The sequence below is a fragment of the Vipera berus genome (assembly GCF_964194415.1).
Source record: "Vipera berus genome assembly, chromosome: 7".
Lineage (NCBI taxonomy): Eukaryota > Metazoa > Chordata > Lepidosauria > Squamata > Viperidae > Vipera > Vipera berus.
In genome coordinates this window covers 52,389,769-52,491,823 of record NC_138209.1, presented here as the reverse complement: position 1 = coordinate 52,491,823, position 102,055 = coordinate 52,389,769, and the positions used below count along the sequence as shown (strand labels likewise).

The following is a 102,055-nucleotide window of genomic DNA, read 5'->3' as shown; positions in this document are numbered from 1 at the left end:
TTATCCAAAGCGCCCAAGGGCAGGACAAGAAAAAAAGGTTGGAAACTGATCAAAGAGAGAAGCAACCTGGAATTAAGAAGAAACTTTCTAACAGTAAGGACAATTAACCAGTGGAACAGCTTGCCTTCAGAAATCATGGGCGCTCCGTCACTGGAGGTTTTTAAGAAGAGACTAGACAGTCACTTGTCTGAGATGGTATATGTTCTCCTGCTTGAGCGGGGGGGCTGGACTAGAAAACCTCCAAGGTCCTTTCCAATTCTATCCTATCCTATCCTATCCTATTCATTAAGTGTGAGCATGTAACCCAATACTTTTCAAATGAATCAGATGAAAGAAGGTTATCAGGAAATGGAGCAACTTGCAGGCTGGCCCTGAGGCTGGCCCTGAGTCACAACACAACTAACCAGAAGAATTCAGCTTGTGGACAGTAGTTATTACCCGTGTCTCCAGTGTTTTGTAACTCAAAAGTGATAATCTGTTGCTTGAACAATATAGAAACTGAAGCTATTAAAGCTACTCTTATATAAAATACTTCACTGTACCAGTTGTGGCTTATCTGAAGGCAGTGATGTTATAAGGCAATAATCTTTTAATTTTGTTGGCCTTAATCTGATCAGTAAAGCTAAACTTGAAAAGTAAGTGCAAAGGATATGGTTCCTCATCACATTTGCGAGTTGAGTTAGAAGAATTTCAGCGCAGATATCATTGAGTTAGTATCGGAAATCAGAGAATAATAATAAACTATTGTCTTAATACAGCCCACCCAAGTTCATATCCTTAACGGATGTTGAGATTATCACTCCCTAAATTTATGGCTAAAAATTATGAAAATTGCTTTACTAACACATTTTAAAAGAATGAGATTGGATAAGACTACAATAATATTATTAGGTACCACTCTTCCATACTGTATATGCTGTTTATTATTCCTATATATCGTCCTTTGTTGATGACACTATGAAAGACTGATATAGTAGTATAGTATAGTATAGTATAGTATAGTATAGTATAGTATAGTATAGTATAGTATAGTATAGTATAGTATAGTAGTATAGTATAGTATAGTATAGTATAGTATAGTATAGTATAGTATAGTATAGTATAGTATAAATACTGTATACAGTATATGCATAGAAAAAATTTTGGGGGAGGAGGAAATAATTGTTTTTTATTTGTGTGAACTAACTGTAATTGAAATTGTCCAAATGTCAGTTCTGTGCAGATGTGATCAAAATATTATATAATTGAACTATCTCCTTTGCATGTGATTCCAGCTATTAATAGTCATAGTGCTATTTATTTTTATTATGATTTAATTTAAATTTAGAAGAAATGTTTAAGCTCTTCATTTTAATATTGATTCCACCTCAGCTCAACTCCCTAACATGCATTTTATAGTTTTTAAAAATTTTCTTACTAATACCAATTTTTCTTTCCCCCCCCCCTATGTAATATTGTTGTTGTCCCAGTAATTGCAACAAGAAATTGATTGCGTGAATGAGTAATATCTATGCACAAGAGGCATATATCATTGGAGTCGTGGAAACTTCTCAATCAGAAGAGGTATAAAATTATTTGGGGATAATCTTTTTAAGAGGGAAGAGTAAATAGGTCAGTGAAAATGGATAAATTGAGTCAATATGGAATTCTGCGATGGCATAAAAATATGACCATTAATAGAATGGTCCAATGCTGTGATGTGTCTATGTCTACAAAGATCAGAATTTTGCAAGCCACAGTATTTCCTCTATGGAAATGAAAGTTGGACTTTAAAAATGCAGGATAGAAGAGTATTGGCACCTTTGAACTTTTGTATTGGATGAAGACACCTAAGAATACCATGGACAGCCAAGAAAAACTGGATGGATGGATCATTAAACAAATAAACCAAAGTTCTCACTTGAGATACAAATGACCAGGTTCAGATTGTCCTACTTCAGACACATTATGCAAACTCCCAACTCTCTGAAAAAGCCTCTAATGCTGGAAAAGTGGAAGGAAAGAGAAAAGGAAACATGGTTAAGAGTGCATTTTTGGGAGACTTGAAAGAATAGGTCGTGGTCTACTTACGTAGTTGGTAGAAGTTGGAAATGACTTGATGGTACATAACCAATAGAATGGTCAGTAGAATGGTTCTACTGTTTGAGCAGCAACTCGTGTTACAACATTTTTGTGACATGTTTGCTTTAATGTAATAAAAAACACACTGGTGACTCCACATACTAAATCTCCCGCTAGGTGGCAGTGAAGTAACGTTCACAACCGCTAAAAGAATTAGGCTCTGAAGGACAAGATCAAGTGAAACCAAAATTCATTTAAATACAAAGCTCTTGTTTAATTTATACCTTGGCAGTTAAAGCTGAACTTTTTTTATGTGCTTAGCAAATTCAATAGTTTGAGTAGCCCCTAAGATGAAACTGGAATAAATGAGATACAATGACAAAGTGGAAAGGAACTTCATTTCAGGAATAAATCTTGTTAGAGAAGCCAGGAAAGCAAGATGAACCTGGCATTCTTGCTAATACAAAATCACCTGCGCTGTAGCTCCAGAAGAAATACTGCAGATTTTTTTTTTTCTGGAGCATCATCTGAGATGATTAACACTTTAGCTCCATATCCTCCATAGCAGGGTAGGAGACAGAACTACGTAAAAAATTGTGGATTGTAGTGCAGGATTTCAAGGATTCCAAGTTAATCCAGTGGCATTTAGCTTTAAGCAAGAGCGAATTTTTAAGAATAGACAGTATCTGTCACAGGTAATACCTTTCCTAACAATTTGCCATAATTTACATGGGAAATTTTTATTTGCATAATTTTTGTACATTGATATTTACCTATAGTTCAGTGTTACATTTCTTTACATGAATAAATAATGCTGGCATAATCAGGAACAGTTTGCTGAAATATGGAGAACTTTTGCAAGTAGCATAGATAGACCTGAGCAACATTTACCCATGTTTGATATAAGAAAGCTGCTAATATTAAAAGCAGAAAGACAAGTTCAGTTAACAGAAGAAAACATTACTTATATAATCTTTAAGAGACCCAGTTTAGTGTAATGGTTAAGGCATCAGGCTAGAAACTGGGAGTCCATGAGTTCTAGTCCCCTTCTTAGGCAAAAAGCCAGGTGGGTGATCTTGGGCTACTCACTTTCTCTCAGCCCTGGGAAGGAGGCAATGGAAAAGCACTTCTGAAAAACCTGCCAAAAAAACTGCCAGGACTTGTCCAGACAGTCTCTGACAAATGGACACGATTGAACAAGAAAAATAAAAATCTAGAGTGGCCTGGCTTTTTGTTAGATGTGTGAGAGGTAGATCCAGAGTGTTATATTATTTTATTCAGCAAAACAGATTGTGCAAACTTTAGTCCAATATACCATGCAAGTCTTGCATTTTATCTACCCCACTTTAAGAAAAAGACAAAAATATTTTACTGAATGAGTGCAGTTGTGAATTTTATGCATATTTGCTGGTGAAATTAATTATAATACTGTAGTTATTAAATATAAAGTTAAAAAGGTAAAAAATGGAATCAAGCATGTCAGACTGTAGGGTGAGTTGTTAAAAAAGTTTTTAAAAGCACATTTGTGAAACTCAGTGAGTCAGTGAAACCCAGCTTTGTATCCTATGATAAGCCAGTAGCAATAAAACTTTTATAGCTCCCACACTGGCACATTTTCAACTGTGAGCAACAGTCATACCTAATCAATATACTGTGTTTTGATACTTCTTTAAAAGTATCATTGGTACATATTATATGATGTGACTCATATTGTAAGAGTTTTAATTGGTTCTAATGGAATAACTGCCTGTCAGAGGAAAGGCACAGATAGTTACTTTAAAAATGTATGCCTTAATTAAGTATGATAAAGAGGTGGCAAAAGATTTACTCATGCCCAAACTTATCTTGAGAAATATTTCAAAATCTTGAGAAAGTGTGATTTCAGCTAGCTGTAGATCTCCTTTTGGAAAAGTATGTTACTCAAATCACAGTGCAGTCATGCATACATCTTTAAAAACTCCAGGAGGAGGATGGAATATTAGGCATGTTTGCTGCCTTGAATTATTTATAAAAGTAATAAAGGTGGCATAAAAATATCTAATAAATAAAATCAATCGGACAATACACGTATGTTCATTAATTCTGTTTCCTTTCTTGCTTAAAGAAGGCTATGCACTCCCACTATAGACACTGATTATTGGTTTACTGGATTACTTCTTGCCATAAGAATAAAAATAAAGCAGTAAAATAAAAAATAAAATGAACAGACCAACTTGCAATACACACAAAATCTGTGCTAGAACATTATGTTCCTGTTTGCTTGCCCTTATTTAATTAGGATATTCATATACAGCTACTTCCCGCAATACCACTTTATAGTAGAGGTTATCATCTAGCCAATTCAATTCATTTCTTGTGAAATAGTTTATTATTATTTTTTGTAAGTACTAATTGGACAAGGACAATGATTTGGCATCTTTCATAGTCTGTGACTGGGAATCAGCTGGCCACAAAGGACAGGGTATCTCTGCTTGGTCGTTAACAGGATGTAGCAGGAATCATGTTTAGAGAAGGAAAGAGGCATTAGCATTAAAGACTGGTATATGTTTGCTGAAGTTTTCTTTTCATGCAAGGGTAAACTGTGTGTTATTTACTTTAACAGTGCACATTTTGATATTTTGGTCTTAATATTTGCTATAGTGAATCTGCTAAAGTTTGCTCTTACGTAGGAAGAGCAGTTGGAAGTCAATCAATAGACTTCAATTGATGCAGTTCAGTTGATGGGTTTAGTTCCAACTACATAGGCCTAATGTCTTTAAATGGCACGAGACTTAAAGTTTGTTGCAACTCATTGAAATAACTATCCCTCTGGAATTCATTTAATCTGTACGTCCAGCTGACATTTACACCCAAATACTCAGGAGATTCGATTAAGATAACTAAGTTTCCTGTTTGTGAAATACAAGTTACTTCATTTTCCTGAGTGATTTTAAAGAGAGAGAAAAGCCGTCTCCCTTCAGTATTCTGTGCTTGGAAGATAAACACAGAGCAGGAAAGAACAAAGTTCAGTTCTTTGTAACAGGCAGTGGCCAGTATGTGATTTCGTCTTATATATTAAACTGTTGGTGAATAGATTTAACAGAAAGCTAAACCAGTAGGAAATGTGGGCAAAGATCCAATGAATTCAGAAGCAGATCCATGACGCCAAGCTAGTTTAACCCTTGATCTTTCTCAAACAAACAAAACAAACAAAACAGAAACAAAAACAAAATTACCAAGTTTATGTTGCATGGTAATTTTTTAAAAAAAGATATTTTAATCTGAATTGCAAAGTGAGCAGTTACAATTGTCAAAATATACGTGCAAAAAGGCAGTTTGGGAAATGCACAAGAGATTTTAAAAAATCAAATTTTGTAGACTAGAATAAGGCTGTGTGTGAGCTCATGTTGCTTATTTCAGCTTTGTAGAAAGTGAAGCAAAATGTACTGCTGATTGTTGCATAAGCAATAATGTTTTTAGGCTTAGTAGATATGGGCACACAAACTGAAGTTTGCTGAATTTCTGGCAAAGGTTAAATTGATCTTAGGCAGACTTCCATGGTACTACTAAACTTACATTGTACTTCTAAGTTATGAATGGCAGCTGGGAAAAGATGCTTGGCTCTCTCCCATCAGACTGAGATTATAATTGATTCTTAAAATACTCAAATAGCTCTTAGAATGTCATGTGACTTTCTGGACTCATTCAACATAAGATTCAAATTCAACACTTGTGTAAGATTACTTTTTCCCCCACATAAAAATGCTTGCTTTGGAAACAATTTTCCACTAAGCCACTCTCCACTGTAGCACTGTACTACAAAATTAAAATGAAAACAATGACTTAAATATTTGACTGGAAAATTGTGAGTCTTTTGCAGTTTGGCCAAGCTGTCTACATCAGGTGGTTCATAAATCTGAAAAAAGCTTCAGGTTTCTGCTAAGTTTTTAATTTACTAAAGATTAATACATTGTATGCAGAAAGCTACTGTTGCACACAATAAAGGACTTGTAAATATACTTTCCATATGCATACTAGGTAATGACATTATTTGGTAGCAGAAAGACACTCTAAGCTTGCTTTGCAAACATAGAGCAGCCTCTTGTCTGAGTAATTCATGACCTGTTGAAGTAATTCAATGATGGTACAAATATCAATTAAATGGATAAAAATGATAGGTGTGATTGAAAAGAAAACTATGGAGATTCTCAGTCATCCAAGTCATGGTTATCCCAAAGATGCTTTTTCACAAGGCAACTGGACTTTCTTGTTTTTCTTTGAAGATGTTTCACTTCTCTTCCAAGAAGCTTCTTCAGCTCTGACTGGACTGTGGGGAATGGAAGGATTTATATTCCTTGCAGATTTGTTCATTTGCATTCTTTTAGTGAGTAGTTAAAGATACCTGGAGGCTTATCTGTGTCTTCAAGGTCACCTGAGTAATGCAAATGGGTGTGGAGCCTTCTTGGAACTGCTGAAAGGACTGTGTTGTAGACTGGAGATAGATGATATTGTGTTCCTCCCCCTCTTAAAGTTGTCAAAGTTGAGAAACACTGTCTTAGAGTGTGACAAGTGATGGAGGAGTGGATGAATTTGACTTGGGCATGCTAAATTTCCATAAAACTGATAATGCTAATTGCAACCTTTTTAAAAAAAGGAAAAGTAATAGAGTGTACATGGAAGAAACGGGAGAAATCCAAATATTAGTGACTGATCATTAACATAACTATTAATGATCATGTTATTTTTATTATTTTAGAAATAGACATTCTTCTCCATAACAAAATTCCATAACTAACATGTCTGATTATTTGAATGATAGTGGTGACACTGGAGAAATATAAAGCCATTGTCCAACTACAAAATTATCTACCTGCAGTGTAGTTAGTGGAATATTAGTTTTCTTTTAAGAATTGTGAATTGATACCATCCCTTTGTCATTGTTGTCTTTTGCTTTTGTCTGTAATTATCTCCCTTTTTTGTTGTTTTCAAAGAATGTAGCTAAATACTCTATATTGTATCTCGACAGAGTATTTTGGCTTTAGTGTTTCAGGCAGCATTTGAATTTTAGGGAAAGGTCAAGGCTTCATTGTGTGATATGTTAAATATATACTTAATTTGAGATACTATCAGATTGTTGTGTAAGTGACAACGCAAACTCAGTTTCTTTTCACTTTGTTAATTGGATGCACGCCAGCCTATTTAGTTTGCAGAATTTAGGAATCCCAGAAGGCATTTCTTTTTGTTATTGTTAAGGAATGAATTGTTAAGGAATTGGTAACTCATTCTATTTACAGAAGGCTACAAGGATTTAAAACTCATTCCAGATCTTTGATATACAGTAACATCCTATAGACATTACGAGTACATAATAATGCTGCTAATTAAATTATTTTCCCATTTTGGGGTGAGTTGTAAAGAAAGCCCTTATGATTATAGTTTACTCTGTGACACCTATCTGTATATACAAATATAATGAGACAGAGAAAACCAACATAAGAGACAGAAAGGAAAGGAAAGGAAAGCAGCTCACAAATTATTCAGGATAGTTTCTGTTAGTAAGGCATTTGAGCAAGAATTCTGACCATTCAGATACTGTTAGAAGGGCATCATTCAGTTTGCCTGTTAGGTAAGTATTGGGAGTAGATGCAATTATCACTAATTGTTTGAATCATTCTGGTGTTTCAATATTTCATTCCAGGACGGAACTACACTGGTGTCTCCTATACCTTATAAAGTGCTTTTGTTTTATGTGACACAGTGTGTTACTTACCATATCTAATCCCAGTAGTGATATAATCATTAGCAATTTTCTTTCCATGAGATCAACACAAATATGCATATAGAGAGAAGCAGTGTTTTTTTTGTAAAAGAAAAAGGAGCCGGAACTCACACATGTCATACAACCTGCCTTGCCTACCCTACAAGGTTACATCCCAAAAAGGTGCCGGAACTCTGTTCTGAGCGTTCTATGAGAAAAAAAGCCCTGGAGAGAAGTAACTTTCATGTATGTCCTCTAATTTTACTAATTTTAGGTTAAGTTTTTTCAATCTTTGCCTGATCTGTGATAAAGCTGATTTAAAGTTTCTCAGGGTGGGCAAATAAATAAATAACAGGTTTGTTCATTTTCTCTAGTATTTGGCTTTTACTTTATCTCCCACATCTTTATCTATTCTAGTACAAATTTCCACCATGGGAAGGGCAGAGCTGGTCCCTCCCTAGAGATGAGATATAATTAGATATTTGTGTAGTATGCTACAGGATCACCTGATTTCCCTTTAGGAGCCATGGTAAGTAGTCAAAGAATATGATGCCTAAAATTGAAAAGGTAATTACATTATAGGACATTATTAATTTATAATGCAGAAGACAGTACATCATAAACATGTTTTAAATAGTGGTAAATATGAATTGTATGAGAGTGGCTTAGATTGTTTCAGGAGTTTTTCAAAAAACAAGAGTTGTTCAAATAAAGTGCTGCTGTCTAATAGATCTGTTCCTAATCATTTATTGGTTGGAAACTGATAAAGAGAGAACCAACTTAGAATTAAGGAGAAACTTCCTGAGGAAAATCAACCAGTGGAACAGCTTGCCTCCAGAAATTGTGGGCACTCCATCACTGGAGGTTTTTAAGAAGAGACTGGACTAGAAGACCTCCAAAGTCTCTTCCAGCTCTATTCTATTCTATTCTGTTCTATTCTAAAATGAACTGATCCAGTGATCAGGTGACATTGTAGCTGAAGGCTTGCAATTATCATACATTCCAAACTTTATTTGATCTTTTTGACAGATGGAAAAAAATGATTTCAGTGGAGAGGTTGCTGCTTTTTGAATCAAGAACATAGCATTTTCTTGCCTCCCATTATCAGCTTTTGGCTTGGTAAAGGAATACAAATGTAAGAATCTCACCTTACCAATAATTTTAAGAAACCAGAGGCTTTCTCCTAGCCAATTGACTAAAAGAAACAGCACACTGATGGCAGAAAGAGAAAGACAATGGAATATGTCTGTCTTCATCACAGTGTAAACATCTTGTTTTAACCCTGGATTGGATTCAGAAAGATTGGATGATGGAAAGCACTAAGCCCACTTCTTATATCTCTAAATTTATGCATAATTATCTCAATACAACTATGTAATATACAATAACACTCATTTCTTAAGATAAATTGATAATTGATATAAACAACAGTTGCAGAAACAAAGTAAAATCAATAACAATAATAGAATTGATTCCAGAGTATAGGAGCCAAATGGGAAAAAGCTTTAAAACTTGAGAGGCAAATTAATATGAGGGGAAAAACTAATTAACCATGATTGTATTATTGAATCAAGGATACAAAATATAATTAAGGTTTTTAAATAACTCAAATGAACATCTGAGATTTAAACTGATAATATTTATGAAAACCAAACCAATGTGATGATGAAATTATATATTCAATTATATATGATTCTAGGCAATTCTATAGACCAGTTCCCTCCACAATTTTCAATCTAGTATAGCTTCTTTCAGTTGTTTTATGCTCTGACACCTTTGCTGTTGTCTAGCCACTGTGGTTTTTAGCAGCCTCGTTTCCTTTTGCTCTGCCGACCATTCCAAACATAAGTGTCTTTTCCAGTTAATCTGATCACATGACATGGCTCAAATAAGTAAGGTAGAATTTTGTGATTTTGTCCTCCAATGATATGTCTGGTTTTACACACTCCAGTACTTTCTTGTCATCTTTGCTTTCCAGGGAATGCACAGGACCTCTAACACCACAACTTGAATGAATCAATTTTCCTTTCATCTAGTTTTTTCTTGGTCCAACTTTTGCAGCTGAGGGTATCTACGAGAAACATGATAATGCAGAATGTAGGAATTTATAAAAGAAGAATGGGGATATATTAAAAACAACTTAACACTACACAAGCTATACTACTTTGGACATAAACCTAATAACAAAATGTACAAAATAATCATGGACTTAAATCTGAATTAAAAGAATGCTCACAGATAACTGGAAGGACTGAGAGCAGACATCTTCTCGTTAGCAAAAAATGTAAAACCTGACAAAAGACATGGCGCCTAATGAACCTGGATAAGATAAAGGGGTGTCAAATACCACAAATCAGAAGCTCTAATATAAATGATTGGGATTTGTTTTAGCCAGCATCAAATCATTGGCCACAGCCAATTAAGTAAAATGACCCGCATGAAAATCTGATGGACATAGATTAATAAAATCTTGTTTGTGACCCTTTTGGAAAAAATATATTTTAAGTGCACCATCTTTTGTTTTTGTATGAGAATGCAATATTGTTTTTGAATATTTAAGCTATACACTGGCTAAAAGGCAAATATTACCTCAGGAGTTACCTTGAGGTAAGATAGGCAGCCTATACATTTTATAAATAAATAGTAAACTAATTTCCATTTCAAAATAGCCACCCAAAATGTTTTCTTCTTTGTTTGAATCAGTGCTTAAATATTGTATATAGTAAGTAATACTAATATGCACACCAGCCTGCTTTCTCTTATTGATCATGATATATATTGTTGAAAATAATTGTTCCAGGCACCTAATCTCTATTATTAGGGGGGAAATAATTATCTATTAGTCTTAACTATTTATAATACCTTTTCCAGACAGAGAGCTGAAAACACAGTGGAAGTTAATCTGTAGATTCTATAATCATAAACATTAGAGAAGGGGTCCAGTTTTCATCAATTAAACTTAATCATATCTTAGAGTAATTCACTATGATCTATTTGTTTTTCAAAAAGCGCTATTCTCTTGGATAAGTCATCTACACTTCCCAGTATCCTATTAATGGATTTTTGAACGCAGCTCTATTGTGTAAATAAAGATACAGCTATTGCTGGGGTACTTCGTACTGTTTACATGCTTTTTTATGAGATACAATTTAAAGTTATAGTCCACACAAGAAAAACATACATATTCACTGAAAGTTTAGTAGGGATAAAGTTGTTAATTTAATCCTGTTACTGTGTGCCACCTACTAGGGGAATATTCCTTTAATTAAATTCCATTGTGTATGTATTAGTCAGCATTACCAGTATCAGTCTTGCAAACTTGTATTTTCCTAATCTTGTTACAACACAGTAAGTAGAGAGTAGTTCTGATATATCTTCCAGGGGAACAAACAATAGCACTGGATGTTGCTTAATCTCAGTAATGGACTGAATGATAGAAAACAAGCTAAAGCTAAATCCAGGTGCAATAGAAATATTTTTTTTAGAAAGCAAATTTCTGTAATTGATATGAGCCTTCCTCTGAATGGGCTATATACTGATCCAGAAACAGTACATTACCAGTTTTGGAGTGCTCCTTGATCACTTTATACTACTGGATTTGCAAATGGCAGATGAACTAGCTGCATTTAGTAGTTATCCACAACTTGGTTTCAGCCATTTCCTGGCTATATTGTTAACTGGCCTAGTATCTGGGCTGTCATGAATATTCTGGATGTCTCTATTGTTTTTTAATTGTTTTAAAATATTTTTACTAATTTGATTGTGATGTATGTTTTTGAACTATAAGCCACCCAGTCATTGACTGAGAGGCTGGCTATGGAAATTGAATAAACAAACAAACAAAATCTACCTTAACAAATGCTTAATAAATGACAGCATGAGCCTTCTGTTGTTGAAGAGCTTCTGAAAATTGTAATCAACACAAAATATACCACAGCAGTTACAACAGTGTTTTTCAACCTCAGAAATTTTAAGATGGATGAACTTCAACTTCTAGAACTTCAACTTCCATCTACAGTAGTTCCTCTGATGCCCCCAATGAAAGATCTGTTTCCAAAGTCCTGAGAAATATAGGTAGTTCTCAACTTACAACAGTTCATTTAGTGACCATTCAAAGTCACAACGACACTGAAAAAAGTGACATGATCATTTTTCACACTTATGACTATTGCAGCATCCCCATGGTCATGTGATTTATATTCACATGCTTGACAATTGACTCACACTTATGACAGTTACAGTGTCCCAAGGTCATGCAGTCACCTTTTCCAACCTTCTCACAAGCAAAATCAATGAGGAAACGAAGAGTCACTTAACAACCCTGTAGTAATTCAGTTAACAAATGTGGCAAAAAAGTCATAAAACGGGGCAAAATTCACTTATCATCCCTGATGTTGTCAGAAGCAAAACTTTTGACTATCCAACTCAGAGCTTCTCTTAGTGAATCTATAGCTGTGGAATGTGCTCCCTTTTAATCACTCTAAACTGCTTTGACTGCTGAAAAACATATTGGAGTAGAACTCTGATAAATAAATGATGAAATAAATTTCTGAAGTATTTACAAGAAACGTGAATGTTCTGGTTGATCTCTTTTCAATGTGTAATTTGCAATTTATACAATTATTTGCTTTTGGATTATTTACCCTCCCTTAAATAATGTTTCATTTTGCATAAGCATAGATATATCTCTATTAAATATGTATTGATATGAGTTCTATAGGTCTCTGGATTAGTATCCTATTGTTTCTACCTATCATTAGAAACACATATTTATAATACACATTTTATACAAAATTGTTTTATAAATCCAGTCATAGGGATTTGCAGGAATGTATTTGATTAGAAAATAGGTCACATCAAGAGCAAAATTGGCATGTATTTCAGGTCTGTTTCCAATTATACTGTTTTCTTTATTGTAGTTCAGTTTTGGATCTCTTAGTCGTTTCTACAAACATTGGCTATTTCAAATATGCTTGAATGTACAGCATCTGTTGCTGTCAGTTTCTTTTCCTAATTTTTTGAATGTCATACACTTAGGGACTAAAACTAGATTTCTTGCCTTGCAACCATAAATTGTTTTCCTAGTGACTTTATATAGAAAATTAATCAAGGGCTTTTGTCATAGAGTTTATCACCAACATAATTAATAATAATAATAATAATAATAATAATAATAATAATAATAATAATAATAATAATAATAATAATAATAATAATAATAATGTTGGAAGGGACCTTGGAGGTCATGTAGTCCAACCCCCAGCTCAGGCAGGAAACCCTATACCATTTCAGACAAATGGCTGTTCAATCTCTTCTTAAAAACTTCCAGTGTTGGAGCATTCACCACTTCTGGAGGCAGGTTGTTCCACTGGTTAGTTGTTCTAACTGTCAGGAAGTTTCTCCTTAGTTCTAGGTTGCTTCTCTCCTTGACTAGTTTCCATCCATTGCTTCTTGTCCTGCTTTCAGGTGCTTTGGAGAATAGCTTGGCTCCCTCTTCTTTGTGGCAACCCCTGAGATATTGGAACACTGCTATCATGTCACCCCTCACCCTTCTCTTCATTAAACTACACATACCCAATTCCAGCAACCGTTCCCTTTATGTTTTAGCCTCCAGTCCCCCAATCATCTTTGTTGCTCTTCTCTGTACTCTTTCTAGAGTCTCAGCATCTTTTTTACATTGTGGTGACCAAAACTGGATGCAGTATTCCAGGTGTGGCCTTTCCAAGGCATTGTAAAATGGTATTAGTACTTCACGTGATCTTGATTCTCTCCCTCAGTTAATGCAGCCTAACACTGTGTTGGCTTTTTTGGCAGCTGCAGCACACTGCTGACTCATATTTAAGTGATTGTCCAATAGGACTCTGAGATCTCTCTACAGTTACTACTATCGAGCAAGGTACCACCTATACTATACCTGTGCATTTGATTTTTCCTGCCTAAATGTAGAACCTTACTTTTTTCACAATTGAATTTCATTTTCTTAGATAGTGCCCAGTGTTCGAGTCTGTCCAGATCCTCCTGTATCTTAAGCCTATCTTCTGGAGTATTGGCTATTCCTGCCAGCTTGGTGTCATCTGCAAATTTGATGAGTTCCCCATCTATCCCCTCATCCAAATCATTGATGAAGATGTTGAAGAGCACTGGGCCCAGAACAGAGCCCTGGGGCACCCCACTACACACTTCCTTCCATGTAGATGCAGTTCCATTGAGGACCACATGCTGAGTACGGCCTGTCAGCCATCTGGTGGTGATGCTATCTAACCCACATTTTTCTATCTTATCAAGTAGTAGGTTGTGATCTACTTTATCAAATGCCTTACTGAAGTCCAAGTAAATTATATCTACAGCATTCCTCTGGTCCACTAGTTTTGTCACTTGGTCAAAGAATGCAATAAGATTTGTCTGGCATGATCTGTTTTTGACAAACCCATGTTGGCTTTTAGTGATAACTTTGTTCGCATCAAGGTGTTCGCTGATTTGTTGTTTGATTATCTTTTCCAGAATCTTCCCATGTATTGAGGTCAGGCTGATAGGTCTGTAGTTTTCTGGATCTATTTTTTCCCTTTTTTGAAGATGGGAACTACATCAGCTCTCTTCCAGTCCTCTGGTAGTTCCCCAGTGCTCCAGGATCTTTGAAAAATATAGTTCAGTTGAAAAATATAGCCAACAAATTAAAGTCAATGTATTCCAATTAAAATGATCTGTTATTTTCATGTTATCTCCCATGGTTTTGCTCACCTGTTTTCAGATTCTATATACCTGTTTGCTAGTTTTGTCTGATCATGTTACAAATTATGATTTAGTAATCTGATCTTCACCCTTTTCTTAGAAATCTTTTCCACTTGATATTATACAAGATATTCCTCACTTCCAAATAGTGTCATATAATGAGAATTCTACTCCTAGCAGAAATCTGTAGCCAAAGCACTGATTCAACTCACATCTTTGTATAATATCTTAGTTGCCACAGGCATTCTATCTCTTCATTTTAGACTTTGATGCATTTTTCCTTTTGCTATTTCAATTCTTGAGACCACTTTGAATTCCAAGCTGGTGCTGGGAGATTTATTTTTGGCACCATGATTAAATTCACACATGTTAAGCTAGATTTTTGCTAAACTGTAGTAGTCTGGTCTGTGTATAATGCTAAAACATGAAAACTAGATTAGTACATCATACAAAGGCAAAAAGGGTGGTGCAATGGGTCAGCGGATAAGACACTGGGCTTGTCGCCTGTAAAGCCAGCAGCCCAGGTTCAAGACCTGAGTACCTCATGATGGGATGAGCTCCAGTCTTCACCCTAGTTCCTCCAACCTAGCAGTTTGAAAACATCAAATGTGAATAGATAAATATGTACACTTTGGTGGGAAGGTAACAGCACTCCATGATGCCATGCTGGCCACATGACTACAGAAATGTCTTCAGACAGTGCTGGCTCAATGGTCTTGAAACAGAAATGAGCACAGCTCTCTATAAAATTGGCAATGACTAGAGGCGTAAAATCCACAGGGATTCCTTTACCCTTTTTACAAGACAGTAACAAACAAATATTATAGAGTATAGCCCTGTGACTGTTGGCCATTGATGGTTTCATCTTATCTTTGTGTTTAATATACGTGTGAATCTGAGGAAGAGATTTGAGGATTTTTGTCAGAACTGATGATACCCAACTTTATCTCTTTTCTCCATTTCAAAACAAGAAAGCCGTCAACATTCTAATTTGGTAACTGAACCTGACAATTAGGAATGTCTGTAATGTAATTTTTAAAAAGTCAAGACAATGTCCGCAATGGTAGAATTGAAGCTCTGCCATTTTTATTTATTTATTTCTTGGTATAAGTGTGTGTGTCACATAAAATTGATGCATGCTCCAATCCATGGTTGTCCAACATTTTGGCTTACCTATGCTGCATTGAATAAGAGGAACAGTATTGGGCTGCATATAAAATATATAATATATTTAATATATATATAAATAACAAACTTTGTTCACTTTATTTTTTTATTAATTTGCGAGGCCATGATACTAGCTGTCTGGGGCCTCATGAAGCCCATGGGCCATATATGGACATTTGTGCACTAATCAATTTCTGATCAGCTAAAGAGAATAATTGGAAATCAGGGATTTATTCAAACTGGACTCATAGTTTGGGTGTATTCTTGAATTCAGACATGAATATGGATTCTGAGTTTTCCTGCTGGTTTAAGGTATATTTCCTCTCTCTTGTGTGCCAAACACTCCATTCTTGAAGATACCAGTAATTACTACATGAATAAATTACCTTCAAGGCTTAGCAGGTTAGGTGATGGTTTGGATATCAGGCACGCATTTGTATATTTATGCTGTTCAATGGAAGAAACTCCCTTAATTTAATCAGTGGAATAAATATATAAACAGTTTCTCACCCCACTACAGCCACCTGAACGTTTCTCATACTTGGCAGCCTTCCAGTTGTCTGGAAGACTTCTGGGTGTCTTTCATTGGATTCTTCAGCCAAGGTGTTAAAATAATAAACACGTAACCGCAGCACGCGTACAAGAGAGAAAGAGACAATCTGAAATTTTTTAAAAGGAATGTTTACAAACAAATGGCACCCTGTGTCTCAGTGATCTCCAACCTTTCTGGGTTTGCGGATCAGTGGTTGCAGTGGGAGGGAGGGGATGATTTCACACACATTTGCTTTATTGTATATACTGGATTCTGAAAAGTATTATTGTAATGCATATAGCAATAAAATGCCACTTCTGAATATTAGCCTGAGCTTGATTTCTTTATATATTATGAATTAATGCAAATGTGCTCTGTTAAAAATATAATTTTCAAATTATAGCCCTCTCTTATCAGAGGGGGAGGGATTCAACATCATCTACAACACATCATCACTCTACAACACAATCCTTTCAGCAGTTCCAAGAAGGCTTCACACCTATTTGCACCATTCAGGTTATCCTGAGGATACAGATAAACTTCTAAGTGGCCTCAACGACTCTCTAAAATAATGCAGTGACCAGCCAGCTTCCAGGAATGTAGATCCTTTCATTCTCCACCATCCAGTCAGAGCTGAAGAAGCTTCTTGGATGAGAAGTGAAACATCTTCAAAGAAAAATAAGAAAGTCTAGTTGCCTCTTGAAAAAGCACCTTTGGGACAACCATGACCTGGATGACTGAGAATCTCCATAAATATTTATAATTTTCAAAATATTTTCCAAACTGCTATTGGAGCTGACAACCTTGTTGCACAGTTCTTTAGATTTTGTCCATTATTAATCTGGAATTAATAATGTAAATACAACAGCCAGTTTGGCATAATGGTTAAGGCATCAGAGTAGAAACTGGGAGACCATGAATTCTAGCCCCCCTTTATGCATGAACCCAGCAGAGTAATCTAGAGCCAGTCAGTTCTCTCAGCCCTAGAAACAAAGCAGTGCCAAGACAAGTGCAGGGAATAGTCTCTAGAAAGTGGTCAGGAGTAAAAACTTACTTGAAAGTAAGTAAAAATATTTGTAATTTAACATTGTATTCAAAATGTTTAAAATTTTGTGTTGAGTCATGGTATTATATCTAAAAGTTTTGTTCTGGCAGCAGAAATAACTCACAGAAAAAACTAGTTTTGTTCATTTGTTTTTCTAGTGTAAGTATATTTTATGAGAAAGGTGAAGCAAATTATAAATTCTATTTTAATGTAAATAGTTAACCCTACATTTAGCATAATGACTGAGCAAATATTATTTGGCAGGTTCAAACTAAATAACCACAGTATATACTGTTAAATATGTACAAATGGGAAAAAAAGACTTGGCAAAATGTATTACAAAGATAAAATTATTTAATTTGAACGAAATCTTAAATGTGTAATCCTATATTATGTAAATCAGTTCCTGAAATTCTGCCATGCAGCTTGGATTAATTTATGAGTAACAGTGTATAATGTTATTACTCTTATCCTAAATCTATAAAAAATTAAATTGACTAAGCCATTACTTGCTAAACACATTTACAACTGTTTTTCAAAATTAAAATTATATAGTATATTTCTACAGCATTTGAAATATTAATTGATAACAATATAAGTAATTTATAATATCAAAAATCCTTCACATATTGACAAAAGATGTGTATTGAAATGAAGTGTTACTATTACCAAGATTTTCTTGTAACACTTTAGTATTTGTGGGTTTAGGGAAGCAAGTATTATGAACTGTTATTATGGTGTTGGACAATATTCATGAAAATTAATTCCTTGCTTTGTAATCTTCATAATTTCTCCATTTAATGAATCATCTTCAAGGATTTTTATCAGTCCTTCAGCAATTAGTGATGGGCTACAAATAAATTCATATGACAAAAATTAGACAAGGCTGACTATAAATATTAGAAATCATTTCATATTTCCTAAACTATTAAAAGAGAAAAGAAACAATTTTCTGTCTTTGTGAGATAAATATACTTGAGGAACAATCAGGTAAATAATAGTTTGATCTAATTTATTTCTATTCATTTTCCTATCATGATAACAAAGCAGATATTTTATATGACTATATAGTATTTTTAATACTAGATAAAATATTCTGATATTTGTTTCTGGGATCTTGCAAGAGTCAAAATAAAAATCAGTTATGAAGTTTATACAAACCTCATTCATTTGAAGTAATTACAGGTAGTCCTCTACTTACAACCATTGATTTAGTGACCATTCAAAGTTACAACGGCACTGAAAAATTTGACTTATGACCATTTTTCACACTTAAAATTGTTGCAGCATACCCATGATCATGTGATCAAAATTTGGATGTTTGGCAACTGGTTCATATTTATGATGACTGCATTGCCCTGGGGTCATGTGACCCCTTTTGTGACCCACTGACAAGAAAGTCAGCGGGGAAGCCAGATTCACTTAACAACTGTGTAACTAACTTAACAACTGCAGTGATTCACTTAACAACTGTGGCAACAAAAGTTGTAAAATGAGGCAAAACTGACTTAACAAATGTCTTGCTTAGCAACAGAAATTTTGGGCTCGATTTTGGTTGTAAGTCAAGTACTACCTGTATATAAAATCCTATTCAAGGTATTGTAGAGAACAGATGATATTCAATATACCAGAAAATGTGTGACTATTTTAGGCCTCCAACTTTTCCTATCTCAAAATGTATTTATTATATATAGTGAAAACAATTCACTTTAATGGTGATATGTTTTTGTGGATTACCTAACTTTATTGCTAAATAAAGTAACCTTGTGATAAGCAATCTTACATTGCTTAATATGTATTGTCTCCTTCTTGGACCATTGTGGCTATTGAAGGAAGCAAATTTAAAGGTGACTATTATATTTTTAATATATTTTTAAGGATTTGTCAAAGCCCACACATCCCAAGTATATAACCTGTTATGTGCGAGCATCTGAAGTTGCAATTACTTAATCTAATCCACAATTTAAAGATGTATTTGAAGCTTAAGTTCCATATTTCTATTAATGTCCTCGTATTCTTTTTAAAAACATAGTTTTCAAATGAAGAATTTGAAAATAAAAATGGAAAATACCATTTGAACCAAGGACATTCCAAGAAAAAGCTAGTGTAATATTTGAGTTCACACAAAATGCTAAAATAAATAAACAAACAAAATATATATGCTTGGTTCAGATCTTACGGACTATGATTTAACAACTGGCTGGTAGTTTAGTTAAGTTATGGTCTGCATTATCCCACGTGCTGGTTTAGTTGCTTTAAAAAGATCCTGCCATGCATGTAAATACTTTGAAACATCCAAGCAGAAATGTAAAATAAAGATTTCCTTTGAATTAATATAGCCAGCCTGCAACTATCAGTAGTCCTTGAGTTACGAATGTAATGGAGCCTGCCCATTCCATTCGTAACTTGAAAACTCATGGGAGTGAATCTCATACCTCAAATGAGATCACTCCCTGCTCGTTAAGATGCATGCAGCTTGTTAAGTGAACATGAGGTATCTCAGGGTGGGGAAGACCATGGAGGGCCTAGTGATGGATAGATAAGATACTTCATGCTTCCCCCTTGCTTCATGCCGCGCTGGACTCACCTTGAAAAGATCCATCTCCTCTCTGCCACGGTTCCTGCTGTGCAGGAGGTAACACATGATCATGTGAGATCATTGGTGCAAGATCTCACCCTACTGATTTTGTGTGATCTCATGCTACTTTAGGTCTCTGTTCTCTGCAACAGAAAACGGAACTGTAGCTGGAGGACACTACTGTGTGCCTCTGGAGGCTGGATCCAGGCATTGGAAGCCTTTTCCAGGCCACTGCCATCCGGATCTGAGGCCAGCTTGTGGGTGGCCGCAACCTGGAAAAGGCCTCCAATGCCCAGATCCAGCCTACAGAGGCATGCAGAAGTATCCCCTGGCCTCAGCAGCCTGGAAAAGGTCTCCAACACCCAGATCCAGCCTCCGCAGGCATGCAGAAGCATCTCCTGGCTATGGTTCCATTCTCTGTTGCAGAGAACAGAGGCCTAAAGTAGCATGAGATCATGCAAGATCAGTAGTGTGAGATCTCGCACCACTGATCTCATGTGATCTTGCGTTACCTTAGGCCTCTATTCTCTGTGAATGCACCGAAGGCCTGGAGCAGCCAAGAAAGTGAAGAATTTCAATCTTCACAAGGTGAGTATTGAAGCTCTAGTGCCTAGGGAAATCGGGCTGGGGTGGGAAGGGAAGGAATAACCAGGATGAATGTTGCAGTGCCACTGAGGTCGGTCATAAAGATGAATGACTGCCGTGGGGCAGCAACATTCATAATTTTGGGATTTGCTCATAAGCACTAGGGGGCACTTATCACGTAACTTCAAACATTCGTTAAGGGAATGCTCGCAACTCAGGAATTACCTGTATATGTCCATGTAGTTTTCTTGGCAGCACTATGGAACTATATAATTCTTACTGAACTACAGGCATTAAGTAGAACTGCATAGTTTTTACTCACTCCAAAATGCCATAGAATTCCATCTTATGTTTGATTTCTTCTTTGAATGAATAATATGAACCCATATATTCTTCCTGGAAAGCACTCTGAAGAATTGGTGTGTTGACAAAACCAGGACAGATAGCATTTATTCGTACACCATAATTTTTTGCTCTAGCAGCCAGCTGTAAAACAGGAAACTATATTATGTACTATTGTTGAGATACGGTAAGAAAACATTCTTTGTATGGAAAAAATATCAGGTTCTATCTCTGGCATCTTTAATTCAAAGGAACATTAAATGAACATATAGGAAACCATGCTGAGCACAGTAGGAAATATCAGAAGAATAAATAATTTGATATAAAATACAAAACAGTTCCTTGATTTGTATTGTCTACTGCATTTACAAATATTGTTTCATTCAACCAACAATATAATAATACTTTTTATCATTTATATTTTTGCGCTATTACTATGTAGTGTTTCAGTCACTCCTTATTCTTTTGATCCAGTGGACTTCATTTCTCTAGGAGTGTCTATCAGTAACTGTTTCTTATAAGCTCATATTTCTGTCATCAGTGATAATATATATTCACATAGACTTCTGTGGCCTTTTTCCAATTGCCTTCAATTTTTACAAACATGTGAATGTAATGCAATTTCCATTGAGCCATGGATATAAAATAGGTAAACCTTAGCTTCATTATTACAGTAAGCAGTCTAGTTTTACTTCATCAAATACTGAAGATTTGTTTTTCTTTGTGGTCCAGGGTAATCCCAAAAATTCAAAGGCATCAGCTTTTTTCTTTTCATTCTTTGTAAGGATACTTCTTTCACAGCCACATATTACAACCAGGAAACCATGGCCTTTGTTGTCAACATGATGCTCTTACACTTTAATACTTTGTTCAGTACTTTCATAGCTTTTCTTCTAACCAACACACATCTTTATTTCATAGCTACAGTAATCATACTTGTGTTTTAGCCTAGGAAAATAAAGACTGTTACTGTTTTTATCTTTTTTTACCTATTTGCAATGGACTATTAGCACTACCGTGTTTCTCCGAAAGTAAGACCTACCTTGAAAATAAGCCCTAGCTTGATTTTTGGGGTGGGCCTAGTATAAACCCTACCCCAAGAATAAGCCCTAGTTTTGGGGTGCGGTGCACACCTAAAAATCAAGCTAGGGCAGGGGGGATGGAGCTGCCCCGTGTGCCCCGCATCCACTTATCACCTGCTCACTTCTGTAGCATACCCTGGTCTGCATTTCACTGTCAGAGGCCTTCAGGAAATGCCCCTGCAGCTGAGAATGGAATTCTGGATTCCTCCCGGCCTGTATTTTGCAATCAGAGACCTTCTGGAAAGGCCTCTGCAGTCGAGAACCAAGCTATGGAAATCTATAGCTCGGTTCTTGGCTGCACAGGCCTTTCCGGAACATCTCTGATGGCAAAATGCAGGCCGGGGGGTGCCATGCGTGTCACTCTGGAGCTTCATTCTCAGCAGCAGAGATGTTTCCTTCAGCCGTGGAAGAAGTGGGCCAGTTGGGTGGGGCTGTCAGTGCCATTGTCGTGAGGTGAGACTGTGGTAAAGTCACCCCCTGAAAATAAGACCTGGTGCCTTTTTTGGAAGCAAAAAAAATTAGACCGGGTTCTATTTTCGGGGAAACATGGTAGCACTGACTGTTGACATACTGTAATCCTACTTTTGATGGTGGGATTCTACTGATCCTTCTGGTTTTGAACTCCATATTTTACCTATATGCTGTCTCACACCCAAATCTATCATTTGTTAATTATGTTCCTGCTAAAGGAGAAGCTTTTCTTAACATTGATTTTATTTTAAGGAGAACCTCAGAAAATCTTCAGTTAATCAAATCTGAAGAGTGTGTGTGTGTGAGTGAGAGAGAGAGAGAGAGAGAGAGAGAGAGAGAGAGAGAGAGAGAGAGAGAGAGAGAGAGAGAGAGAGAGAGAGAGAGAGAGAGAGAGAGAGAGAGAGAGAAATAGAACGATGGGGTTCATCAAGAAGAGAGCAAGACTTTTCCCCCCACTATTTATACTCACAGCCACTGAACGTGTAAATCCAATTACTCCATGCTTTGAAGCAGAATACACTGGTTGGTATGCAACTGGCCACAGCCCTTTAATGGTTAAAAAAAATCAGGAATTTAAAAAGAACTTTACTTGTTAAAAAATGAAAAAAAAACTGTAAAACTATATGGTTTCTTTATATTATTCCACGGATCAACACAAAAAGAGTTAAAATGGTTCATTTTTGTTAAAGCTAGTATTCTTCCATACTTTGGATTTGATCTCAATATTGTTTATAAGTACATAGGAGTATGAAGGTGACACCTGTTTGCAATATTTTAAAATGGATAGATTTTTCCCGGTCTTTTGGAGACTGAACCTAAATCTTAAGCTGTACTGACATTTTGGCTACCACTTCTTACTTGTTTTTCCTATATTATGATCACTCAAAAAGCACTTATGAAAAATGTTTCAAAACTGTATCATTCATGTGAGAAGAAGTAGAGAAGAAACGCAGCTTTAAGCGTATGATTTTACTTCTATTTCACAAGAATTATTTTTCCAAATGTCATTTATAGATACTTTAGATATACATGACAGTGTTTTCTGCAAATTATCTATAGGTATCTAACTTTAATTGATTAATTTGTAAAAAACAGTCCTAAAATGTCAATGAGTAGAAGAAGAATATTATGATATAAAAGCAATTAAATAAATCCTAACCTTGTAGGATATGAAATCACAGAAGTAGAAAGAAAAAGAATAGAAAGATAAGGTAAAGTAATGAAAAAGAAAAATATTTCCTCTCTATAGATTTTCCCCACCATAACAATTCATAAATGTAAATTCACACAGCTGGGAAGCACATTTTGCTGCCTTGATCTAGAAGTATGGACAGTTTTAAATCAGTAGCTGTTAGATAAGAGCTTCCTACTTTTCCTTGTAAAATCTGTCCTGAATTAGCTTGATCCCAACTACATCTGTACAGAATACACTTTGATCCTCCTGATATATTCCCCTCTGTCCATCATTAAATAGAAAATCATTGTTTCATTGGAAATAAAATGAAAACTTTCAAATTACAATAAGGCAAACTTTTCATTAATTAAACAAAATTAGAGCAAACTTTTTATTTCTAATGACTGGCTATAATGAGGCATATTGTCATTTTTCTCTCTCACATCTGCCTCTTTGATACATGCAATATAGAAGAGAGATATCACTTTATGACTTTTTCTAATTGTATCTTGCTCTGCAGCACATGGTACAATATGGAATACAATACTCTGAACATTATCTCAAAGGGACTTTGGTCTTAATGGGAAAAATGCTCAAGCTAAATTTGCTGCACTGTGCTATGCTGTGCCGTGCCGTGCCGTGCCGTGCCATGCCATGCTAAATTCTATGCTACCTTTACTATTGTCCATCTTCTCACAATGGCAAAATCAAAAAGGTTTACATAAACAAAAATGCAAGAGTCTGAGGAATTTCAGGACTCAGGTTAAGTTTGCTCATAGTTCATTGTCAATATAATTAAAACCTGTTGAGTTCAAGGAAATATTATATTAAGCAACAGAGAGAACCTAGACTCTTCATAAAACAAAAGAAAAGTGACAGGCTGTTCTGGAAACTGATGTCATAGTAATCCAGTATGTTTATTCCAAATGTTCAACTTTCAGTAGAATCCTAGTTCTGATGCTTCTTAATAATCTCATTAATCTGTAATGTCTCTCAAGGTTGTCTAGACCAGTGTTTTTCAACCTTTTTTGGGCAAAGGCACACTTGTTTCATGAAAAAAATCACGAGGCACTCCACCATTAGAAAATGTTAAAAAATTTAACTCTGTGCCTATATTGACTATATATAAAGTAATTCTCTTGAATAGGAATCAAATAAACACAAAGAAAGTATTTTATAATTACTTTTCAATTTTTCCCACGGCACACCAGGCAACATCTCGCGGCACACTAGTGTGCCGCGGAACAGTGGTTGAAAAACACTGGTCTAGACAGTATATCCTTTCCTTAAAAACAATTGAAGATGCCCACAATATTGGAATCGGGGAGCAGATAGCTAATTGCTAAATTGACTCTGGATAAAAACAAAGAATAAAATCTTCCAGAACCTTTGGACTCAACACCCAATGATAGTTTTTTGTCCTTTTAAGATTTTGACAAAAATCTGAGCAATAAAGTCCTTTTCTCTGACTAGAAAAATCTTATACTAGATGTATAAGATTCAACAATATTTATGAATATTTTCCCCAAACTTTATGATCAGAAATTATTTTAAGTTTTATTAATTAATAGCAGACAGGGTTCCAGAAAAATCACAGTATAATTGACTATTATTTAATACTTATATTATTGTAACAAATACTCATCCTAAAACAGAGGTCTCTAAACTTGGCAACTTTAAGACTTGTGGATTTCAACTTCAGCATGGCTGGCTGAGGAATTCTGGGAGCTGAAGTCCACAAGTCTTAAAGTTACCAACTTTGGAGACCCCTGTCCTAAAAGAACATTTCTTTGATACGCTTACTGATTTTAAATAAATATTTTATACAGTTGATAGATTGTGGGAAAAGCATTGGTATACAAATATTGGTAGCTACCTTGTAAAGTTTTCATTAGTAATCCACTCCAATATATTGGCAAACTGATAACTGGCCATCAGTCTCCTTTACTAAAAATAAAAGACTTCTATGGGACTCTATATTTATAGTACTTCTGTTTTTTCCTAAATAAACAATATGCTATTTCTTTTCTCTACTATTTAATAGTTATAAAATCATGACTTTGATGTATGTTAGCTAAATGACAACTTTATTTTTGAGGGGAACTTAGGTTTAAAAACAATGTTGATCAGATTGTCAAACCACTGAAGTGCAGAAACTCAGAGTATTAACTAGGGAAAAACAAAAGTGATGATATTTGGTAGCAGAAATATTAAATAAAAATAAATTGTTCGATTTTGATCAATAGAGTAATGTTCTTCCTTGAAGTTTCTGGATTTTACATTCTGTAAGTCTTTATCCTAATAGAAACACTTTTGGAAATGGCTAATGAACAGTGAATCATCTTAAAAATTATCCTTGAAGAAAGGAGAATTAGGAAAAAAAATCCCGGTCCTTTTTCAGGCCAACATTTATTTTCCTTGACTTGTTGATTCTCATTCTCATCTATAATTGCTTCACTAAACTATATCCTGTTCACTTGTCTGTGGCTGGTATTATTAGTTTTTTTCTATTTATGTACACTTTTCCTTTAATGGTATAACTTCCCTTGTTTACTTGAACTGGAAATAATAATGTTTAATGGTCACACATTCTCAAACTTTAAATAATACCTCATTCAAAGGTCAGGAAGCATAATGATAAAAAAATAAGGTTTTTCCGCCCTCTTTTCACTTCTTATCTAAAGCAGAATCTTATTTAAGTATATTCAAAAGAAAATACCATTGGCCTCAACAGAACCTATTCCAAGTGTATGGATATTAGTTTGCAAGTGTCCAACTTACGTCAGGAGGACCAGACAGGAAACATTACCTGCTAAACTAATTCTAATTTATTGTAAAGTTACTGTACATCAATAGAATCTTGCAAGTCTAAAAGTACAGTTGTCTTGCAGCTCCTTTACAGGAGTAGTCCCTTCTGATCACATTTTCCTGCCCATTTTGCAGCTATGGGCTATTGCTGTCTCTTATCAGACTGTTCCATATCCAGCTTCTCTTACTCCTCATCTCCTGAGGTGTTTCACATTACCATTACAGTCTATATGAATGTCAGAAAATCTCATCATTCAAATGGACATTTGTGCATAATTTGGACAAAAACAAAAGCCTTTTATAATAGTATTCTTTTATTAAACTGTATATTCTGCTCTCACTATCTCTAAAAGATTATAAATTTATGAAACAAAACATACCTAATAATTAGACAGCTGGGAGATTTCATAATTTGGTTATGGAAAACTATAGAAAAATTCTGAAGTATAACTTTACATTATTTTTATTATATGAACTTATATAGATATGAATGTGTGTGTTTGTGTATGTGTGTATATTGGGTCATATCTATGTTTTAATATATGTATAAATATATGTTATACTATATAATATACTACTTCGTTTTACAACCCTGCAATAGTCAGAGCAACTGGATGGAGCTGTACTACTAATATATGAAGTGCAAAGGAAGATCCTAAACTTCAAAGGAAGATCCAACAAGGCCTCTTTATTTTAACCAACACTGAAAAACACAGTGCAATGGCAAATAGAAGCTAAAATAAGAGACCCATATAGCCTATAAGATTCATGAGAAGTTGCTGACTTTTAACCCAGTGTTGTTGGAAAGAGCAGACAGTTTTCATTATATAACAGCAAGTGTGCATGTTTAAGTCACATTTACATTCTCATTCTGTGTAAGAAAACCTATGACGGGATGAACAGATTATAGTTTAATTTGTCGTGTTCTATTTTAACATGGGCATTTGTAATTAAAGTGATTGTTAGAAGAGAGCTCACTAGGGACCTTTTGTCCAGCTGTAAAATGTGATCACTGGCTCAACCAAATGGTAAAAACTAGTTTCTGCTTAGGATATAAACTACAAAGCACAAGGAACAATTTATCAAACAGAACTGAAAAAATCATGATTTTCTTGTGGATTTATATTTACGTGCAAGGTGTAATGTTCTAGAAACTGTTACATCTTATGCATTAATTCCAAGAGTCCACTGCAAATATAAACTCAATCTGCAAATTTTAGCCATGTTTGTAAGCAGGTTCTGCCTAATAAACAGTGCACATATACAGGTCAAGGGAAGAAAATTATTATTTTGAATAAGTTTCTTTTTGATGTACAGTATATATTTAACACACTAACTGTTAAATCTATTTTATCTAACTGAACTTCTTCAGATGGATAATCTGAACTGCAAATCACCTAAACATACACCTTAGTGTTGTCAGAGATCCCCTGCACCTCAAAGGGTTTAGGACTAGGATACTCTGACTCTCCATTCAAAAAATTGGATTTAGCCATTTCATTTTTTCTCTGCTTTTTATTATTTTTTATTGAGGCCTTTCTTTGGCTCTAGATAACTGCACATAGGAGGGATCTGTTCAGGGATTTCAATATTAAAATTACTACAGATTTAAATTCTACAGATTTAATGGAAGCAAGTGCAGATGACAAAGTACTGGAAAAAGATCATTAAATCTGTCCGAGGCAGCTTGGATTAATTTTCATAAAGTCCTTGCATTGCCTCAAGTATTAACTAGCAGTTCCAATAGTGAAAGCTAAGAAACAACACAAATTGCTTTACATGTGCTTTACAATGTGCTTTACATGTGCTTTACAATGTGCTTTAATCTTTGATTATCAGTTTCTAGACAATAGTCATACAAAAACACAGTTTGTTCCTTTGGTTGTTGTAACATTTGGAGTAGGCTTCACAAGAGAGGCCAAGTGAAGCAGTAAAGCCATGTTATGTGCTACTGTGTTATCTCTCCTCAATTTTAATTCTGAAATTTTGTTGGGCCTTCACCTTGTCCAGGTTGTATGCATTACCCTCCAGATTCCCACATTCCTTTTCAACAGTGATTTGCCCATGTAGAGATGGCTGTAGAAATCCCCCAGTCTCATGCTCCTTTGTGACACTCTCTACAGGGAATCTCAGAAGACATATAGATCTCATTTTAAAGAACTATCCTGGTAGAGAGACAAGGCTTATCTTTCACTGCTTCTGTCCAACCAGGCCCTTACTTATCTTTCCCAATTTTGCCTAATTTTGTGCTATCATTTCAGTCTATGAATGCAGTTTAGTACAAATGCTGGTGATTGTCACTGTATGATTGTTCCTTTTTACTTTATTTTATGTAATTTTACTGCATTTTATGTCTACTTTTTAGTTTTGTTAATTATAGGTTAATGTATTTATTGTAGAGTTTGCTGGCTTAAACATCTAATATTATAAAGATTTATATTTTTTGCCTTTTTATTGTTTATATTGTAATTTCTTTTTCCCAATATTTTATTATTTATAGATTTTTTGATTGAATTTGATTGTTAAACATAGGATGTGGAAGCGCTTTAAAAGCAGTTTCAAAAGAATGTTTTTCTTAAAGCTTTTTAAAGCATTTTTTTTCCATTTGAAGCTCTGCATAAACCTAGAGATCAGAAAAACCATATTTCCCCACTGAAATCTTTAATGCTCTGAAATGTTCTACTTTGTCATATCTTTAATCTCATAATTAATGCTGTAACTTGTCATTTAAAAGCATATTTTCCATAACAATTATCTTTGGATATGCATAACTAAGCTGAACCTAGCAGGGTTAAGAAGTCTTATCACTGTAGCAAAGGAAAGATCCAACAGATGTAGGTAGAGATATTGTTAAACTCTAACAGAAGTCAAGAGTCAGAGAAACAATGAAGGACTAATAAATCAGAAAGAAATGGTTGGCCAAGAGCAAGAAAATGTTAATATTAACTGCGCAGGAGAAGAACAAGAATAGGCTATCTGAGGAACTATCTCACCCCAATAGGTTTGGTTCACCCTACCATGCTGGCAGAAAGGGCATCCTGTGGATGTTGCTCAGGGAATTTTAGCTGGCAGGGTCCAGGAGAAAAAGGTTTTTCCCAAGCCTCTTGCCCTTTGGAACACTGTACATCCCCGCCCCCACAAGGTGAGACCCAACCACTTACTGTAAGGGCACTGAAGACCTGGTCCTACCAGTTGGCTTCAGGCCCCAACATGGGTGCAACACTCTGGAAATGGGTATCAGGTTAAAAAAAGCGTCCCAACTCCACCCACACACTTGGTGCTCTCTTCCCCGCCCTATCTTTCAATTGTAAATTATCATTATTATTACTTATCATTTATAATTTTAATGTTTATAAGCTTCCTACATATGAGATGAGTGGCACAAAAATCAAATCAAATAAATAAATGCAAAGTCACGCAGCCTGAAATTCTGGGTATGTAGACCAAATAATAATGTTTTTCCATGCTTCACAATTTCACAAATAAGGACCAGCTAAATCCATGATATGGGGACGTGGTGGCTCAGTGGGTTAGGACACTGAGCTTGTCAATCAGATGGTCGGCAGTTTGGCGAGTTGAATCCCGAGTGCCACGTAACAGAGTGAGCGCCTGTTACTCATCCCAGCTTCTGCCAACCTAGCAGTTCGAAAGCACGTAAAAATGCAAGTAGAAAAATAGGGACCACAACGGTGGGAAGGTAACAGCTTTCCATGCGCCTTTGCCGTCTAGTCATGCCGGCCACATGACCATGGAGACGTCCTCGGACAAGTGCTGGCTCTTCGGCTTTGAAACGGAGATGAGCACCGGACCCTAGAGTTGGAAACGACTAGCATGCATGTGCGGGGGAACCTTTACCTTTACCTTTAAATCCATGATGGTTGGTGATATAACTTTTCACCTGCCTAAACTATATTAGAAAAAGCTTCAGAAAAGAGAAAGAATTAGAGCCCCCCTCAAAATCTTAATTATTGCTAGTTTTAATGCTGCTGCTGTAGATGATTACAATGGTTTGGATGTAGATTTTACATTCTGTTTGGGAATTAAATGTTATGGAAAAGCTCATGCCCTTAAAAATAAGGTATAAAGTATATTTTTACCTGCTAATGATGCAGTATTAATAATAGCCCCTCCACTGCCACCATTTTCAATTTTCATGTACTCTAGTCCAATATATGTTCCTCTAATCACTGAAATCTGATGTAGAAAATACAAATGAGTTATCAGGTATATTTCATTCTCATAGCTGTTTTTTTAAAAATAATGTTTCAGTGTACAACTTGTATCCAATGGTTTTTTTTCCTCTTCGTGGCCCAGGTAACATTATTTCTCATTCTAAGCAAAATCTTTCTTTTGATCTGCTTCCAATTTTGTAATATATTTTTTGTTTTAATACATATATGATTCTGAGTGTTCTTTGATTGCTTAATAGATTTCAGAGGCATTTTTGATATCTGCCAACTAACTACAGATGAGCTCCACACCTTTCAATCATGTAGGACGTTTCAAGCTTGTTATCAATTTCCTCATATCTCCACACTATCTGTTTCCATATGTTGTTCTTTCATTTAAAGCAATGGTTCCTTGTGATGGGTAACTAAAATAGTCTTGTAGACTATTATCACTTTTATGCTATACTATTTGTTTCAGTCAAAATTGAATGGTTTCATGACTGGGGAGATAACACAGAAAAAAAATCAGCAGATGGATATGCAGTTAAAACCAAACATATATTGAAGAAGTTATTCTGAAAATGTCAGTGACTCAATGTGTCATGTTTTGAATATTATTCTATGAAATAATTATTTAATCCATACTTAATCCATAATACTGCTGACATTCCTGAGCCAGTAGTGTAATGACTACTTCTGTTCTTAACATTGACAATAGACATGGAAGAACTGTTTGAAGTTAGTTATCAAACAGTATAACACTCTCAACAATCATTTAGGATGCATTGGATAATCCTTCTGCTGCAGTTATAATTTTTAATAATTAAAATCAATAGCGATAATAGGAAAGCAAAAGCAAGTATGTATTGGGAGGAGAAGACATATATAAGTCAACTGTCAGCACTGGAAATAATTAACCTGAAAATGAATATCTTTTAAAAATAAAAATGTCTTTGTGGGACAACAATATCATAGCAGAAAACAAACATTGCATTCAGATGGCCTTAATTTAATTCTGATTTCCTAGCTCAAAGGAATCTACAATCAATCTATCTATTATTCAGAATACTAAGCTAACTTATGGTAAGATAACTATATTCTTCACTTTTCATTATATATATATATACTAGTTTTGTGTGTGTGTGTGTGTGTATATATAATACACACACACACACACACACACACACACCACAAAACTAGTTATTAATTTTACTTGGAATAGCAATATTGCAATTTTACACACACACAAACATAAGCACATCTAAGCCCTACCTCCAAAATAAGCCCTGGTTAGGACCCTGCCAATTCCATCCTACCTTGCTGCCATAATGCAGCAGGAGAGCACATGTCGCACAGCTACTGCCACAACAAAGTGAGGCAGGTGGGGGAGGGGATGGAACTGCCCCACACGCCCCATACCCACTTACTTCAGGGCCCCTCCCAGCCAGGCCATTCCTTGCTTGGCGACCTTCCATTTCACTCCCCTCCTGATCCAGACTGCCATGCTATGGAGGATGGGTGGGGTAGGCCTGGTTCCCCCTCCACTGTTTCGGAGTCAGGGGGGCAGTGACCGAGAAAGGTTCTGCTACTGCTGTGCTACACTGGATGGGCTTTCTTTGCGCTTTGCCCCACAGATCACCTGCCTGGCAGCAGCTGCCACCTCCTCTTCCGCCAACTCTCCTGTGGCTTGCGCCATGACTTGGTGGTGCAAGCCTTCTCTGTCGCATCCCTCTGCTAGCCCTCTGTCACCACCACCGGAGAGAATGGAGAACATGGAGGGAAGCAGCTCCATGCATCGATGCAGAACAGAGAAGAATACTTATGCTTGCCACCCTGCATCGCTCTGCGTCTCCCTTCTTGGTTCTGGAAATGGCAGCCCCATTTTGTGCCGCTTCTCCCAGCGCTGCTGTAGAGTTTGGTGCACCACCGTCCAGCTCCTCTCTTCCTGAAAGCATTTCTTCACTAACCTGCTTTTCAGCTCTGCTTTCCAGTATGAACTAAGACAGAGATCTATTTATAATCATATCATAATGCACAACAAGATTGTAAAATGGGGAAAACTCACTCAACAACTCTTGCTTAGCAACAGAAATTTTGGGCTCAACTGTGATTGTAAATCAAGGACTACCTGTATTTCCTCCTTAATATCTTCATTTAAGTATTATAAACATTATCACGATTGTTCTCATTGCCTTTGTTCCTCTCACTATTAATAGTATTGTTAACAATTGTTTTAAAATTATGATCTATGTATTTTCTTTTCATCTGCTATTTATTTATCCAGTTTATATATCCACCTCTCCATCCCTAAAAAGAACTTTATATTTTATAAATATATTTATATTTATAGATAAAGTAGATATATTTATCTACAGTATATATTGATTGGTACAGCTTCCTCTAGTTACGTGGTGGCAAACCTATGGCACATGTGCCAGACTGGGCACGCAGAGCCCTTTATGTTGGCACACATGCCAGAGGGAAGCTCCCCTCCCCCTCTCCATGTGCACCTGACTAGTGGGAACTGGAGAGGGCAGGGAAACTGAATCCAGCAGCGCTCTCACGGGAACAGCTGCAAGAGCTGGGCGGGGAGAGGGGAACCTATAAAAGCAGGTTTTGGTAGGAGTGTAGTGAGAGAGCGAGTGAGCAAGCAGACGGCCTTTGAAAGTGATGGTGGGCATCAGTTTGGAGAAGACAAGTAGGATGCAGCGTCCATTTGCACTATGCAGAAGGCTAGCAGGGGAAGGAGGACAGGTGAGTTTGGACTTTGGAGAAAGAGAGGGAGAAAGAGGAAGGAAGGAGGGGAGGGAGAAGGAAGGAAGAAAGGATGGGCCCACCAGCACTGCTGGGCATCCAGGCCTGCCCAGGTGATGCTGAAGCTAGCCAGCCCTTCTGTGGGAGCACGGGAAAAGAGGGGAGAGCAGCTACCCCTGAGCACCACACCTGCCTCCCTTTGGGCTCCCTTGGCCTCTCCCCCCCTCCAGGCTGGGGCTGGTCAGATTCTCCCAGTGGGCAGCGCTGCGCCCACCACTAGCCCATCCCCAGGCGGTGCCTCTCCCTGTACATGTCCTCAGGCAGAAGAGCCAGGCAGCCAGGGCTCTCGCTCCCCTCCAGCCTCCATCCACCTGAGACCCAAGCTTGGCACATCCGGCCAGCCGGCAATGGGCTGGAGAGTGCCGGATGGCAGCAGCTGCCTTGGTATGAGTGGTAGGCAGGGTGGGTGCTCCTGATCTCTCCAGGGGAAGAAGTGGTGAGGAGGCTCCATGCCCAGCCCAGCCATGGCATGGCAAGGGATGCAGCAGCCCCATGCGCATCCCTGTATGTGAGCACACCCCTGCCCTGCCAGGCAAGTGGAGCCACAGCATCTGCAGCAGAAGAGTGCAGGCAGGCAGCAGAGGGCACGAGGAGTCCTGATCCCAGCACAGCCCCTCCCCACTCTCCTCCCCCGCTTGGAACAGCTGTGGGGCTTAGGAAGCTGCCCCCCCACAACCCCTGGTCCCCCAGTCCCCAGGGCATGGTGGCCACCTTTCTCCCCAAAGGAAGGAGATGAGCCACCTTGGCAGCACCTGCTGGGCATTGGACGGGCATTTTTCTAATACAGCTCACACACACACACACACACACACACACACACACACACACACACACACAGAGTGACAGGAGGGTAAGACAGACTGTGCCGATCCACCTTGGATTGCCTCTCCACAGTAGGGATAGAATCAAACAGGGTGTGTGGGAACCAGCAAGATATCTAAATGATCTGACCTTCCCAAAACAAAGAATAGCTTTCTTCAGAGACAGATTTAACATTCTCCCCTCAGCACTCCTCCAGGGCAGGTATAAGAGAACACCAATAGCAGAACTGGTATGTATATGTGGTAAAGGAGAAGTCGAAGATATCTCATATGTTTTATTGTACTGTGAGTTATACCTGTTCTGAACCAGCCCTCTTCTGGCCTTGTAAAGGCAAACCCCTATTTAAGAAGAAGAGACTGGAGAGCTTCCAAGGCTAAAAGGCATCTGCCAAGATTTAATTACGCAGTTAACAAAAACACAAGAGCTTGTCTTCTCAAGCGGAAAAGTTGCTTTCAGCAACCAGCCCCTCCCCAAACACTCCTTTTATAGAGAGCTCAGGGCGTGGTCTCCCTGTGCCTCCTCCCGAGGAGTCTCACAGCCTTTCTTTGTTTGTTCCTGCTCGACTGCCTCCTGCGTCGGGCGTCCTTGAACAGGGCCAGCTGTGGGTCATCTTCCTCCGCACTCTCGGGCTCACGCAGCTGAGAAGAGGTCCCCGGCTGAGGACTCTGCAAAGCCTCCAAATCATCATCAGCCGGTTCGTTTCCCTCCTCCCCCACATCTGAGTCATCCGATACATCGGAGCCGGCTGTCGGACCCACAGGCTGGCCCTGAGTCACAACACTATCCCGCACCGCAGGGCCCTTCCCCCGGGTCTGCCGATCCGGATGCGGTCGGGATGGGAACTGTTCGTGAAAAGCAGTCACCAACGCAGGGGCATGAACGGCGGTCGCGTCTTCCCATGTGAAGTCCTCCGGCCCGTACCCTTTCCACTCGATCAGGTACTGGAAGCGACCTTTCAGCCAGCGGGAATCCCTGATGCTGGCGACCTCGTACTCGGGGGTGCTGTCGCCATCACGAGGTCCTGATGGGGGAGGTTCCGCTTGGCGAAGTGGACAAGCCGGTTGTTCGGGGACCAACAAGGACCGATGGAAGACGGGGTGCACGCGCAGGGAACGTGGCAGAGTTAAACGATAGGCGACCGGGTTGATGACGGCCTCGACTGGGAACGGTCCAAGGTAACGGTGGTCCAGCTTCCTCGCCGGCCGAGTGGATGGTAGGTTCCTGGTGGACAGCCAGACCCGATCCCCCACCGATAATGGAGGCGTATCCCTTCTCGACCGATCGGCGAACCTCTTGTAGTCGGCCTTGGCCTTCTCCAGCTGCCGTCGCACCAACCGATGGATCGCCTGTAACTCCACCATGAATTCGTTCGCTGCCGGCTCCGGTGAGTCCACGGGAGAAAGGGGGAAAAACCGGGGGTGATAACCCACGTTGGCCAAGAACGGTGTCATCTGCGTGGAGGTGTGCTGCGAGTTGTTAAAGGCAAACTCGGCTATGGCCAAATAGTCCACCCAATTGTCCTGCTGCAGGTTAACGTAGCAGCGCAGATACTGCTCTAAGATGCCGATGACCTTCTCGGTACCCCCGTCGGTCTGAGGATGATGCGCGGACGAGAGGCAAACCTTAATGTCCAACGCCCGCATCAACTCCTGCCAGAAGCGGGCTGTAAACTGGGCCCCCCTATCGGAGACGACTCTATCGGGAAGGCCGTGCAGCCGGAACACCTGTTGGATGAACATGCGACTAGTGGCGCGAGCTGACGGTAAGCCGCGACAGGGGATGAAGTGCGCCATCTTGGTCAACATGTCCACCACCACAAACACTGTCGTGAAGCCGGAGGATGGGGGTAGATCCGTCAGAAAGTCCATGGACACAGCCCCCCAGGGTCTCTTGGGCGTTGGCAAAGGTTGCAGTAAACCAGGCGGGGCCCCTGTCGCTGACTTGGCCTGCCTGCATGGGACGCAGGAGGTGACATAAGACTGGACATCGTGTCGGACTCGGGGCCACCAGAATGTACGGGAGACCAGGTTCAGAGTCTTGAACAGGCCAAAATGCCCCGCAGCCGGGTTATCATGACATTGGCTGAGGACGAGTCCCCTGAGTGGCCCTCCTGGAACATAGAGCCGGTCACGATAATACAGGAGTCCATCCGTGACCGACCAAGGCGAATCTGGCCCCACCTCTTCCTTCCGCTGAGCCACCCACGCCTCCTGCTGCTGCGCCTCCCGGATCCGAGCCCGTATATCCACCGGCTCCCGCACTGCAGCAAAAGACTCGACGGGGATCACTGTCCTGGGCGGAAGCTTGTCTTCCACTCAGGTGTACTCGGGCTTCCTGGACAGAGCATCCGCTCTCTGGTTGTGCCCGCTTGGTATGTACCGCACCCGGAAGTCAAACCTCGCAAAGAAGAGGGACCACCGGATCTGGCGTTGGTTCAAATTCCGAGCGGTCTGCAGGCTTTCCAGATTCTTGTGGTCCGTCCGGACCTCGATTTGATGCCGCGCCCCCTCCAGATGATGCCTCCAAGCCTCGAACGCTGCCTTGATGGCCAGCAGCTCCTTCTCCCAGATGGTATAGTTGCGCTCCGAGGGATTCAATTTCCGAGAGTGATACGCGCAAGGGAAAAGGGTACCGTTGGGCGTCGCTGCCTGGAGTAACACGGCCCCAATGGCAATGTCGGAGGCGTCCGCCTCCACGACAAACGGCCGTTGCGGGTCAGGATGCTTCAAGATGGGCTCCTTCATGAAGGCGTCCTTCAAAGCTTGGAACGCCTGTTGTTCGGGGGCGTTCCACTGGAACCGAGTCTTCTTCTGCAGGAGCCGGGTGAGGGGGGCTGTCAAGGCAGCAAAGCCAGGGATGAATGTCCGATAGTAGTTGGCAAATCCAAGAAGTCGCTGAACATCCTTCACGCGACGCGGGGGTTGCCAACTCTGCAACGACTCAACTTTACTCGGTTCCATGGCGATGCCCTCAGGAGAAATGCGGTGGCCCAAGAAATCAATGGTCACCTGGTAGAACTGGCACTTCTCCAACTTGGCAAACAGCCGATGTTTCCGGAGGCGCTGCAGGACCTGACGGAGATGCTGATGATGCGCTTCACGCGACGGGGAGTAAATCAGGATGTCGTCCAGGTAAATCACAACAAACTGGTCCAACAGATCCCGAAAGATGTCATTCATAAAATGCTGAAACACAGCGGGGGCGTTGGTCAGGCCAAACGGCATCACCGTGTACTCGAAATGTCCATAGCGAGTACCAAACGCCGTCTTCCACTCATCACCCGGCCGAACCCTGACGAGGTTGTAAGCTCCACGCAGGTCCAGTTTCGTGAAGATCTTAGCCTCCCGGAGTCGGTCCAAGAGCTCGGGGATGAGGGGCAGCGGGTAGCGGTTACGCACCGTGATAGCGTTGAGTTTCCGGTAGTCACAGCAAAGCCGTAACTCGCCCGACTTCTTTTTGACGAAGAGCACGGGCGCAGACACTGGCGAGGACGAGGGCCGGATGAAACCACGAGCCAAGTTCTTTGTCAGGAAGTCCCGCAATGCAGCCAACTCGGGCTCCGACATGGAGTACAAACGCCCCACTGGGAGAGGCGCATCAGGGACTAGGTCAATGGAGCAGTCGTAGGGCCTGTGCGGGGGTAATTGGTCCGCCTCTGACTCGCTGAACACGTCAGCAAAGTCGGACAGTTCGGGAGGCAAGGAAACCCCTGGGGAACCCTCCACCTGGCCGGCACAGATATGGCGGGTGTGGTCCACGCACTGCAAACTTGGGAAGGTGACCAAGTTCTGAGACCAATAGATCTGTGGATCATGCACCCGGAGCCACGCCAGTCCCAAGACCACGGGGAAGTGCAGTTCCGAAGTGACGTAGAACTGAATGGCCTCCACACGGGTTGCGTGGCGGCCGTAATAGGCCCGGACAGGAGCACTCGACCATCGATGGTCTCCACAAGCATGGGCGGATCCACTGGACACTGGGGAACAGCCCATTTGGCCACAAAGGCCGAATCCATAAAGTTAGTGGTAGCCCCAGAGTCAATTAAGGCATGGACCGGAATCCCCTCTGGCTTGCCAGGAAGGATCAGACGTGCCTCCAAAATCAAATGCCGTGAAGGTTCACAGGCACCGTCGGAACGGCATCGCTCGGCGTGGTCGTTGTGGGTCGCCCGATCTTTCACACCGTCTAGATCGGGCTCGGGCCGTTTCCCGACAGCAAAGCAGGGGACTTTCTCAGGGCCGGCTTGGTCACTGATGCCCGCTGACGCTTCTTTGGACAAGAAGCAGCCAAATGTCCAGGGTCCCCACAGTAAAAACACAACCCCTCCGATCGTCGTCTGTCCATTTCCGTCACCGATAGACGGGACCTGGCGGCACCCAGCTCCATTGGCTCCTCCCTCTGGACTGGGGGCTCACGCACAACAGGGGCGGCAGGGGTCTGTGGGGTGGCACGGCGACTCTTTCGCTGCTGCAACCGGGCATCGATCCGCAGACAAAGATGGATCATCCCATTCAGATCTGAGGGAATGTCCACGCGGGCCAGCTCATCCAACATCTCCTCTGACAAGCCATCCTGAAAGGCATCCACGAGCGCAGCCTCATTCCAGGCGGAATCCTGGCTAAGCAGCCGGAAATCGCTGATATAGGCCTGTAGAGGGCGCTGACCCTGCCTCAAAACTTTCAGGCGTCGGGTGGCAGTCTGCGCCTTAATCGGGTCCTCGTACATGAGGCGCATATGGTCACAAAACCCCCCAAAGTTATCCAACAAAGGGCTAGGCTGTGCCAACAGAGGCGTGCCCCAACGAGCTGCATCTCCCGACAGAAGGCTCAACACGAATCCCACCTTATCTCGGTCAGTGGGGAACTCAACTGCTCTCACGCTGATAAAAAGCTGGCATTGTCCCAGGAAGGCAGGAAACAGTTCTGGATTACCAGCAAATTTATCCGGCATAGCTATCTGACATTTCCTCCTGGGTGGGGGTGCAGCATGTACCTGAGCTTGCAGTTGAGCCACCTGAGCTGCCAGCAAAGTAAGTTGCTGAGTGAGCTGGGCATTCTCGGCAAGAAGCTGCTCCATCGTAGTAATAAGGGGTGGGGGCTGAAAGCAAACTGTTCTGAACCAGCCCTCTTCTGGCCTTGTAAAGGCAAACCCCTATTTAAGAAGAAGAGACTGGAGAGCTTCCAAGGCTAAAAGGCATCTGCCAAGATTTAATTACGCAGTTAACAAAAACACAAGAGCTTGTCTTCTCAAGCGGAAAAGTTGCTTTCAGCAACCAGCCCCTCCCCAAACACTCCTTTTATAGAGAGCTCAGGGCGTGGTCTCCCTGTGCCTCCTCCCGAGGAGTCTCACAGCCTTTCTTTGTTTGTTCCTGCTCGACTGCCTCCTGCGTCGGGCGTCCTTGAACAGGGCCAGCTGTGGGTCATCTTCCTCCGCACTCTCGGGCTCACGCAGCTGAGAAGAGGTCCCCGGCTGAGGACTCTGCAAAGCCTCCAAATCATCATCAGCCGGTTCGTTTCCCTCCTCCCCCACATCTGAGTCATCCGATACATCGGAGCCGGCTGTCGGACCCACAGGCTGGCCCTGAGTCACAACAATACCGAGGTTATAGGTCAGCATACATTCTCCCCTTATTAGAGAGATTGCCAAGGAAGGCAGACAATTTGTATGTAGGCTTTTTCCTCCAGGACTCAAACCCCTCTACCACGCATGCAGTGGCAAAATTCTTTGTTGCTGCAATGTCCACGAGGGAAAAATTAGTTACAGAACTATAGTTGTCAACTTGTGCCAATTTTTTGGAGATATCTCTTAACAATTTTTGGAACATTATATTTACTCACATACTTATTGGCTTTTCACTCACATAAACTAGGGAGTGACCTTAACATTTTGAGAACATGTATTTTCTTAACAGGGATGTTATTATTTATTATTAATGTCAGTACTATTTGTTAATATATTGTAAAAAGTGACTTCTATTGCTGGTCTATGACCGTAATAAAGTTAAGACAATCCGCCTTGGTGCTGCTGAGCTGGCACCCCTGACTCAAGAGGGTGGACCCCCCTACCCAACGTTCTGCAATTAAGAGGCTCTGGCAAGTGTCTGAGGGGGCAGTCAGAGGGGCAGTGAGCCCACCCAGATGGCCTCCAAGGACTGTTTGTAACATTGAAAGCTCTGTTATTGTATTTTTGGGAGATGGAGTAAGTGGGGGATTTTTATTTTTTGCCTTGTTTTGCTCTTTTAAAGAGAATGCTCCCCCAATGCCCCCCTGCATACCAGAAGCCTTCCGCCATTGCCGTTCACCTGCCACACTCCCCCAGCCCCTTTCTTTCCCTTCCTTTGAAACAAACAACCCTCCCAATCCTCCCGTTCCTGCCTTCTGAATTAAAATGAGAGAAAGCTACATTTTTTTCTTTTGTGGTCTTTACATATTTAAAGTGCAGCCAGAAGGAAGTGGGGAAGAAAACCATTGCGAGATACTCTTCTGTTTTAACTTTTTTTCCTTGTCGCTTTTTGGAGTTTTCATCCTGCTTTAGTGAGACGGCAGCATTTGGGAGAGGTTGTAGCTTCCCCATTCCCCTCCAAGCCATCAGCTGAACAAGATGCCCTCCTGCCCACTGCCCCACCTGCCAGAGACCCCATGGATCTCCCCCAACCTTGCCCGGCCCCCACAGGCATCCCTCACCAGGAGCAACATCAAGCTGGCCACACTCACCTTGGCCACACCCACCCAGTCTGCCATGACCACCGTAGCCACGCCCACCCAGTGGCCCACCACCTCCCGCCACCCTGCGATACATAAGTGGGTATGGGGTTGCAGTTTGGGCATTCAGTCTCTAAGGCAGGGCTTTTTTTCTCATAGAACGCTCAGAACGGAGTTCCGGCACCTTTTTTGGATGGAACCTTGTAGGGTAGGCAAGGCATGTGTGAGTTCCAGCACCTTTTTCTTTTACAAAAAAAGCACTGCTAAAAGGTTTGCCATCACTGCTCTAGTTTATTAAAAAGAAGAAAGCAAATGCTTCCACTAAACAAGTTAGCAGTATTTTGCAAGTAGTACTATATTGCAGTGATATAACACTTGAGGTGTTTGACTTGAAAAGGGAGTCTTAGACAAATAGGTAGCGTAGTGACATTTATCATGATTGTTGCTGATATGGCATTTATCTAATGTGATGTTAATTATATTACTTACACTTTGAAGTTATTTCTGGTATGTATTCCTAGCACAAAAGAAGAAGATATATATATTGGACTCTGAAGGAAAATTTAAAGTATTCATCATAACTAGATCTTGGGGATAGTAGAGGAGGGAGGTCTTTTAGCTACAGTCAGAATTTTAATAAAGCAAAAATAAAATAATGCCAGGTTAGCACCAACAGTTTTGTTAAAGAAATATTGTATCATTCATTTTAATTTTAAAGAACATATTAAACTAAAGCAAGTGTGAGGCTAGGATGAATGCTTTTGATTAGAATCCAGATGACTGGATTCTATTTTAATCATAAAATTAATTTTATGTTAAGCTTATTGTATGTTATTGTATGTTCAGTTAATCTTATTAAGCCAGTTTGGTGTAAAACTTAAGGAACCAAGCAAGAGACATGAACACAGTGAGTTCTAGTCCCTTCTTAAGTAGAAAGCCAGCTGAGTGACCTTGGGCTATTCACTCCCTGTCAGCTACGTATAGAAAGAAGGAAATGCCAAATCACTTTTGAAAATGTTGCAAGAATCCTTCAGGGATATATCTAGGCTCTTGCCAGGATCACGACTGACTCCAAGGCATTCTCTGTCTCTTCCTCAGTCTCCATTTCTCTCTCTCTCTCTCTCTCTCTCTCTCTCTCTCTCTCTCTCTCTCTCTCTCTCTCTCTCTCTCTCTCTCTCTCTCTCTCCCTCCCTCCCTCCCTCCCTCCCTCCCTCCCTCCCTCCCTCCCCCCCCTCTCTCTCACACACACAGAATTCAGCAACGTTAAATTCAGCACTGGTGATTGCTGCTCAGTGTTAAACTATCATCTGTTTGTTCTTTATCCAAGGATCAGCATAACCAGCTTAATCCATGACTCAGAAATAAATGGATTTATGACAATTGCAAAATTATCCTATTTAGGTTCATAAATGAGAAGTAAGATGTACTTGGGTTTACTCAATCAGAAATACAGTCTTTTCTAGTTGGACAAAAACACAGAAAAAGCGCAGGAGCTAGGTGAGCTTGTTGGTTTAGAGACAAAAGTCAAGATAACCTGAGCAAATTTCTTAATTTGTTTTTCCTGGTGAAATAAAGTTAAACTGATATACCAGCATTTATTAATTTCATATTAATAAAAAGTGATCAGATGTGTTATACAAACCAACCCTAGAATACTTTTCAGTAGGTTTGTACATGAAAACTAAGAGTTCAGGAAGCTTGATTAATATAAAAATCTTCAGTTGTTCTCAGACATGCAAATTCAAAAGTTGCTTAAGAAACATCTGCTTGTAGAAAAATTAGCAAATCTAATTAGTATTAATTTTATATATACTTGGAAATAAAAAAATAACCCATAAAAATGTAATATTTTTTTCTCTAATATTTTTTAACTACACTTCTGTTTTTTCTTTTTTTCCTTTTAAAAATATAGTATGTATTAGTCTTACCAAGTTGATTTGAACTGTGTTTTCCCAGTTCGCTTCATCATTTACTCCAGCATTATTGACCAAAATATCCAGATTTCCAAAATGCTGAATTGTGTTCTTAAATGCATCTGTAAGGAAATTTGATATTTATTTCCATTATAATGATATTTAATGATCGATGGCAATACCATTAGAACTATGTTTTTGCTTTAACCAAGTGAATCCACAGTGATATAGATATAAGTATGACTTTTCAAATCATCCATCTTATATATTGGTTTATTTTTTATCAATGGAATGCATACCCTAATTTATAGACTATTTATCCACATTTATGAATTGATGTGGTCAAAGCAAAAATGGTTTTCAAAGATAGAAAGTTATGAAAAAACTGTAGTGAATGATATTTGGATGTAAAGTAAGAAATAGAGTTCATCGGAGACGGGGCCTAGAGAGCCGTTGGAGATCCAGTCGATCCGATTCCGACCGATTGCGATTAAGAATCCTCACCAGGTCTTATCTCGCTGCGATAAGGGTGGCAAAATCCAACTACTTTTCCACCCTCATCGCGTCCGCAGATAATCGCCCGGCTGCCTTGTTCAGGGTGACTCGCTCCCTACTGAACCAAGAGGTGAGGGAGGAACCCTTGCAGGGTCGAGCCGAGGAATTCGGTCAATATCTGCTGGATAAAATTGCTCGGATTCGAACCGGCCTGGACTCCAACTGGGCTGAGCTGGAAGAACAAGGCATGGACAGTCTTGTCGACGTCATCTGGGAGGAATTTGATCCTGTGACTCCTAAGGAAGTGGACAGGATTATGAGGAGGTTGAGCTCCTCCACATGCTTGCTGGACCCGTGCCCTTCCTGGCTGGCATATGCAGCTCGAGAGGGGACACGAGGCTGGTTCCTGGCGGTCATCTCCGCTTCTCTGAGTGAGGGTCACTTCCCCACCGCCTTGAAGGAGGCGGTGGTGAGACCTCTCCTCAAGAAGCCCACCTTGGACCCATCCTCATTGAATAACTTTCGTCCAGTCTCCAACCTTCGCTTCCTTGCGAAGGTTGTTGAGAGCGTGGTGGCGCACCAACTCCCTCAGATCCTGGATGAAGCGGTTTATCTAGACCCGTACCAATCGGGCTTCAGGCTGGGCTACAGCACGGAGACGGCATTGGTCGCTCTGATAAATGATCTCTGGAGAGCCCGGGACAGGGGCCATTCCTCTGTCCTAGTCTTATTAGACCTCTCGGCGGCTTTCGATACCATCGACCATGGTATCTTGCTGCGACGCCTCAGGGGACTGGGAGTGGGAGGCACGGTTCTGCATTGGTTCTCCTCCTTTCTCCAGGGTCGCTCGCAGTCGGTGCTGGCAGGGGGACAGAGGTCGACCCCGAGGCCTCTCGCTTGCAGAGTCCCTCAGGGGTCGGTCCTCTCGCCTCTCCTGTTCAACATCTACATGAAGCCGCTGGGCGAGATCATTCGCAGCTTTGGAGTAGGGTACCATCAGTATGCTGATGACACCCAGCTTTTCATCTCAACTCCAAACAACATCAGTGATGCCCTCGACGTGATGTCCCGCTGCCTGAAAGCGGTCCGGGAATGGATGGGGAGGAACAGGCTTCAACTGAACCCGGAGAAGACTGAATGGCTGTACGTACCGGCAAGCCAGGATACTCAGAACATCCCATCCCTTAACATCGGGGACAAGTTACTACCCCCTGTTGATAGGGCCCGCAACCTGGGTGTCCTCCTTGACTCGCAGCTCTTCCTGGAAGATCACATAGGAGCTGTGACCAAGGGGGCCTTCTCCCGGGTTCGACTAGTTCGCCAATTACGGCCTTATCTGGACCTGGATGCCTTACGTACAGTCACCCATGCTCTTGTGACCTCTCGCCTAGACTACTGTAACGCTCTCTACATGGGGCTGCCCTTGAGATCCACTCGGAAGCTTCAACTGGTGCAAAGTGCAGCGGCACGGACACTCTTGGGAGCCTCCCGATACTCCCATATCACACCTCTCCTCCGTGCGCTGCACTGGCTTCCAGTTGCCTTCCGTGTGAAGTTCAAGGTGCTAACAATGACATACAAAGCCCTACATGGCATGGGTCCGGACTACCTACGGGAGCACCTTCTGCCAATGTCAGCACCCCACCGTCCTGTGCGCTCCCACAGAGAGGGCCTCCTCAGGGTGCCACCGCTCAAGGAATGTCGGCTGGTGGCCCCCAGGGGGAGGGCATTCTCAGTGGGTGCGCCAGCCCTCTGGAACAGCTTACCAACCGAAATCCGGATGGCCCCCGACCTCCGCACGTTCCGGCGCGACTTAAAAACTTACCTGTTCCAGCAGTCCGGCCTGGCCTGATAGCTCGAATTGGGGTCCCAGTTTGTTTTTTACTATTGTTTTTTTTCACTATTGTTCATTCTGTATACCTACCTTATTCTGTACACCGCCCCGAGTCCCTCGGGAGAAGGGCGGTTTATAAAAACAAACAAATAAATAAATAAATAAATAAATAAATAAATAAATAAATAAATTTTCCTTTCTCATACCACTTATCTTCAATTACCTTAGGTTACTACTTCTCACTCTTTTTCTATGGTTCTGTTAATTAGCCCCAAAAGAAACAGTGATGGATATGTATCGTGTGTGTATGTGTTTGTGTATATTTCCACATATAAGCCCCAGTGAATACAATGGACCTTGATCCGAACTATTTCTGTGCGGAAAAGATAGGGAACCCCCAGCTCCATATATATCAGAACTCCTAGACAGCCTGTAAAGACTCAAGTGACAAACTAATACATCCAGTTTAGCTAGTGGAAAGTATATTTTAAAAGAATATTTGGAAGAAAGAAATGAAAGAAGCTGTATGAATTGAAATGAGGGAATGCTAGGAGCAGGATTTTAGAAATACCAGTTGGATATTTGGCGATATAGTGAAGAATGATATAGAAGATGTTATAAATATTAATATTCAAGAAAAATGTCAGTGAGAAAGATGTCATAGGCATGAAAATGTTGAAAAATGCTAATGCTGCATGTCTAACAATGCAACTGAAGAAATGCTAAAATGCTGGGGTGGTTTGCTTAAGGACAAACTTGTGCAAATCTTTAAGTATGAAGATTGCATCTACATCAGGACTTCTGGGTGGCGCTTCAGCGGTGAGGACGGTCGGATTCGACCGCTGGCCCTTCGATCCCGTTGAAGCGGTGGAATAGCCGACGATCAGCTGTTCTGCCGCTCGAAAACCCTTCTCCTCGGGCAAAGAGGGGAGGGGGAGCTTCCAGGTAGGGGTAGAGCTCCCCTAGAGCCCCAGAACATTTGTTCTGGGGCATAAAGGGTGAGAGCCCCCCCCCCAAAGCCTGGAAATGCTCCGGACGAAGGACTCTTCTGCTTTAGGAGAACAAGACGCTGAATCCACTCCTGCCGGATCTGATTGACATCTTGAGTGACGGTAGCAGCAGAGCTGATGCAGGAGCAGTATAAATATCAAGTACAAAGCTTTAACTCTGAAACTCAAACTTTCTTCCTGCTCCAACGATCGTTTTGAAAGAAGGGGAAGATGGCGCCAGACTGATTTTTTTTCTTTTTAACAAGAAGTGAAAGTGTTTTTCTTCAAAGTAAAGTGACTGTTTGAACTGAGTAGGAATATATAAAATGGACTTTTAAACCTTAAAAAAGCTAGTTATAATTTGGAGGTGCTAAAAAGTTATTTTCAAGATTTGGTTATTTCACAATTTAACTATAAAGTAATAAATGGACTAGAAAGTGAAAGTGTGTATTGAAAGTCATTAGTTGCCAAAATCGCTCCCAAACCACATAGACCCGTTTTTAAAAGTGCGGAAGCATTGTTTGTTCAGCAATCTGAAACGCAGTCTTTGAAGTTATCCCCCAAAGCTGCTGCATCTGTATTGACTTTAAAAGATTTACAATATGCTCTAAATGATGCCTTAAAAATTCAGTCTGAAAAAATATTTGAGAAGGTGGCAGAATTTATTGGAAAGGAGAGCAAGAAAATAAGGGAGGATACTTTGATGGCACTTCAAGTGTTTTCAGGCTGTATTGAGAATCTGGATGAATGTGTGGAAGAAGTGAAACAAAATAATCTGATGCTGGAGGCTAAAATGGGTGAAGTGGAGAATAAAATGGAAAAACCTGAAGATGAAATGATGATGATGCAATATAGAGATATGGAATTCGCCCTGAGGATCAGAGGTTTGAAAGAAAATCCGCAGGAGAATTTGGAAGAGACGTTGGTGGATGCCCTGGCACCTATTTTGGGGTTTCAACTTGAGGATTTTTTTGGGAAGATAGATAAAGTATTTCGTGTTAATTCTTGGATTGCTAAACAAAGGAAACTGCCAAGGGATGTGGTTGTGTATTTTACAAAGAGAAAGATTAGAAAAGAGATCATTCAAATCTCTTATAATAAAAGAAAGTGGCTAATCAGGAGGTTTTGATTCTGAAAGAGATTCCTCCAAGAATTTTGAGAAAAAGGAAAGATTTTTTCTTTCTGACAGATGAATTAAAGAAACAACAGCTTCGGTTCAGGTGGGAGATACCAAAAGGGATTGTGGTGAATTATTCTGGAGAAAGATATTGTCTTAATACAGTAGGGAAGGCACGTGATTTTTATTCTAATGTATTGAAAGCAGGCTTACCATCATCCTCAGAAGTCAAAAAAGGAAAGGAAGAAGGAGAGTAACAGTTACAAGAAATAGTTTCGGAAGCTGTGCAATCCTTGGTTTTATTTAAAGATCTTAAGATTCAAAGAATGACACGGGCTGCATTTAGATTTAAGGAATAATAATAATAATAACAGTAGAGATTAATGGAGGACTTTGATAGAAATAAGATTTAGAAATGGAATTTGTTAAAGATTGTAGGATAATCAAGATCTAATAATGGTGGATATTTGGGGATGGTATTTACAGTAGATCTTAAAAATTAGTATGTATGTATTTAAATTGTTAGTCTAAATGTTGAAGATGGGGTTGTGATGATGCAATGTATTATTATGTATGGTTGAATTTGGGTGGGTTAGGGTATGGGTTAGGGGTAAGGGGTGATGGGGTTTATGTCCAAAAATGTACTTCAAAACTTTTTAATAAAAAAAAAAGATTGCATCTACATCTGATGATAGAAGATTTCTGTAGCTGTTATGGTAGCAAAGAGTAAACTACAAGAATGAATGCAGGGATTACAAGGGATTAGTTGAAGAGTGTTTGGAAAGTGTGACAGGATTAAAATGCTATTTATTAGATACCAGGGAACCAGTCTGGTTTAATGGTTAAATGCTAGAAAGTGGGAGACTCTGAATTCTAGCCTTAGCCTTAGCCATGACCTTGGGCTAAGACCTCTCAGCCCTACTCACTTCACAGGGTTGTTTTTGGGAAAATAGGAGGAGGAAGGTATGCTGGGTATGTTCACCATTTGAGTTATTTGTAAAAATAATAAATACAAATACAAATAAATAGATACTGTACTATTTAATATAATAAATACTAAATATTACCTTGCTGAATTCATTTGGGAGAAAACTCATCAGTGTCTTTTATTTATAATAGTGGAAGAGAAGTATTTTAATTTTCCTCTAGGTTTGATTTAAAGGTGGAAAAGGAAGAAGTAAAAGAAGTTCCTATATATTCAGAAAGGGTATTAAAGGGTATTGAAATGATAAATAAAATAGACTTTCATTTCAGGGAGAAAGTCTAATGTTCATGGCTTAACTGTTCATGACTAACCAGAAGAGGAAATTGGGGACAGTAATAAAAGCTCAGTGAAAATATTGGTTCATTGTGTAACTACTGGGGAAGGCAAATCCCAGACAGAAAATCAGGAGGAAAAAGTTAAAAAATATCAGTACCAAAATGTCTTCACACAAATAAATACATAAACATCTAGATATTAGGGGAAGTATAAAAAATGTTTCTGTGTACTTAAACTGGAAAAATGAAAACTGAAGAAACCTGGCTGAACAGATTGAACAATTCCTAGTTTCCAATATATTTAAAATTTAGGTGAAAAAGATCAGAAAAGGAACAAAATGATGAAGCTGAATGGGAACTGAAGGAAATAATGTTGGGGATATTTGACTTAGAAAACTGTGAGTAAAGAGGGATATAGTAAAGCATGGATTGTGTTGAGAAAATGAGCTTCCTTTTTCCCCTCCATATGTCACAAAGCTAAGGCTAGGATCTCTAGATGAAGATAAGTGGTGGTAAGCTTGAGACTTAATTTTAAGCACTCATGGACTCTGTTAAGAAAACTTTTAAAATGTTTTTTCCATTTTCACAATAGTGTTATAAGCCAATAAAAATAAACTATTGTCTTTATACTAGAAATTTTATACAAAGAGTATCTCTTGTTTTTTCTGCAGCAGATTAACAGTTATCCCTCTGGAAACTGTTCAAAAAGGTGTCTCAGAAAGATAAGAAGTACAAATGATAAGAGCTGTAACTTTTGAAAAGAAGATTCATTCTAAGTGGTTCAAGAGATATATAGTGGAATGGAAAAGATGGATTGATTTTATTCAGAACAAATATGGGACTACAAAGTATCATTTAGCATATGAATAGTTATTAGTTATTGTAATTAGAGGCTATATTATTTTTCTTTTCTATGGTTAAGGAGAGTTAAAGTGCGATAGGGTTTAAAGAGTAATTATAGTAATTAGAATATTTTAGAGTAAGATTGTATGATGTAATACCCTGTATTCGGCTCTGGGAAGTTGGAGGGGTGGTTTGGGATGGGAGGGATGGGGAGAGGGGTGGGGTAGATGGGGTATATGTTTCAAAAATGTATTTTAAAACTTTTCAATAATAAAAAATAAAAAAAATAAACTATTGTCTTTATACTAGAAATTTTATACAAAGAGTATCTCTTGTTTTTTCTGCAGCAGATTAACAGTTATCCCTCCGGAAACTGTTCAAAAAGGTGTCTCAGAAAGATAAGAAGTACAAATGATAAGAGCTGTAACTTTTGAAAAGAAGATTCATTCTAAGTGGTTCAAGAAAAACTTCTTGGCTAAATGTATTTCAACTCTTGTCCTATTTTATCTTTGCTTTAAATAGTTTTTCATGGGAATACATTATTCTTATACATTAGTATCTAAAAACCAATTGAAGCTAGTGATCATTTCTACTATAAGTGTAATAGGTTTAAAATCATACCAAGTCACCCAGTTGTCAGCAAATCTGATTCCTCCCCTCCTCTGCAATTTACAGAGCTGCCTAATTATGCTTTAAACCATTTTTAAAACTTGTTCAAATGTAGTTTGTGAAGTAGGCACAAAGGGATATGTAAAAGAGAAAATACAACTTTTTATGTTATAGCTACCAAATCCTAAAAAAAATATTCTTTGAAAGAAATGGTATCTTCTTTATGAATAAATATAATGCAACATAAAATTTAATGTCCATAGTAATACTAAGATTTGGAAAAGACTGTATTTGAACAGTTTTAAATTTCTAACCAGATCCAAAATACAGAAATAAACTATATTTGTTTTTATTCATAATATGTCAATATGGTTAATATTTCACAAATCACATGTATAAATCCTGATTACATACAAACTTCTTTCTAGAAACTATAATTGCATATTGACACAGAAAACATCATTTCAATTTTGATCAGTAAGTAATAAAATTTGTCTATATTTTAGTGAAATTTCATATGTTCATGATTCAAAATATATATCATTTTATCTCTACTGCCTATTGATGCAGATATATCTGCACAATTAGTTTACATATTATTACTAAGAAACTTAATCACAAAGGCTATTTTCTTTGCTCTACAGGCTTTTATAGAACTTTTACATATAATGGCTCAGACTTCCTGGAAACCTAGCTAATAGGAACAATAGTCTAGAATTTGAATAATACAGCAACTTGATTACCCATTTCAGCCTTATCATTTCCACATAGAAAACACTGATCGAAATAGTGTGTTCCTTTGAATCTTCCATACTAAAGAACTGACTAGAAACTGATATTGTGGTTAACTGGAAGCACTAACCTATTCATGAGAAGGTCTCCCCTGTCCACCCTCGTTAGCATGGTAGTCCGTCCTGGGAGGGGAGTGAAAGGGAAGAGGCAGGCGGACAGTGTGGGGAGGTTGCCAAGCCAGGAGTGGCCTGGCTGCGGGAACCCTGAGTAAGTGGGTATAGGGCATGTTGGGCAGCTCCAATCCCCATCTGCCTCGCCTCATCTCATGGCGGTAGCACTGGTGTGATGTGTGCTCTCCTGCCCCATTGTGGTTGCAAGCAACTGTAAAACATCCCCCAATATATACATACATATACATAAACATATACATATACTTCAATATCCTTGACCCTTTTGGGGAAGAATATAAATTTCAGTTGTCTGTCCACACATTTCATGAAGAAAATTATATACTTTCATTCCAAGATGGATGCTGGGTGGATGGAATCTGTTGAGATGACAGAAACTACATCTGGTAGTCACATTGACAGTAGGGGATTTTTGAGCATATGGATCTCAATAGCATGTACAAAATTATGTTTGACCTTAATTCTGTCACTTGTGCATGTAATTTTGGCCCACCTGCCTAGAAAAAAAAGCCGAAAAGAGTCTGATGCAATGGATCCATGCTGTGTATGCTTGAGAGACAATGAAATTCTAGATTTCTCAAAAATGTCCAGCCATGGAAGTGCAATAACTTCAGTTATGTCTCCAAATTTTACTTCTTGGGAAGATTGCTGAGAATGGGGTAAGAGTATATTTCAGACTGCTTTGGGGAATATAAATGATCCAGATGTAGGGCAATCTGGATTCAGTTTTGGAATGAAGCAGAAAATGCACTGGTAGCTGTCATGGATAAACTCCAACAGGAATTAGATGAAGAGGGTACCCAACTATCTTCTTCCTAGATTTCTCAGCAATTTTTGATACTGTTCATCATAGTGTCTTTTTGGATGGATTACAATGGTTGGAAGTTGGAAGCTGGACTGTGCAATACACATTAAGGAAGACAGAACCCTTAACAGTGAAGTTTATAGAAAACTGCCCCACACAGATCAGTATTTACATTTTGATTCTCACCACCCACTGGAGCACAAAATGGAAGTTATCAGCTGAAGGCCTGCCTATCAAGCTGAAGGCCTGCCTATCAGAAAAGATGGGAACAAAAAAGAACTCAAACACATCAAGGAAGAACCTGTGGTTATCCCAAGTGGGCCTTTATCAAATCTCAAAAAAGACCCAGCAGGAGCTCCTCCATAACAGACAAAGAAAACAATAAACAAAGCAACATAGCCATTCCACACATTGTCAGGAATATCAGAAAAGCTCAGGAAGATCTTCAGCCAACACAATATACATGCACACTTCAAACCCAAGAATACACTAGGGCAGAAGCTTGTCCACCCCAAGGATAAAAAACCCAGACACAAACTGAGCAACATGGTATATGCAATGAGCCATGTGCAGATCTGTACATTGGGGAAACAAAAGAACCACTTCATAAGCACATGGCACAATATAGGAGAACAAAAATACAGTATCAGAACAAGATTCAGCAGTCCATCTGCATTTAAAAGACAAAGGCCACACTTTCAAAGGCAGCAAAGTCCACATTTTGGACAGAGAGGACTGCTGGTTTGAAAGAAGTCTCCACAAACATTTGCACTACTCAGGTGACCTTGATGACATAGATAAACCTCCAGGTGGCCTCAACAACTCTGCAAATGACCAGCTCTCTGCAAGAAATGTAAATTCTTCCATTCCGTTCTAGTCAGAACTGAAGAAGCTTCTTGGATGAGAAGCGAAATGTCTTCAAAGAAAAACAAAGTCCAGTTGCCAAAAAAAAGCATCTTTGGGACATTTAAGGCTGCAAGTCTATATGATTTTCTTATTGTACAGAATTTAAATGCTGTCTCTGTAACATGCTCTAATGTCACCTCCATGTATAGTGGACATAAAATCATACTCCTAATGTTTCAAGGTCCTGACCTGTTCAATTTGATTATCATCTATCAGCTGCATATAAATTTTGGACCTTTTAGCAAAATTATTTATCATAAATAGATTTTCTATATAATAAATGACAGGATATTTCAGCATTTTTCCCAGGCTTATTAAGGTAGCAAGAAAATATTAACACAGCTTCTGCATACTGAAGTAACAACATGTATCTGTTTGGCTAGATGGAGATCAAGACTTGCTATTATTTCAGCTGCATGACATTTAAAATAGGGAATCAAAAAACCTTTTTAAAAAATCCTCTAACCTTTAAATTTTTCTTCATTTGAAACATCACAAGGAATGAAGATAGTTCTCTGTGGGTCATACTGCTTATCAAAGTATTCTTTGCTGGCTTTGCCTGCATCTGCATTCAGATCCACAAGTGCCACCTAGGAAAAAGAAAAGTGTTCCACACAGATCTATAAAATTAGGTGCATATCCTGACATAGAAGACGGAAAAATTAGTTATACCTTTCATAGACATAAAACAGAGAAAGAAAGTAGAGCAGTTTTAGAGAGTGGTGATTAGCTGATATATTTACATTTGTACAATATGTAGCTTTAGGTGAAACAAATGTGGTAGAAATTGCAAGCATATTACTTAACAATTTTGCATTATGTAACTTATTTGAGGACATAAATCCTAGGCATTTCAAAGGGCGGCTAAGTAAATTTCAACTGTTTGAAATGTGTCATTCCCTAGAAATTTTAGATTATACAACTTAAAAAATGAAGGAATATAAAATATCCTGACAGCAACCCAGTTGAATTTTGCGTGACATTAAGTGCACATGGAATACATTACCAGTCTAACTATATAGTACACTAGTGTTTCCAAAGATTTGGGGGAAACATGCATACCTATTTTTATCCATGCATGTTAAAATAATTTTAAAATTAGAAACTGTGACTACAAACACCAAATCCTACTTCAAATAGACCCAGAAAAGTACAGTAATGTTTTATACCGAACATTCTCGGAAGAGGATTAAACGAAGATTTTACCCATTATCTGCACGTATCAGCAAATAAGCTGCACTTTGAAACTAGTACTACCCATTCTGTCGCTTCCAACCCACTCCCCCACCTCCCTCTCCCTCTCCCGTTCTCTCTCTCTCTCTCTCTCTCTTTCACACACACACACACACACATCCGCGAGCGCGCGCGCGAGCGCTACGAAGTTCGCAGAACTGGAGAGACAAAGCCAATAGCTCCGAGATACTTGCATGTTGAAGAAAAAGGAGGAGCCAGTTTGATCTTACGAATTCCGAGAGGAACTTCTATCATTGCTTCCCAGCGCGAGCGAGAAGGCAAGCAACGCAGGAACGTGGAGTGTCTGCTAGTGCTAGCTGGTCTTTTCTGCCCATACCTCTCCTCCCCCGCCGTCGCCACTCTCCTCTTCACCCGCCCCCCGTCACTCGTTCTCGGGCAGCCTTACCTTACAACCTTTTTCCAGCAGAGCTTCGACGAAGGCTTTTCCTATGCCTTGAGCTGCCCCAGTGACCAGAGCCACTTTGCCCTTCAGGTGCATTTTGCTTCTCTTTGCACTTTCGCCCACGAGAATTGACACCGGTTCCCTGTCGCTCAGAGCTGCGCGCCCGCTCCGGCGATTCCCTTCGGCTGCTAGTATGAACCTCCCCACAGCCTCCAGGCGCGGAGATCTGAAGGAAAACTGAATCCGACCCGTGCAAGCCGAAGTTGGTGTCACCTGCACTGAAGTTGCCTCCCTTTGTCCCTCCCTCCTCCAGCTCCACTCGCGGCTTCCCCTTCTGGTGACTGTCCGGCTGGCTGTCCCCAGTCTGAATTTCGTGTTTCAGCCTCTGCGTTTTGTTTCTTTCCGGAGATAAAGAAGCAGGCTATCTTTGTCGTCCGGTCCCCTTCCCATTTCTTCTCGTTGTTTCTACGCCTCAGTTTGATGAGCCAACAAATGCCTCAGGCTATTCCTGCCGTTCAGTAAGGAATGGCCTGTCTGGTTAGGACAAAGCTTTGAAAGAAGGCATTTGTATAAGATGAAGAGCCCTAAAAATGAAAGAGCATACAGAAGGATCATTGACCTGGCCGGGACTATCTCCAATTGTTATTTAAGAAATGATAAATGATATGATAAAGCAAGGAATGGATCCTGTGAAAAAAAATGAATAGTCCCAGCTCTTTGTGTTTTAAAAGTCATGCTGATATCAATGTCCAGTCACAGTCCATCAGGAATTATGTGCCTGACCATGGAAAGTGACCTCTGAATCAAATTATGGCCACTAAAAGTAAAGTTATGCTACTGATTGATAGCAGTACTACAGCTCTGGAACAGCATTGTGGCCACCAGCAAAAACGTATAAATATCTAGGATGCCACTTTTTAGGAACCTTATTTCGATCCTGAAACAGTGAAGGCTGCTTGGATAATCTAATGAAAATGTAAGATTTCCTTCTTCCAGTTTTGATAATTCTGCCCCTTTTCTCCCTTCATTTTCAAACATTAACCTAGAAAGGAAATAGGGCTATCTCTCAGCATGTTCCACTGGTAGCATGAATTGATGTTCTGGTAATTCAAGTGAAAGCTTAATTTCTCAAATTTTACTTTAGCTGAGGTCACTGATAAATTCATAGATGTCTACCAAAGTCTCAGTCTTATCTGTGAGTTGGGAACAGCATGCCTGCAATTAGCATTAGACACAACACACCTAATTAGCGCTCTGAGAATGCTAAGCTAAAATGGGCCTTAGCCTTAAGCAGGGCTGTTTTTAGATTCACATTCCCATATGCATACTTTCAAAAGAACTGATCTCTTTCATCTCTTTCTGATAGCATGAAAGAAAAAGGACCTTTGGGAAAAAGAGCTGATCACTAAGTCTCCTATATTCAGTTTCAAATAGTATATTTTAAAGGTGCCAAATGCCCAGTTTTGAGATATTTCCTGTAGAAATTATAAAGTAACACAATAAAATGGAATAAAATGGAAATAGCCTTGGTTTTAAGTCTCTCATCTCTACTGGAAGTACTAGAAGAGTCAAGTTTAGTGTTATAAAAAGGAAGCTGCAGAAAAATGATAATTTTACCAGGTGGTAAAAAATCAGCATATGGAAGTAATCCTGGATGTTCAAATGTGCTACTCAGAGTCTTTTCCCATGATTCCATTAAAGTACTGCTTAAACCGGGTCTCTACTGTTCGCTTTTCTGAACATGAACTGGTGGGAAATACACTGCTGCAGTTTTAACATACTGACAAAACTGTACTTCTCCAAGCCTATTGATCAGTATGTTGAGAAAGAAGAGTAAATGTCTGATGAACCCAGGCAGGTATAACGTTCTGACAAAAAAGCACAAAATCTACTACCCAAACAATCCTGCTCTAGGGCTGAAAACAGGAGAAGCTGAGCCACATAATAAAGTACTGCCTCTATTATTCTGTAGATCAGCTGTCCAGAGCACAGAATTTTAAAACTTCTCTTAACCTGCAGTCAAAATAAAGCTAACAACAGCTGATCAGCAGTTAAGCAAACAGCATAGTAAAGTGAACAGCTTTCTAAATCTAATTATGCCATTATATTTTAAGTATTATTCATAGATCTAGGTGTCAAAATATGTAAGTGGGTTTTTCTCCCTTAAATAATTGTTTCAAGTGGGGGCAGTGTTTATTACTTAGGACCACTTCTTTGGATAAATATAAAATTTATATCTTTTGACTCTTTCAGATTTTTTTAAATTTTACAAACATTTACTTTGAGGTATGAATTAAAGCGCTTGTTCCCATTATCAGAATCTCTGGATTTTACCAAGTAACAATCATACTTATTGAAACTGTTACATCGTTCATGGGTTTTAATTGTTGGATTAACTGGGTATAACAAAAATATTTTTCAATGGTTTTGATGCAGATGAGCATGGGTGCATGCTTTGTACACATATACATTGAAGGGTTGAAGGGTTACTTGGAAAATCAACTCTTACAACATGAAAGAGTTATCTTCTTCAAATACAACAATATTTCTTCTTGTATAAATATTAAATCTTCCTACCGTATCTTAATAACTTGTACCCTGGATAGATTATTGTGAAAAGCAGGATAAACTTCCTTAACAGCTACAAAATTAGTTTATTAATGGTGTAGGAATGTTCAGAAAATAAAAACAAGTTTAGTTTAGAACAAAATAACTCTATTTAAATTTTCTATTGGAATGTTTGAAGTTGATTGTGTTTCAATGGAAGAAAACCTCAAATATTTCTATGTTATGATATAGGGAACAATGGCAATGTTTAGTAACCTCTTTGCCTTCTCACTTTTTGTTCCAACGTTACAAAAATAGGTGACACAGCTGTCAAGAGAATAATTAACAACAATGCTTTGAAATGCCAATAGAAAACTTAGGAAAAAAACAGTTAAGTATGGTTTCCATAGTCTTCAAAAGCAACCAAAACGATAAGATAGTCCAAGCAACTATCTTTTTTTCATTTCTAAGATTGAAAAGGGAGGAGAAAAAAGAAGGATATACAAATGCTGGGGAAGAATATTCAATATTTCTGCCAGTGTTGTGGTTCAAATATCCCAGTTGCCCCCTTCCCTGTGGTTGCATTAAATACAAAAGCTTTAGGGATGCTCTGATATTTATGCTGCATCTGAAATATAAATTAAAATGAAAATATCAGTATTGTTCACACAATAGAGAAATATACAAAATGTAAACAATTATTTATACTACAAATGTGACGAGCAAAAGCCATTTAACACCTTGAGGACAAATACCACGGCTAAGGCACAGTTAAACCCATTGGTTTTTGTGCCAAGCTATTTGTTGGACTGTGTCCCAATTTTAAATATTATAGACTTAAGAAAATGAAGTGCCTTGCAGATTGAGTGGGTTTTTAACTGCAGGAATCCCTCCCTACATTGGCAGTCATCCATAACTTGCCTTGAGTCACTCAAGATTTTCAAAGACTCACAAAAGCTCTTGTTATACCGTAGTATGGTCAGTATGAGCTGACCATATTGTTTGCTACAGTAAGAGCTGAAGCATCTCTACATTAATTATTAAGTTACTTATTTTCTCTCTATATTTTTTTTTCTCGCTCAAGATGGTGGCGGTCATTTGTTGAGCTCTGGGAGCTCCGTGATGGGCCTCAAAGTTGGGCAGTCTGGGAAGCCCGACCAAGGCACAGCAGTCTGACGGGGGGTCAGAGTAGGTAACAGCTGTCTGGTGCCGCTTTTTGCGGCGCGGAGGCCTCTGCCCCCCTGGAACGGCAGCAGCGACCTGGCGGCCCAAAGATCGGCCGTGGTCCTATCGGCCGATCAGCTGGCAGGCGCTGGGGCGGCGAGGATGTCCCCCACTCCTCCTCAAACAGTGGCAGTGGCCCGAAGGTCAGCCGCGGCAGCCTGGCGGCCCGAGGATCGGCCACGGCAGCCTGGCGGCGGCCTGGCACCCCAAAGATCAGCCGTGGCAGCCTGGCACCCGAGGGTCAGCCATGGCGGCCTGGCAGCCCGAGGGTCAGCCATGGTGGCCCAGCGGCCCGAAGATCAGCCGATCAGTTGGCGGGCACTGGGGCGGCGAGGATGTTCCCCGCCCCTTCTCGAATGGTGGCAGCGGTGCAAAGGTCGGCCGCGGTGGCCTGGTGGCCCGAGGGTCAGCCACGGCAGCCTGGCGGCCTGGCAACCCGAAGATCATCCTTAATTAGCTGGCGGGTGCTTGTGCGGCACAGATATCTGCTGCCCCCCCAGAACGGTAGCAGTGGCGTATCGGCCCAAAGATAATGGCAGCAGTGGCCTGGCGGCCCGAGGATCGGCTGTGTTCTGGCCCAGTACCTTGGGTCAGCTGGCGAGCATTTTTTTGTAGCGTGGATGTTTCCTGCTCTCCCGGAGTGGTGGCAGCAGCCTGGCAGCCTGAGATTGGCCGTGGCCTGCCGGGCCTAGCGTCCCAGATGAACTTGTTGGGGCGTGGAGGCCTCCCGCCTTTTCGGAATGGCAACATTGGTCGGGAGATTATGGCAGCCTGATGATCGGCCGTGTCCGCATTTAATGCCCGGTTGGAGGTTGGAGGAAATGCAGAAGCAGCGAGGAGATGACAGTGGCCTGGAGATCGGCTACGGATGTGATCTGAACTATAACTGTGATGTGTTTGACATGGGACTTTTCTGTTTATCTGCTTATTTCAACATTAAGCCGGTTATTTGGACATGGCTTATACTTCTGCTCCTGTAACTTCCCTATTGACAGTCCGGAATTGACCTGGGACCTAACCGTGGTGAGAGTGTGGTTTTGGATTGGCCATCAACCACCCCACTGGTGTGAGAGACCAGTGGGGTAGGTTTATCCCAGTAGTTGTACCCTGTCCACCTCAGGCTGGATGCCTCAGCTGTAGTGAGAGGGCAGTTTGGGGTTTCTTTTGCTTGGTTACCAGCTCGGGTGAGAGCAGAGCCGGATTGGGGGACTTGAGGTACTTCTGGACTTAATATCAGTGTCATCTTGCTATTAACTTGACAACATCTGACTACCAATTTGTTATAAGTGCCCTATGTGGATATCTTTAGCACTATATGGCTCGTCTGCGTTACTCTAGTGCTGACTTGTACGCTCTCAGGGGGGTTTCTCCCTCCTGGGTACGACCTGCCTCCTTTGTTTGTAATTTCTTTAATGACGGACCCAATTTTTGCGACCCCGAGAGGTGGCTGGGCATGGATAGGGGCCTCTGGGGGAAATGTATCAAGAGGCCCCTAGTACGTTTTTTAGCCGGTTGTTTTAAAGGGTTAGGGAGGGGGGAATGGGAGGGTTGGGAGGGAGTTAGGATGTGTTTCTTCAACCGGCTGTCAGTCTGGGCCGGAGATGGTCCCTGGTGAGAGGGGTTTGGGGTTGGGGGCTTCTGGTTTTCCTGGTATTGGGGCGGGGTTTCAAATCCCCACGACGATAGGGAATGGCAGCAGGCTGTCACACAGAGGGCCATATCGACATCTGGGATCACGCCCCCGCTGTCTTCAAGTGGTGGCGTGCTCTGACCCTCCGGTTGGTACCCATTTACCCGGGGGTGTGGGGGATCAGGTCCCTGAGCTTAGGCTGGTGTACTTCAATGCCAGATCCGTGGTGAATAAGGCTCCCCTCGTCCATGATTTGATCGAGGAGGAACGCGCGGATCTGGCATGCATTACAGAAACCTGGTTGGGCTCAGAGGGAGGTGTCCCTCTGACTGAGCTTTGCCCTCCAGGTTTCCATGTGTTGCATCAGCCGAGGGCTCAGGGCAGGGGCGGTGGGGTGGCGGTAGTTATACAGGAGACCTTATGACCGCGGGAGTCCACTGTTTTACAGATAGGTGGGAGTGAGTCCCTCCTCCTGAGGTGTGGCCCTAGGGCTCAGTTGGGCTTGTTGCTCACATACCTGGTGCCCATCTGTGTGGCAATGGCCCTGCCCGAGCTTCTCGACACCCTCTCAGGGTTGTCGGTTGAGTTTCCCAGACTTATAGTTCTGGGCGACTTTAACCTTCCTTCTCTGGGAGGGTCGTCTGAGTTAGCCCGGGAGTTCTTGGCCTCCATGACGGCCATGGACCTGACCCAAGTAATTCAGGGTCCCACCCATGGGGGGGACACACTCTTGACCTAGTTTTCTTATCTGGGCAGTGGCTTGATGATCTGGGAGGGGGCTCGCCAACTATTGTCCCCCTGTCATGGTCTGATCATCACCTCCTGCGGTTGGTCTTCCGCTATGCCACCCCCCGCTGCTGGGCTGCGGAACTGACCAGGTGGTTCTGCCCCAGGCGCCTAATGGACCCGGAACAGTTCCAGATGGCGCTTGGGTCTATACCTATCCCCCTCACTCACAGCCCGGTCGACGCCTTGGTGGATGCCTGGGAAAGGGCTGCCACCGAGGCACTCGACCGTGTTGTACCCTTGCGACCCCTGATCCCAATGGGCTCCATGGTTTTCTGTGGAGCTCCGGGAGATGAAGCGTAGGAGATGGGGTCTAGAGAGCTGTTGGAGATCCAGCCGATCCAAATCTGACCGATTGCAGTTAAGAATCTTTATAAGGTCTTATCTTGCAGCGATGAGGACGGCAAAGGCTAATTACTTTGCTGACCTCATTGCGTCCGCAGATAATCGCCCGGCCGCCCTGTTTTGGGTGACTCGCTCCCTTCTCAACCAGGAGGTGAGGGAGGATCCCTTACAGGGGCGGGCCGAGGAGTTTAGTCATCATCTGACGGATAAAATTGCTCAGATTCGGACTGGTTTGGACTCTGACTGGGCAGAGTCTGACGTGGAGGAATCAGACGGTCTTGAGCGTGTTATCTGGACTGAGTTCGATCCTGTTTCCCCTGATGATGTGGACAGGATGATGAGGAGGCTGAGCTCCACCACCTGTTTGTTGGACCCGTGTCCCTCCTGGCTGGTTTATGCGGCTCGGGAGGAGACACGAGGCTGGTTCCAGGCAGTAATAACTGCTTCCTTGAAGGAGGGTATCTTTCCCTCCGCCCTGAAGGAGGCGGTGGTGAGACCCCTCCTCAAGAAGCCTGCCCTGGACCCGGCTGTTTTAAATAACTATCGTCCGGTCTCCAACCTTTGCTTTTTGGCGAAGGTTGTTGAGAATGTGGTGGCTCATCAGCTTCCTCTGTTCCTGGATGAAGCTGATTATCTGGACCAGTACCAATCGGGTTTCAGGCCCAGGCACAGCACGGAGATGGCATTGGTCGTGCTGGTGAATGATCTTTGGTGGGCTCGGGACAGGGGTTGTTCCTCTGTCCTAGTCCTAATAGATCTCTCAGCGGCTTTCGATACCATCGACCATGGTATCCTACTGCGGCGTCTCAGGTGGTTGGGAGTGGGAGGCACTGTTTTGCAGTGGTTCTCCTCCTATCTCCTGGGCTGCTCGCAGTCGGTGTTGATGGGAGGGTAGAGGTCCTCCCCGAGGCCTCTCGTTTGTGGAGTTCCTCAGGGGTCGGTTCTCTCTCCCCTCCTGTTCAACATCTATATGAAGCCGCTGGGCGAGATCATTCGTTGTTTCGGGGTGGGGTATCATCAGTACGCTGATGATACCCAACTTTTCTTCTCCACCCCGAACCAACCCAGTGATGCCCTCGTCGTGATGTCCCATTGCCTGGAGGCGGTCCGGGTCTGGATGGGGAGAAACAGGCTTTGTCTCAATCCTGCCAAGACTGAGTGGCTGTGCATACCGGCATCTCGGGTTACCCAGACTATTCCATCTTTAACGATGGGGGGTGAGGTGTTTCCCCCCGTTGATAGGGCTCGCAACATGGGCGTCCTCCTGGATTCACGGCTCAATTTTGAAGATCACATAGGAGCCATGACCAGGGGGGTTTTGCCCAGGTTCGCCTGGTGCGCCAGTTGCGACCCTATCTGGACCGAGATGCCCTACGCACAGTCACTCATGCGCTCGTGACCTCCCATTTAGACTACTGCAACACTCTCTACATGGGGCTGCCATTGAGGACCACTCGGAGGCTTCAACAGGTGCAGAATGTGGCCGTGCGAGTTGTGATGGGGGCTTCCCGATACTCCCATGTAACACCTCTACTCCGCAAGCTGCATTGGCTTCTGGTTGCCCTTCGGGTGAGATTCAAGGTGCTGGTGATGACCTATAAAGCCCTAAATGGCTTGGGTCCGGGTTATCTGAGGGAACACTTGCTGCCGGCATCAAGCTCCCTTCGTCCCGTGCGCTCCCACAGGGAGGGCCTTCTCAGGATACCGCTGGTTAGGGAATGCCGGTGGGTTATTCCCAGGGGAAGAGCGTTCTCTGTGGGCATGCCAGCCCTATGGAACCAGCTCCCCATGGAACTTAGGACTGTCCACGACCTTCGCTCATTCCGCAGGGACCTGAAAACTTGGCTCTTTGAGCTGTCTGGCCCAGGCTGAGGGGTTTAAATTTTTATTAGGCTTTAGTTTTAAATTTCGGGGACTTTATTTAATTAATTGTTTTAATCTGATTTTAATTTTTGTATGTTTGTTTTAATCTTCCCTGTACACCGCCCTGAGTCCTCCGGGAATAGGGCGGTATATAAATTTAATAAAATAAATAAATATCTCTGATCAGGAGATAAGCTTGTGAGTAGATTTATACTCTTTAGGATTTTCTTTCTTTTTTGCTTTTGCTTTGTTTTCTTGGCCAAAGCTGTAAAGGACTGAAGCAGCAGAGATGCAGAAAGCAATTTTGGATGCTTTGAATCATTGCAGAACTGTTGTAAGTTCCCAGTTCCAGAGGTGAAGAAACAGATAAAATAGGGAAACAGGATTCTACAAAACTTAATTGTGTCATGCTTCTTAACATCCTCTTTCTCCACATGACCAGAAATAAAATATAAATTTTATATTTATCTTGACTACAGATTCAGTAGTCAAGATAAACAGTTTCTATCTGTGAAGTCAAGGATTTTGAGCACAGATTCTCAAATAGTACTGTAATGTAAAGAAATAGAAAATTATACCCCATTCTCTGGAAGTCTTCCTGTGCTAATTTCCAGAGCAATTTAGAAGAGGAAGTAAACCAGAATGACATTTTTGACAGGAGCCAAAATTAATTTCTTTGTCAAAAGCAAACTTCTCACTAGAAACTCTAGTTTCTCCTTTCTTCCTTGGAACAATCTTGCAATTGATTATTGCATATATGTTGAAATCATTAAGTTTTTAAATTGTGCTCCTAAAATATATTAAAACCAAATGTCCAAAGCACTGTGGAAGATTGTGGCTTTAAGATACTTTCTAAAATTTAAAAGAGTGACGGCTAGCCTGATCTCAGATGGTTATCTGCTTCAAGGTGAGGGATTGCTAAGAGTGGGTATCTGCAGGATCATCTGGCCCACCACTTCTTGTCTTGCCCTCTGGGTGCCTTGGAGAATAAGTCAATCCTCTCTTCTCTGTAACAGCCCCTGAAGTACTGGAAGACAATTATCATGCATCTGTCTTTACACAAAGGGGAAAAAACAGACCAACCTATCAAAAATAGTGCCACAAAAACAGAATAGAAACACAAGATAGGCAAGAAAATGGTAAGTGAGCACCTGTCCAACCTAGACAAGTTCAAATCACCAGGACCAGATGGATTACATCCCAAGGTTCTCAAGGAACTGGCAGATGTGATCTCAGAACCACTGAAATTTATTTTTCAAAGATCCTGGAGCACTGGGGAACTACCAGAGGACTGGAAAAGAACTGATGTAGTTCCCATCTTCAAAAAAAAAAAGGATCCAGAAAATTACAAACCTATTAACCTGACCTCAATACCTGGAAAGATTCTGGAAAAGATAATCAAACAACGAATCAGTGAACACTTAGAGACAAAGTCATTACTAAAAGCCAACATGGGTTTGTCAAAAACAGATCATGCCAAACAAATCTTATTGCCTTCTTTGACCAAGTGACAAAATTAGTGGAGCAGAGGAATGCTGTGGATATAACTTTCCAAAGCTATTTTCCAAAGCGCCTGAAGGCAGGACAAGAAGCAACGGATGGAAACTAATCAAGGAGAGAAGCAACCTAGAACTAAGGAAAAACTTCCTGACAGTTAGAACAATTAACCAGTGGAACAACCTGCCTCCAGAAGCTGTGAATGCTCCAACATTGGAAGTTTTTAAGAAGAGACTGGACAGCCATTTGTCTGAAATGGTATAGGATTTCCTGCCCGAGCAGTGGGTTGAACTAGATGACCTCCAAGGTCCCTTCCACCACCACCACCACCACCATCATCATCATCATCATCATCATCATCATCATCATCATCATCATCATCATCATCATTATTATTATTATTATTATTATTATTATTATTATTATTATTATTATTATCCTTCTCTTCTATAGGCTAGAATACCTAGCTCTAGATTCCTTTACCATCTTTTTTGCTCTTCATTGCACCCAACATTTGTGGAACTAACACAGGGTCTGGAAGCACATTGAAGCACAATTGATTTATTTTTGGAATTTGCTTATTTTCATCAGTATGTAGTAGGATAGAGGAATCCAACCTGCATTCCCCAAAGCTAAACCTAATGGATAAGATATTTATGGAGATATTAAACAAAGTTTAACTGCAGAAGGTATGATCCAGGGCTCATATTAGCATGTGTTTCAGTGTTTCAAAGGAACACTCTCTAGTTTTTCAGAGAGTAAAAGGACAGGAGGGGAATAATATTTTCAATCTTGCAAAATTCTGTTATGTAACCTTACAATAAGGTAGTTAGTACTCCCAATTATGCTTCTTGTCTGGACTATTTGGGCTAACACATGGGACTATTGGAAAACCACAGAATATACAGATATTAAAGTGATTAGCAAACATTATCATACAACAGACTATTACTTAATACTGCAATTAAATAATTAAATGTTACAATCATAATTAATAAACTACTATTTAAATAACATTAATTTTAGTAAGTATTGTTTAGTTGGCTTCCAATCAAAGCCAGGGTGTGTCAGAGAATTATTACCCTCTCTGTGTTACTTAGGAGCTGTTGTTGAAACTCCTGAAACCTAGAAGGCAAATTTCATGCCATATTTCTGCCTCTCCCAATCAGGTTTAGGAAATACATTCCAGATCAGCTTGCTCATTCATGGCCAACTCATGAATGAGTATTCTCTCTCTAAAATCAATCATTAACACAAATTGAGGTTTCTCACACTCAGGAAAGAGACAATTGGGCTAAAAACTTAAAACTGCAATCAAATGACTAATCCTTCTTTGTCCTGGAATAACCAGTCGAAACACCTCTCACCATACCTTGCTCTGATTGTTATATTCACAACTCACCCTACATCTTCTGTCTGTTCCCCAATAAAAAACATTGGCTTATCCCACTGCCACTACCACCAGCAACTTTCTACATGGACAGATTTCTTCTCCTTATATTATAGGTATAAAAGGTGGCCTAGGTATCTGGTAAATGCCATTCCTACTAGCTAACCCAGCTACTTCGTCTCAATCCTGCCAAGACTGAGTGGCTGTGCATACCGGCATCTCGGGTTAACCAGGTTGTTCCATCACTAATGATGGGGGAGTGAGGGGTTACCCCCCGTCGATAGGGCTCGCAACTTGGGCATCCTCTTGGATTCACGGCTCAATTTCGAAGATCATATAGGAGCCGTGACCAGGGGGCTTTTGCCCAGCTTCGTCTGGTGCGCCAGTTGCGGCCCTATCTGGACCAAGATGCCCTACGCACAGTCACCCATGCGCTCGTGACCTCCCGGCTAGACTACTGCAATGCTTTCTACATGGGGCTGCCCTTGAGGACCACGCGGAGGCTTCAACTGGTGCAGAATGCAGCTGCGTGAGTTGTTATGGGAGTTTCCCGATACTTCTGTGTAACACCTCTTCTCCGTGAGCTGCATTGGCTTCTGGTTGCCCTCCGGGTGAGATTCAAGGTGCTGGTAATGACCTATAAAGCTCTAAATGGCTTGGGTCCAGATTATCTAAGGGAACACCTGCTGCCGGCATCAACTTCCCATCGTCCTGTGCTCTTCCACAGGGAGGGCCTTCTCAGGGTGCCAGCGGTTAAGGAGTGCCAGCGGGTGATCCCCAGGGAGAGGGCATTCTCTGTGGGCGCACCTGCCCTTTGGAATGATTTACCGGTGGAACTTCGGACTGCCCCCGATCTGCGTTCATTTTGCCGGGACCTGAAAACCTGGTTTTTTGATTTATCAGGCCTGGACTGAAGGGGTTTTAGCTTTTAATATTGTTTTAATTGTTGGGCTTAAATAATTTAATCTATTTTAATTTTATACTATTTTTATATTGTATTTTATGCTGCCCTGTAAACCGCCCTGAGTCCTTCGGGAATAGGGCGGTATAAAAATTTAACTAACTAAATAAATACTATACAACCCTGCATCCCAACCTTATCCCTGTTAGTCATCCTACTCATCACCACAAAACAGAACTGCATGTGAACATCCACACAACCACTCAGCCTGACCACTCAACACAACATAGCAGAACCAACACAAGCTGTAAAAAGAATAATAGTGCCATACATCAAAAACATCTCAGAAACCACTAATAGACTATTACAATCACATGGAATCCATGTAGCACACAATCAAAGTCCTCCATAACATCCTAAGCAAACCAAAAGACCCAGCAGCCCCAAAGCAAAAAAAGGAGTCATCAACCACGTACAGTGTAAGGACTCCAACAGCCACTCCATCAGACAAATAGAAGGCTAGCAGAATGCATCTATGAACATCAACTAGCAGTCAGAAGACATAATAAAAACTCTTTAATTTCACAACATATGGACAGACTCAATCCTAGTTTCAACTGGGAAATTGTGACCATCCTAGACCAAGTTAAATCCAAAAATGCTAGCAAATTTCTAGAAGCCTGGCACTCTGACAAATTAGCCATCAATAGACACAGACATAAACAATATATACATACTGTGCAAAAAAGACAACCAACAAGACAAAAAGGGAACAAAAAGATTAAAACACCTCCTTATCAGCAATCAACATGCAGGGGAGCATAGATTAAGTCCAAGATTAACACTAGATCAACAATCAAGAAGTGAACAATATTTCAATAAGGAACTGCCAAACAATCTAACAATAAACATCCCAACCAAAGAAACTCCAAGACTAACCCCATAAACAATGACAGGGCAAGCCACTAGAATAGGGGTCCCCAACCCCTGTTGGAAACTGGGCCACACAAGCAGTGGGCAAGCAAGTGAGGCTTCATTTGCACATGTGGGGAATTAGGTTGTGCGTGTGAAACCATCTTCTCCCCCCCCATCAGTCTGCAGAACCAGGTTGGGAACCACTGCACTAAAATGTACATTGAGAACAAATCTCATTCTTTACTAGCACTAATGATGTTCCTAATTTGGGTAATGAAATGTTTGCAAGAAAACAACCAAGCTCAGAGAGCACCAAAGACCCCTCCCCCAAAACCACAATAAACTAAAACTACATCCACTCTCTATTGTACACTCTGGTACACCCTTGCACCATCCAGGGGAACCATTTGCTTTTGTTTGTCTGTCGTCCAGAAAACAACTGATCGCCCAGTTTTGCCTACTTCCTGGTAAATCTGATTTCATGCTGTAGGCAATAACATGCAGCTTTGTTGATAGACATTTTATCTGTCCATCCAAGAGGGACATCCCCAAAACTGCTAACTCTACTAGCTTCCTGGTTATGTCTGAACCAGCTGTTGAGCCACTGTGGAAGCCATCCCAGCTGCTGCTCCCCTAATGATACCATTGTTTCTTATAGCCTTATTGGAAAAAAATGCCTGGTTTCCATCCCTTTTTATTGAATTTAAATAATAAATGCACAGCAAAATGAACTATTCCTTATGTACCTTTAGCAACCATCCCAGTTTTATTGCTGTAGGTAGTTTAGATTGATTCCAGTGGAATTCAATTATATCAGTGTTCTTTTTTTAAATCTCCCATTATTTTATATTATATTTGAATATATTTTTCCCCACTGGCTATTTTTGTCTTTCCTGTGTTTTCTTTTCTAATCTTTCAATTCACCCCACCTAACCATAAAACTTTGGGCCAGCTTAAGTTAATTGGATCTGATTAAATAATGTAAAGAACTGAAACAAAATCACAATTGTAGGTATGGAGTAAGACAGTATGGAACAGTTTGTTCTCTGACATTATCATTGTGGATGTGCATAGTCTCTTTGGCAGCCAAAGCAGAAATAACCATGGAGATACAACTCCTACGCCAAACTGAAGGGGACAGTCATGCAGTGGACCAATGGAAGCATTGTAGGACACCAGCATTCAGCCTTCGTGTGAAACAAAAAGTTTACATAGGAGAAACTGTTTTGTATTATGATGGAAAGTGCCACTTCTAGGCTTCAGCTTTCTTCACTAGTAGGCTGTACCACAATGGAACTTTCACTGTCTAAATAGGCCACCTTAAAGCCAAGGCAAGGAGGCTATGGGGATAACCCATAAATAAGAAATATGTGATAAGACAGGGTGAGTTCATGTTAATCTTATTCCCTCTCATATATTCTGTGTAAACAATGTTTGCAGGAAAAACATATTTTATCAATGGGATCCTAAATTCTAGTTTTCATAAATTCTTATTCATATGAGAGGCGATTATAACAAAAGAGTAGAACAAGCATGTTAGTTCCACACTTTTTAATGGAATCGCAACAATTTTCACATTCTTTCACCTGTTTCAGTTACTTGCTTTTATTGTTTGCAATTCCTGCCATTTACTTTTAACAGCTTCTTTTCTATTATCATATTAATGAATATAATTGACAGCATAATTTGCGGATGATTATCTGGTGGGGGGAAAACTAATCCTACTTTCTGATTGTATTGTACTGTAACTCTATTCTGTTCTGTTCTGTTCTATTCTATTCTATTTTTGGTTGTTATTTCATGAACAACTTTTCTCTGATAATATATTAATTTATAGTCCATTTGAGGCTTCATCTATGATCAGAGAGCAATAATTTGAAAGCATGTGGGCACATATTTATGACAATTCTCTGCAGCCAACTTGCCACGAGGCAACTTGCTGCGGGACAAGAGTTACACTAATATCAAAGAAATGGTGGAATAGAATCATTAAAGAAAGGATGCAAAAGGAGAGACAGAATGAAATGTGAATGGCAAAAATTAAAATAGTTTTTTATTTATTTTAAATAATTAAATTGAATTGTTAAATTGTCCCATGGCAAGTTGGCCCTGGTGAGTTGATGGTGATGAGTTGGCCACAGCGAGATGGCTGTGTCAAGTTGTACTATTCTGTGTGGGCACTACTTTGTTTGCCTACGCTTCTTCCTTCTCATTTTAAATTTCAGGATTGTAATTAGGATGTCAGAGAAGACTTTCCAATCTATTTGGCTCATAGAAAGATCATTGAGGCCATATACTCTAGCCATATATATATATTAAACATTAATTACATTTATGTTAAATAGCAGAAAGGAATATATATTTCACTCCAAAACAAAACAAAACCCCAACCAAAGAGACTAGCATTGTTTGCAAGCTGGCCATTAAGAGTAGACTCCAGATTTGTAAAATTAAAGTTTTAAAAATAAGTTATAGTATTAAATCACATATCTGATACATTGATTCAATTGAATACTTTTATTAATTAGTATAAGCAGAGAAAACTTAAAAAGAACATTATCTTTTCACAATTCTTACCTTATGAAGAAAAAAAATTAATATGGGGAAAGCTTATAAGGAAAGCCTGTATTACCATTTATTTGTGGAATATTTGTGGTAAGTATGAAAAACTTTTCTCTTTATAGCAGAAGGAAGTTTATCATAAATCAGGAAGGGTGAAATGGAGAAGGACCAAATTAACCCTTTTGAACTTCCTTCCCCATTGCTGTTTTTTCAGCTGCTACTATTCCTTTACAGGCTGTTTCAAGTAACCCTTGCTAAAATATATTCTTGATATTCTCCCATCTGACTGTTTGGGTGAATATGAGACATGTTTTCCAACACACTATTAATATGAGAATTATTTGTAAAATGGTCTTTTTAAGCTCTCAAATAATAATTGACAGTATATCTAGCTGAGTTTCTATATTTTATATATTTATTCCCACCCCCATCTTATGTCTTGTGATTCCTTAAGACAGGGTGTCAAACTCACAACATCATGTGATGTGTCATGACGTATCACAACTTTTTTTCCATTGCCGGCAATGGGGTGGGCGCGGTTTCAGCATGATGCATCCGGCCCATGGGCCGGCAGTTTGACACCCCTGCATTAAGATTTCCTTTCATATTTATACAATTTCCAGGCAATAAATCAAAATAAGCCATTTCCATTCCATGTCTAAATACAGAGCATCACAGGTCTAATTAATCCATATCCTCCAATATTCTCTATAATTTGTTGCCTACTGCCTTTTCAGTAACCTGCCCAAGAAGTGGAAATTAGAAACATGCCAATGGTTGCCTAATAACATTGGATCCAGAACAGCCTTTGAGGAATAGGCAGCCAGCACCTGCTTTGAGGCAACCAGAACTCTCCCTCCTTTATGTAAGTACTGATTACTACCTGAATTCACTTTCTCATTTCATTAGGGATGTCACTAGGAGTGACATGATAGCAGTGTTCCAATATCTCAGGGGTTGCCACAAAGAAGAGGGAGTTTATCAGTCATTATACTTCAAGCTAACCAGCTAGTCTTAATCTTTTAAGACTACCCAAGTTCATCTGGAAGGAAAGGGGGAAAATCCTTCTCATGACATTTAGAATGAGATATGAACCGAACCAAGACATTTCTTTAATGAAAATGCAGAATGACACTTGGGCCTACAAACTCAACATTCTTGCTCCAGACCAGGATGACCCTAGCTGTAGAGCAATCTTATTTTTAAAACATACAGAAATAAAATATTTTTCTGTCCTAATTTGCTCTTACTTAAAAACAAGTGCACAAACTATGCACCAGTTTCATAACTACTTGTTCTGTGTTCAAAGCTCAAGTAATGTCTAAAGTTCACTTGATAAATCTAACATTTTGATCTGATATTGTTTGCATTTCATAGGAGTACGTTGTGGTTTCTTTGATCTAATATAACATTATGTCTTATGGACAAAAAAGGATTGGATTGATTTTTCACCAGGCTGATGAATTAAATGTAAAGAACAACTTTATGATTATAAAGAATTTGAAATTGTATGTATTACAATTACATAAATTTAATTTTTATCTTTATAATAAATGCTAGAAAGTATATTTTATATACATATATAAAATGTATATATATATCTCCATTCAAACATGGAACCAGATGTTTGAATTCAAACTATAAGTAATAACACAGAAACGATTCAGAAACATTCAAAACAAATAAACATGTACTTTTATGTTAACAGAAGTCATAATAAATTGCAGTTTATAATAACAATTGTTCTTGAATATGTAAGGATAAACCTTATTTTCTAAGCACCGAACAAAAGAATAACACTTAAAAAAAAATCCTACATTAAACAAAACCAAGCTTGATAACATAAGAACCTAGTAAGAAATATTGACAGGGGTTTTTTTTTGCCTATTGTTTTAATCCAGAGTTTAGATAATTCCTTAGAGATGGGATGGAATTCCACTGAAACCCTTCAGAATAAAGAAAATATAGGATTTCTCTAATCAAACATAAAAACAGAGGAACACTATTGAATAAGATCAAAGTTTATTTCATATAGCATTTTATTTCTAAGTAGTAACAAAATAACCTATGAATTCCTATGTCTTGTAGAAAATATGTATAGAATAATGCATTCTTATTACTATGTCTTGACAGACTATGCATTCAAGATTTCAGAAGCAATTAGAATAATGCTGTGAATTCAACATGTATTATATATAGAGAAACATACACGCACACATAATAGTTATTAAATTTGAATGTTTTTATATTTCTTGTATACACACACATACACACACAGAAAGACATTGTTATACAAGAAATACAAAAACATTCAAATTTAATAATCTTAATTGTATTATGTGTGTATGCGTCAGGTCCCCGTTTTCAGGTGGCCTGCCATTCTGGCAGAAAGTCATCCTCTTTGGGGAGGCATTCTTTGCATACTTTCACTTTTGCTATAACTCTGTACTTGTTTAGGAAATAGGGAGGGGGATCGCCTGCAGAGATGGGACGGACTCTTTCCCAGCTGGTTACAACCTGCTAGCAGGCTGTGCACCTGCTTCGGTTGCTGTGCACCGAAGATGAACCGCTATCTATCCTGTGCTTCAGCCAATACAACCTTGTGGCACTGTATTGGCTGCCGGTGGACTAGTCAGTGGGGCTGGGTTTCATTGTGGGAAGAATAGCTTGGCCTTTATTGCAACCACTCCCTCTCAGTAAAAGTTCTTTTGATTAACCACATGGAGTCAAGAGTTGTGTTTTCCTGACATTAAGCAGAATCTGCAATAGCGATCAACCCAGAAAGGCTTTTATCTCTACCAGGGGGAATGTGCGAGAGATGTCACCCCAAGTCAGTGACCAAGATGAAGCTGAGTGCTGGGGGGAAGCTTCTGCTAAGGCAAACCCTACAGTGGACCTCTCTGAATGGATGGAGGAGGCTGCCAGGGTAGGGGACTCATCAAAACCCATAAATGGCAAGCAGACCTAGAAGAACTTGAGTTTGAGGAGGAAGAAAATGGTGAGGTTGACCACACTATGTGTACCATGATAGCTTAAGGTACGCAGAATCCTGGCAAAGATCAAGCTCAAGAAAAAGATGATGCCATGAGAGCTTTTTTTCTTAAGCATCACCGTGGGGGTCCTGGCAACCTTGGCTGGGGTGGCAGCAGTGGCAGTATTTGCACAAAGGGACCCTACCAATGCAGCAGGAGGTGGCAGAAAGCAGATGCGCACAGAAGAAAGGCCCACCACTGGGGATGACATTGGATGGGGACTCCCAGCAATTGGGATTTTTCCTGCCCCACATCCTAACTTACATGCAGGAGTACAGGCCAGACATCTCCACTGAAGGTGCCAAAGTGAGTTGTGTCACACTGACATTGGATGGAAAGCTACCTGCTGGATTGCAACCTTCCATAATGCAAATGCACCCAAGCTGAGAAACTTTAATTGTTTTATGATCGCTCCTCCACTGGCTGACTGGAAAGCTAGAGACCACATTAAGACCATGAGGCAGGCGTGTTGAGCTGTGGTGGCATGTCATCTTGACTGGACAGAAGACATCCTGTCAGCTGTTTCAAAGATGGGCTTAATGAAGATCTTTATAAGCCTTTATGAGCCATGGTGGTGCAGTGGTTAGAATGCAGTACTGCAAGCTGTAAAGCACTTTGAAGCAGTATATAAGTCTAAGTGCTATTGCTATAATGCTTGAGTGGCTCAAGGAGCCCTGTGACCCTACACATCTGGTATGTGTGTACTGAAGAGGTGGAGATTGATTAATCTCAAAACAAGTACTGAAGAGCAAAATTCTGGAAGAAGACCCCTCTGGAGAAAAAGGAAACCTCAAAACCCCAACTTTCACCAGCCAGATTGACTGCCTGCTTCAAGTGTGTTCAAGAAGGGCATCGAACTGCTGAATGCAAAACCAGACATCCAGCAAAGAAAGCCAGTCCAAACCCCACAGGGAAAATGATGAAAGTTCCAGCATAATCTAAGCATTGAAAAGAGTGGAGGTTGCAGAGTTCACCCCAACACCAAAAGGGCTGAGGGAACTTTTATCCCACCAGATGATTACCAGGGGTTTAATGACACCGAGAATGATGACAAACCCCTGGTAAGTGACCCAGTCACACCAGTAACTTTCCCCATAGAGCTTTATGTTCCAGAAAGCCAAAACCTTATGGTGTTAAGAACCTGCCACAACTCAAAGACAGTGGGTCATTTTGGATTTGTAAAGACGCAGCACCTAGTTAAGAAACAATTTTGGTGGCAGTCCCTTAAAAAGGACATTGAAAGCTATGTTGCTAGTTGTCCAGTGTCAGCAAATCATCAGCGAAACGCCAGCAAGGGAAAACCCCAGGACTGCTTCAAACTGTTGATGAGCTGTCAGCACCCTGGAGAGAGATCTCTATGGACTTTATTGTTGAACTCCCAAGATAAATAGTGTAATCTGGGTGGTGTCTGACTTATTTTCTAAGCAACTGCACTTTATCCCTTGCCAAAAGATCCCTACTGCACGAAGCCTTGCAAAGCTATTTTTGCATCACATTTATTGGCTCAACATGTTATTTCCGATAGAGGGGTACAGTTCATCTCCAAATTGTGGAGCTGCTGGGACAGGTACTTACAGTATGTATGTCTATGTGTAATATATGATGAAATCAAAGTGTTATTCTAATTGCTTCTGAAATCTTGAATGCATAGTCCTTCAAGACAAAGTTATATATGTATAAGATAGCTAGATAGCTAGATAGATAGATAGATAGATAGATAGATAGATAGATAGACAGACAGACAGACAGACAGACAGACAGACAGACAGACAGACAGACAGACAGACAGAACCTCTTCACTCCCTATCTCTCTCTCTCTCTTAGAAAGTCTATTAAATAATTACTTTTGGCAAGCTTTTGGTACTTAGTTTTATTGTTCATTTTAATCTGTTTTTAGATTCTTGTATTCTGCTTTTATTTTAAATTTTTGTTAGCTGCCTTGAGTGCTCATCAGATATGGATGGGATAGAAAAATCATTTAAAAATTGCATATTAGATCCAGGTTAAGTAAGAGGCACAATAAAATCAATGAAACTCAACTTGGTCATGAGTAATATAATCCCCATTGATTTTGTTTGCAGAAAGCTGGCAAAGAGCACTGGAAATCATGGCTGATTGTACAATGGCATGGTAGCATGATAGGTCAGCATGATGGTGCTGCAGTAGCCACAACTTTGTCAATACAACTAGTCTTTGAAATTTCAGTCCACAGTATAATGTGGTATCACATTTTAATCCACAAATGGTGCAGTGGTTAGAATGCAGTACTGCAGGCTTACCTACCCATAGCCAGGAGTTCGATCCTGATGGGCTCAAGGTTGACTCAGACTTCCATCCTTCCAAGGTTGGTAAAATGAGGACAGGAAAGTGTTAGTTCTATATTAAATTATTAAGATGTGTATTGTATATAGTAAAATACTGTACTGTATTACATAAAAAACAGTATTGATCACATCCATGAATACCTGAATATATTTGGATTTGAGTTTAAGCTTGAAGAGATAAGTACTAACATTCTGAATGTTAGGCCGACAGCTGGAGCTCTTCTAATATTGGTATTCTACAGATGAAATTTGTTTTTATTACATAAAAAGAATCAAGACAATGATTCTGTGGGGGTTTTGCTGCTATTTTGTATAAAGAGTATATGAAAGATTATTGGACAGAGAACAATACTTATCATTTCTCCTTACAACCAATAGTTTAAAAAGCTAAGATATTTTGCTCATTTTTATATGACAAATGTATTTACTGCATCTACACTGATGCAGTATGAAAGAGCAATCATTACAGGTCTACATCAGATCATGTAATACAAATAAGCTTCTTGTTAGGAGAAGTGATAGATCACATGCAAAATTATTTGCAGAACTTTCTTCTCCTAACATTAACTGGACAATGTGCAGCATTTTTTAACAAACTAATTTTTCACAATGAACCCAGAGTTCTGTTTGGATTTTGCAAAGGAGAAAGTGAGATCCTTCACATGAGCCTGTAAACCAAAAACAGTGGTAAATCTGGCACTAGTTTATGAAACCTCTGCTGGGAATGTTGAACACTTCTAAAAGTAGTCTAAATACTGTACATATTGCAAAAGAACCCTAATTAAGGAATGACAGAGAAAGACCATCTCACCTCAATTGAACTGATTAGAGTTATTCAAGAAAAACAGGATCTAAATTCCAAATAGTTTTTTTCATACCTGCACGGAGCCTCCCCCCCCCCCAACTGCCTTTCATCTGAGACATGTTGCCACATGCTATTGGAAAACAATCTCCTGGAAAGGAAGCCACAGAGTGGTGTCTTATAATTTCAACCTATGTTTGTTAATGAAAACTAATAAAAACAGTATATAGTTCTCTTGTTCTATATTTCCTTGCTTGCCTCCTTTATTTCTAAGTGAAAACAGCCTTTAGGCAGAATGCTGTATAAGATTAGCTTTCCTTAATCAAGAGCCCTTCAGATGTGTTTAACTTCAGCTGCCACAATTCTTAATTGATTTGAAATTGGTTCACCACATAATGAAACAGGTGTTCTGAAAAGTCAGGAACCAGCTTTTTCTATCACAGCTTTGCACTGGATGGAATGTACAGTTTAGCCATAGACATTCACAGTATCAGAGGAAGGCGAATGAACCATAAACTTTATCCCTTTTGTAGAGCAGAGCTTATAAGGGGCCCTTGATTTTGGTCATTTTGCTCAAAACCCCCAGTATATTAGATTTTAAAATGCTTTATCTTCTTTTAATTAACATTTGTTGAAAAAAGTAATAGCAAAATACCAAGCAAATTAAATTCAGAAAAAGAATGAGAGAACAGAAAGAATAGGAAAGAAGGAAAAGGATAACAATATGTAAAATATTTAAAAACGATTTCCAATTCTTTAAACTGCAACTACCCTGCAATTATAAACTTTAAACTGTAATTACACTGCAACTACAACAAACTTAGTAATTCTTCATCCCATATAAGATTATATGCAAGTATTTTTTTCTTTCTATAACCCATTCCTTATTTGTGTGTAAATCCATAAATAATTAAAATTTCAGCTCTGATGTCAGTAAGGACTCCTGTAACTTTATAAATATGTCTTATTTTAATTTTGTTTTTTTAAAAAAACCTTTATATTCCTTTTTCTTCTAACAGTCTTGGTCTTTCATTCATTCAGATATTGTTCTACAATTCAATCTCTCTTTTTGTAAAATCAGTAAGGAATCATAATCTTAGTCATTTTCTTGGGTTTGCATTTATATTTCTATTTTAAGTGTCATCTCTGTTTTCTAATCCTTATTTTTTCCAGTGTTTCAACAATTTCTTAGTGTTAATAATAATCTTATTATAATAAGATTATTATGATCAGGGGCCTGGAGGCTAAAACATATGAAGAATGGTTACAGGAATTGGGTATGTCTAATCTAGTGAAAAAAAGGACTACAGTAGACATGATAGCAATGTTCCAGTATTTGAGGGGCTGCAACAAAGATGGTGTGTATGTGTGTGGGGGGGGGGGTTCAAACTATTTTCCAAAAGACCAGAAGGCAAGACAAGAAACAATGGATGGAAACTAATCAAGGACAGAAGCAACCTACAACTAAGGAGAAATTTCCTTAGTTGTGAGAACAATAAATCAATGGAACACTTGCCTTCAGAAATTGTGTGTGATCCATCACTGGAGACTTTTAAGAAGAGACTGACAGCCATTGTCTGAAATGGTTTAGGGTCTCCTGCTTGAATAGGGAGTTGGTCTAGAAGACTTCCAAGGTCCCTTCCAACATGGTTATTCTGTTATTCTGTGTCTTCTAATTGTAGATCAAATTTTTCATCAAAAATAATCTATTGTTTTAATAATCATTCATTACAATCCAAAAATGCATCTAAGATATCCATGATCTGTTCTTAAGAGAGAAGAAACCCAGAACTAAGGAAAAATTTCCTACCAGTGAGAACAATTAACCAGTGGAATGGCTTGCCTTCAGAAGTTATAGGTGCCCCCTCATTGGAGGCTTTTAAGAAGAGACTGGACAGCCATTTGTCTGAAATGGTATAGGGCTTCCTGCTCAAGCAGGGGGTTGGACTAGATGACCTCCAAGGTCCCTTCCAACTCTGTTATTCTATTCTTTATATTCTAATGTTTTTGTATCAGATGAGGTTTGTTTCAGCCCTTTATTCTGGAGGTCTTTCATTGTATTCTCTTTCATCTGTCAAATCTTCTTTAAAATCTGTCCATAGAAGCAGGCCGCATTGCTGATATTATAGCTTCTATTTTCAGACCCCATTGATCAAAGATCTCAAGTAGTTCAATGTCATATGATTTTCTGTCATGTTGTTCTGTTGCTGATGTAAAATAAAAGGGAAGCCTTTCTCTCTTTTTCTTTTTCTCTGTTTTCCATTTCTGCCTGGAATCTTTAGTCCCCTCTAGTGACCAGTTTCTGAAATCATAAGTCTTGAATTTCTGTTATGACTTAAGATAACTATAAACAGTTTATTTCCCATGAAAGTGCTTTTTATTTACATAAATTTATTTACATAATTAGTTCCAAAATCTTACAGCAAAATGTATATTCCAAAAGTGTCTGGTCTGTTAATTTATAATTTTCTAGAAGTTTTATTTATGCTAACTCTGGAAACTGCTTAGAGAGGGCTGTAAAGCACTGTGAAGCGGTATGGAAGTCTAAGTGCTATTGTTATTGCTATTTAGCTTTTTGCTGTTATGTTCAAATTTTATAAATTCTTAGGTTTATAGTTTATTTTTCTTGTATTTTGTAATGAAGGCATACTAACCATATGTCTTTGCAAACTTGCCATTTTAAAGACAGTCTTATGGTAGATAAATAATTTATGAAGGTGATTAGAAAATGAGTTTAATGAAGCCAGTGTTCTCATAAAGGTTCTACCATGGTTGAGAGCCTGATGGCTTTTCTTTATCTCCCAGCTTTCAAACCTGTGGGAAACAGCTGTTCTGCAGTCTGTTGGTGATGAGCAGCTGTTTAGAGCACAAGTGGATGATATCCCATCTTCTCCTTTTCTGAAGAGAGTCTATAGGACCAGTCTACTTCTCGGTCATTTGATTGTGGTCATGATGTTGTCTCACATGTTTGGAAGGGTGTTAGCTAGTCATTCCTCATTCAGAAGCAGCATCTTTTGTCTTCTTATTGTGGCGCTGATTGTTGCCACATCTTTCTACCTTCCAGCTTATATTTCATGTTCAGAGACAAAGAAAATAAAACTGGATTTAAAATAGGTGGGGAATAGTTGGTGACATTACAGGGCTCAATTGAGTTGAAACCTAGCATACCTAAAGTGCATGGTTTATTTAGTTTATTTATTCAAGTTTTATGCCACCCATCTAACTATAAGGTGACTGACTCTGGGAGTCTTATAGATTATAAAATAGAAAATAATTTAAATAATTTAAAATATTAAAACTATACAGATTAAAATTTTAAAAAGCGGTTGAGAGAAAGGTGAGAAGTTAGTTTAGTTTATTGATTATCCCATAGGCCATATCAAAATACAGAGTTCCAGACACAAATTATACAAACAACAGTCAAATAGTATGTGAGCCAAGTCTTCTACCTCTACCGCTCCACAGATATGTCCATCATATGATATAGAATGGAACCTCCTATATCTGACCATTATATCAAGCTGTTCAAATCTCACTCACATAAATATCTCCCTAAGATGTTTTGGCAATTGTAACTTTAAATAGCGGTCTGTTTGAAAAGTATGTTTATATTTACTCAGCCATTTCAGGTTATCAGCCTTACTAAGAGTGGCTATATCATTTTGTGCTTCTATGTCCATAATTCTTTGAGCAGCTTTTTTAAAAACTTGTTCTCCTGTTGCACAAGAGACAGAAAGGCCACAGCTTCTTACAAAATTTGTCACTTTAGTATCCAAGAGGTTTGTAATTGTGATTTTATTTGCTCTAATAAACATAACTTAGAAAGTCTATCAGTGTCCATTTCATTGATTTTGTACCAGAAGTTATATGCTCTGATGTATAAATTCCCAATTCAACTTTAACTGTTGCAGCAAATGTCCTTAAATCTATACCCAAAATACATCTCAGGTGCTGGGACTGTGTTTGTTCTAATACTGTAATAGAATATAGATCCCAAACTTCTGTTCCATACAAGAGCATAGGACTAAACTTAGCTTTATATACTTTAATTAATGGGGCTACAGATCCTGGGTAAATATGATTCTTTAATTTAAGCAGTAAATTCAAATGAGCTTTTGCTCTAAGTGTACTCCATTGATGATGACAAACCCAAGATCCAGACTTGAGGGACTTCCGGTGGCTCCGCGGCGACGGAGGGAGCCTTCCCGGGCTGCCCGCGGCTCAGCTGTTGTTTTTTTTCGCCCGAAACAGCGCCGATCAGCTGTTCGGGCGAATCCGAAGCCCCCTCCTCGGGAGAAGAGGAGGGGGCGAGCCCCCAGGTAGGGGTAGAGTTCTCCAGGGCCGCCTGAGCTTATGGCTTGGGCGGCTGAAGGATTGAACTCCCCCGTAGCCTGGGCTGCTCCCAGCTGGCCGTCGCCTCTGCTCCTGATTCTTGGAGCAGAGCCAGCCGTCTGCGACCACCCCTGCCTGAAGGAATGACTATGATTTAAAGGAGCAGGCAGAGCGATACAAGAGGAAATGGTAAAGAGGATTACTATGTTTTACTCTCCAGCTTGATGGACTTTTTTGGATTACAAATTTGAAGTGAAAGTGCGTCATATTTGGTAAAAGATGGCGGCTAAACCACCCCCTAAAACTCTTTGGAGTGCTGGAACTTCTCCTGTGCAACAATCATTATTGCAGGCGCTGCATCCTCCTGATGTATTGACATCAAAGGACTTACAAGATGCTCTTGAAAAACATACCCAGGTAATTTTGGAATCAATTAATATTAGATTTGCACAGATGGAGGAGAAATTGGAGAAATTGGAGGAGAGAATGGAGGAGAGGATGGAACAGAAGCTCAAAGCGATGAGGGTAGACATCTTGACTTCAGTGTGTAAAGTGGCTCGGTGTGTGGAAGAATTGGAGGAAAAGCTAGAAGACTTGACTCAAAAGAATGCTATATTAGAAGCAAAAGTATTGGAGAATGAAAATAAAATGGAAAAGGAATTGTGTCTTGCTGAATATTTCCAGATGCAGTTTGCCATTAGAATTAGAGGCTTAAAGGAGAATACTAAGGAAGATCTAAAGCAGCTGGTTTCTGAGGCTTTTGAAATAGTGTTGAAACAGCCAGCATCTGAAATAAAAGGAGGCATGGACAAAGTGTTTCGTGTGAATTCATGGATTGCCAGACAGAGGAAGTTGCCTAGAGATGTGGTGGTATATTTTGCAAAAAGGGAAATTAGAGATGAAGTTATACAAGCTGCTTATGATACTAAAGTTATGATTGCTAATCAAGAAGTTTTGGTCTTAAAAGAAATTCCTCCAAAGATTCTAAGGAGAAGGAAGGATTTTACATTTCTTGTGCAAGAGCTCAAGCAACGAGATATAAGGTTCAGATGGGAGATCCCAGTGGGGTTGATGGTGACGCACGAAGGTAAAAAGTACCGTTTGGTTACTGTGATGCAAGCGCGTGATTTCTACAATAATGTTTTAAATGCAACGCCATTAACACTTTTGGAAGCTGGAAAGGGATCTGGAGAAGGAGTGCATCAAGAGGCCGAAGATGGTCAGATAGAAGACAACGGTGTTGGAGGAGATCAAGATACAACCTCGTTGGATGAATCTATAAAACAGAGGGTGACGCGTGCTGCTGCAAAACGATCTAAGAAGAGAAAGTAGCAGGAATCGCAGAAGTCTTTGGAATTTTTACGATATAGTCAAGTAGTCAAGTAGGGGAGGGGGGAAAAGATTTGGGTGTAGACGCAATATATTTCTATATTTGGTGGTTTTGTGGAGAGGGTGAGCTTTTTTGGATTAAAGTTCAAGTTTTGTTTGCAATTTTTTTTTTTTTTTTTTCCTTTTTTGTTGTGTTTGGAATAATTATAGATGTGGTACGGGAAGAGGACCGGTCGATTACAGAAGAGTTGACTTTAAAGTTTTTTGATTTGGGATCCTTGGTTAATTTGGAAAACTATTTGTAAGAATGTTATATCATGGAATGGATAAAATGGATGGAGTTTATTTAGGATAAGTATAGGGTTGAGAAGGGTTTTTTTTTTTCTTTTTCCTTTTTTTTGTTTTTAATATATGTTTAATACTATTAAGGTTTGTTCCATTCTATATAAGCTAGAGAGTGTCCTTTTCTTATTCTAGTTTTTTTTTTTTATATATATATGTTTAATATTGTTAAGGTTTGTTTTATCCTATATAAGCTAGAGAGTGATGGATTTTAGAATTTATAGTTGTTAGTATATGGTTGCTTAGGTTTGCTTTTTTTTATATATATATACCTTGTATTCAGCTCTGGGAAGTAGGGGGGGGGGAGGGGGGGAGGTAGGGGGGGGAGGAGGGAGGGGGGAGGAGGGGAGGTAGGGGGGGAGGAGGGAGGGGGAAGGGGGGTTTTCAAGGGAAAATTGTATTTTAAAACTTTTCAATAAAAAAAAAAAAAAAAAAAAAGATCCAGACTTGAAAAAGGTTACGCCCAATTATAAGAAGGCGTTAACCAGTTCAACTGGTTCACTGTCTAATTGCCATCAATATCTCTGATGGTGTTTTCCAAACACCATAATTTTTTATTTGGATTTACTAATAATTAGAAAGTTAATAGGAGCTAAAACTTCTTAATAGCCTATGCAATCCTACTTCTGAATATGATAATAAAATCATATCATCTGCGTAGAGTAAGATGTAAGGACCATTGGCATAGGATCATTCATTAATACTGGCAAGTCATTGATGTATCAATCAAATAATAATAGAGCTGAGATGCACCCTTGTCTTACTCCTTTGTGTAAATCCTGCTCCCTTAACCCCATGCCACATTTTCAAACAGGTGCTTGTGTAAAGGGCTTTAATCAAAGCCAGAAGTCTAGGTTCTATTTTAAGGGCTGTCAATTTACTCTATAGTACTTCTCTGTTTACCATATCAAATTCAGCTATGAGATCTATAAAAGTGGCAAACTGAGGTCTGCTCTTATAGGAAATTTGGTAATAAGATGTTCAAGACAAAGCAGATATCAGTGGTAGATCAGCTTCTAAAACCAGCTTGTTCTTCTACAGGGACATGATTTTCCTCTACCCAGGTTTCAATTCTATTCAAAAAGAACCTAGCAGATATTTTTGGAACAATGTCAATCAGATGATGGGCCTATAATTACCAGGATCCCTTTTATTTCCTTTTTGGTATACGAGGACAACTATTGTCATCTTCTGCTGGTAAGAAAATCCTGACCTAGGGCTTTATTACCCTTTAGACTTTTAATGATGGATTGGATCTCTTTTGCCAAGACTGGTGGCCAAGGGGGAAGAGTTTCAGGGGATGCTAAACCACTGCTTACCAATAGTTTCTCTACAGGTTCCATGGAAGCAAAAAACATTGATAGTAATTTTCTCAGTCCTCAGCAGAGATTAGTATATCAAATGCAAATCTCCGTTCCTTTAGGACTCCTGCTACAGAGTGCCAGAATATTACTGAGTTATGACTTTTGGCAGCCAGGTCAAGCCGTGACCAGATTGAAATGGCAAATCATTTTTTCTCAAATTTTATGAGGGTTTTTTTTTGTATTCTCTTCTTATATGCAGCATCTCAGCTTGTATATGAACAGAAGCAAGCCTCATGCCTGTCTTCAATTTCTTTTTCAGCAACTGGCATTCAAAATCAAACCAGTGAGATCTGCCTGCTTGAAAACTTTTGATAGGAGGTTTAGTTATTAAATGTTTCTTCAGCATATTGCAGAGATTAAAGAATGCTTTGGAGATTGACAGCCAGTCAGTAGTAGATGACTGGGTTGTTTAGCCCAGTTAGCAGCATTATCTGTTTTAAGATGGTCTGATATTGCCTTTGTTTCAACTTTAGCCCAAATTAACCTTTATTTTGGGTCACCTCTCTGTTTTTAGTGAGCCATCTGTAAGCCATATTATATGATCTTTAAACCGAGTGACCTCGTAATGTCACGCTCACAGGCTGGTGATCACTTTCATCGGCTAAATGTACACTAACCTCTGAAAAGATCAACTTTATCTCTTGATATACAGAAGAGGTCTAGCACACTACAAGTGGGCTGAGTAGTATGTGTAAGGATGTATATAATTATTATCTTTCAAAATCAAAGAGACTAGGAGCAGACCAGCAGAGTTATTTTTGTTGTCTCTAGAAAGCCACTGTGGATGATTATCAAGAAATTCCTTTGGGAATCTTTTGTTTTGAGCAAACTCATGCAAAGATGGACCTAATTTAGTATTAAAATCTACAAGCAATATAATTATGGATTTAGGATACAGTATGGATATATCATCTAGTATGACTTCTAAACATATCAAATAGTCAGAGTTATAATACAGGTATCTGTTTGGAGGAATGTATACATTTATCAGTATTAATTCAAATTCCTCATATCTAAATTTCACCATTAAAATATGAAAACTTATCTCTGTTATATAGTTCCCCCCCTGCCATTGCAATTCCTCCTTAATAAAAAATACATAGTCCACCAGAGGGTCACCCTTTGTTCTTTTTTTTCAGGCAGGAAAGCCCATCCCTGAAAGCCCAGAAGTTATATAATTCATCCTCTTCAGTTAGCCAGATTTCCTGGATGGCTATTACATCAAATTTAGATAAGAAACTCACTAGTCCACTGTTAACCGCTTCTTTCCAGCTAACTATTTTCCAAGACACAATTTGTATAGGAGTCCAGAAAGCAAGATATTCTGACTGGGTTGGTCGACTAGGGAATAAGGGTACAGAATATGAACTTGTTTTTAGAACTGGGTCAATATTGACTATACATCCTGTGTAAACACAATTATTGAAAATTCAGTATTCCTCCTCATAAGTTGTAGTTGTTGCTCTTCTTCTTTATCTTGATTGCTAACATTCCCCTCATTTTGATCTGAGACTGGCATTTCTACTAATGAATGAGGACTCCGACCATGCTTCTCATTGTCTCGTTGTCATACTGGATGGTTAATTTGGACTTGTATTGATACTTGCTGAGTATCCTTTTATTTTTTGCTTTGGACTGACACACTTTCTCTTTTTAATTTTGGGGGATTTGATGCTTTCAGAAACCAAACTTGATAACAATTCCACAGAAGAGCAGCTAGAGGGGAGCAGAGTGTTTAGACTTTCTGTTGCATTAGTTACCAATTTCAACATTGAACTAATTATTTTGATTTTCTTTAAAATCAGCTGTTGATCTCTTAGGCAAAGGGTGGCAAACTGATGGATTAAATTCTTCCTCATCATCCATAAACTGTAACTGTCCATTAAGTAGATCTGAGTTCTCTTTTTTATTATCCTTATCTTCTTCTATCCTTGTTTATAGAGGGATTCTTTTTCTGGCCATTAATGTTTTGAAATTCTCAAGGTTGGAGTCATCTTCCCTCGCTGTCTTGGCTCACTGCCCAGACTTTAGTAGAGTATTGGCCCAATACAATATTTCAAGCCTGAATAACATCGAAGGAAGAACAATCTGCCCAAAGGTTAACAATATTCTTTTACAACCATGTCTGCTAGGAACCCAAGAAGTCTGTTAGTCCATTAGGATATACCCTGCAGTATCAAGGTTGGGAAAGAGAGTTCAGTGTTACTCATTTATTATGCCACCTGCCCCTGTTCAAAGGAATATCAGCAACTTGGAGTAGAATCCTATGTCTCTGTAGAATTAGCCTCTCCTCCATGTCTTCTCCATCTTGAGGCCTCTGATCCACATGGGCTCTTCCTGAATTAGAAGTAAGTTTTGGAGCATGGGTTTTGCTATTTATTTCCTTGTCTAATTTAGAGATATAGTTTCCCATGAGAGACTTTAATTTTTCAATCTTTTTATTTGCCTCCAAGAGCTGATCAAATATAGCAATAACTGTTTGTGCTGTCAAAAAGCAATTCTTGGCAACCAAGTCCAAGTCTCCTTTAAAATTGTTCTTAATATTATCCTTGTTCTCCCATCTGTCTCCTAATGGAGCCTCATTTTCAACAGAAAGGCAATCATCCTCTTCCCAATCCAGAAAGGAGTAGGGCTTGATTACAGAGGTTACAAGGGAAGAAGAGAGAGAAAAAAAGAGACATACTTGCAGTGTCAATTATCTGAAATAAGTCTTTTATCTTTGGTTGTTTCGGTCTCATTGCCACCATGTTGAGTTTAAGTTTTCCTCCCGACTGTATATCCAATTTATGTCTCCTTTTAATTCTTTCTTTTCAAGTCCCTTTTTGCTTTTACTGTTACCTTTTGTTTTGGCATCCTTGGGTGGTTTAAAGGATTTTAAAACATACTCACACTTCATCAGCAAATGTTTGAGGCTGATAAGTTACCGAACTTGTAGTCTAAAAACTAATCCTATCTAATCCTAAATCTAAAATACTAAAATTACTACTCTTAGTAAAAGCAAACTAACTTTACTAATACTTAATATTAGATAAAAATTAGATAAAAATGAACTATTTTACAACTATATAAAATAACTAAAATAAGAGGATAAGAAGTTCACTAAAAGAGCTGTCACATGGTGAACATCTTGCCTCTGAGTTGGTGAGAAATGAAAAAAGAGGGAACATGCATCTTAATTTTCAGCTATTTGCTCAACCTTTCTAACAAATTATTTGTCAGGCCTATCCCAGATTGGACATTTAGGTCCAGGAAATACCCAATGCTCATTTGTAGAGAAAAGGTATGCTTTTACTAAAGCCAAGTGGTTACAGCATAAGCAAAGCCAGATCTGAATATTCTCGCATAATCCCCCTTGATTTCACCCTCTCCCAGGTCCTTTCCTTCCCCCCCCCTGGTCATCTGGTCAATGTCCAACAGTATTCAAATTAGATGTTTTGGTAACTGTCCCAATAGTTGGCGCCTCTTCAGTGGGTGTTTGCATTCCATTCTCATGTCTTTGGATCTCTCATCTGTTCTTTTGGATTGGCACCACTGATTCCTGTCATCCTCTTCCTGGTGTTTCATCACCATTTCCCCCTCCTCCTTTTTATGGAAAGATGCCATCAATGCAAAGCGAACCTCAAGCAGGAGGCTGGCAGATCTGATGCTATTGCTTTTAACCACACAAACATTATTAATAGAGCACTCATACATTATTTATTGTAAAGAATAATATTTGGGGCACAGCATTACAATGAAATCCTCAATTCTGGGCACTGCTTTGGGTTAAAATAAAACACATGTATTTTGGATATAACAAAGTTATCCAGGAAAGTTAGTCTTGCTGAAATTAGACTGATTTATATTTTTATCTCACTTTTGCAACTGTATATTACAAACACTAGTCAAAATTCTCTAATCTCAAGGTATGCATGCTTAAAAGTTTATCAAATTTATTTATCAATACATAACTGGTAATACAAAATTTTTCTAGCAGATTGTAATCTGCAAATATATATAAAAACTCACAGGCCTGTACCTGTCAAAAGTTTTGGGGGAGAGGGTAAAAAATGTGGGAGAGCTGTTCAGACACATTAACCAGTCTTCAGACAAGCTTTAAGTCAACATGGTATACTGATTGAAACCATACGTTTTCAGGTGTATTTAAATTTATGCTCACAAAACCAAAATTAATATTCTATAATAAATATTCAATTTTTCTAGATTCATGGCAATTGTCTGGTTGTTTAGCTGAGAGGTGAACTATGATATCAATTTATCTAAGGAAGTAAGCTTATATATTAGAAATAGAAATAAAATAAATTATTTATTTCAAGTTGATTGAAGATGTATAAGCATACTTTAGGTTCAATTGGATAGTTCTGGATTATCAGGCCTTTACATTGTATACATCTGAACCAATCCACATTAAACTATTGCAGTGCCACTTAGAATTGTTAATGCAGTTTCAACTAAAAGGCTAATCTTAAGAAATGCAGATTCATACTTTGTAAAGTCATTTGAAGGCTACAGCAATACTGATATTTTATAAGATTTTTAGCCACTTAAACATATAAACTTGTGTGTTCAATTATTTTTACTAGTGTAAGAAATCATATTTCAGAGTAATTTGGTTCATATATTTAGCAAATAACTCAACATGAAAAAGTGAAATTATATTACTCTCTGGTCCCTTTATGCTCACAATAAAGAAACAAATATCCCACTGATGTATTTTCCATCAAAGAATATAGTTGATTAAAACAATTCCACTAGTCTTATCATTTATCAAATTAGCATGCTATCAATTTCATTATGACTAGTTGTCAGAACCCTGTCTTTCTATGGATTATGGAGTGTTGAGCAGCGTTTGAGAAATTAAAGAGACTTTTCTCAGCCGAGCTGGTCCTAAAGCACCCAGACACAAAAAAACCTTTTGTCTTTCAGGCAGATGCTAGTGACGTAGTGGTAGGTGCAGTCCTGCTCCAAGAAAACCAAGACGGCCAGTTACAACCTTGTGCCTACACCTCGGCAAAATTCATAGGAAGCCTATTCTTTGTGCTAAGCCCTCCTCACATGGAGGCATTTCCTGGAAGAAATAAAATCTCTTTCCAGGTATGGACTAATCACAAAAACCTGGAAGCATTAAAACCCCTGAGGAAACTGTCCCCAAAGCAGGCGAGGTGGTCCCAACACTTCCACCGATTTAACTTCACTATCATATACCTGCCAGGGGGAAAGAAATTCCTAGTTGATGCCTTATCAAGGCTGCTACAGTATAATAGTACAAAAATGGAGGTAGTGAATCCTCTGATGCCTTCGAAGCAGTTAGCACCACCAGTAACCGCAAGGGCACAAGCAAAAAATTCAAACTCCTAGACAGCACAGCAGGAATGGAGTTCAGACAAGCACTGGAGACAGATGAATGGTTCCTGAGTCATAAAAACCTCTGCTCAATGGATGATGGGCTGCCATGGGTGGGAGGAAAACTATATGTGTTCAAAACCCAAAAACTGAAATTCATGCAACTCTGTCATGACACAAAGGTAGCTGGACACTTTGGGTTCGTGAAGATGCTTCACCTAGTAAAGAGGCAGTTCTGGTGGCCATCCATAAAGAAAGACATGTAAAGCTATGTAGCTAGTTGCCCCATTTGTGCAGCCGCAAAATGGAGGCAAGGCAAAACGCTGGGCCTTTTACAGGTGGTAGCAAGCCCGTCAGCACCTTGGTGAGAGATTTCCATGGACTTTATTGTGGAGCTACCACAGAGTGCAGGAAATACTGTCATTTGGGTGGTGACAGACCTATTCTCCAAACAGGTCTACTTCATCCCATGTTCCAAAATTTCCACAGCTAAGACTCTAGCAAAATATCTACCGATTGCATGGAGTTCCACAATGCATAATTTCAGACAAGGGGGTGCAATTCACCTCAGAGTCCTGGAGAGCCTTTTTGGATCTCCTAGATACTGCCCAGAGCTTGTCATCTAGTCATCATCTGCAAATGAATGGTGGAACAGAATGTTTGAAGTCAGTATTGGAACAATACTTAAGGTGCTTTATTAATTATCAAAAAGACAATTGTACCAACCTGCTTTTGCAGAAGTGGCTTACAATTATACTGTTCACTCCAGCATGGGTTATACCTCATTCCAGGTTGCAGCAGGACAAAGCTTCAACCCAATGCCCGAGCTGCCAGTCAACAAACCCACCATCTCCTTCCTGAAGGAGTGGATTGCACAGCTCCAAAATACATGGCCGACTAACCCATATGTATATTCTCACCCTGTTATTATTTTTATTTCTCCAGGTGGATCTTCCATTTTTTAGGGGGGCAGCATGTCAGAACCCTGTTTTTCAATAGGCATGGGGATTCCTGTTCTCTTTCGGGTTCTGCCATTCTCCTGGGGGGGAGGGGGGAGCTTGGGGTTGCTACGGGGTATTTCCTTTGCTTTGTTCCTTGCTCTGTCCTCTTTGATGTTTTTTTTCTCAGAATGAGAATGTAATGTAGTCCAGCCATCTACCTTATTTCCAGACATGGAAGAAGAGGTGCAGAGACCTAACAGCCTTGGAAGTGGAGCTTTATTGTTCCATTCACACATTTTTACATCTGCGGATTGGCCTGTTCTGAACCATCCAGATGGACAGTTGGGTGGGGTTTTCATTGACTCTTTTGACTTATTGATTTGTATGGGAAACCCTCAGATCCTGCCTTCTACTACTGCTGTCAACATCTTCCAATAAAGGTTCCTTTTGAAATGGTGTCTGTTTCAAGTTCTGCTTTCTTGGGAGGCTTAACTGAGGCAGGTCCTTACATTAGTCTTTTCCCACTCAGAATCATGACAAATATATGCCAGTGATTTACTAATATTAAAAATGCTTCCTGTATTTCTTTAACTTTTGGCCTTTTTCTTTGCTCTCACCCAAAATACTGTAGCAAATGAAAATAAAATTTCCACTTCCAAGAGAACCCGAACATCCCATTAATTCATTTAACTTAACTCATAATTTTCTATCCCCTCACCACCCCACTCATATACAGTCCATGGATAAAACCCATAACTTTAAAGTCTCCACTCCAGGAATTAAACTCTTACTTATTGATTTTCTATGGTTCTATAATATTAATATTAATATTAATATTAATATTAATATTAATATTAATATTAATAGTAATAATAATAATAATAATAATAATAATAATAATAATAATAATAATAATAATAATAATAATAATAATAATAATAGGTTGGAAGGGACCCTGGAGGTCAGGAAACCCTATACCATTTCAGACAAATGGTTGTCCAATCTCCTCTTAAAAAATTCCAGTGTAGGAGCATTCATAACTTCTGTAAGCAGGTTGTTCCATGGATCAATTGTTCTAACAGTCAGGAAAATTCTCCATAGTTCTAGGTTGCTTCTCTCTTTGGTTAGTTTTCATCAGTTGCTTCTTGTCTTGCCTTCAGATGCTCTGGAGAATAGCTTGACTCCCTCTTCTTTGTGGCAAATCCTGAAATATTGGAACACTGCTATCATGTCACCCCTAGTCCTCCTCTTTGTTAAACTAGATATACCCAATTTCAGAAAACGTTCCTTATATGTTTTAGCCTCCAGTCCCCTAATCATCTGTGTTGCTTTTCTTTGTACCCTTTCTAGAGTCTCAACATCTTTTTAAATCGTGGTGACCAAAACTGGATGCAGTATTCCAAGTGTGGCCTTACCAGAGCATTGTAAAGTGGTATGAACACTTGACTGTGAACAAAATTTTAAAAAGAAAAGTAATAAAAAATTAAAATAATCGGGCTGTCAGTTTGATCTTTAAGCTGCAAATGTTTCATCTCCATTAGGAGGGACATCTTCAGTGCATTTTGGATTGTGGTCGTCTCTCAGAGCACTGGCCTTTAAATACCTTTTTGTGTGATGTAAATTGGTATGTATGTTATTTGTCTGGATGTCTCTGAGGCATGGGCTGGTTTTTAAGACCAGAGCTCTGACAGACAAGCACAATTCAAAGTGCACGGAAGACGTCCCCCTGAATGGAGATGAAATGTTTGTAGCCAAATTGCCAAGTTCAGAGATCAAGCCAACAGTGCAACTACCATCCTGTGCTACTAATATTCAAACACATCTCAATAATTAGCAGCTGAGAATAATCTTAATGACTAAATTAACAAAAAATGATACCTGCACTCAATCTGGACTTTAGGGCTTGGGCACAAAGCCAGGTTTTTAAGGACTTATGAAATTCAAGTAGGACTGGAGCCATCCTGATCTCTAAAGCCAGAACGTTGCATTCAAGACCCTGCTCACACTGCCAACTGATATCCCTTAGCCAACAAGATATGAAGTGTGCTTATCCTGCCTGACTGGAGTAGACTGGTATAAACAACTGGGGAAAGACAGTTCCTCGAGTAACCTGGTAATGAATGGTTTTAAGGTGACAAACAGTATTTGGAATTGCTCTCAGAAGCACACTGGCAACCAATGTAGCTCATGGAGTAAAAGTTGTTACATGCACTGAATAACTGGCAATATGTACTGCCCAGGCTGCCACGATCTATACCAGTTTCTGAATATTCTTCAAGAGCAGCCCCATGTAGAGTGCATTGCAGGGGTCCAGACAGAAGGTTCAGATAGAACATATGGCTAAAATACAATTATCAAACCAAATGTTAACATATCTAAAGGCTTCCAGTTTGAATAAAGGTGGGATACACATTAATGGAATAAAGAAATAAATCATCTTATATATGCAGTTTCCTATGTTTATGTTTAAAAAGTTATTTCATCTAAATTGAGCAGCAGTTAGATTTTAGGCTAATAATTATTATGGTTTTTATCTGCAACATTCTATACAAAGTTCTGTCTAAATGAGTTACATGCATGGAGATAGGGTTGAGACAGCAAATGAAGAAATGTGTATAATACTTTCACAAAACCTTAGTCACTTGTATCAGATGTTGGGATAAAAGTACATAAAAATGGATTTTGCACCATGGCATCATTTAGATTGAATCTTGGTTTGATGATGACTATGATTAAATGTTGCTCAGCCTTGTAAAAGAAAGTAGTTAACAGAATAAAGATTGGTACAGAACAAAATTTTATTAAAATTTTAAAATTTAGCAGTTATCAGGAAGATATCAGATGTCAACAGTAAAAAAATATATCTATATTTAACTTTGCTGAAAATTGTTGGCAAGCAAATGAATAGAAATAAAGATATTGTTAAAAGTTGTGTTCCTCTGTTGCAGCAAAAATAAGGTATACTATAATCTTATTATACTAAAGCAGCAGCACCATTATTACTATACATTACTACTACTACTACCTTAGTACTATAAGAAGAATTGTACATTACTGATATAAGCAGAACTGCCTGCAAGAAACTTTATGTAAAAGACTACTTAGTTATCTCCACAGTGTTTTGTTGTAGTCATCTAATTGTGGAATAGCTGAGAACAGTCATTTTGATGATTTGCTACTGAGATTATCAGAGAATGGTTAAAACAGAAAAAACAAAAATGGAAACAAAATCAGTTGGGATACATTTCTCAACATAGATTGGTTAATTCTTTTTTCTCCATTACTTATATAGGGTAGGACTATGTTTTTCACAGTTTTCCTTTTGTGGGTTAGCAACATTCTAGGTAGAATGTTTGGTTTCTATTGGCAAAGTTACTTTAAAAACATTTGTCTTGCTTAGTAAGTCAAAAGTATAACAAAGGATCTTGAATTGCAAATGTTTATACTGTTATATTACAAGATACTAGGCAACACCTTTATATACACTGTTAGAGCTTTTTAAGCTATTTATGCTTTTTAGCATAAAGCACAATGTATACCCTTTGGTGAGCAACATACTGAATTTGTGTTGACATAAAAACATTGGATCATGCCATAGACCCATTCTATATCATAGTATCCACAAATCCATCCACAAAGCCCAAAGGCAAGACATGAGAGCAATACCTTTACTCAAAACATAACTCAAGCAGGCTTAGAATCAATCTCATTATCAGAATCCATTTATATTTTATTTCTAACTCCCTATCTGTGCAAATCTAAATCTCACCCCCATACTGGATTCTGCCATTCCCAAGGAGGGAAGGAGAAGACAAGGTTGTTAAAAGCCATCTCTATCCCTTGGATGCAAGGTTTGTTTATTCAGCCTGCCTGGAGGCTATCACAAAAGACCAGGGAAGAAACCCTTTGAACTAAGAAGAACAAAGAAAGAGGGAGGGGGGAATTTTGGTGGCCATCCATGAAAAAGGACATAGAAAGCTATGTGGCCAGCTGCCAAACTTGGGCAATGGCTAAGAGGCTGCAAGGGAAATCGCCAGGACTGTTACAACCAGTGGCGAACCCCTCAGCCCCATGGAAAGAAATAGCCATGGATTTTATAGTGGAATTACCAGAAAGCAATGGGAACACTGTAGTCTGGATGGTCACAGACTTGTTTTCCAAACAAGTGCACTTCATTCCTTGCCAAAAGATCCCCACCGCAAAAGCCTTAGCAAAACTTTTCATGCAGCATATTTACAGACTGCATGGGGCATCACAACGCATCATATCTGATGGGGGGGTGCAATTTACGATGGCATTTTGGAAAGAATTTTTATCCCTTTTAGGAACCACCCAAGGCCTGTCATCTAGTCATCATCCTCAGACGGGGAGTTCGGCTGAACGGTTGAACTCAGTACTTGAGCAATATTTAAGATTGACTCAGGTTTGACTCAGCCTTCCATCCTTCCGAGGTAGGTAAAATGAGGACCCAGATTGTTAGGGGCAATAAGCTGACTTTGTAATAATGCCGCTTGGGGGGGGGCGGCGAAAGCTCTAATAAGCAGGCATATACATAGAATGAAGGCTATTGCTAAGCACATTGATTTGTGCTTTAAATTGTAAGCCGCCCTGAGTCTTTGGAGAAGGGCGGGATATAAATGGGATTTTTTAAAAAAAGATGCTTTATTAATTTCCAGCAAACAAATTTTGCCACTTTCACAGAAGTGGCATATAATAATGCAGTCCACTCCAGCACAGGTTACACTCCTTTTCAAGTAGCTACTGGTCAAAGTTTCAACCCCATGCCAGAACTAACCCCAAACGAAACGGTAGTCCCAGCACTGAAGGAATGGATTACACAATTACAAAACATCTGGCCAATTGTTAGGAAAGTTTTAGATGAAGCTAGACAAGCATACAAAATGCAAGAGACAAAAAAAGAGTCAATTCCAAACCATTCAGGGTGGTAGAAATGGTATATTTATTCACAAAATACCTTAAATCCCTACAACCCTGTAAAAAACCTGGACCAAAATATATTGGACCTTTTCCAATTAAAAGAATCATAAACCCAGTAACAGTAGAATTAGAATTACCCAAAACTCTTAGGCAAATACACCCAATTTTTTACTGCAGTTTACTAAAAAGAGAACAACAGTCACCCCCATGAACAAAAACACCACCACCACCACCTCCTATCATGGTGAAAGGAGAACTACACTTCGAGGTAAAAGAAATTCTGGATTCTAGGAAACACCATGGAGCAATTCAATACTTAGTAGCTTGGAAACACCTCCCCTCCTCAGAAAATGAGTGGGTCAATAAACATCACATTAGAGCACCCAGGTTGCTTAAGAAGTTTCATACAGAATATCCTAACAAACCAGGCTAACATATTTTGTTTTTTCCACAGGTGGACCTCTCTTTTTTTTAAAAAAAAAGGAAGGCAGAATGTCAGAATCCATTTATATTTCATTTCTAACTCCCTATCTGTGCAAACCTAAATCTCACCCCCTTACTGTATTCTGCCATTCCCAAGGAAGGAAAGAGAAGACAGGGTTGTTAAAAGCCATCTCTATCCCTTAGATGCAAGGTTTGTTTACTCAGCCTGCCTGGAGGCCATCACAAAAGACCAGGGAAGAAACCCTTTGAACTAAGAGGAACAAAGAAAGAAGGGGGGGGAATTCTGGTTTGTATCTCCAACTGGAATGTGAAGGGGAGGAAGTAATAACGTTGCAAATGTACTGGGGCTCTCCTTTCCCACGAGGAGTTTGACACCTGAAACTTGACTGATCCGGTACTGACCAAATGGACTGAGGGGAGGGGTTTTGCTCTGGGACACTTAAAAATTATCAACCTGTGAGACAGTTTCCAGATCCTGTCTAAATTATCCACTGTAAACCATGTTTTAGTAAAAGTTCCTGTTTGGACAATCTCGTCTCCAAGAGTTCTTCTTTCCTAAGATGTGGATTGGGGTGGGTTCTGACACTCATCCACTTGTTCATTTACATACTTATTTACCTGCTTAAACATTTACAGTTTCCTATTATATACAGTATGTCAAAGCAGATTATAATAGGAATTCTGTTCTGGAATTATGCATTATGAGTATAATTACATTTTAAATATTTTTAAAAATATTGTTTCCTTTGCCAAGTAGATAAAGAAATATTGTAAATAATTAAAATATGAATAAATGTTTCTTCTAAATTTCATTAATAATATGATATTCCCAAAGAGCAACAAAAGATTATTTCTTTTTTCAAAAGCTGACTTGTTTACAATTCTCCATAGTTTATCTTTGGATGAAAGAGAAGTAATATATAATTCTCCCTGTCAGAGGAATGCAGCCAGAAAACTAATTCTTGGTGCAGAACTTTTCTTTTTTTTTGGATGCTGTGAATGAATTTAAAATAATTTGCATTCTTTCAAAAAAATGCAGAAATGAAACTAATAGAATTCATTTTTACTTCATGGAAAGGCATGGACAGGAACCCAAAAAACTCATACTCAGCAGAAGCTAATGCTTGTCATAACATAAGGCTGTATTTTCTGTTATTAACAGACATCTTGATTATTTCTTCTCAAGATATACATAAGGAAGAAGAAAAGAAAAGAAAAAAGGAAGAAATGTCACTTTTATTAGTTGTTTCCTACATCATCAAGTAAATGATAATATATTTGCTTTCTACAGAAAAAAAGGCATGGGTGAAAGTAATTTATACTCTTACACCTCATACAGGCAGCATACATGTGAGGCTGATTTTGAGGATGACTTGGTCAGTTATGGGTAATATGTAATGCAAGTGCAGGCAGGTAGATCCAGCCATTACAAAATAACATTATGTGGTTGTTTCCAATTAACTTCCAGATCCACTTCAAAATATTGGGTATTAAGTGATAAATTCTATATAGTTATCTTAGGCACCACCTGATTCACAATCAGTCTTTCAACTGGATTGTCCACAGGTATGTCCACAGAGTATAGTTAAAACAGTCAAGATGGTGATCATGATGGTGCAATGGGTGGATGGCCCATTTTTTTTTTTTTTTTTTTTTTTTTATTGAAAAGTTTTAAAATACAATTTTCCCTTGAAAACCCCCCTTCCCCCTCCCTCCTCCCCCCCTACCTCCCCTCCTCCCCCCTCCCTCCTCCCCCCCCTACCTCCCCCCCTCCCCCCCCCTACTTCCCAGAGCTGAATACAAGGTATATATATATAAAAAAAAGCAAACCTAAGCAACCATATACTAACAACTATAAATTCTAAAATCCATCACTCTCTAGCTTATATAGGATAAAACAAACCTTAACAATATTAAACATATATATAAAAAAAAAAAAAACTAGAATAAGAAAAGGACACTCTCTAGCTTATATAGAATGGAACAAACCTTAATAGTATTAAACATATATTAAAAACAAAAAAAAGGAAAAAGAAAAAAAAAAAACCCTTCTCAACCCTATCCTTATCCTAAATAAACTCCATCCATTTTATCCATTCCATGATATAACATTCTTACAAATAGTTTTCCAAATTAACCAAGGATCCCAAATCAAAAAACTTTAAAGTCAACTCTTCTGTAATCGACCGGTCCTCTTCCCGTACCACATCTATAATTATTCCAAACACAACAAAAAAGGAAAAAAAAAAAAAAAATTGCAAACAAAACTTGAACTTTAATCCAAAAAAGCTCACCCTCTCCACAAAACCACCAAATATAGAAATATATTGCGTCTACACCCAAATCTTTTCCCCCCTCCCCTACTTGACTACTTGACTATATCGTAAAAATTCCAAAGACTTCTGCGATTCCTGCTACTTTCTCTTCTTAGATCGTTTTGCAGCAGCACGCGTCACCCTCTGTTTTATAGATTCATCCAACGAGGTTGTATCTTGATCTCCTCCAACACCGTTGTCTTCTATCTGACCATCTTCGGCCTCTTGATGCACTCCTTCTCCAGATCCCTTTCCAGCTTCCAAAAGTGTTAATGGCGTTGCATTTAAAACATTATTGTAGAAATCACGCGCTTGCATCACAGTAACCAAACGGTACTTTTTACCTTCGTGCGTCACCATCAACCCCACTGGGATCTCCCATCTGAACCTTATATCTCGTTGCTTGAGCTCTTGCACAAGAAATGTAAAATCCTTCCTTCTCCTTAGAATCTTTGGAGGAATTTCTTTTAAGACCAAAACTTCTTGATTAGCAATCATAACTTTAGTATCATAAGCAGCTTGTATAACTTCATCTCTAATTTCCCTTTTTGCAAAATATACCACCACATCTCTAGGCAACTTCCTCTGTCTGGCAATCCATGAATTCACACGAAACACTTTGTCCATGCCTCCTTTTATTTCAGATGCTGGCTGTTTCAACACTATTTCAAAAGCCTCAGAAACCAGCTGCTTTAGATCTTCCTTAGTATTCTCCTTTAAGCCTCTAATTCTAATGGCAAACTGCATCTGGAAATATTCAGCAAGACACAGTTCCTTTTCCATTTTATTTTCATTCTCCAATACTTTTGCTTCTAATATAGCATTCTTTTGAGTCAAGTCTTCTAGCTTTTCCTCCAATTCTTCCACACACCGAGCCACTTTACACACTGAAGTCAAGATGTCTACCCTCATCGCTTTGAGCTTCTGTTCCATCCTCTCCTCCATTCTCTCCTCCAATTTCTCCAATTTCTCCTCCATCTGTGCAAATCTAATATTAATTGATTCCAAAATTACCTGGGTATGTTTTTCAAGAGCATCTTGTAAGTCCTTTGATGTCAATACATCAGGAGGATGCAGCGCCTGCAATAATGATTGTTGCACAGGAGAAGTTCCAGCACTCCGAAGAGTTTTAGGGGGTGGTTTAGCCGCCATCTTTTACCAAATATGACGCACTTTCACTTCAAATTTGTAATCCAAAAAAGTCCATCAAGCTGGAGAGTAAAACATAGTAATCCTCTTTACCATTTCCTCTTGTATCGCTCTGCCTGCTCCTTTAAATCATAGTCATTCCTTCAGGCAGGGGTGGTCGCAGACGGCTGGCTCTGCTCCAAGAATCAGGAGCAGAGGCGACGGCCAGCTGGGAGCAGCCCAGGCTACGGGGGAGTTCAATCCCATTTTTATACATAAAAGCCAGGCAGAGTTTCAGTCCACCACTGTGGATGCCACCTGATGTTTGATGACATGATGAAGTCTGCTGTATTGTTAAATACTACTACTACTACTACTACTACTAATAATAATAATAATAATAATATAGAAGAAGAAGAAGAAGAAGAAAGAAAAAGAAAAGAAAAGAAAGAAAGAAAGAAAGAAGAAAGAAAGAAAGAAAGAAAGAAAGAAAGAAAGAAAGAAAGAAAGAAAGAAAGAAAGAAAGAAAGAAAGAAAGAGAAGGGTTAATACTGGCTGCTCAAGAACAAGCACTACAAACTAATGCCATGAAAGCAAAGATACAAAAATCTACTGACAATCCAAATTGCCGACTTTACAACAACAAACCTGAAACTGTTTCACATTTAATATGTGAGTGCAGCAAAATTGCGGAAACTGATTACAAAGCTAGACATGACTGAGTTGCTAAATTAATCCACTGGGCATTGTGTAAAAAATACGACTTGCCTGTGTCCAAAAAGTCGTGGGAACATAGGGTGAAAAAAGTTGTCGAGAATGAGAGGGTGAAGATCTTATCGGACTTCTGAATACAGACAGATTGCCATTTGGAAAACAACATGCCAGATATCACAGTTGTAGAGAATGGAAGCGTACAGCTGACTGATATCGCTGTACCAGGAGATGCCAGAGTCAAAGAAAAAGAACTGAAAAAAAATATGAAATACCGCGACCTGGCCATCGAAACTGCACGATTATGGATGAAATGCGTAACAGTGATACCCATTGTCATCAGGGCACTGGGAACTATGTCCAAAAACTTTACAAAACACATCAAGAAATTGCAACTTCCTGCAATAACTCCAGCAAAGCTACAAAAAACTGCGCTACTCGGAACATCTTATATTTTAAGGAGATACCTGGTTGATACCTAGGATGCTGGCAGCAGCCCCTGTCAGCCATTAGTGCCAGTCAATTTGAGTGTTCAGTTGACTGAGTTTCATGTTTTATGAATAAAAGTTTAACAACAACAACAACAACAACAACAACAACAACAACAATAATAATAATAATAATAATAATAATAATAATAATAATAATAATAATAATAATAATAATAATAATTAAAAAAACAACCCTGGACTTAACAATTGTGGATAAAAAAGACAAAATGTCTGGATAATGGATGTGGCAGTGCCTGAAGACAGCAGAATAGAAGAGAAAGAACCGGAGAAGATAACAAAATACAAAGACCTACAAATAGAAATAGAAAGTCTATGGCAAAGGCAAGCAAGGGTAGTACCAATAGTAATAGGCACATTGGGTGAAATCCCAAAACAACTGGAGCACCACTTAAACACCATTGGCATTGACAAATTTAGCATTAGACAATTGCAAAAGGCAGCCTTACTAGGAACTGATTCCATCCTGCGATGATATCTGTAATACCATCAAACATCCACATCTGCCTATCCCAGGTCCTTGGTAAGGTCATCTAGTCCAACCACCTGCTCATGCAGAAAACTCTATACCATTTTAGACAAATGGGTGTCCAGTCTCTTCTTAAAAACTTCCAGTGTTGGAGCATTCACAGCTTCTGGAGGCAGGTTGTTCCTCTGATTAATTATTCTAACTGTCAGGAAATTTCTCCTTAGTTCTAGGTTGCTTTTCTCTTTGGTTAGTTTCTATCTGTTGCTTCTTGTCTTGCCTTCAGATGCTCTGGAGAATAGCTTGATTCTCTCTTCTTTATGGCAACCCCTGAGATATTGGAACACTGCTATCATGTCACCCCTCGTCCTTCTCTTCATTAAACTAGACATACCCAATTCCAGCAACCGTTCCTTATATGTTTTAGCCTCCAGTCCCCTAATCCTCTTTGTTGCTCTTCTCTGTACCTTTTCTACAGTCTCAACATCTTTTTTACATCATGGTGACCAAAACTGGATGCAGTATTCGAAGTATGGCCTTACCAAGGCATTGTAAAGTGGTATTAGCACTTCACATGATCTTGATTGTATTTCTCTGTTAATGCAGCCTAGCACTGTGTTGGCTTTTTTGGCAGCTGCAGAACACTGCTGGCTCATATTTAAGCGATTGTCCACTAGGACTCTGAGATCCCTCTCATAGTTGCTACTGTTGAGCAAGATAAACAACAGAGGTCTTCTACAAATACCACATAAAGTGTGGTGGATGTGGGCCAGTCTTCTTCAATTGTGATCCTAATTCTATAGAACAAGCTGTATTGGGATTATGTTTGTTCACTTCATAGCTTTTAGGTACAGTTTTTCAAGTAGGTTTTAATGACTTTAAGGCCTAACTGGAAGGAAGAATAGCCATCTTTTTTATTTTATTGATGTCAATGTTCGTATGGTATGGTTCATGTCACAGTTACAAGATCTGCTGCTGTTCTTGAACGCTACTCAGGATCATGAAATTGGGGCCAGAATCATGAGACTGAGGTCTAGCAAATAAATAAAAACAAGGATGAGAATTTTTATTAGAAAGCAAGCTTTTCTTAATTTAAATGTATATTTCAGTGTTGCTGCCATAAAAAAAATCGATATCACCCCTATTTTAGATATAGTAAGTTACTGAAATAGGTTACTGAAAGCAACCTATTATTTTATTATTGGTTGCAAAACAACAATTTCATTGCTTCTATGAAATCTTGATGAGCAATTACACTGATAAGAAGAGCTTTTGTGCTTCTGTTAGACATGGATAAAAGCCTCTTCCAGCACTTCCACCAGTTGTTTGGAAGAATCAGGAGAGATTTTAGTTCATGTGCAGATTCCTCTTTCATTTACAAGAATATTGTGTAAGCAAAGAACTCAAGGAAATGCAAAGTAATGCTGCTACTTTATAAAAATGCTACTTTGCATTTCCTTGAGCTCTTTATAAAAATAAAGAAAAGGAGGTTTTGTTGGATGATTCCATAAGTCTTTGTAAAGTTTTGCACAGCCATAGAATGTAATAAGAAAGAAAAAGGGTGGTTATGTCAACACTATAATGAAAGTTCATTAGTAAAGTGGCATGAGAAAGTGATATGAGTCTGGCTCCCAGCTTCAACTAGTGTTATCAGTGTTCTCATTTGCAAGATCTCCAAAATAAACTGAAGTTAGGAACAAGCAAAAGTACAAACATACACACCAGAACATAATGAAAGAGCAATTTATCAAGTGATTTCCAGCTCAGGAACTGATAGTGCACGCTTGTTTTGAAATAAACTGTCTGATAAAGAGAATTGTATAATTTAAAGTCATTATTAGAATTGCATTTTTTGGGGAAACTTAAATATGACAGTTAGGTCAATAATATCCCAAAGAATATTCCAGCATCCTAGGAGTCAGGGAAGTAAA

General features: G+C 39.4%; 1 protein-coding gene across 1 annotated transcript; it reads right to left on the bottom strand.

Annotated features, from left to right (window-relative positions):
* Positions 1-17,659: 17,659 nt before the first annotated feature.
* HPGD (15-hydroxyprostaglandin dehydrogenase) lies at positions 17,660-54,240 on the bottom strand (the record flags this gene model as incomplete). The annotated part of the gene is made up of 7 exons (XM_081332159.1): positions 17,660-18,121; positions 20,757-20,920; positions 22,799-22,875; positions 30,409-30,505; positions 42,746-42,852; positions 52,975-53,098; positions 54,148-54,240. 7 exons carry the CDS (start codon positions 54,238-54,240, stop codon positions 18,004-18,006), a joined length of 780 nt encoding a protein of 259 aa, XP_081188285.1. The 3' UTR covers positions 17,660-18,003.
* Between the last annotated feature and the right edge of the window lie 47,815 nt (positions 54,241-102,055).